This window comes from Amblyomma americanum, chromosome 1 (assembly GCF_052857255.1).
Source record: "Amblyomma americanum isolate KBUSLIRL-KWMA chromosome 1, ASM5285725v1, whole genome shotgun sequence".
Taxonomy (NCBI): domain Eukaryota; kingdom Metazoa; phylum Arthropoda; class Arachnida; order Ixodida; family Ixodidae; genus Amblyomma; species Amblyomma americanum.
Window position 1 is genome coordinate 353,822,563 of NC_135497.1, and position 144,179 is coordinate 353,966,741.

At 48.0% G+C, this 144,179-nt stretch overlaps 1 protein-coding gene across 1 annotated transcript; it reads right to left on the reverse strand.

Moving 5' to 3' along the window:
* Positions 1–8,895: 8,895 nt before the first annotated feature.
* On the reverse strand, positions 8,896–56,593 carry LOC144115583 (uncharacterized). The gene is made up of 7 exons (XM_077650006.1): positions 56,110–56,593; positions 55,467–55,585; positions 54,576–54,833; positions 37,368–37,611; positions 33,830–34,065; positions 32,183–32,409; positions 8,896–9,258 (listed from the first exon to the last, which is right to left on the reverse strand). The coding sequence occupies exons 4-7, from the start codon at positions 37,583–37,585 to the stop codon at positions 9,151–9,153; spliced, it is 789 nt and encodes a 262-aa protein (XP_077506132.1). The 5' UTR covers positions 37,586–37,611; positions 54,576–54,833; positions 55,467–55,585; positions 56,110–56,593; the 3' UTR covers positions 8,896–9,150.
* Positions 56,594–144,179: the final 87,586 nt, after the last annotated feature.

Here is a 144,179-nt window from a genome sequence, read left to right on the forward strand (position 1 = left end):
AACAAGGCTGGAAGCTGGCGGAGGAGCTTGGGCCGCGGCCTGGAGTCCTGGCAGTCCGCGTCAACACTCGGCGCGGTGTTGTGGCTGTTGACGTGGAGACTGCAGCCACCAAGCACGAGTTGCTCGCCACCGCGGTGATCCGCGGGATGGCTGTGAGCGCCAAGGAGCCTGCCCCAAGGAACCACTGCGCTGGCCTGGTGCTCGGGGTGGACGGGCGCCGGACGGTTGCTGAGCTGCTCGCCGCCACGGAATCAGCCGTGCCTATAGTGTCGGCGTCGCTCTCTGACAGCACGCTGACTGTCAGATTTGCGGCGCCTGTGCCCCCGGCGCATATTCCCAATTGCAGACGGCGGCTCGCTGTACGGGCCTGCAGACCCCGTCCACTGCAGTGCGGAAGGTGCAGCGGACTGGGCCACACCATCGAAGGCTGCCGGGCTCCACATCGCTGTAACCGCTGCTGGGGCCCCTACGAGCAGGGCGCCTGTCCGCGCCGCAAGCCGCGCTGCATTAACTGTGGCGGGCAACATGCGGCTACGGACCCCGCGTGCCTTACTGGCAGCACGAGCGACATGTGGCTACCGTGCTCGCCACGTAGCAGGTGCCTCTGTCTCGGGCCTCGGGCCATGGTCACCGCGGAAACGGCTCCCAAGGCCTCCCTGCAGCGTCGCACTACACCGCCTGGCGCTCTTTCGTACGCAGGTGGTGACCGGCGGACGGAGTCAGCGTAGCCAGCAGCTTCCACAGCGGGACCGGCAGAGACCGTGCCCGCGTACGTCCCGCCAGGCACCACCCGCACCTGCTGCCAAATTCCCAGGCCAGCCTACGGATGCACGGCACCGGGAGATTGAGATGCTGAAGCTCGCCCTGCGGGCGCTTAGCTCCCTGCTTCCGGAGGGCTGAGAAGGACGCCGGGCCTGCTTAGAAGTTGCAGACTCTCCTCGACTGGATGCCACCCAACATGGCTAGTCGCCGGGCTCCACCACGGATCCCCACAATCCTGCAGTGGAACGTGCGATCTCTTGCAGCGCGGTACTCCGAGCTTTGCGTGCGCATCAACGAAAGCACGCCGGAGGTTATCGCGCCGCAGGAAACATATGTGCGGGTCCACGATGGGGAGCCGCAACGGCGGCTACCCGGCTACGTTGGTAATCATTCGGCAACTACATGTGAGGAGAAGTCCTGTGCTGCAGTGCCCTCTGTGGACCACTCCCATCGGCCTGGGAAATCGCGATGTGCAGTGTATGTGCGGCGGGATGTACAACATACTCTCGTTGGCTCGGCGGCGGCGACGACCGATGCCCAGGAGTGTGTGGTGGTGACAGTGCGCGTCGGTGGTGTTGACACGTCGGTGGCCTGTGTTTACGTGCGCCCAGCTGTCGCGTGGAACGCGCTGTGTTTTCGTGCAGTGAGTTCGTGTTGTGGCCACGCCGAATCATCTGTGGGGACTTAACGCTCACCACAGTGCGTGGGGCAGTGCGCACCACTCCGCGCGAGGAGACGACCTGCACGACACAACAATGCAGCTGGGACTCACACCAATGAACACCGGCGAGCCCACCTTCCGACGACGCGGAACACCCGACACCTGCATCGACGTTGCCTTCGCATCCAGAGGCATCGATTCGATATGGCACCGATCACCATCTCTCTGGGGCTCGGACCACTACTCCATCCTGATTGAACCCAATGCGACAGAGGCGCGCGCCACACGCACATATTCCATTGTCAACTGGAGTGCGTTCAGGCAGGCTGTAGACGAGGCGGCCGCCTCAGGCGCCCCATTTTTCACCAGTCTGGTACGGAGCGCCTTCGCATCCATCCGAAGAGCAGAGGTGAGGGCGGGCCAGCCCACACCTGACAACAAACTGCTCGAGCTGCGCGAAAAAAGAGACCACGCAGAGCGAAGGGCGTGACAGACAGACAGGGGCGCCGACTGGATGGTCTACAACCGCCTGGACGCGGCAGCGCGCCGCCACGCGAACAAACTGTACCGCCGGCAGTGGGCTTCGTTATGCCAAAGGTTGGAGGAAGACGCCAGCTCGCGGAGTCTGTTCGACACCTAGCGGCGCATCACGGAACCACAGGCAAACCCGCAGCCGCTTGCCGCCCTAGCGATATCCAGCGGGCTCAGCGACGAAGAGCTCGCTGAGCGGTTTGCCGACCGGTTCGTGCCGCTAAGCCCCGCAGGTGCAGCTAGCATGGCTGCACTCGAGAGCCCCAGAAGCGGTGCCACTCCCTCTCTCGTCACCTCGGAAGGTCCCTGCGACGCGACTTTCACCGCGGCGGAACTGAACAACGCGCTGCAGCGCTGCCGCCGCCGATCGGCGCCCGGACCGGACGGGGTGACCTACCAGATGCTGCGAAACCTGGATGAGGAGCAACGACAGATCCTCCTGCAGCAGATCAACCTGGTGTGGGAGCACGGGGAGCTACAGGAGGACTGGCGCACCGCGGTCGTCTGTCCTGTCCAAAATCCAGGGCGCCCACCTACGGAGCTGAGCGGATACTTACCAGTGGAACTAACATCGGGGGCGGGTAAGCTCATGGAGCATATGGCGTTGCAGCCTTTGAACGAGCGAGCCGCGGATGCTGATTTGTTTGACGAGCGGCAGATTCGATTTCGGACGTTGTCACGGCGCTGGAACACGCCAGGGCGGCAAGACAGGTTGCGCTGCAGCTGCTGTTGGACTTCTCGAGCGCTTTTGACAACGTCCATCGCGCACCAATTCTCGCGGTGCTCGAGGGAGCAGGTGTGAGCGGGTGCCTGTTGCAATATGTTCGCGGCTTCCTGAGCGGGCGCACCATGCGCGTACGACAACCGTTTGTCGTGTTCCTTCTGAGTAGGGCCAAAGATTACCATTTGAAAATTTGTGTATGGGAACCGACTGGTTTGTACTGGTTCTGCTGGAACCAGCAGGAAACCTCCTGGTTTCCTGCTTGTACCGGTTTCAGCCCGGTGCTTATACTGGTTTTCTGCTGGTCGCTCTGATTCCAGCATAAGGATTTTTTGTTGTTCTGTTTGGGGGTTTTTTTTTTAATAATATATCCTTCAGCTAACAGAACTTTGCAGCTATAGTAGAATACAACTTAAAAAACAGCAGTTGCGAACACTGGGACATGATCCGCGGCGTACTGTATTACTCCGCTGGCCCATCGCTATAGTAAACGAAATAAATATTTTAATGTTTGACTGTAATAAACAAGCAATGCATTAAAATTGTAGCTCCAATAATTTTTTCTTGCAATTAGTTTGTTGCTTAGGGAACAAGAAAAGTTTTAACAACGGTCTACTTTTTTGTCGTGGAGGAAATATGTGCGGCGGTCGTGAATTTGGGCGGTACTTCACTGCAGACTTAAGTAGTATCAGACTATAAACCTATCCGACTAGGAGCACAAGAAATGAAATAAAAGGTCAGAAATTTAATGAGATAACTTTGCTTATTAACTATTCACCACTAACACTTGTGGGACACCCATCTTGGGGGTATATATAAGCAAGAACCCATGTGGTATTAGAATGTGAGCACAAGTCACACATGGAAGTTGTATGTATATTTTAGGGCTTTACTGTTGCTAGTTGCTTCTTTTCAAGACGGGGTTTGAAGCTGTACTTGAGTTTCTACTACGGGCAGGTTTGCATGGTCCTGCAGGATGAGTTTACCAATTTACCGCAGGTTTCAAGTGTTTTTTTGCGTGCTTAATGTTTAGGAAGTTAAAATTTGTTTTTAATGCTTCAGAAATTTTCAAAAATTAAAGAATATATCATAGGAATGATTTATCTAAGCTGATTTAAATGTAATGTTTCGATGCTATATGGACGCTAATGTCTCCAACACCTACTGGTTTCATCAGCTGCTTGTTCTAGTATCTGCTGGGAATGTGCTAATAAACCAGTGCTACTGGAACCAGTAGTATTCCAGCGGCAAACCAGCAGCAAATTTTCACATGGGTAAGGACATCGTTTGTTAAAGGGAAGATAAAATGGTTTTCTGAGAATTGGCGGGTATTCAAGAGTTCGAATTATGAAGCTTCTAGGTAAAGCATACGAAGTAGTTTTGCGCTAGCATTTAAAATTGTGACGTACTGATAAATTAAAGCCTCAACTACGGTGAACTATCATTTAGTTACTATCATTTAGTTCATTCTAACCTCGACGGTGCTCAGGTTTCTCCTTTGTGCAATGAAGGTGCGCGGGGAAACTCTTGGTGACGTCATTGCTGAAGAGACTTCAGATGTGCGCTGCATTTGACTGCATGATGCCCTTCGTCTTCCTATGCACATTGCTTCGCGAGCTTCACCTTCGCCGGCATTCGTTTTGTTCCTTGAAACAACCGTTTCTTCGTGGGGAACATATTCCCGCTATACGTTACGTGACCACTGATGTCTCTGCCTGTCGCTGTGCACGGCTGAGAAGTCTGAACACTGACGCCACTTTAGTCGGCGGTTACACTTCGTTTCAAATGCTGGCGGAAAAAGATTTCGCATGCTTTACCTACAAGTTCAAAACATTCGCTGGTTAAAACTCATCGAATTCTTAAACCTCTTCACTTGCCCTTTAAGTTCATGACCCCCGGAATTCCATCAAGAATATCACACATTTGTCTTTGAAAATACTCCGGAGCCAAAGTTACGCCAAATGGCAGCCGCTCACAGCAATAACGGCCAAAAAGAGTATTGAATGTTGTGAGCAGTTCACAGTTCCTTGCTAACCTCACTTGGTTGAAACCAGAGTTCGCGTCGAGTTCGGAAAAATTAACTGACTGCACCAGTGAGCAACCAGCCTGTCCCAGCGTCGCATCCATTCGATAAGCTTCGGAAAACGTTGCGTCTCGTAATGCAACTACAAAACGGTCAAGAATCATCCGCTTTTTTATCTCCCCATAGCCACATCTATCGGCCAGCGTATGTAACAACATGATCGCCTGGTTCTTGGTGGCGGCGATGGAAGCACCCGCTTTCGTAGGCCAAGTTTCGTGTGGCAACCAAATCGGTATCGAACTGCTTCTTCACAACATTGTATTTCTTCGAGTCTTCCTCGCACAAGATGAAAGTCTTGAAAATGCTGCGTGCCTGTCGTCCCATCGTGTACAGCAACGTACGCACCTGAGCCTCTTGAGGTCGCTCATAAAGTCCTGAGGCGAATCGGTAGTAATCGAATTCTTGTATCCACGCCGGCCATTCGGACGTCTTGTCAAAGATGAAGCTCGCTGGTGGCTGCACTAAAAAAGGCTGGGAAGAAACATTCGTTTCTTGTGATATTTTCCATTGCGGCTATCCGGCTGGTATGCAATGATGCTGGCGGCCGGCAACAGGCAGCGATATCTGGAGTGGGTACACTATATTTTGGACAGCGACTTCCGACAAAATGTGGTTTCTTGCTGGACGACACCCCGATAATGACTCCTGCGTCCCCCCCTCACCCCTGGCGAACGCCAAAGAATAATGGACCCCGGTTTATTTCCACATGACAAATATATATGCAGACACTGAGTACGTCACGATTTTGTAGCTGCTCGTTAGTCTAGCTATGCCTGTTTTAGAATTTCGAAAAACGCGATTATTCTCTGCGCTGTGGCTCAACAAAACTTGGCTACATCTCTCCAAAATACATGCGCTTTCGGAAAGCATGCAGGCAAACTCACCTTTCCATTACACGTAATAGGTTAAAAAAGCCAAATTTTTTCCGGCAACATCTAGCGCCAAGGATAATTGCGTTTTCGAAATTCTAAAAACCGGCATGGCTATACTAAGGAACAGCTACAAATCTCTAATCGAAACTAGGCGCGTAACTCTATAACTTAAAAAGATAATTATTAAAAATAATTTAAACACCTTACCACTTAAGATGATTTACCGGTTTTCTGATATCCTCCAACATTGGGAATAGTACGCCGGAAAACCCAATTTTTACTCCAAAATGCCTATTTTTGAAACTTTTTCCTGGTAGAAGTCTAAAGTTTGGGAGGATTGAGGACGCAAAGCCATTCCTCTTTAGAGAGGTTATGGTCGCTGAGGATGCATAACGAAGCATAATGTAGGCCTCAAAAGCAAACCCCTTGCGAGTGTAGCTCAAAGCGCGATTGAGTGTTCACTAACCCAAGAACCGAGTGCGGATTTAGAGGGAAAATAGCAGTTATTTAGAGTTATCTCACCAAATGCGAACAGCATGTTGTAATGAATAACTTGATCTCTAAACCGCAGGCCGTGCTGACTTGGGTGCCACAGGGCTCAGTACTGGTACCGAACTTTTTTCGCTTTACGTAAATGACTTTCTGTCAACCTTAAAATATTTGCAATCATTAATGTACGCTGATGACACAGTGTTAGTATTTATAGAAGACCAAATAGGAAAACTAAACAGCAAAGTAAACGAAGAAGTAGTTTGGGTCTTAAAGTGGTTTACTACCAACCAGCTAACTGTTAATACCCAGAAAACAAAATAAACTGTGCTCAGCTCAAGGGGAAAAAAATTTAAACTACAACGAAATCCGCTTGCATGTAAACAATGAGCCGATACAAAATGTAACAAGCTTTAAATACCTAGGTGTGCATTTCGATTCTGACATGCACTGGAGAAATCACATAAAACAAGTTTGTTGAAAACTTGCATATGGATGTCACATTCTCTTGAAAGCACGAGGATGTTTTGATTACTCGATTCTATGCATACTATAATTTGCTTTTATACATAGTCAGTTAAGTTACTGCAGAGAATCTTGGAGCAACACATACCCCACATATCTTGAACGCATAGTCCGACTACAAAAGAGATCCCTAAGAATCATCACATATTCCAAACACAGTTGCCCTAGCAAGCCACTTTTTCAGACAGCCCATATATTACCTTTACAATAAATTTATACGTTAAAAACTTCCCAGACAATACATAAAAAACTGGAATCCAATAAGCCGTTTCACCAAAGTATTTTTATAACTACTAAAAAGGACACGAGCTGCAAGTTCAAATCATTTAAACTTATGCCGCAATACATACGGGAAGAGGATGACTGAGTACAACGGTGCACTAATACAGAATGGCTTTTCTAATAATGTTAAAATTAAAAGTAATTTTTCACAATCCCTCAAAATGTTCTTGCCGAGTCTAATTTTCAGGATGGTTGGAAAGGTGAATTTTGGACGGAATAATTTTGTTAAGGTTATGTGCAAAGAAAGTCCGCATGAACAGCAATTGTATATACTGACATTTTTTAATAAAATTGATGCGCAAAGTTTGTGTTGGGATTTTATTATTTTGAACTTATTTACGTGAGTATTCTCTCCACTTGCTGTATTTGCAAGGTATCTTTGTGATGGACCAGACACTAGCCTTGGCTATGGGTTCAGTACCATTGTACATAGTTTTCTTGTACTTATTTCAGTTTTGAAAAAGAAAGAAAACAATTTATGCGCCTTTCATTTTCTCAAAATAAAGTCTAAACCTTCCGCTGGTATTCCGAAAATGGAAGGTGCAAAATTTCTCCACTTTGTACGTGCACGCCACTGCCTATTAACAGCGCGACTGATGTCTTCAGTGACGCAGTGAGCCAGTTACACTTTCTCTGGCATTTACACATGATAAACGCATAGGTGCCCCTATTAATTTCCACATCGCTACGTAGCTGCCGAGGACTACACAGGAAGACGACTTATGTGTCCAGTGCTTGCCTCTGAACGGTGAACAGATACTCGCCTAAGTTAAAATGTTACTCAGTTCCATTGCGAGGAATGCCAATATTACTGTTATCCGTGCATTCCGAAAAGGCGATTACCTTCGGCGAGAGATGATCGAGCAGGGTATTTAAAATCAAGCTTATGAACAGTTACGTTTCAGCACCTCTTTGTAACTTGAGGTTCGCAAATGGACGGCAGTAATACCACGTTTCGTTTTTGGAATAATGTAAATTTTAATTCTCATCAGCGGTCAATGTGGGTTGAACAACAAACCACACCGCCAGAAAACGCACGCAACCACACCGAAGAGCACGCGTCACTGGCCGGCGAACTTGTCACTCTGTGATTTACTTTACACCTGAGCAGAAACGGAGAGCTGCTCAGCTATTACGACGCAGCCTATTTCCAGTGCCAATTTCCAAGCAGCCAACAAGATGATAAACATTGTGTCGCAGGGGAATCCTTGTGTCACAGGGAATGCGCGTGAAGGGTATATGTACGCATAGTGCACATCGCCCAGTGGCCTGTCCAATGGGGTGCGGCTGCTTGCGCTCCGCGGTGATAAAGTTTCGGATTAGCCGCCATACTTTATCAGTACTCTCACCTGAAAGCGGGGCTTCAGGAAAGCCACATCTTACCGTTTCAAGTGGTGGGCATGTGTTGTTCGACACATCAGTTGATTTCATACTCTTCCATTGTAGAGCCAGTCTTTTTTTCTCTGCTGACAAAATTTCATGCTTCGCCTGGTTTTATTGACATGGCCGTGTTCTTTTCGAAAATTCCGTGGATGTGGGATCAATTTATTGATTTGTACAAGCTTAAAGCACGTCGCAAAAAAGAAAACACACAGAGAATAGAGTTTCTTATAACACCTGTTTTGAGTTAGTGATAACACCTTAAACATCACACATGTACGAATAAGACGCAGCCATGAACTTTTCATTGCCAGGGCAGCATGCGAGATGCAAAAATGCAAAACTGTTTATGCAATGTAGTTTATAGCTTCCGACTTGATGTTCGGTGAAGTTTGACGAAAGTAAGGGACTGCAGATATCGGTAGTTTTCATTTCGAAGTGAGGCTACAGATGACGGAAAGAATGGAATTAACTGGAGCGACAGGTCAACAATACAAAGATCCAATTGAGACTACGGTATTATATGAAGTGCGATAGCGGGACCACGACAACTTCGCCTGGTCATAAAAAATTTCATGACGACAGGAGTGACGAATCAAATCTTTGTTATTTTATTCCTTGGATTCCTAAGGCGAATCCACACCCTACACCAATCATACATCGAATTATACGTGTTTTTTCAAGAAACACCTAAAACAATTAATCTACGTTAAATTTAAACACAGCTGTGCTGGCCATGCACACCAGCATGGCGCAGCTCATCGATGAACAGAGCGGAGTGGTCCTGCACCTTACAGCACCATGCAACACCAGAAGAGCTACGCTCCGACTGCTGCCTGGCACGTCATGAAGAGCCGAAAGACTGCAGCTGGAAGTTCAGGTGTAGCTCGGGAGGTGCTTTTGCGGATCCCAGCGTCGGCGTCGCAGGTCCGGATGACGAGGGCACGACGAGCTGCGCAAACGAAGAGAGCTCTTGAGCATCAGCTGGCTAACGCGGACTAAACGACGCGTTAGACAGGGGTCTCTTCATTTTGCGTATACGACAGTATATATGCGTCAACATGCCATCTTGGAGCTGAAATACTCGGCGACTTGGTGACTGCTGATAGTGGTTTTATTCGTTCCCTCTGTTGTTTATGCTGAGGTAATATGTATGGCATTCCTGCAATCAATCCAGGGCATGTTTTAGAGAAATTACAAGGGAACGCGGTTTACGCAAATAGTACTTTCAAAATCTAATCGAATATGGATCATGTACATAATAAACAAATAGAATACGAATGAAATATTTCACGAAAATCAGGTACTAGCATGAAAACTCGCGCGAAACCAATTATCGTGTGTCACAGCGAAGCGCTAGCGGTGGCGCTGCCGTACCGCGCCATAACTTAAGAGCTTTATAACTATACCTTTCAAAGTACGCAACACTCATCTCTACAAAGGAGTACGTGTCATGAAGGCAGAGTAATAGATATGTGACCATCACCGTCCTGTGTATGAAAAAAATTCAATTTGCTACTGTTTACGACAGGGAATAAACTAATGCCACATCTGACTGCATGAGAATGGCGAGAACTATGTGTTAGTCATGGATTCCCAAACCTAAGGCAGGGCTTACAAACTCTGCCCGTGTCATGCCATATCGCCCAAATTTCAAGGCCACGTATGAATTGTAACGAACGAAGGCCACCTGAAGAGACCGCCTCGTCCCGCCGAAACTTCCCATCCCGAGCATATCGACTGCGGCAGCATGATGTGCAGCACCGGAGTGCACCCTGCTGTGGAAACAATCCACGTCCAGCCTTCATCAAAGTTAGCCCCAATTATTCGACAAGTATTCAAAAACTTGAAAACATACTTGATTAATTTCGAATATTTTTCTGAATCCACTATTTGATTCCTTCAGCGGATCGAGCAGGAACATGTGCAAACGGCGGATTCAAACATTCTACCAGATGCTTACTTCTTTTTCTTTTGAGTGTAGCAGAAATTACAGCCCAATCCAAACCCGAAACGAAACCACGACAGTCAGACGAGACCTAATGTCAAGAAGTATCGCATCACCATGTGGCGGTACACTCGCCAGCCTCGCGATGCCTTTATATACCTCTCCTTCTTTCCTAGAATAGTGATGCAGGAATCCCACTCCTCACATCGATACATCACACATACTCACGCATCAAACTGTTCAAGTACAATAAAGCATCTCAAAAATCAAATTAATGTGGTTGAATTACCTAATAGATAATTAGCCTACTCATAATTACCTATACATACATGAGCACTTGTCCTTAGGAACCACATCAAGTCAAAGACCACAACGCATTCATCAGGTCCACCTCTATCCCGCTTAAACCCTCGAGCGTTTGCGGCCTGGTAGGAGTAGCCTGCTCGTCTCGCATTCCAAGCTAGGTCGTGGTTTGAATCCCACCCTATTCATACCGATTCATTTTTCCCCGAAGTTACTTTACTTTAACAGTACCTCTTGCTGGGCTAGTTGGTGTAACATTGTGTAACAAAAGATAAAAAACAGCGCTAATTTTGACACAAACCACACAGAAAGACCAGACAGGACGGGCGGTTGCATACATAAACGTGCTTCAGACGTTTGCGACCAATAAGATCACGCTAGCAACAATTGAACTCCTTCACAGCCTGCAGGTTCCGCGCGTAGACGGAGCAGCGTATATTTTATATGGGAAGAAAGAGTGTGATTGCACTGCCGTGTTTGAATTACCCACGGGAGGAAATATTGCTGCAACGTCACAACTCCATCCATTAGGAATTGCTCGAGGACGGCAACGACGGCACCGCTTCTTGTGTGACATGGGACCTTCAATGCTGGCGCATTAATAAAGAGGCCCCAGCCAACCCGTGCCGATGCATTCCAAAATGAATGCTAGCGCAGCCTAATGAAGCAATCCTGGTGTCGAGGATGGTGCACCGGCTGGCGACGATCACGAGCACAGAGATGCAACGAGCGGGCTGCGTGGGTCTCGACAACAGGAGTGCTTCGTCAGGTCACGCCCGCATGCAGTTTGGCGTCGATTGGCACACGTTGGACAGGGGTCTCTTCATTTTGCGTATACGACAATATATGCGTAAACATGCCATCTTGCGAGCTGAAATACTCGGCGACTTGGTGACTGCTGATAGTGGTTTAATTCGTTCCCTCTGTTGTTTATGTTGAGGCATATGTATGGTATTCCTGCAATCAATCCAGGTGTTGATAGTCAGTACCCGTGTCATGCCCCTTCTCTCCTTCATCGTATTTCTGCGCTGCTTCTTCTTTATGCATCAGAATCAACTCGACCAGCTGAACAATCTGGTGTAATTAATTCTTTGTGTTTTATTTCTGGAGCTTTAAACATTTTAAATGGTTGGGTTGAGAAGTGCTCATTCAATACACCTGTCGTTCATGTGCTGGGCCTTGTTTTGGGACACTATGAAGTTTTTTTACACCATTGGATCCCCCCTCATTTTACGAAGTACATCATTTTTCAAACCGCACGTATTGCTTCTGCCAAAACGTACAGGGTTTATTTTTGTCTAAATATCTGGTTATAAAGCAGTGTTAGGTGACTTTTCTTGCAAACGACGCCGTTATTTCTGGTCCCTCACCTTTTGTATGTGTAACCTTTCTGTGAGTTTTTTTTGGAAGCTAGAGCTAAAGCTTCGAGAAACACCGGCGAGATGAAACGCAGCAGCTGTTGGCAGTTCTCGTTTGCTGTGTGGAGATCTGCCCTGCAGTCCCCTGTGTAGACTTTCCGGCGATGCACCGTGAAGCAGCAGCCTCGCCTCGAGTAGGAGACACTCCCTTGTTAGTTACCTTAACTAACGAGAGACTGCGCCAGCGTCGCAGCGCGAGAGCCTGCATGCACGCGGGAGAGGGCAGAAGGCGGTTCGGCTAAGATCGTCGGCGCGAGCGGACGTGTCGCTCGCGGCTCCGCTCTTCGCCAGCGGGGCGAGGAAGCGGCGGGAAGACTGGTTCCCGTATCTCGTCCCGTCCGGCCTCGGAGAATATCCCTTGCCCTAGCGCGGGCGAACATTCGCTCGGAACCTTGCTGGTGAGTCGGACGAGCTCGATTCGTTATCGTATCTTGTTGCTAGCTGGCGTTATTGTTGCTGTAGCAATAAATGCCTCTTTTTGTCATCCGCAGTGTGGTTTCTTTGTTCCCTCGGAGCAAGGTCCGCCGTGGTCGGCGTGCGTTCGGTACCGTACGCGACCACCGCGTGGGGTCCGGGCGGCTTTGAACTGTGTACGCCACGATTAAGTGCGAAGAACGTATTTATCTCTCCCCTATCAACCCCACATCTGGCGCCCAATGTGGGACCTGCTCTTTGAACTTTGCACGACTGTCGGTTCGATTCGATGAACGCTCTTTGTCCCGACTTGACAACTGCTAAACCTAGAGTGAATTTAGAGCGCTACGCCCTGCGGCATGCTTTCTTGAGAGCGAGGTGTATTGCGCTGCAGTATGTTTGAAGTTTTCGACATGCTCAGCGCGTTTGTCATCAAGCTTCCCTGGAGTTTCTTCGGGAGAATCACTTGGTCCGCATCGAGGGAGCGCGAGGGCTAGTGCCCGCGGAGTGGCCGAGCCCGAAGCGAGTGAGTATGGAAGCCGCGCGGGTGGTCCGAGTTTCTGTATATATTTTCTCTAGTCTCTTTTTTCGACTCTGGGAGTAGCGGCTCTGGGAACCGGGTGGCCTGGGTCCGCGGGCGCCGCTACGAGTTCGTTGGTATTAAAGCTCGGCACCGAGCGCCCCGACACCGTCTGATAGGGTGGGCGCCGACCCCTCATAAGCTGCTTTGTGCAGTGAGCCGGGTAGGACCACCCCACAAGCTGATGTCTCCTCGCGGCTGCGCGCTCGTAATCCGTTTCGGGTCTTTGTTGTGGTCACGGTCGTTGTCAGTGGTAGTCACGCCTATTGCTTTTCGGAGCTGCTTGCACCACGTCAGAAGAGGCACGACCACCAGACCGTGGTGTTGAGAGGGTGCGCACTTTCCTGCCCGCCCATTTTTTTTTGTAACCTTGCACGAACTGAGCAGTGTCGTTCAACTCAAGAAAGGGCTTATTGAACTCGAACTTTGCGTTTGCACAGCCGCCCGACACGTTTTGCTAGCGAGTTAGGCATTGTGCCACGAGGCCCTTGCGGATATCGTTTCCCCTCCCGTGACCTATGTTAAAGGCATGCTGAGAGCGTTTCAGTAATTTTGCAGACCCGGTGGAGCAACCCAGGCATGCTGTCCGGTGCACGTCGTCTCGTTGCGACATACTGCGACGGAGCGGCCTGTATCCTGTTCGCCGCATCCATCCGGGACAGCTGTGGCAAGACCAGTCAGCAGTAACCTCCGGCTTCTGCTGCCCTGGCGACTGCTGCAGAATCCTGGCCTGCAGTTTTCCCACCGGCATTCTATTTGCGGGCCTGCGGACACGGTAGTCCGCGGGCCATACCACTCGTCCCAGCGGAGACCTTCACGCCGCCTTCGGAACACCGCGGAAGTCTGCGTGGACGCTGACAGCGTGACCTCCGCTGCAAGACCTGCCTCAACTGCATGAAGACCAGGAGACTCCTCCATATCATATCTTTTCAGGCGCGTGGGTCTGTTTTAGGTTGGGGGGATGTGGGGATCTGCCCTGCAGTCCCCTGTGTAGACTTTCCCGCGATGCAGCAGCAGCCTCGCCTCGAGGAGGAGCACATTCTCTTGTTACCATAATTAACGAGAGAGGCCGCCTGCGTCGCAGCGCGAGAGCTTGCTCGCACGCGGGAGAGGGCAGAAGACGGTTCGGCTGGGATCGTTGGCGTTCGGTAGCGTACGCGACCACCGCGTGGGGTCCGGTCGGCTTTGAACTGTGTACGCCACGATGAAGTGCGAAGAACGTATTTATCTCTCCCCTATCAACCCCACATCTGGAGCCCAACGTGGGACGTGCTCATTGAACTTTGCACGACTGTCGGTTCGATTCGATGAACGATCTTTGTCCCGACTTGACAACTGCTAAACCTAGAGTGAATTTTGAGCGCTACGCCCTGCGGCATGCTTTCTTTAGAGCGAGGTGTGTTGCGCTGCAGTATGTTTGAAGTTTTCGACATGCTCAGCACGTTTTTCATCAAGTTTCCCTGGAGTTTCTTCGGGAGAATCACTTGGTCCGCATCGAGGGAGCGCGAGGGCTAGTGCCCGCGGAGTTGCCGAGCCCGAAGCGAGTGAGTATGGAAGCCGTGCGGGTGGTCCGAGTTTCTGTATATATTTTCTCTGCTGTCTCTTTTTTCGACTCTGGGAGTAGCGGCTCTGGGAACCGGGTGGCCTGGGTCCGCGGGTTCCGCTACGAGTTCGTTGGAATTCAAGTTCGGCACCGGGCGCCCCGACACCGTCTGATGGGGTGGGCGCCGACCCCTCATAAGCTGCTTTGTGCAGTGAGCCGGGTAGGACCACCCCACAAGCTGTCTCTTCACGGCTGCGCGCTCGTAATCCATTTCGGGTCTTTGTTGTGGTCACGGTCGTTGTAGTGGTAGTCACGCCTATTGCTTTTCGGAGCTGCTTGCACCACGTCAAGAGGCACGACCACAAGACCGTGGTGTTGAGATGGTGCGCACATTCCTGCCCGCCCTTTTTTTTTGTAACCTTGCACGAACTGAGCAGTCTCCTTAAACTCAAGAAAGGGCTTATTTCACTCAAACTTTGCGTTTGCATAGCCGCCCGACACGTTTTGCTAGCGATTTAGGCATTGTGCCACGAGGCCCTTGCGGATATCGTTTCCCCTCCCGTGACCTATGTTAAAGGCACGCTGAGAGCGTTTCGGTAATTTTGCAGACCCGGTGGAGCAACCCAGGCATGCTGTCCGGTGCACGTCGTCTCGTTGCGACATACTGCGACGGAGCGGCCTGTATCCTGTTCGCCGCATCCATCCGGGACAGCTGTGGCGAGACCAGTCAGCAGTAACCTCCGGCTACTGCTGCCCTGGCGACTGCTGCAGAATCCTGGCCTGCAGTTTTCCCACCGGCATTCTATTCGCGGGCCTGCGGACACGGTAGTCCGCGGGCCATACCACTCGTCCCAGCGGAGACCTTCACGCCGCCTTCGGAACACCGCGGAAGTCTGCGTGGACGCTGACAGCGTGACCTCCGCTGCAAGACCTGCCTCAACTGCATGAAGACCAGGAGACTCCTCCATATCATATCTTTTCAGGCGCGTGGGTCTGTTTTAGGTTGGGGGGATGTGGGGATCTGCCCTGCAGTCCCCTGTGTAGACTTTCCCGCACTCTAAGAAAAAAGGGTGTGAGAAGGGGGTAAAAAAGACTTTTACACCCTTTAGAGGACCCTAGGAGTAACTTTGCACCCGTCAATAGCATGCTCCTGATCACTTACCCCCTTTTAGAAAACTTACTCTCTACTTACCCTCCCTACCAGTGTTGATAACTGCGCGTCCGTTCCCACCCCTAAAACAGCGGGAAGATTAGTTTGCTCGTATGTCACGACGGGGCGCTCGTAGAGCATTTTGTGTAGGGTGCCTGGACGCCCGCTCACCCTCCGCTTTCAGGGTGAGGACGCGCTTTGTACCACCCCGCGCCGCCGTTCCCCCCTCGCCGCGGCATGTTTCCCACTCGCAGGTCGCGTACTGCGCGCTATGCGTATGGCGACTTCAATAATGCGACTTAACTGGAAATAGCACACAATTGTTTCACTAGTGGTAGTAGCGTTTTAGCACTTTTGAGTGTATTTTATGCATGTTGCACTCGCTCCGACTACATGACAATCGACAAGATATGACGGATTGCTGTTTCTTTAATGGCTGCATTGAAAATCGACGGCAGTTATTTGTTCTTCATTGATAGTGATAAAATAGACTATATTAGGGTCACCAAATTCCATTAAATTATGCGGCTTTTTGTTGTTTTGAACGTACGGACTTTTCGCAAAGCCCCGAGTTTCTCGTTTATACAAGCAACGCGGAGGATGACCTGCCAAATGTAATACTTTTGCGTAGTTAACACACACTTTTCCAGATTTATCTGAAGTGCATTTGTCTTATTACTGCACTGTATGTGAAAAGTATTCCACGTAACAATGTCAAGTTTCTCTTCCAAGTGGTCCGTCGTGGCACTGCTCTGGAGTGAATTCAAACTGAGGACGCGTCTCAAACCAAATGACCATATCTTCTTAACTGCTTCTCTTAGCGGCTTGTACCGCAACAAAATAATTCAGATGGTTGCGTTTCCCTTTGGATGGTGTTGACTACAAGTAGACTCATGATGCGATGCGACGACGTCTTCGTAATTCGAAGCGACTAAGTCGCTTTATTCGAGGAAAATTTAACTAAACAATTTTTTTTTCATTCCAAAACACGAAGAAAAATCATTCAAATCGACTGATTCACAAAGACACTTCCCAAATCAGCTTCTGATAACTACTTATTTTGAATACCGTTGTCCCCGCCAGGCTACACTAACAAAGAGAAGCCGACGCAACACAGGCCGCCTTACTCGCTTCCGCGGAGCCGTCTGCTCCAGTTGCTAAAAGACGCTGGCTTACTGCCGAACTCGATTAGTCGTCGGGCAGGGCTGTAGATGGGTCTGGGCTAGTAGGAAAACCACGTTTGAGGTAAAGCGCGCAGGAAGACGCTGGCTAGTGAACATGACTGACAAGCTCTCATCCCCACTGCATCGAAAGCTGAGGGGAAAAAAAGAGTAATCTATACGACGTTGTGTCCCAGAAACAAGTGTGACGAATTTTGCTGATGTGGCTGCATGGCGGAAATGAAAAGAGCCTTTTTCTCCAGTTGTAGATTCTTTTTAAGCGATACGAAAATAAACGCAAATAAACCATTACTGGAGAAAAATCCGCCTTTTGTTGGCGTCACGCAGCCACGACTTCTTTGCTTACTGACGCACAGAAGATATGTTTGGCGCCAGGATATTCGCAGTGAGCTGATGCAAAGAAGTAGAGAGAGGGGAGGGTTAATATGCCTTCGTGACATTAAGATAAGACATGATAGACTGAACAAAACGCTGCGACGAGAATATGCGGAAAATATTTGCTTGCTAACAAAACGTCTGGAAAAAAACCGTGTAGTGTATATAAATAGTATTTAGAATTTCATTGTTTAACGAACGTATTTGCTCTTCAAAACTTATGCTGCCACCTATGGCACGAAGACGCTGCGGTGGAGAGTAGTCGCGCTTGCGCCTCGAAGGCATTCCAAAATTTCGAATGTCTCCGCGGAGCTCCGTCGACTCGAATTTCATGTGAACCGAATGCCGTTAAAAGACGTCGTGTAGCAGCGCAGCTATGGCAGTCGAGTCGAATGACATTCGTTTGGAAGGCATTCGAAACGCCCGTGTAGCACAGGTATAACCCGCGCAGAAGGCTTCTACTCGAGGCGTGGCACATTCAATAGACACGAAAGAATGTTAATCGCTCCCTGGGGACACGCACCGCCAGCGCGACTGAAGCGGGGTCCTGTTTACAGCAATGGAAGGATCGCGAGGCTCTCGATGACTCTTTTCGTCACAGTTTGAAGCTCTTTCAGGTTCCACGAACTTCGTGGTTTAAGTTGTCCTTTCAAAGCCCCCAAACCCTTCTCTCCCCGGCTTGAAATCCTCTCCGTCTGCTCGAGAGCCGAAGCAAGCCAGCACCAAGAACATGGAGATGCATACCCCTTTTCGACGCCTGTTCTGGCGTATGCCTTTACACTCTATTTCCAAATCTGGCGGCGAGCGTCGTGCTTCAGATTCTCTCCTCCGTTTCTCCCCTCACGTGTTGGACGAAGAATACAGTGGAGGGCGACTGGGTGACTCATCTGCCCTCGCGCTAACTCTTTCAGTCAGCAGAGCAGGAAGTGAAAACGCGGTAATTGAACAATGGTTTTTGGCTGGAAAATATCTTCCTGTAAGTCAGCATTCCTGCAGTTTTGCGAGTTGTCCATTGTACTCCTGGACAGCTTTTTGTGGCTCTGCAGCCAAGGCTAGGCAGGAAAAAGAACAAAACGGGCCAAATTTCTGTTCCCAGAACTGGTCGCAATGTTCATTGGCGCCCTCACCCCTATCTCTTTCCTACTATCCCCTCACCTCTTTCGTTTCACTTCTTCAAACTACCTGCTATCCTTTATTTCCGCTACCCCAGCTCAGGTGCCACCGATTAGTGATGGCAGATGCCGGGGTGAGCAAACATCTTTTACCTTCCTTTTGTTATTTTAAATAAATAATCACTTACATACAACTGGTCGCCACGATGAAGGACTTCTCACAATCTTTACACATTTTCCAGAGAAAACACATTTGGAACAGCAGTTTTCAGTGACACCGAAAATCTCCCAGAAAAGACGAGCGATAAAGATGGGGCGAATAAAGAACGAACGAATATTCAAAGCACTCTATCGCTAAAGAATAGCACAGGAGGGAAAGAGACGCGGACGCGCAGCTCGGGAGCCATGCTAACCCCTCTTGTTCATCAGAGCCTTTTAGTTTCACCCCCCATACCCGCTACGTGCTCTCCACTCTCCGTGCGATTACCTTGCTGTCCGTGCACTGCGCTGACTCCCTGCTCATGAGAACGTATTTCTCCTTCGCTGAGACGATCATTTTGGTCAATACAGGCATGTACAAGTCGAGCACTGTGGAATGCTAAAGTAGTCATGGTTTTCAGCTGTGAGAGATGTCCCTACTATGTGTCAAGCTACGCGAGCGTAGTGAACCACATAGGGAAGGTTCACTCTCAAGAGCCGAACTTTAAAGTAGTGTGCGGGATAGAAGGCTGTCCTAATGTCTACGGCTCCTACAAGTCATACCGCCAGCACCTCAACAGAAAGCACTCTGAATTTATCAAGACCGCAGAAGTTTACAAGCCATGCAGCGGCAGTGACAACGTAGCATCGGATACCGGCGTGGATGAAGGCCCATCACCTCACTCCATCGAGACCACGTCCGACGAGACTCGGCGAGCAAATGGAAATCCACCTACTGACGACAGCCCTGAATATGAGCTCGACGAAGTTAAGCGCCATTTGATGCTCTTTTTTTTTAAGACGACAGAGACGCGCTGTTTGCCACGGAGTGTTGCGCATGACATATTTGATGATATTAAGGTGTTTGTGCAACTTCTGTTATCTGCAGTTCTGCGGCGCACTTTGAAGGCCGGGCAGAACGGCCGCACTAGTCTGTGTGATGAAGTGGAAACTTTGGGAGTTGACATTGTCGATTTTCTGTGGGCTGACCTTCAAAGTGATCATGCCGTTCTGGCATACGTGCAGAAAAGGCTTCATTATGTTCAGCTAGAGGAAGTTAAACTTTCAGGAGAAACTGACCCGAGAGTCTGTGGTGTGTGCTTTTATGTACCCTTGGAACGTTCTCTTAAAGCTCTGCTGACGTCTCATGAAGTAGTTGAAGCAGTTTTGCATCAGGCAAGAATTGATTCCAGCCAAAAGCTTCGGGATTTTTCTGACGGCGCTTTTGTTAAAGAGCACGCTTTACTCATAGAAGGCTCAGCGAAATCAGTACTTCTGTTATTGTATACTGACGAATTCGAAATCTGCAATCCTCTCGGCTCGGCTGCCGGATCGCACAAAATATTGGCAGTGTATTTTTCGATCCTGAATCTCCACCCAAAATACAGGAGCAAATTGAGCTCTATTCACCTGCTGCTCCTTGCCAAATACACCGATGTGCGAAGATTTGGCATATGTCAAGTAATCGCTCCGCTAGTGAATGACATAAAGCGTCTTTACGAGGAGGGCTTAACATTTCTTTTCAACAGTTCCGAGATTGCACTCCGTGTTTTTGTAGTTGGTTTTACCGGACACAACCTGTCACTGCATAAGATAGGGGGGTTCCGCGCATCTTTTGCAAACGGCAGGGTCTGCCGATTTTGCCTTGCTCACAAAAAGAAGTTGAACACACTACTGTCGGAAGCAGATGTAACTGTGCGAACAGCAGCAGCACACAGCAGCCACCTCACGGCTGTAACGCTTGACAGAGACAATGCGCAACTGTATGGCGTTAATGAGGAGTCTTCCCTCCTGAAAATCCCTGACTTCGACGTCACACAACAGTTGCTTCCCGACTGTACGCACGATATGCTGGAGGGAGGAATAGGATTCGTGGTTAAACATGTGCTCCAGGGCTTATTGTCTTCTGGTGTGCTAAAGACCGAGCAGTTGAAGAACATTTGTAACTATAGTTTCCAACAAAATGATAAGAGAAATCGCCCAGTAGCAATCAGCATTTCTCGGAAGGGCATCGTGCTCAAAGGCACAGCAAGCCAGAAGCAGTGCTTATTCCGTTTACTGCCGCAGTTTTTCGCCGACATAGTGCCAGAAGGTGACCCTGACTGGGAGATATATCTTCAGTTCCGGGAGATAGTTAATATAGTCTTAGCAGAAGAAATTCCTGAAGATTGCTGCAGTTATTTGGAGGTCCAAATTTCTTATTTTTTAAAGAATTTTGGAACCAGATATCCAAATGTGCATATCATTCCCAAGATTCACTACTTAATCCATTACCCAAGATTCATTTCATTGTTCGGTCCTCCAGGCCGGTACTGGAGCATGCGGTTTGAAGCAAAGCATGCTTCCTTGAAGACTATCGGCACGCGCAGCAGGAACTTCAGGAACATCTGTCGTACTTTGTGCGAAAGGCATCAGCTGCGAGCATGCTACGAACAGTCAGCTATGGTCGTCAGTGACAGTTTGAGCACTTCTCATGCGTCCTTGGTCAAGCCAGCAGATGTACCAGAGTTCGTGCGCATTGAACTTGGCATCACAGATCAGGAAGTGAAAATGTTCTCTGTGGCAAATGCCAGCGTCGACGCTTGCTCGTACAGGTGTTCAGATGTTCTACACATAGGCTGGGAAAATGAAGCTCCTGTCTTTGCTGAAGTGAAAAAGTTGCTGATTTTTCGAAATTGCCTTTTTCTTTGCTTGGAGAAATTTCATACAAAAGGATTTTTACGTCATCGTCAAAGCTATGGTGTGTCGCCGTCTGGAACAGACTTGCTTTTGCGTCCAGGACAAGAACTAGACAATCATGCGTTGGACATGTACGAGTACAGTCAGGGGTTTGAAGTTATCCCGCATTACGAACTTTTTGACTGATGTGGTAATGCTAGCGCAAGTCAGTGTGGATACTAGATCATGTGCAAACAATGCATGAAATAGACGTGAAACTGTTTTATGTTTTATATCTATGTTCTTGCTAATTACATGTTGCTCCGCGAGGATGACGTCAAATGCAGTTGCCGCTAGGATGTATTGACATAAATGTATATATGATTTGATTGAGCAAATTTCAATGCGTCCATATAAGCGCACATATCTCTGTGTGTCTCACATCCTGTGGTCCATTAGACCATCTCTTCATGCATCTTTTTTCGAATATATGTATGCGTGCTTAAGTCTTCGTGTCTGAGAGCAAACAAGTACCTGCATTTTTAATACATTTGGCTTGATTCGCTGTCCTGAGATTTGCTTTCTTTTGATATCTGTCACATTCTCTTGGACGTTAATTAATCGCGCTTAGAAGACTACGTAAAGTATGGAAGAACTGATGATACGTACCAAAGTTGTACGTAACGCGTTACATGTAATTGATTACTTGTAAGCAGTTGCATTTTCGTGTTACTTTGGAATGTGCTTTCTTCGTACCGAAGCGGTGTCCTTGTGGTAGAGCATCAGCCTAACATTCGGGGGGGTACTGGGTTCGATCCGCAGTGCCACCGGGTACCCGCCTGTTTTTTGATGGCTACAAGATTTTCCCCGGCCTTGTGCTCGGCTCTTATAGGGTGAGATGCTTGGGAAAAGGGTCTTGGGCCAAACCGCTGTCTTGACGGATCAGAGATAAGGCGGATCAGAGCTAAGTTCCGCCGTCCAGCAACCCTAAATCCGGCTCGTGCGGTAGAAGCCCAACTTGTGCGCATCGATTGCTTTTTTCAAACGATGTTTCAGGTAATTCAGTCACTTTTTCTGCAGTTCATCACACGTAATCAGCTATTTTTTTTTCAAAAATTAGTTGTAACCAACGGTGCAGCTTTCCTGACGGCACTGGTGCTAGGGGACGTGGTTTCTTTGTGATCGAGTGACAACGAACCGGCTGCAGAGAAGCATTGCGCACGATCATGTCCGGACCACATCCGGGTTACCACCGCCGTCTACGGGAGTTCTCCACCCGAGAATATCATGTGACCGCCCTGTACCCCCCCCCCCCTTACACCCAACACCGGCGCAAGGTGTTCATATGTTAACTTATAGTACGGCTTTTCCGTGTAGCGCATGAATTGAGGGCGTGTTCAGTGCAGCAGCTGACCGCTTCACAAGGAAACATCGGAAGGTTATCGACCGCAGCTTCGACAGACAACTCCTCTCGGAAATTAACAGCGTAGGACAAATTATCAAGCAGGCCGCTGTAGTTCACTCCAGTCTCAGTAAATTTGTGTTAAGTGCAAACTACAAGGGCCCTTCCTGGAAGAACGCGCCCAGCGTCGGCGCTCTTGGGGTACGCCGAACGGGCGTCGAAAAGAGGCATGCATCTCCATTTTCGTGGCGCAGGCTCTCTTCCCCTCTCGAGCCGACGGAGAAAATTTCAAGCCGTGAAGAGAAGGGGTTGGGGGGCGATGAAAGGACAGCTTAAACCGCGAAGAAAAGTGTGTGTGTGTGTGTGTGTAGGGGGGGGGGGGGGGGCTGGGCCTGAAAAGCTTAAAGCCATGAAGAAAAGAGCCACCGAGAGCCCCGCGACTCTCCTATTGTTGTAAACCAGACCCCGCTTTCGACGCGTACGCGAGTGCCCGTGCGCTGGCGCCGATATCTAGCATGGTCAGATGAGGTTTGCTGGCGTCTCCTGCAGTGTGCATGTGCAGACCGATTCTAGCGTACGCCAAGAGCGCCAATGCTGAGCGCGTACGCCCAGGAAGGGCCCTTTGAGTTGGCCCTTTATGGTAATATAAATGTCGGGAAGAAAGTGACGCAACAGTAGTCGATTACCTTTCTGTAATTGCCAAGTTACTTTCCTGGGACTGTACTTCACCACGATAATCAGTTTCATTTCAGATGGAGTCATTTTAAATGTAATCGGTTGCTTATTTTCTATAACGTGTGCAAATCTAATATTTATTGGAGCTATGTCACCTTTTAGTTTTCTTTCTAGCAGTAGTAAAAGCAATTGAGGTACACGTAAGAAGCGGCAGAAACACAATCCGAGAACAGGCCTTGTCCCTACAGGTGCGTGACTAGCTCATTTTCTAATTTATGTGCAATATCCCCGAAAACTTATGTTAAAGCACTCTTGAACCACCTTCATGGTGGTGCAAGCGTGCAAGGTGGTGCCATGTTAGGGACGACAAGTGCAGAGCATGTGTACATTTCTAATATTGCCTACTTCTCACTATTTTTAGCACTCAGCAAGTAAAGAAAACAGGCGATTTTTAATGCCGATAGTTAACCACGCAATGCGGTTTGTACCTATGCTCATTACGAAAAAGGTGGGGAAAAAAGGGAAAGATATTTTTACAAATTCATCTGCCTTTCCTCATTTTGTCTGTTTTAAGGGTACGTAAAACGTTAGAGGTGAGTAAATACCAAGAAAGCATACACGGGCAATGTTACTAGAACCAGCAACATCGGTTCGGAGAAGGAAACGGAGAGAATAAAGAATCGGCTTGCACAAGGTCCGAATGGTGAGAGGTGGTGAAGAGAGGGTGCAGGGGACACGTGGGTTCGCTCATTCGTCCTTCCGCCAGACAACCGCGTCGTCCGCTAGCGCGACCGCCATTTTCTTGCATACGCTGGTCGCAAGGTGCGCGTTTGCTGCGTGACGCGCCTGGAATGAGGTGCCCCCCCCCTGCAGTGAAAGCTTGAATTGGACTTTACCGTTGATAATCATTCCTTTTCTAGTTTAGATGAAAAGTAAGAGTAAAGAGTCGGTGATGCAGTAGATATTTCGAGACGATTAGCGAGAGTATAGCGGATATCTTTCTTTGTTTTGCAAAAGGCCATCACGGCGGGCAACTGCTCGCCGTCGTTGTCATGCCGGCGCCATGAACTTGCTATCATTGCGCTTACGTGTGATATAGCGGAAAGAAAGTGAAGTACGCCAAATGAACAGCTGCATATTCAAGTTCGGACGCATGGCATGCTTACGTCCACTTACACTATTATGCAATGGCGGAAAACTGTGTCATGCATACACTATGTGATCAAAACACAGACTTAGGCGCAAGCAAGAACAATGATTTAATACCCTAATGCACAAATACAATATCTTCAAAACGATTACGAACGACGATTCACTGCAAGCATAATGCAGCTTATGATTCTGACACTTAAATTTGTCTCATGCTTTTGTGCATGTAGACGAAAAGTTCGCACTGATTACAGCGTCTGATTACACAGATTACAGGAGACTAACACCTGCACAAGTTTTGCTTCCATGACCACCAGCACGTGTGGCTGGGGACTGACGCAGATGGATGCGCAGCCGCAGTTTTGTGTAGGTGGCTATCAGCATTTTGCCTATTGCTTCCTTGTGATCTGCGCATGGCCGGTCTACCTTAGAAAAGTATTCTGTAAGCAATTTCATCGGGGACTTCATCGTGTGTATATTGATTGTACACCACGCGGCAGCGCCTGTAAAGTACTCCTCCTAGTTCTTGAGAGTGCGGATCGCTTCACTGCTCGGATAAATCAAGTTCCGTCCATCACTCACACACTCCTTGAGAATTGTCAATAGAGGCATATTCATTGCTTGCTGTTCCCATGAGAGCATCCTTGAAGAATGCCGCCTTCCGTGTCTAGCGTGGGAGTCGGCGGGACGGCGGGAGCGGAATGCAAGAAAATGGCGGCGGCACCTCCCGAGAACCGGTTTTGGCATCTACGACCCCTTCCAAGAGTGGCACCACCCTCAGTGGGGAGAGGGCGCGCATCGAGGCACCTGGCAGAAGCCAAGCACATTCCCCCCATGTAGCCACAAGAGAGCACTGACTGGTACTGGCAGCTATGCTTTGCACTTCGCGTCTCTGGACGATGCGTCATACTATCTGCTGTCAGATTCTGTATCTGTGGTGCGCAGTCGCCGAGCGAATAACGCGTTTTGATAGCCTGCCACAGGCTAACATAGGTCGCAATGACGCCATCAATCTTGGTAAGTACTTTCAAACGTTTATCTGCTCGTATTTGGTAGTAGGACGGGGGTGAAAAATTACTTATGCTCACGTACACCCGTCGTCAAACTTTTATAGCACTTTTAGTAAAATGATTCAATTTTGTCATCGTCTTCCCATGCATTAGAATAGATCATCATCATCATCAGCCTGACTACGTCCACTGCAGGGCAAAGGCATCTCCCCTGTCTCTCCAATTAACCCTTTCCTTTGCCAGCTGTGCCCACCGTACGCAGACTAATTTTCACGGTGAAAATTGCGCAGTGCACCCTTATATCTCCAGCAGTAAGTTTTGAACGAAAAACGATTAGATGCTTAATCGCCTTTCATAAACTCTTTACGGCGGGTGTACGTTGCAAAATGCATGCAACCTCCAGCATGAGCGCAGCTAATATTGACTGTGCTTCAAATGGTGAGTCCTACTTTCTTTTCGGAACCCTGATGATTGTTCGGAATAGTTTAAATGTAAATTAATTGAACTGTAGTGCAGGCCTCTTTTTGTGAAGCCTAAATCCATTTGGTGCCTTTGTTCCAGATGAAGCTGAGATACGCGCGCAGGATTATTTTCACTTTTAATGCAAAAATACGGCGTATTTTTCCCCCCGTACTCTAGCATTCCCTCCAAGCCCTAAGGGCTTGCTTCAGCTTCACCCGCAAACAATTTTCTATCGCCGTTTCACGTCACTAAGTCCTCATGACAGTTGGCAACTTGCAAAATTTGCCCCTGGCTTAGAAGATATTTTCCAACAAAGAAGACATTTTTCACAGTCTGCGTTTTCACTTACTTCCCCCTGCCCACAAAATGCAAAATGCGTCAGTCGGTCACCAGATGCAATAAGGGACTTCTCCCACCTTCATTTTCTAAAAAGAATGCGGGACTGCTGTCTGTATACGAGAGCTTTCAGTCGGAAAATATCCTGCTGCAGAAGCTAACATATACTTTTGCAAGTTGTTGCAGAAAGAAACTCACGAATCAGTGCGCATGCGATTTTGTTGCACGCAGGCGGTGAGATGTGGAGTTGAACCTTTTATATGGACAACTTGCAAAATTGCAAGAAAGCTGACTTACGGGAAGTTGTTTTTTAACCAAAAACCCTTGTTCACAGACCACGTTTTCAAAGTTGAGAGAAAACTGACGCCAACCAATATTTTTATTTTTGCCCAACGTTTCTGGACCTACTCGGTTCCTTCTTCAGGGGTGACTATATAAAAAAAACTCTGTGCCAGCCGCAGCAGCGGTTTGCTGCCTTCGCTCTCCCTTTGTTAGCACGTGGCGCAGTCCAATAACGTACGCGGAGGGGAGCGTTCCTGGAGTCATATTCATCGCCGCCTTTGTTAGCCGGATGTGCCAGGACTCAACATGTCGCATCTTGAACAGCTTTGGTTCCATGGTGCAAGACGCTCACCTTCTCGAAGGCTATCCGGTGGTCGGCGCGCTCGGAGTGGTCGGCGAGGGAGTTGGATTCTGAATTCATTAGTCGGATGGTTGGCGTCAGTTTTCTCTTAACTATCTCAAGAACACGACCAGGCGGACCATAGATGTTTTAGTTCAAACCGCGTTTTCACTTCCTGCTCTGCTGAATGAAAGAGTTAGCGCGAGGGGAGATGAGTCAGTCGCCCTCCATTGTATTCTTTTTCCAAAATGTGAGGGGGACTGCCCCCTAGTGTGGGAGAACCTGAAGTCGATGCTCGTCACCATCTTTGTAGATATAAACGGAAGTCGTCGAAAGGTTATAGACATTTTTAGCATAATTGAGACGTATACCGGTTTACCCGACCCCTCCTACGCACGCGCAGTGGCATTGTTGGAATTAGGGGGAACCACTGCGCGTGCGCAGGAGGGGTCGGGTAAACCGGTGTGTTCCCGGTATGCTAAAGGCGTCTAATAATACATTCCTTGACGAGTACCTGTCTAGCCCGCTCCTCAAGTTCGCAGCCCTGCTCTATTGTGTCCTTCCAACAACTTCCCTCTCAAACAGATAAAGGGACATCTCCCCTCCCTATTCGAAGAAGAATGTCAGATTTCCGTCTGTGATTGAGGGTTTTCGGTTGGAAAATTGTAAAGGGTGCTTGATATTACGCAAGTTGTATTTTGCTTGTGCCAAAAGCATTACTGCTCATCAGCTGAACAATGTTTATTTCAGCTTGTTTTTGTTAGTAAAAATGTTCCAGGGTCATAGTATGCCCTTTTGAATCAAAGCCAGAAAAACACTGTAGATAAAGAACTAGGCCATTTCGAAGTGGGAGCTGCGCCCAACTTCCACTGCATTTCAGATATGTTTGGTTCTATGGAAGTTTGCCATCCCAAAGCGACTCAGGCTATGACGGATGCCGTAGTGAAGAGCTCCGGATAATTTCGACCACCTGCGGGTCTTCCACGTGCACCGACATCGCACAGTACATGGGTCTCTAGCATTTCACCTCCATGGAAAATTCGGCCGCCGCGGCCGGGATAAAACCCGCGTTTTTCGGGTCAGCAGCCGAGCACCATAACCACTGAGCCACTGCGATGATTTGGTGTCCAAAGGGGGTTTATTTTTTTTGTTTATTACGCCTTACAGTATGCTCGATTCGAAAACGCCACACATACACCTTCACGCTTTTGGCCAAAACTGCCGAAGCTTAAATTTTGATTTCATAAATGAAACAGATCATTTGCAGAAATCTGTAAATCAGCTTCTCCGCAAGGCTTGTTTTCCAACCAAACGGTCTCGTTTCCAGACGACGCTCTCGCATTGTTTGAGGAAAAGAAAATAGTCAAGTTCCCCCTTCTGAGTAAACTCAGGAATGCCTCCAGTTTACTTCAAGGTCAACCTTCTGTAGCACTGCAGTAGAGGCTAGGCAGGAACTAGAAGAAAATGGGCCTTTGTTCCTGTGCCAGCAGTATTGAGCTACCTCATACTACACTTTCTTAAAACTTCCTGCTGAACAACACCCTCGCGCTAACTTCCCTTTACCCCACTACACCCGTGGCCAGAACAAGGAACAACCTACTCCCCACAGCGCTATGACAAAATACGGTCTCCCTCCTTTTCCTTCCTAGACTGCTGCAGGCAGATTGCGACCATCCGCAGTTTTCATTCGCTCGAAGAATGAGAGTGTGTCGTTTGGGCTGGAGATCTTTTGGTTGGAAAACAAGCCTTACAGAGAGGATGACTGACAGGTTTCCGCTAATGGTGAATTCATGCGTTAAATGTGTGCACTGTCCGTCATGTTTCAACGATCTTTTTTTTTTCACACAGGTTCACTTGGAGCATGGATGCCATCATGGCGTTGGCAGAAGACTGCTGTGTTATGTTGCAATTTTAAATTCATTAAAAAAATAAACTCTGTCGTGCGCACGGATGTTCTATCACTGGCGTGCAGAAGTGCACACTGAAGTGCTGCGCGGCACGCCACAGATTATCGCACTAACACTAACATAACCAGGAATGTGGGAGAGAAAAACATCTCTGAACTGCCGGCCATCGAGGTGGTTATCATGCCTTTTCGGCAAGCAGCTTCGTTCTACAGGTGTATGATAATGCTGAGTTTAGTTGCAATGTGAGTTATACATTGCAGTAGATGCACGATTAGCGCACACCTACAAAGTGAAGTGGTTTCCTTAACAGGCCCAGAAACGACCTTGCTTTTAACAACAATGGGTGCCTCGCATCACAGCGAACGTGCCTGTGCGTCTCTTTCGAGAATATGTAACAATACACTAATAAGGGTTTAGTACATTCCTCTGGACGGTAACGTTACCCTTCTGCAAGAGTCGTAAAGATACATATAAAAGAGCAAAATATACACGCTTGGGGAGCAGTGTTATGCCCTCTCATGCGGTGCAAATTTGCACCTTACAAGTGTTGTAATAAGCTCGTTAGATAAATTTAACTACAGTCCTTGGAAGGGTAAGTTTACGCTTAAGGTTACCCTTCCAAAAGAGACGTAAGGATGCACCTAAAAGAGCAGAACATGCACACTTGCAGAGCAATGTTATGCCCATTGACACGGTGCAAAGTTGTACCTTAGAAGCGTTGTAATAAACTCATTAGGTAGGTTTTGACGATAGCCCTTGCGAGGGTAAGTTTACGCTTAAGGTTACCCTTCCTAACACGGCGTAAAGGTGCACCTAAAAGAGCAAAACCATATGCTTTCGCGGAGCAATGTTACACCCATTGATAAGGTGCAAAGTTGTACTCTAGCAGCGTTGTAGTAAGCTCATTAGATAGGCTTAACCGTAACCCTTGCAAGGATAAGTTTACGCTCCGAGATTGAGCATAAGCTTATTCCGAGTGGGTGCAAATATGCACCAGAAAATAAAACGTATGTTTGCACCTTCATGGCCTAAGCGTTACTCTTTCTGAGGAAGGGTAACGTTAGTCATCAAAGGCTTATACTTACACTTGACCAAACAGAGTAACATTACCCCGATAACAGCCTAAACATTACTCCGTACGCACTTAGTCCCCCGACGAAGGAGTAACTTTGCACCCAAAGGGGGTCGCCACAGCGTCAGTGGATTTACCCCCTTAAAGGAGTAAGACCACTCCTTTTTTTCTTAGAGTGCGCGATGCAGCAGCAGCCTCGCCTCGAGGAGGAGCACATTCTCTTGTTACCATAATTTTAACGAGAGAGGCCGCCTGCGTCGCAGCGCGAGAGCTTGCTCGCACGCGGGAGAGGGCAGAAGACGGTTCGGCTGGGATCGTTGGCGTTCGGTAGCGTACGCGACCACCGCGTGGGGTCCGGGCGGCTTTGAACTGTGTACGCCACGATGAAGTGCGAAGAACGTATTTATCTCTCCCCTATCAACCCCACATCTGGCGCCCAACGTGGGACGTGCTCATTGAACTTTGCACGACTGTCGGTTCGATTCGATGAACGATCTTTGTCCCGACTTGACAACTGCTAAACCTAGAGCGAATTTTGAGCGCTACGCCCTGCGGCATGCTTTCTTTAGAGCGAGGTGTGTTGCGCTGCAGTATGTTTGAAGTTTTCGACATGCTCAGCACGTTTTTCATCAAGTTTCCCTGGAGTTTCTTCGGGAGAATCACTTGGTCCGCATCGAGGGAGCGCGAGGGCTAGTGCCCGCGGAGTTGCCGAGCCCGAAGCGAGTGAGTATGGAAGCCGTGCGGGTGGTCCGAGTTTCTGTATATATTTTCTCTGCTGTCTCTTTTTTCGACTCTGGGAGTAGCGGCTCTGGGAACCGGGTGGCCTGGGTCCGCGGGTTCCGCTACGAGTTCGTTGGAATTCAAGTTCGGCACCGGGCGCCCCGACACCGTCTGATGGGGTGGGCGCCGACCCCTCATAAGCTGCTTTGTGCAGTGAGCCGGGTAGGACCACCCCACAAGCTGTCTCCTCACGGCTGCGCGCTCGTAATCCGTTTCGGGTCTTTGTTGTGGTCACGGTCGTTGTAGTGGTAGTCACGCCTATTGCTTTTCGGAGTTGCTTGCACCACGTCAAGAGGCACGACCACAAGACCGTGGTGTTGAGATGGTGCGCACATTCCTGCCCGCCCTTTTTTTTTGTAACCTTGCACGAACTGAGCAGTCTCCTTAAACTCAAGAAAGGGCTTATTTCACTCAAACTTTGTGTTTGCATAGCCGCCCGACACGTTTTGCTAGCGATTTAGGCATTGTGCCACGAGGCCCTTGCGGATATCGTTTCCCCTCCCGTGACCTATGTTAAAGGCACGCTGAGAGCGTTTCGGTAATTTTGCAGACCCGGTGGAGCAACCCAGGCATGCTGTCCGGTGCACATCGTCTCGTTGCGACATACTGCGACGGAGCGGCCTGTATCCTGTTCGCCGCATCCATCCGGGACAGCTGTGGCGAGACCAGTCAGCAGTAACCTCCGGCTGCTGCTGCCCTGGCGACTGCTGCAGAATCCTGGCCTGCAGTTTTCCTACCGGCCTTCTATTCGCGGGCCTGCGGACACGGTAGTCCGCGGGCCATACCACTCGTCCCAGCGGAAACCTTCACGCCGCCTTCGGAACACCGCTGAAGTCTGCGTGGACGCTGACAGCGTGACCTCCACTGCAAGACCTGCCTCAACTGCATGAAGACCAGGAGACTCCTCCATATCATGTCTTTTCAGGCGCGTGGGTCTGTTTTAGGTTGGGGGGGGATGTGGGGATCTGCCCGGCAGTCCCCTGTGTAGACTTTCCCGCGATGCAGCAGCAGCCTCGCCTCGAGGAGGAGCACATTCTCTTGTTACCATAATTAACGAGAGAGTGCGCCTGCGTCGCAGCGCGAGAGCCTGCTCGCACGCGGGAGAGGGCAGAAGACGGATCGGCAGGGATCGTTGGCGCGAGCGCACGTGTCGCTCGCGGCTCCGCTCTTCGCACAGGGGCGAGGAAGCGGTGGGAACACTGGCTGCCGTATCTCGTCCCGTCCGGCCGCGGAGCATATCCCTTGCCCTAGCGCGGGCGAACATTCGCTCGGAACCTTGCTGGTGAGTCGGACGAGCTCGATTCGTTATCGTATTTTGTTGCTAGCTGGCGTTATTGTTGCTGTAGCAATAAATACCTGTTTGTGTCAGGCAGAGTGTCGTTCCTTTGTTCCCTCAGAACAAGACTCGCCGTGGTCGGCGTGCTTTCGGTTGCGTACGCGACCACCGGGTGGGGTCCAGGCGGCTTTGAACTAGGTCAGTCGCGATTAAGTGCGAAGAACGTATTTATCTCTCCCCAATCAACCCCACAGCTGTCACAATTAATACGAGGGAAGATCCCACAGAATGCCCAGAGCACTAACCAAGTCTCGGACAGTGGCCGGTGTCGGGAGTCGGATTGCACGCACGCGGGCACTTTGGCCCACTCCCGAGCTTGTTCCCGGTCCCGTTGCGACGCCAATGCCAGGTCGCGAGTGCGGCTGCGTGCCAGCGCCACGAGTGGCCGAGCCCGCGCTGTAGCTCTCCTCTGCCGAAGCACAGCTCGGAGTTCGGCCGACCGGTCTACGACGGCTTGCTCCGAGGACGCGCCCTATAAAGTAGGTTGGAATGTTGAAGGTGAAAGTTTAGTGAAAAATTAAGAACAATTAAGTTACACAGGAAATACATTTCAAAAAGGCCCCATGGTGCAAGACCGCAGGTGGGACCTCGCATTCTGTTATATGCCCCCTTGCCCCTCACGTTGATCAGACCCTACACACCACTCTCCAGTTGCCTGCACGAAGCGCCGTCAACAACGACCAGTCCTAAAATTAAATAAATAAAAAATAACCCAATACATAAGCGTTGTCTGTTTCATTACCTCCAGTTTGTTAAATTGATTTCATTTTTGTAACCACTCCCCTCTGTAATGCCGTAGTGGCCCTGAGGGTATAATAAATTTTCTTTATTTCGGCAAAACTAAATACAACGTTTTGTATTGGACCCCAGTGGCTGTGCCCAAGGTGTTTTGCTAACTTAATGAAACCTTGCTAACTTAATGAAACTAAAATAAAAACAGCATCAAGAAACTCAAAAGTAATTTATGTAGCCGTCGAAGGAGAATACCCCATAAATCCAATGAACAGAAGCGTGGCCTTTTGGTTGGGTATCCGCGTCGAGTTCGGGAGGTGCTGGGTTCGATACCTTGTGCTGCCGGATAGCCACCGGTTTTCTAATGGGTATAAGATTTCCCCCATCTTGGTGCTTGGCTCTCCTGGGGTGAGATGCTTGGGAAAAGGGCCTCTTCGACCAAACCGTTGAGTTGACGGGCCAGTGGTTCGGTCCGCCGTCAAGTAACCCTACATACGCCTCGTGCCGAAAAAATTCGTCTGTGGCCCCTAATGTAAGTTATTATAAGGGTATTAATGTACATTACATTAATGTACGTTACATAACTATGTACATTAATGTCTCAACAATCACTTCACAGAATAAAACACGCAAGCAGAAATACTCCTTTAATTAAGCGTACAATGCGGGTACAAAAAGCTGTTGTAGCTGTCAACGCAAACCCACTGATGCACCCAAAGACGATTCCCAATGAGCCAACAAAACAGTGAATGATAACCTACAATAGAAGACAGACAGCAGATCCTCAATAATTCTGATGAATAATAATGTTACAGTCCAGCCTACTGATCAACATTGTTACCATCTTATGGTGAATTTGTCTTCATTAAACAGTATATATCCAACATTCCGCGTTTCATTGGGTTCAGTTTCCTAGTGCACACAGAAAAAAGCGTAACAACGCAGAATAACAATCATCACAAAGTGCTGGCATAGTGTATAAGAAAAAAACATCGTCTTTTGTGTGAAGCCTCATTGTAACGCTCAGCAGTCGCGTTTAAATATGCTATGAACCAGCCATAAAAGTTACGGTAAATATAAATTGTCCATGTATGATCCATTTAGAGAATCGAAAGCAAGCAGCCTGAGGTGTGCAACCCATTTCGAGAATGTCCACTTACCGGGAGAAGGAGCGCAGGAACGTCTACGCAAATCAGCGGCCCTAGACGCGACCCAGTTGGAGCCAGGTGCCGCCACGTCACGTCCGTCCGTTGTACCCACTGGAGCCGCAGCCGCAGAGCAGGGTGTCGTGTGTCGCGCTAGCAGCGGCAATGCACGGTTCAGCTTCCTTGTCGAACGGGTGTACCAGAAGCAAGCAGTGTGTGTTGCTGCAGACGCCGCAGCCCTTTGGCCCCGTCTGTAAGGTGCCAGAAAGCGTTCTTCTTTCGCCACGGACGATGCTTTGCTCCTTAATTATATCTGGCTGAAAAAGGGCCTGCAAGCCGTGAGTCTCGAACCTTTCAGCAGCTGCCAGATGTTGGGGCTCTTCCGATTGCCCGAAGTCGGCAGCGCGTGTACTGTACGTCCTCACTTGAGATCCATTAAGAAACTCAATGTGAATGAGCGGCCAAAAATGCCTGTTCAAGATGCACCGTAGAATATATTCAATGCGATCCTGAGGATTCTGCTCCCTCTGGAAAAATGTTGGGGGGGGGGGGGGGGGGGCAGAGGGCCTTGATCCGGGGTTCCTGAACACACCTTAAAGAGTGCGTTAGCCGCGCTCCAATGGAGAACTACAGACTGAACAAGAGCTATTCGTTGCTGCGCCGTTATGTGTGTTTGCAATAATGGGCACTTTGAACAGGTTCAGGACTTCTTCCTTGCCTATAGATCACTCTGCAAACTTTTTGTGCATATTTGGTTCTTTTATTACTGGTTTCCAAGGACGAAAATTCACACTTGCTATGCAATCTGGCAGTGATTGGCAGCTACCTATTTTGCGTAACTAGACCTTATGTATGGACAGCATTTTTCTTTGTGGAAAATTTTTGAAATAAGTTGTGAGAAGCCACCCATTATTTACGAATTGCAAGCAGCCTGGATACCTTGGTGAACGGACTCTAAGCCAGTTGAAATCCAGTTCTAACGCGATCAATTCATGTACAATGCTCCCAGAACAACGCGAAGTAAAAGGGGCACGCGAACCCCGGTATATATATCCAGTGTTGTAGACGTTACCGAAAAAAAGTAACTAAATACGTTACTCGCTACTCTAAAATAAAAGGAACGCGCTACCGTTACCGAAAAAAGTACCGCACGTTACTCTGCCGTTACTTCATGGCCACTAACTTTAATTAGTCTTCGTCTTATGAACCGATAACAATTTTATAAAGCTCACATTTCATATAAAGCGTCTAGCTCAAACAACGATTTCACGCGAAGTCCTGATTTAACGATTATTTTGCACAAATCTGCAGGAGCTTAGCAATGTTATAGTGGCACATGGTGAAACCATTTTCTGCATGTGACATTAAGCACAAAATGACACATCGATATTTCTAGCTTAACAAAGAAAACCTCGCTGCACTATCTTCCAATTTAAGGTAATTCTGAAAAAAAAATGTGATATTCCAAAATGCTCCGCATGCTTCCACTCTTTAGAGAGTTTTGTGTGTGAGTGGTTTGGGAAGCGGAGGCTGTTGAAGGCAACTGTGTGAATGAGTGTTCATGCACGTGTTTCGTGCTTGATGCATATTCTGTCCTTTTAAAGCGAAAGCTTTACTGGCCGCGAAATTGCGATTTCGCCGTGGCGGTGCTCCCAGGAAGCAACTGACGTCACAACGCGCGCCTCGCCGCGGAGTAGAACCGGGCTGGCGGCGGTTGGCGCACTCGCCGCGAAATAGAGACGGTCCAAGTCTCCGCCAGTGCGGTCAAAATGCGCCAAACCCGCCGAACGTGTCGGCAGTCAAGCGCAGTTGGATATAGAGGGTTTTGTTTTCGCCGACGTGACGTCGCCGTGCAGCGTGCGTGCGCGCGTTACGCCAGAGTATAAACGTAACAGAGCCTGCGCTTAACCGCTAATCAACGTATCCAGGTAGCGGGATCTATGGGAGCCATTGAAAACCCCGCTCACTCACTGAATAAAAAAAATCGAACCTGTGCCGAGGCTCCGAATCGAACCAGGGCATTTGGCGTTTGACACGGAGGCGCCCTTTTTTTTAGTTGCTGCATCGTCAAGGGCAGGTGTTTTCTGGCATGCATTCGAGCCGCAACAAGGGTCATCGAGAGCACCTATACGTGTTGTTTATTTACAACATTACTTTTCGTGCTCTGCGCTTTTTTTAAAGAAAGGGAGGGTGGAGTGGGTGACAATTGGAACAAACAGTAACTGGTAACGTGACACCTCACGTTACTGAAAAATGTTAACGGAAGGACGTTACCCGTTACAGTTACGAAATGGTAACGAGTACGTTACTATGTTACCGGAAAAAGTAACACGTTACCAGTAACGCCGTTACTTTTAACACGTTACCGGCGGCACTGTATATAGCCAGCACTGCACAGAGATGCTTTGTACGACTGTGCAAATGCCGAAATCACAGTGGCGCACTTTTCAAGTGAAACCTGCGCTAAGCTAAATAGTCAACAGCACGCCATCCCAAAGCATCAAATTCGCAAATACCCGCTCACTCCTAGACCTGCGTTTCTTCAGCTGTCAACAGGACAGAACCATGGCTGGCTGTACTGCGTCATTTACGGGATGCGACATAATCCGCGAGTTGGGTTCCACAGCACGCTCTCGTCGAGAATGTCAAGACGCATATATTCCGCCTGCATTTAAAAGATCTATAGGCAATACCTGATTCGTCGCCGTTTTTGCGTCTGATCTTCCTGGCAAGTAGCTAAGAAATGCAGTGCACGCTGGGCACCCCGAGCCATGTCGCCACTGCCGACTCACAACGGGTACAACCTATGAGCTGGAGGCGACCATGCACCTCCAGACTATGTACACTGTGGTTGGCTCATGAGCACGTGAGAATAGCTCACTTGTGGTAGCCGTCGCGTGCGCTGGCTACTGCAGGAAATAGTCAGATGAAGTGTGGATTCCAGTAAGCTATTCTTACTGTGCGCTGTGCTCTGGCCGCCGACGTGTCTCAAATCAAAGAAGCCCACGTTGTCCTTACGTTATCAAAATAGCTCGGCGGTTGGACCCTGCAGGCACACCGAGCTTAAAGGGGTGCAGAAAGGGGTACAGAGTTGCGGGGGCATCCGCATTTTCCCTTTGAAAAAGGTCTTTGGGCCCAGTTATCATGATAATTAGCTCAAAACATAAGCGCGCAGCATTAATAATTACGAACGATCTTGCTCCGGCAGTTTCGGACTTGGTCGGCGCCAGCGCTGAAATGTACATTGACGTGACGGTCGACCGGCCAACACCGTCGACGGCAAGCGCTGCTCATTCCAGCGAACAACCACTGGGTTTGGTTACCTCAAAATATTTGGGGGCAAGTGAACCATGTCTTCACTTCATTCAGGTCCATATGCCGAGCGGCTCCTCAGACAACGTTTAATATCGTAATAAATTATGTTCGACTCAATGCCTTCGACAGGAACTTGTAAGAAGGAATTCGCCATGAAACAAAAAATATCGTTTGTGTGAGTTCTAAATTTTGTGTCTGTACCCCTTAAAGCTTCCCAAGAGTAGACCGAGATTCTTGCCTCTGAACGGATCCCGAAGGCAGCTTCCTGCCTGGTCTGCTTCCATTCGCCAAGGACACCGTGGCTGGTGCTTGGGACAAAAGGGTCTGTGCCGGATGACTACTCTGCATCTTGCGGGTGATGACGACTCGATGACTGGTGATAGAGCGGGTGGTTCCACGTGTGGCTTCTTTCTTGGGAATGTCTCGCTGGAGGTGACGGCGGCTCAAGCGCACCATGCCTTCCGGAAACGATCAAAAACGACCTGGAAATTTGAAGAAGCCGACATGGGTGCACTGTAACAATTGGGCTGATCTGCTGGCAGATATAAGTAGCTTTCTTTAATTTAAAGGACAGTTGCAGGCAAACATGAGTTACAGGTAGACTAGGGGAATAGCATTACAAATTTTATGAGTATATCACAACAAAAAACAAGGCTTTGGTAAGCTAGGAGTGACGTCTAAGTCAAGAAAACAGTGACATACATGCTTATGTTGCACATGTACGTGTGAGCGCTGTGCCGAGTACAAAAACAAAGAATGAGGTGCACTCTGTGGTGCGGTGCAAGGCACGTATAGAATGCTATGCTATATCAGTATGAATGTGTATTGTACGGTGTGAATGGAGCCAAAAACGGACACGAGCGGATTGAGGCACAGTGCCTGCGCGGCGGGCTGCATGCACATGAGTGCGAGGTCGAGGGATTTGCTTGGTGCTTCGAGTGGTCAGAACGGAAAGAACGCAAGGATGACGGAGCAAAAAAACCGTCTCCGGCTCATTGCCAGAACTGCAGAGCGCATTGCCAAATGTGAAAGGTGCAGTGCGCGACGGGCAATGCGGTCAGAACAGCGGCAGGTGAACTGAGCGAGTATAATGGCACGTGTGGCAAACGCCAATGTTGCAAGGACTGCAACAGCGAGCAGGCGACATGTACAACGCCTGACAAAGGTCTACCGGCTACAGTGTTTGCTTCCAGCCATTTAGTGGAGAAGTTTAGGCACCCGTTGAACTTCAACATTCGGTTAGGCGAGAAGAGCTTTTTAATCCAGCACATATTTTTATTTTTCATTGTATAAGCCACAGACCTGAACATGAGGCACGTGAGTTCACGCCGCGGCTGCCTAGGTATGACGCGTGGAGGGCTGCCGCGCGTCCGATACGGGCGGCCATGTATCGCGCTCTGCCCAAGGCACACTGAGCCTACACGTCAGTGTGTCCAGATCAAGTCGAGCGCACGCAGGTTGGTTAGGCAAAACCTTTTAAGGCGCAGCAGAACAAGAAAGTCAATCAGACAAGCGGGAGTATATTGTCTCGCTTTTGTCATGTCAGAAATAGTTTTGGCGATATATTTTCGGTTTCATTCAGCCGTGGAACAACCGCAGCACCACCCAGATAGGGCAGGTGTTTTAGCACAGAGTTTCAGCGTAGCGCTATTTAGTTGAGCAAAGGAAACCGTCAAGAAAACTAACGTTGTTGAAAATTTTACCAAGCGCCATCGCCTCCCATGTCGCATTGCATGCCTAGCGGTTTCTGCCCACCAACGCATCTCAGAAGCCATGCGTGCAATCTGACCGCACTCTCCTCATCCTCTACCCCTTTTACTTTATTGCGGTAGCAGTAACGTAAGTTTGGGAAACTTCTGGCGTCTGTATGAAGCCTCCACGCTCCAGAAACAAACTACCAGCAACCTCCCCGCCACACCACTCCACACTCATGAGCAACTTCCTGTGCCTATGCAATGTAGGAGGAGGAAAGAACATTTATTGAGCTCTCAAATTCGTTTTTGATGGCTTCAGATGGTGTCTTCCTTCTTCGGTTGACACTCCATTTTTTTACAGGGTTGGAGCCCTAGTCTAAGGCTCCACTGAGTATGGCTGCGCCTCGCACTCTGTTTATCAGACCCTTTTGAGTCTCCAGGTGTGTGCTGGTCAGCATACCCTCCCACTGTTCCATATTCGGGTTAGGGGCTCTATCTTTTGACAGGCCCATGACGTATGACAGTGTTGTTTTGTCACCCCACCATGGGCATCTTGCCTCGTACTGTGTAGGAAACATTTTGCTTAAGATATTTATGCTGGGGAAGTTGTCTGTTCGAATTATTCTCCATCTAGCTGCCTCTTCAGTGCTTAGTCTGGCGTTGGGTGGTGGATATCTTCTTACAGCTTTGTAGTATTTCAGTATGTCTGAATATTTAGGGTTACAGGTTCGGGTTCCTCGTGCCTCTATGCATAGGGTGCTCGGCTTGTATGCCCTCGAGCCACTCTATCAGCCACTTGGTTTCCCTTTACCGCTGTATGCCCTGGTATCCAGACAATCGTGTGTTTAATGTTTTTTTTGTCGGCTGGGTGGGTGTCTATAATGCGTAGCGCTCTGCTCCCTATTCTGCCATTCATGTAATTTCGACTTGCCGCTTGCGAGTCTGTTACGACTGTCAGGGATCTGCCGGTAAAGTTGCCTTCCGAGATTGCTAGAGCTATCGCCGTCTCTTCCGCCTCCACAACCGTGCAGTCCTTTAGTGCCACGCTTGTAACTTCTTGTAGGTTTTCGTTTACAACTGTGGCCAGTGCACCGTTGTGGTGGTCGTATCTGGCAGCATCGGTGTATCCAACGTTGCTTTTCTAATCTAACCTTTTTTGCATGTGTTCGGCCCCAGCCTCTCTTCTTGCCTTATGTAGATTTTGATCCATATTTTTTGTATGGGCGCAACATGTATTGTGCTCCGATACTTTTCAGGTATCTCTTTTGTGGCCTCGAGTTAATTTACTAATCCTTCACTGCAGTATCTCCTTAAGAGTGCCCTTCCTGCTTTGGTTTTTTTAGTCATTCGATTTGGTTGCTCATTATTGCCTCCTTTAGCTCGGCAAATGTATTATGTATCCCTAGAGCTAATAGTTTTTCGGTTGATGTGCGTTGTGGCAGGTGTAATGCTGTTTTGTATGCCCGCCTTATTATAGCGTCAATTCTTTGCTCTTCATGCTTGGTGTAGTCTGTATATTACTCTGCTGATTACGAGGCTTGTGACCAGCTGGAGCGTGTCTTCCTCTCTCATCCCGTCTTGTGTTTATCACGCGTGCTACTTACACCGTGGTGTTCTTGAGTAGTGCCAGAGTGTGGTTGCATCTTTGATTGGACTGGAGCCACATTCCTAGTATTTTTACGGTTGTCTTCTCTGGTATCGGCTGCCCTTCCAGATAAACCCTTAGCTTATACGCTTCTTCTTGCGGCACCGTCTGGTTCATCTTGCCTCTCCAGACTCTTAGCAATTCTAATTTCTCTGCAGAGCAAGCGAGGCCTCTTGCTTTTACGTATTCCTCTATGCAAGTGGCCGCTTCTTGTAGCTTCTCTTCTTTTTCTCCGAGCGCGCCACGGTTTATCCAGACCGTTATGTCGTAGGCGTACATCGCGTGTCTGATTCTTTCTATCTTTTCTAGTTGCTTGGCCAGCCCGATCATTGCTATATTGAAAAGTAGGGGTGAAATTACTGATTCGCAGTTTGCAATAAAAACTACGAGCACGAGGCGCAAGGCTTGCACAAGGGCGCTCTTCGCGCACGCTCAGGAGCGAAAGACATTCCACACACGTGCAAGCTGCCGTCGGGCGCACGTAGCTTCCAATGCATAGCCACAGAAAGCTTACCCGTAGTACTGATACAGGGCTGCCCATGCGCCCACCGCCTCTTTCGATCCGCCTGTCCATCCCAACACCGCCCACCTTTAGCTTCCAGAAGCGCGATCCACCACACAGAAGAAGCACATGCATCAGAGGAGCAAAAAAAACAGAAAAACGTGAGAGCCTTCTTAACCACGGCCTTAAACATGAAAACTCGGTAGCGTTTCAGAAAGCCTGCTATGGTGTCTACAATGAGTGTCTAATGTTGTTCTTTATACACACAAAGTGAACAATGGTAGATAGAGGTTGGTCAGAGGGTTCTTGATAATTACTTAGTGAACAAACGAGGGGAAAGGCCTGTCTTCGTTTTGTGTTGATGCAATTTTCCCCCACCGGTTGCATTGCCCTTGCATGGTATGCATGAGTCATCACCTTCTAAAATTTGGAGTAACTTCCGTTGTATTATCATACAAGATCATACTAATCTGACCCACCAATCCACCCTAATCCATATTTTGGGCTAGGCGAACTTCCAAATTTTGGAGGTCCTCAGGTTTCAATACTTGGCGGTGTCTTAGGTTCATCGGAGGTCATGTGTTGTTGATGACGTCACGACCATATGAAACGCATTCATGGATCACGGGGAGTCATACCACTAATGGTGAAGTGGTGCAGCGGTTAACCGATGCGCCCCTGCCCCGGCAGGTGGCTGCTTAAAACAAAGCCACCTGTGGGGCTTTTGAGACCCAAGTTGCTCTTCCCGAGCTCCGGTAAGGCTCATGCGCAGCGCCATGGAGAGCATGTTGTAAATGTATTGGTTTTGGTAGCGGTGGGCAGTCAACTGCTCAAAATCAGGTGGGCAAGTTGCCACCTGCCACGGTGGGCAAGTTGTGATGACGGCACAAGGTTACGTGACCAGAATTTACCAATTAAAAAATTTCGTTACGGGGAAACCGGAAGCTGCAAGCACTGTAAACATGAATACGGCTATATCTGAGTAAAAACGGAGTACGCTTCCCCTAGCGTACTTACTTGTTTAAAAGGGGCTGCGCCAGAGGAAAGCTTACTAATTTTCTTCCCCTTTATGTTTAGAGTGCGACGACAGCCGAAATGATACTGTATTAAAAGAGACAACGAGACTAAATTAAGGACGCAATGGGAAAGCCCGCTATCTTCCAGAAGCACCACCCACCAGCCACTCTCGACCGATCTCCACCCACCTTCATCGTCCAGAAAAAATTCTGTCGCGTGTGTGAAGCCTCAGCTTAGAGCAAAAATATTCATTAGACCAAAAGCATCAAATCAATCGCCAAAGTTAAATGCAACTGCTATCACAGCTTTCTCATGCCAGGTGTCACGATCGTCTTGCCAATTTTTTTCATCCCCTTCACTCCTTCCCTAATGGCGTGGTTGAACCGTTCACCCAGACAAACATTTATTGCGCCTCACTTTTAATAATCTATCTAAACCTATAACTGGGCGAACATGACATTCTCATGGCTCTGGTCGTATACTTTGGTACTATTCGTAGGTCCAGTGGCTCTATGTAAGTTAGTAAAGTTTCTTTTAACCGATCTTTAAGCAAGTCATATACACAACCGTTTGTAAGGCATTCATTGTAGATACAGCAACGGCCTGCATTGCGCAGTTTGCATTGCAGTCGTTCCATTGTTCCCCTAAAGGTGTCACCAGAGCAGCTTGTGGGGAAACCAAGACTAGACAGCATGGTACACGTTACGACAAAAACCAGTACGCCACGTAAGGCCTGGCCAGAGCACGGATGCCCGAGCCTCGAGCTATGCGACAACAATTGGTATCGAGAAACTGCTACGCATTCCCCTCGACGCTGCATCTTCGCCTCGCTAGGAAAAGCTTCACGGCGCTGTTACCCAAAGAAGCAGAAATTTCAATCATGCCTTACACATCATGAAGGGCATTCACCAGGGTTAACGGTGAAAAACTGAAGTTCAAATTTTTAAAATTTTCTTCGACTGATCGCTTTGATCGTCTGAACCAGAGCACACAGATCGTGTAGGAAACCAATTCAGACCTGCTTGCGAGGGCTAAATGTTGTGCCACCGTTCGGGTAGAAAAGTCACAGCTGCAAAGTGTACACCCACAGATCGTGTACGAACTCTGAATCTCTGTCGGAACATGCGCCGCCAGACCGAATATGTCAGGCGCTTGCAGAGCGGTAGCGTGACGGAAACAGAACCTGAAAGCCTTGTGGCTACCACCGACCATTTCCAATGATCGGTGTGTTTTATTTATTCCACATCATAAATTTACGCAAAAGTACATGCACATTACATCATCAGGCTATTCGCGAGACAACAGCTGCTTGATCGGCACCGAAACATGCCTTTAGAGCTTGACCAGTGTAGTTCCCAGCCAGTAAGTCTCCAGCTGACACTGACACTATGATCCACGAAAACATTGCACTATCGCCGTGCACACACACTTTTTCTTTTCCATTGTTTCCACTGATTAACACCAGCGCTGCATTTGCAGAGCACAAAACCAGACCACCGCGGCAATGATCAATCGTCAAAAATTTGCAAATGCAAGTGCAATCACCGCCGCGAACATATCAATGTTCAGTGCTGCTTACGCATCAGTGCTGCTTACGTACCGCGAAGGAAAGGTCCGAGACTCCTGCTCATACTCCTTAACTTCGTCAGCTTGAACCTTTTGGAGAACTCGTGCGCAAGAACATCATAGCACTGCCACTTTGCTGCTTCATCGCCCGGAATCAGGTGACTGCGACCAGCGGCGCAGCGCTGAGATGGGTAAGGTTTGGCGACGTGCTTCTAGCGGCAGCAAAACGGATGATGTAAAAAATTATCTGCTAGCTACTGCTTGCCTGTCCAGTGCGCCCTATGGCCTGTTTCATCGCAGTCACCGTGCAAAATGGCTTTGTCTATTCATTATATTTTTTTTTCGTGCGGCATCGTCGATGCTTGTATACTGTCTCATCGCAGGACCAGAGCATGCGGCGTATGTGCATGACTTGAGCGCTAACATTGATAGCCGCCAAAGGTTAGCCTGTGCTGGCATGGTTAACACGGCGCCGTAGTCTGGCTACTGCGCGTAATAGCTGCAGCTACTTTGACGTGCGTTTGAACGATTTTAACGGACCATTGTTTTTTTTTTTTGCCGTAGTGACCGTGAAGCGCTGAAACCTGTCACTTGAGTAGACGATGTATGCACTTTTCCTCACAGCGTGCAGATGCTGTCAGTGGGCTAGCACTCGACCGTTATGTGCCACTGCGTGCAATGCGCGTCTCGATACATCGCATATGTCGTGCTCATAGAAAGCCTTGTACTAACTTTATTATTTTGGTTGCGCTGCAGCTGACATTTGGTGTGAGAACACATCACGAAGCAAAGTCGAATCGAGGTCGTGTCGGTTTGTCTATGATGCATGCATAATCAGCGATATTTCTAAAAAAATAATTAGTATAGAGAACGATATCGACATAGCGACTGCAATGATACAGGCGAGCAAGGTAGAAAGTAGTAACCGCAAGTAGCGACAGCAGACAGTTTTTTCATCAATATTTGGTTCAACATTGGAAACGCACCTCTTCCATTGGTGGGACGTACCCCACGTGATCAGGAGCACCCGCACAAGAGCTCGTCTTGACGCGACCACTCTGACTTACTTTAAGCATGAAATTTTTTTAGCTCTAATCTCGGCAAACTCCGGCGAACATCGTCAAAACCTGAAGAACACGAAGCCGAACCCGAACGTTAGCCCAGACCTGAAGAGCATGAACTCGAACGTATACGAAACACGTATCTTGTCTGTGCGAATGGGTGGGGGCAGAGAAAAAATTTTCAGGGTTTGAACTTGTTAAACCTATTATATTGCTCAAGCATTCTCAAATCACCAAGGAGTTGCCGCGGTGGCTCAGTGGTTATGGCGCTCGGCTGCTGACCCGAAAGACGCGGTTTCGATCCCGGCCGCGGCACTTGAATTCCGATGAAGGCGAAATTCTAGAGGCCCGTGTACTGTGCGATGTCAGTGCACGTTAATGAACCCCAGGTAGAAATTTCCGGAGCTCTTCACTACGGCGTCCCTCATAGCCTGAGTCGCTTTGGGACGTTAAAACCCCATAAACCAAAAAAAAATCACCAAGGTCAAATTTTGGCAATTGTCCGGGACTAGTTCGGGGGTTGCCAAATCTGCCAAGGTCAAAACTCGAAGGTGGGTGGACCAAATTTCGGGACTAGCCCGGGCCAAATTTCTAAAGTGATCACCATCGTGTTGGGCGTGGTCAATTATGGCTAGACATTGATTTTGGCCCAAATCTGCCAAGGTCAAATTTTTGGTCGTGGGTGGGTCATGCTTTGGGGCTGGCTCAGGGTGGTCAAGGTGCACAATGTCCAGCGGCCCGATTCTCAATATTCGCCGATCCTCCCCAGAGCGGGGCGTACCCCTGACTTGTACATCGTTGCGGCGCCAGACTAAATTGCAAAATAAAGAAGTATGAAATAATAAATACTGTCGTCTGCTACCTGGTGCCAAGTACAAAACACACCGATGCTCTAAAGTCATGCCTGAAGCCGAGCAGCTGCGGCGCGTACGTACATGCGTACGCGTCGCTCAGTATTGCCGAAGAGAGGGAAGTGAAACGCGTTGCGGCGGCGGTCCTCGCGTAACAGCCACACACTTTCGCTGGGTGATGGTGTTGAACGCGACGTGCTGATGGTGATGGGTGATGGGGCTGAACGCATGCGAAGACCTTACAAGCCGGTCGTCACGGAAAAAAAATGAGCTGCGGTTCAACTACTGCTAAACCTGGTTAGAGAGCGAAAGCTGAGGTGTATGCGGCAACTAGACTCGGCTTGGCGTCTGTAACGTTGTGTTCCGCACACTGGATAGCGAGTGCGCCCACCCTGCCACCCTGGCAGGTGGCAGTTAAATTAATCGCTGATCGCGAGAGGTTGGTCACCCAATGAACGCTGCGGCCTATTGCTGCAGTGCCGCGTGTCTGCCGAAAAAGTTGCCCGCCCACATCTCCCTCTCTCTCTCACCACCGCCACGTACCTCAAAGCGATTGAGGCGTCCGTACAATGACAGAGAGCCAGCCACGCGCCCTCCTTTCCTAAATATCATCGGAGTCTAGAACGTTGTCAACGCTAACGGTAATGAACACAATGAACACAATGATAGGGCCATTTCACTCTATAAGCGTTCGTTTCGGTCCCAAAGAAGGATGCGTTCGTTTCACATTTAGCAGGCAGTGGGCATCGTCAGCTTGTAAAGGATCACAGGGCGGCGGCGCCAGATGGCGCCACTTTCCCGTCAACAGCGCGCGCTCCTTGTTCGCCGTGACCAATCAGCGCGCTAGGAGGACGGGCGATGGTAGGCGGTAAGCAGTAGCGGCACGCACTATGCTGAATGTGTCTTATATCCTGCGCAGGCGGTCACACCGTCGCAGTATCTCGCGCTCGAGTTCGGATCCGTAAGTAAGGGAACGTCATAGATCAGTGTCCCCATCTGCGCCTTTGACGTGACGACGCATCGCTGGGTCAGCTGGGCGTTCACATGGTTGTTGTAACCATGCAAACGGCGCTGCCAGCCTTAGCATGAAAGAGTTACAGAGAACAGGCAACCATGGAGGGCGAACTTCCGCCACGCGCTCAGATAGGCTGTTTTTATTGGTGGCACTAAGTGTCGTCATTGGGAGAATGAAATGGGAATGGGAAGCTGCGCAAAAATCGAGTTGAGGGCAGCATTTTGTTCACTTATATTTTAAAATTTCTAAAATGAATAACTCCCGTTCATATGCATCGATTCTCGTAATTCTTTTTGAGTCAGTATCTGTGTGACATAAAGAATCCAGCTGATGTGTAACCGGCATTCGTTCAAGCAATGTTTTGCAAACGCTTTAATGATACCCGGGGAAATAATATTTTTGATCTTCTATTCCTGAGCGAAGTATTTTATGGCCGAACGACAATAGCCGATTGTGGTATATCGGACCACAAACTTATATCATTTTCCGGGAATGTCACTGCGGAGAACTACCAAAATCGTAGAGCCGAAAAAAAATTAGATTTCACTAAGGTAGATGATGTTGCTATCACAGATTATTTAGATACACACCTTCAAATGATTCAAAATAATGTTGAACTTCCATGGCAACGTTTTCAGGGGACTGTAAGGTATCGTACAGAGCACTCTGTCCCTTTAAAAGCAGTTCGAAAACAACACCTGAGTCCTTAGATAAATTGATATTATTTAGGCCCAGCGCAAAATAAAGACTGAGAAAGACGGACAAGACGACGAACCCACAAATTGCGGAGCTGAAGCAAGAATTACTGACAAAGGTAAATTCGGCCAGGGATAAGTTCTATAGTTCGAACCTTTAAGAATTTGTTTCTAGCGATCCTAAAAAGTTTTCACTACAGCTATACATCCAAGAAACCAAAAGATATAAAGCATTAAAATTAATGGAAATTGAAAGAGAGGATGCGCACAGCATTGCAGACTACTTCAATGTTTATTTTCGAAGTGTGTTTGCACAGCTTGATCAGACTGAACATTCCAGTACAAGTAGCCCATCGGTAGATCCTATTTTAATTTCTGGCGGAGGTGTTCTGGCATTGCTTCTAAATATAAATATTAAAAACCCTGCTGGGCCAGATAACAGTCCCAATGCTTTCTTGAGGCGACATTCTGAACAATATCTGAATTCACTTCTATTTTTTTTATTTATCTTTAAAATTAGGAGTAATACCATCACACTGGCGAAAAGCGCCTGTTGTGCCGGTACACAAGAAAGGAGATCGCCAAACTGTTTCAAATTGCCATACTGTATCTATTACTAGCACTTGTTGCAAGCTATTGCAACACATTGTCGCTAGTTCCATACAAGAGCTCTTGAAAGGTGACAGGATATTGCCACCTTTTCAGCACGGTTTCAGGAAAGAACTCTTCACTGTGAATCAACTCTTAACAATCATACATGAGCTATTCCAGATACTTGATTTATCTAGACAAATGTGCTTTTTCTGGACATTAGCAACGCTTTTGATTAGGTTCCCCATGTAAAGCAACTATATAAATTAGAAATAATTGGACCACTTTTTCGTATCATACAGTGGATACCAGCTTCTCAAAAACACAGGACAGTTTGTTGAAGTTCGAAACTGTACTTCCAGTACTCATCACGTCACCTCAGGAGTCCCTCAAAGCAGTGTGCTAGAGCTATTGTTACTTTTAATTTATGTTATTGGCTTGATCTTATTCCTGGTAAAGAGCCCATTTGGTCAAATGCAGATGATTGTCTCATCTACAAGGAAATTGTGTCCTTTGATTATCACAATGTGTTGCAGAGATACCTTGCAGAAATTACTGACTGGTGTTCCAAATGGAAAATGGAGCTCAATGCAGAAAAACTTTTTTTACACGCAACAAAAAAAATCTCCTAGATTTTCATGCCAGCTTGGAAACAGAATTGCCCTCAAGTCGAAAATATAACTGCCTTGGTGTTACTCTTAACAATAAGCTTACATGGCCAACACATATCTAAGTAGTTTGCACAGCTGCGCTAATAAATTGTGGTTCATAAAGAGGAAGCTTAGACACGCACCTCTAAGAGCCTAAATGTTAGCCCACAATGCAATGGTGCTATCTAAGTTAGAATATGCTTGTGAACACTAAGACCCACATACATTTTTAAAAAGGACACTATGAAGCTCGAGCGAGTCCAGAGAAAAGCTGCAAGATTTATATATAGAAAATATTTCACGAAAGAGAAGCCATTGCCATAAATGTTATAAAACAGAATATAGACACTAGAAACACAGAAAAATTATTTGTGCTGTACTACTACACAATACTCTTTTTTAGAGAAAGTATCAGGCTAACAGCTTCCGTATGTCGGCCTAATACCAGGAGAACATGACACAGTCATGAGAATTTGTTTGTGTCAATTTTCGTGAAAACGAACACCCACAAGTACAGTTTACTCCCTCATATGTTGAACGAGTGGAATTCAGTTCCCAGTGGTGTATTTCAGTCGAACGATTTCATGGCTACATTGCAAAATCATCCTTGTGAAATTTAGCGATGTTGACGCAAGATTCGTGCTTCTTTTTGTGCATTATGTTCATTTCATGTCACAGGATATACGCTTGTCCGTGCTTTCTTGTTTGTGAAATGCCTCCTGATTAGGCCAACATATTGGCCTGCAGTATCACTAAATATAAAAAATCTACAGCAGCGCCAGGCAACTTTCTTCAATGAAGCATGACTCCTCGTAAAAGGGAAAGGTTCAATGTCTGGAAGGGTGAAGTCGGCTAGAAAAAATGTATTCACATAAGCAACTCAACATTGCGGAAGGGAAGGAACGTAGAGGCAGAGAGTGAAGATGGAAGGTGAAGACATATTTTAATGGCTTTAACTTTTTCCTGCTCCAAGAAACTTTTCATGTCTGCCAGAAGCGTTCAAGAAGAGTTGTGTTTTCGTGACCATGGCTTTGGTGAGCAAAATAAAAAACAGTCCAGGAATGAACAACACGAAATAAAGTGCTAAGGGCATCTGTGAATCGCCAGAAAGCAGTGTCCACCAGATCTTCTAAAAGACAGGCGAGACAAAATGCAGTTGGGAACAATAAGTGTAGTGCATACAAAAGATTACAATGTATAAAATATGTCCAGCTGCATTTCAGATGAAAACAAGTATTTATAAAATACAGCCGGGCTCATATGTACAGTCAAGCTAGAATGAAATATGAACTGCGCCTATGAACAAAAATATTTTATCTGCATGCTTTCACCTCTAGTATGCAACAAGCCTGACTCATGTTTCCGAGTAAAGGATCAACCGAAGTACACATTTATAAACTCCTTCTTAATGGATAGCTCATTGCAAAGTAGAAAAGTACGCAATATGCATGTTCTCGAGTCATTCCGCCCAGACTATACACAGCTGCATGACTAAATGCGCAGCATGCGGCCCTTCAAATCACATAGACATCTGCAGCCACAGAACACATCAAACAGATCGACAATACATATCATGAATGCTTGGTAACCTCTTCAGAGAAAATTATCAAGGAACAAATTGAAGCTGTTCTTCAAAAGCCAAATAATTTACAATGTCAGCAGGGTGCATGAGACAAGAACCCATCACAACTTTGTATTAGAGCCCTCAAATAACACTAAGCATTGGAGTGTGAAAAGCATAAAAATCTTAAAAATTGTTTCCTTGTGTAGTCTTCATTTGTCGCTTTTAAAGAGCGGCAGCTTCGGGCATGTGGTGTCACTCCGATCGGTGTGCGCATGGTTGTGTGCAACCATGATAAAACGGCACATGTACATACCTTATCACCGCACACCAGTATATAAGGCAGGCAGAAATGAACAAAAGGAATTTTTGCCTCTTGGCTGTTAGCCAACATGTCCAAGTGCTCCCTTTGAGGCATACCATGCCCTAGACATCACAGTGCATTGCATGTTTATCTTTGCTTTTGTTTCTAGCAGGTAAAAATATTACTGTGTCTACTGAGGTACTGATGATGGCATAAAGCACTTACTGCTAATTACTCAAGCTTACATGCATCCACAATGCTTTCCTTGATTCCAAAGCCCAACCAACAAAAAGGAATCTCTCCATGTTAATAATTGCAGTCACTCAGCCCATTTCAAGTCATTTATTTGATTTGTTTAATGATGCCTCAAATCGTCCTTGCTGGGGTACTTAAGTACTGGAAACTGGACAAGTAGGAGCAAAATAACATCAACAGAATGCAAAAAGCACAGACAGCAGACAGAGAATTTTAGACAACATAAGCACAGCAGTATTACGGAAAGGGTGGGTATTTGTGCTACGCGGCATCTTGGCCGTGGCTACGGTAGCTGGTAGATGTCCAATGAATTTAACCAATAGCCATCTCTCAACCTATATACGCAGGTGCAAGCGACACAGGAGGGTGCGAGCACGAATACTGCACCATAGATTTTTTCAGTCAATGTTTTAAGTGCACATGATTATAAAGGTTGAACTGCATCGGCACAAAGGCAAGTGCAGTCCCTTGCTGTAGGAACAAAAAAAAATTAAGATGCATAGTGATGTGTGCACATGGAAGGTAAAGTGCCTTTGCAGCATCATTCAGGCAGTTCGAAACACAGGGTCCAGGTATGACGCTGAATTTCCAAGTGTTAAAGTTTATAAATAACACAAACAATTAATATCTAATATAATGGTAGAAAAGGTTGCAAAATATATGAATTAAAGGCTCTTTGAAAAATTAGCTTTATCTACTCCTGTGTTGGCAATTTCATTTTTGACCTAGACCCGAGAACCAAAGCAAAGCAAGTCAGGGTTCTTTCCTTGTACTGTCAGAATAAAAGTTTTTTTTTGTCATACTAACAGATAATATCAGCAGTGCTGTATGGCTGGTGGCATTGGCAACACCTTAAAGGGGCTTTGAAAGCGGCTATAATAACGTTGCCTGGGATGTTAAAGCACGCCGCTTTGCAAGTAGTGTCCAAGAAAAAGTTTTTTAGTGTGCTTTGTAGAAGCTGAGCGATCACTAGTCAAAATTTGAATTTCCGCATCTGCGCGCGTTTCCCTCTCCTCTAGTCACTTTCTGCACGATGGAAGCCTGGTGCTCCTCTGCCGGCCACACCTTCAAGGGCAGAGCTTCCTGACCAGCCGGAGCTACACGGCTTATTGGCCGTGGCTATTGTAGCTGGTAGATGTCCAAAAAATTTAACCAATAGCCATCTCTCAACTTATATACGCAGGTGCAAGCGACGGAGGCGGCTGCGAGCACCCAATGCAGTGATGCATTTCAGAGCCCCTTTAAGAATCAAAATGGCCAGATGTGCAACTGTAGAAAAACGGTATGGAAAGCCTGCGCACATCACAGTAACGGAAAGTTTTTTGGGGGGATGAAGACAAGTTGCTATGCCTGACAGGAGTGAGGTGTGTTTTTCGCCCACAGTCTACACTTTGTGGAGTGTAATATTTTTGTAATGATTTAATTTCACTACTGTCCTCTGTGCATGCTGGAATACATTATGCAGCCACACTGCAGTTCATTACCTACTGGAACATCAAATGTTCACCAGTATGGCTCACACACAAGGACAAATTTTTTCAAGAGAGCTGCCTTCCATCAATGTCAAAGATGAGAAACCAACTGTCACCTTTGTTAAACTGGAAAATGGCAACATGTTCATCATTGTAGGCACAGTCACATTAAGAGTGCACAGGGTAAGCAGGTTGTCTGCAATTTTCCTTATAATCACCGAACAGCGTCACCAACCTCCACGGAGCAAATTCTAAATGCTGACTCAGTGAAAATGGGATCACACACAGTGCCACTAAGCACATAGGCGGGCAGTGATCTTGTGTTGCATGCGTACAAGGTTGACAGCCCAGACTAAAAAAAATATCTCATTTCTAGGGATTGCTGAAGTGGAAATATCCTTCCAGCTAGAAACCGTTCATTTCCAACTGCAAAATATCTATTGCTGCTTAATTATTGACACAGAAATTAGATCTAGCCAGATAATTTATACTTCCAGTTAGCTCCAGCTGAATTAATGCAGAACTTTTAGGTTTTTTGACAGGCTTATCCACTTCGACTAGGAAAGCTGGAATGGGTAGCCTGTCAAAACTGTGCCCAAGCCTTGCATTTTTATCTGGAAATTATTAACCATGAAACAACTGTTTGGCTTTTCCCACAAGAAAATATTTCTTTAGAGTAATAGTTCTTAAATAAAACAGTCCTTTGGTGTAGTACATGTAGTGTAACTACATGCAGCATGTGAAAGAATCAGCCGAAAGCAAGCACAGAGGCAACCAAAGGCCATGAGGCAAAGAACAATGAGATTTTATCACACAAACAGTGCCACACACGGTGTGTTCCACCCTCAAGAAGAGATGTTGTACATGACTACAGGCATAGCGACCATGCCGTACGTTGAGCGTATTGTAGGCTGCTGGCTCTGCACAAGCACTGGTGAAAGATGTCCTAGTCAACACTCTGGTGCCAGAAAGAAAACATTTTGGTACCTTCCTCTCTTTCACTGAACTTGAACACCAAATAAAATATTCGTTGTGTACATTCGCGAGTAAAAAAGATTAGCACACGTGACGGAACACCGGAGCGCCGGAATGACAACGCGTGGCGCTGCGGGTGACGAAGGGGCTGATAACTAGAGTGCTGGGACGTCCCCATTCTACAGCATTAGGGGGGTTCAGAGGACTGTCACGGCCAAGCAAAATTTATTTTTTCTGTCTCGCCCTCTCTCTTTCTTTAACGCAGCCTTGCTCCCGCAGGCAACTGATGAAGAATAGGATAGGTGTTTTTTTTTGCTTGTTTGGCAGTTATTTTTGTGAGCAGCTTCAGCCGCGCTGCACTTGGCAACTGCTTGAACAGCTCTGCATCCAGGAGCTGCCATGGCCTCCCAAGGGAGCACATTTTAATATAATTGAAAATATACGGGGGTTAATGAAATACTAGCTAAAAGGCAGCTGCTCGAGTCATCGCCAGATATCTTTTGGGCGGCAGTTCAAGAGGAATCGAGCAGGCTCCAGGCTCTTCCTGAACTTGCAAGCAGCCTGACTCCTTCCCTGAGCGCCTTCAAAGCATTGTGAGGGTCAATGGGGCATATGCACACCATTAGTGCAATGACGTGTTTGCTCTCGCATCACGACAGCGAGCTGGCTATCCTCCTTACTTCTTTTCCTGAATTGAGGGTATAGTGCTCCTGTTAATATTGTTACTACACTTTCCCAATAAAGTGATTTGTGCGAATTAGTTGCATCAGAAAAATAAACTATCGGTTTTTCGAGCTTGTAGAATACTGGCTAAAAGCAGTGGCATCATCTATTGTTCCCGCAAGTTCCTTTTGATAAACCATCACGGACATAAAAAACAGTAATAAAAAAGAAGCCATCTTTGCTCATGATAACCGATCCAAAATAAATGCCACACATACTGCCACATAGGGTCGGCACTTCGACGCTCGGACGATGGCACACTTGACAAAGCTTACTTCCTGCCGTCTCCCCTATGCTGCAAAAATGGAAACTGCCCGATAGGCAGGTCTGCAAACCTCAGAACCGCGTGGTGAGATATAAAAACTCTGATCGCCAGTGATTTCTGATAATATTTTTTACTCGCGACTATACAAGCAGAACGCATAAGGAGGCACTACACCAAGGAACGGCATTTCTTCACAATCAGCAAAGCCTGTGATGAAGCATACACTCAGAAAGTTGGTGCACAGTAGGCAGAAAGTACTTGGGACACTTCCTGACTCACGAAAAATTCCAACACCAGAGAAAGCTAATCTCTATTGTGATGCATACCACCAATAAATTGAAAGCCAAAAATATGGTCCTGTTTAAAGAAGAGCACCAAAATGATGAAGACTTCACCAGCTTCCTAGCAGTATGCTATCAAACTTGAAGCAGAGAAAATGTACACTGACTGCTTCGGGCATAGCTACACATGAAAACCACGGCAGTGAGTGTAATTCCCATAAGCAGCTGACCATATACTTCTGGTATGTTAGGTAGAATCCAAACGGTGCTGTGCCCTCCTCCATGTTGTACATGCTGGTGCAACTGCTATTATCACCACTCGCCTGTGATGTCATGGTCCTGCAGCTGAGCGTGGATGAATACTTTGTGTTGCACAATCCAAGGTCTGCTGCTCTTCGAAGAAAGCTCTTGACCAAGTAGTACAGCACTCGACACCTTTGCAGGCACCTCATGTAATCGTTCAGGAGCCTGGCATGACCATCCACCTAGGTAACCAGTCCAGCGAAGAGGTGAGCGAAGATGAATCTAGCATCATGGCTCCCGAGCACATGAAACCCAATGGTGAGAGTGGTCCGAGACGTCTGCACAAGATGCACGCCATCACCTGCATGTTAATCCTGTCCACTGAATCCTTCGAACAAGCTAGACATTGGGTTTCCACATATGTGAGATTGTTGAAGCTGCAAGTTACACTACAGTCCAGTTTTACATACGAATGTAGAATATGCTCACTGCAAAACCAATCATTAGTAAAAAACCCAGCTGTTTCATAATACCTACACGTACTAGAAGGTAGATTTCCCTAACTAATGGGCACAAATAATTATTCTTATACTCAAGTAAAGGAAACCACTACAAAAAACATTGCAGGGAAGGGCACAAGTTTCATTATTTACGACTACCTTGAGTTTATTAGTATATGCATGCTTCTGCATTTTGCAGCAATAAAAATGAGGCCGCCATGACATTGTGGTCAGTAAGAAAAATGCAAAGCCACAGAACATCACTGTGTCACCCACACCTATCTCTGCGGTTATCTGAAAACTATAGAGCTGATTAATTTACACTATTTTCATATGCAGGTTCTATTTACGCTGTCCTTCCTGCCTCATTAAACTATATATAAATGCAATATCACTAACCGTATGCCATCTTCCTCCAGGTAAACACGTTATCCCTTCATGCCTGCTACAACACCCTAAGCACGTGCTCACCAGGTTGACGATTTCCATGCGGGCAGTACTGGAGAATGGACATATTCCTTGCAAACTGGTCATGGATCGATCGTACACAGACTTATGTGCTGGAACCTTCGCCGGCAGGAACAGCACACCTGTAGAAAGAAATGTACAAGACTCATATCTTTGTTTTCCGCGTGCCCTTACAGAAATTTTTCTCTCCATCCTGCAGTCATTTCCACGTCACCGCTGTGTAACTGATGCTGCAACACTGCTATGAAAATTTCAGCTTGAGTAGCGAAATCACCTTAATGTGCTTCATTAATAATGCCTAAGATCGGCTAAAGTATTCTTTTAAGCTTTCAGGCAATTTTTTTTCTCCACACTTAAGGAAATCACTCCTCCCAGCAGATTTCAAACCTATGCTTCCTTTCACGTTCATCGACCTCAAAAACCAAGATATTGACGAACGTACTGGCTTGCTAGGCTTTAGTTTTCTCAACTTGGCGCTGTGTGCATAAACTGAAACAGGGTATGGTGCACAGAGCAGATCGAAATCCGAAAAGAAATTTTGTATTTGCAGCATGCGCCCTGCAGATATTCATTTGCTTGCTTTAAAGTCATTTTCAGCCTGCAAGCAAAAGGAACGAGGATGACGCTATACAAACTGTTTCCTTACCTGAATGATGCTGGAGGCGTTGTCTCGTTGCACCTTTCCCGGCAGACGTTTACGCTGTTTTGCTGACAACGCTGTCATCAGATAGTGCGCGAATGCACACGGATGTCTCGTCGAGAAGAACGACACATTCCTTGAGTTTGTTGGTCGGCCGCGCGAACACCTATCGTGTCATCCACTGGTCAAGCACGCAAAGCCACCATCCGAGCAGCGACGTTCACTGCTGGCGATCGCACCTCACAGTTCGACAGTTCGCTACTGCCTTTTACGGCAATGCATCCTTGCATAGGTTCCATACCATACGCCTCGTCAGGTCACAGACGAGCTGTCTAGTCAGAGAACACGAAAGCATCGGGGTGCCCTCGAAAGTCGCTCACCTCTCGCAGTTCTACGGTTTGACAGACGACGAATAAATCTTACGAGCAGCAAAACTGACAAAACGCACCACCAGCGCAGCCATTGCCACGCTACATTAACCGCACGGACTGATGATATCTCACAGCGAGCGAAGGGTTTGAACGGGAGAGCAGTTAGCGCCCCTATGCGGAAGCACATTTAAGCTCTCCCTAAACCCTATTAACGCTCTCAAGCGTTGCTTAGTTCACATGTGCCCTTATGACGGCGTTTCAATGCATTGTGCAAACAAAAGAAGACTTTTACAAGCCTAGTTTTGGTTTCAAATAAATGCCTTTTAATCTGCCGCGACCTAACGACGTATAAATCAGCGTTTCATTCACATATTTGCATGATACGGTTACCTTGCGACCCGGGAAGCTATTTTTGGGAATGGCGGCACATTGTATACATGGTGAAAAGCCAATTTGGCATCACTCCATAATTCATGTGTATCACTTGTTTCACGTGACATTGCTCTAGCCCATCAGATTTCAGGAATTGCCCATTCCATGTATGTAGCTATTTTCTCTAAATTGGCAAGTCGTGCGCATGTGTAATTATACGTAATACCTGTAGCTTCTTTTGCCCTTCACAAGCGTATATACTTACCAGAAGGGCACCATGAATAACACTTCTAAAAAGCAATTTTCGACGCCACGTCAACTTGACGTCAACGCGAAATGTGCGCCTGTATCTGACGGTGATTGGCACTTCTCAGAGTCAATCAGGGAGGCAGCATGTCGCCGACAGGCGAATAATAATAATAATTATTATTATTAGTTTTTGGTGAAAGGAAATGGCGCAGTATCTGTCTCAGATCGTTGGCCCCCTGAACCGCGCCGTGAGGGCAGGGATAATGGAGGGAGTGAAAGAAGAAAGGAAGAAAGGGATGCCGTAATGGAGGGCTCCGGAATAATTTCGACCACCTGGGGATCTTTAACGTGTACTGACATCGCACAGCACACGGGCGCCTTGGCGACAGGCGAATGTGAATATCGAGAATCTGGCCCCAGGGTGGTCATGGTGAACCTTGTGCACATGGCATGGCGTTTATAGCCTGTAATAACACTGTTGCTATGTCAGGCATCACAAGGTTATTTAAAGGCCATCCGGGGACACGTAATCAGAAATCGTTTTGCGTCGAATAGAGCTATTGCTCTAAAAACCTGCCATTCTAACCGCCCGCTTCGGGAATAGAGCAGCAACTCCGTTTCCCGCTGCATTACATCACACTGCCATGACTGCAGCCTTTCAACGCGGTTCATTGCATATCGCCGTCTTCATCCTGAAGCGACGTACGGTCAGTGAGAGACGCCGTATAGTGGAGGTGTCTGGAATCTACCTGAGGTTCATTAACAAGCGCTGACATTGCGCAGCACACAGGCGCCCTTCGCGCTTCGCCTCCCTCGAAACGTTTACCACCACCACCTCCATTGAAACGCTGCTACGTCGGCCGAAAATATGACCCGCCGTGGTGGCTCAGTGGTTAGGGCGCTCGGCTACTGATCCAGAGTTCCCGGGTTCGAACCCGACCGCGTCGGCAGCGTTTCGATTGAGGCGGAACGCCAAGGCGCCCGTGTGCTGTGCGATGTCGGTGAACGTTAAAGATCCCCACGTGGTCTAAATTATTCCGAAGCCCTCCACTCCGGCATCTCTTTCTTCATCTCTTATTTCAGACCCTCATTTATCCCTTCCCTTACGGCGCTGTTCAGATGTCAGCCGATATGTGAGGCAGATACTGCGCCATTTCCTTTCCCCCCAAACCAATTTTCATTTTCATTTCATTCTGCGCCCAGAATTTTTTCGAAGACAGCTGAGCGAAGCCGTGGTTTTGAGGAAAGGAAAGGAAAGACGCGGCATCTGTCTCACTGCTCAGTGTACGCCTCAATCGCGGCGTGGGGAATGGATCAAGAAAGGAGTGAAAGAAGAAAAAGATGAGAAATTAAGTGCCGTAATGCCGGATTCATGTTTAATTTGAATTAGTTTGAGGTTTACTGCATAACCGCGACCACTGTTCCGTTCACGGGTTCATCGACGAAGCGACGGCGGCGTCCAACCGAGGCGAACGTCCCGGCGTTCTGCGTAGCACGTGCTGGCGCCACCGCCACTTCTTCGGCCCGTGGCGAGCGCTGGTCACGCGCGTCGCCATACACAAAAAGTGGAGGAGGAAGGCGGCGAGCACGCTTGGGCTCGCAAAAGTAGTGCTAGGAATACAAAGGTTGTTAATGACAGAAGCTCTTCAAGAACTCCGTTTCTGCTACCACCGTCTATGAGCAGTTTTACCAAGTGATATGTCTTTACTCCAGGCATTTCGTGCTTACATCTATTCTAGGCGACGAGATAGACTAGATTTCTTTCAGTGAATCTCGCTGCATGCTAGAGGGCGACGCTGCATGCGAACGTATCAGACGCATGTAAAAAGAGCGCCCGGTATCGACCAGCGGAAACCGAGGTCCCTTTTCAAAGCGCTCTGTAGTGCTCGGAGTTCTTTTCCTTCGCGCTTCTGAAAAAAACTTTCAGCTTTTGACAAGTGAGGCACAACGCGCTCAATGCTAAAGGCTCAAGCAGACTTTCATGCGTAGTGAAACGTGGCACTACGTCACAATGAGATGGTGAGGGTTGTGATCGAAGTCACTGTGCGAGAAAGCAAAGACGGTACTAAACTATGCCTACGGGGAATTGTGCTAACCCGCCCCGGTGGCTCAGTAGTTAGCGCGTTCGACTACTAATCCGGAGTACCCGGGTACGAACCCGACCGCGACGGCAGCGTTTCGATGGAGGCGAAACGCGAAGGTGCCCGTGTGCTGTGCCACGTCAGTGCACGTTAAAGATCTCCCAGGTGGTCGAAATGATTCCGGAGACCGCCACTACATCTCTTCATCTCTTATTTCAGTCTCTCCTTTATCCCTTCCCTTACGGCGCGGTTCAGGTGTTCGCCGAGATGTGAGACAGATACTGCGCCACTTCCTTTCCCCAATAACTAATTTTCAATTTTCATTGTGCTATGTTGGCACGAACGCTGAGGACAGCGGAGAATCGAGAAACGGTGCTCACCTTTTACAGCTGTCTCGTCGCACTCACTGGAGAGTCTTTTCTCAGTCAATGTTGTTTCCAGAATGAAGGCCTCAGCGCTCGAGTCGCAAGGAACATGCACCGACACACAGTCAGGTCAGGGAGAGCACGCGCTGCGTGACCTCGCGCCACTCTGCTCGTGCAACTCTGCGCTCGACTGGGGCTCCCTCTATCTATTCCGATCCTACTCTCCATAGAGGCAAGCGCCAAGGGATATGCCTTGCAACCTGTGTGCGATTTTATTCACGGGTATATAAATGCATCAGGTCGATTCTTATGCTAAAATTTGAATTCAGGGCTTTTTCATTTCCTTCTTTTTCACCTTTTTTCTCCACATTTGCATCTTCTTCACAAAATTATTTAATTACTCCACTCCTTACACATGTGTGCTTTTGTATCAACAATGTACCCCGGCCAATCCCCCATCGTGGGTACGTGCCATTCATCCAGAGGCCATCATCATCATAAACTCTGTTTCTTATCATCGTTCATTAGATTTCCGAGCTGTGAATGCGTGCAAGCACGTTTTTTTTATTACCTTCATTCTCCGTGCAAAATAATTTTATTTTACGCGTTTTTTTATTTTAAATTTTTTTTTACTGTACCAAGACTTCCAGAATGTTAGTGTGGTATAACCTGCATTATCTTTGATTTGGTACAAAATAAAAGTGAGAGAAAGAGAAATAAACAAAAACGTTTCTTATGATTTATGATATGCACCAGACTACTACTTTTCTTGTAGAGCTGGCGAAAAAAAAACGAATTCTTTCGTGCTTAGCCCCGCCGCGGTGGCTCAGTGGTTAGGGCGCTCGACTACTGATCCGGAGTTCCCGGGTTCGAACCCGACCACGGCGGCTGCGTTTTTATGGAGGAAAAACGCTAAGGCGCCCGTGTGCTGTGCGATGTCAGTGCACGTTAAAGATCCCCAGGTGGTCGAAATTATTCCGGAGCCCTCCACTACGGCACCTCTTCCTTCCTTTCTTTCACTCCCTCCTTTATCCCTTCCCTTACGGCGCGGTTCAGGTGTCCAACGATATATGAGACAGATACTGCGCCATTTCCTTTCCCCAAAAACCAATTATTATTATTATTCGTGCTTAGCGTGAATGTATATCCTGTCTAGCAACGACACCCATAGTGGCTCCATCTTTTGAAGGTATTTTGAACCCCATGTACGTTCGACAACACCAGGAGCACTGTACCAGGAGTTAGCGTCGTGCGTTCCATGCAGAAATTCGGTAAGTAAATGCTGTATTGCCTTTTAAAAAATGACTAGCGTATAGATTAGCTCGTTATATTCCTCTTGAGGGATTTTGAGGATGCAGAATCTTTGCAATGCGCCGTTAGGACCACTTTTACACCATGCAGTTATGGACAAGTTTTGTGGTTCGGAAACGCGTCGGCGCCTTCGTGACAGAAACAAGAATGCGTTGTGGCGCAATAATTCTGATTGCTTTGTCAGTGCTGAAACATGAAGTATCCTTTTTTTTTCAGGCTGTCGGCACGTTCTGTGGAATCCGGCCAATTCCAGGTGATGGTGACCGAAGCAGCGACAGGGAGCTGTCAGACGATGAGAAAGACAAAACCACACGAGAGGAAGCGCGCAGGGCGCCAAGTTCTGAAATACAGTCACTCAACCAAGCAGAGAAGGCACCGCTTTCGCCGCTGCCAACTACTCATGTTCGCCTGGACAAAATGAACCACTTGCCTTATTGGCTTGACAAGCGTGGGCACTGGAGACAGCGCTCTTGCAGCCGCCTCTGAAAGCTATCTTGAGAAAAGTACACTGCTGCCTGCTACGAGCATGTTCAGGCTTTGCTGAGAGCGAACCGGCTAGGAGGTCGCCGTCGACGGCTATACTCTGAAGAAGATAGAGGCAGGTAGTATACCGCGTTCCACTTAGCAAAAGAACACATGCATTGCTCGCGCCGTGATTTTTATTCACATAAGATATGTGGCACTGCCTCTGGGTGGCGCCACGTGAAACGGCCGAGTGAAAACGAGACTGTGACACTGCCCTTTGTTTCAACAGAGACCGAAACTTCTTTGGATTGTTTCACTAGGAGGGCTACAAGTCCTTGTCACGCTAATGAGAGACGTCATCACACTACAAGAGCCCCAGGGATCGATTTCTGGAAGCTACCTCATATTTGTGCATTAAATTGTGTTATCGCAGTTCCTTCCTGTTCATTTTTCTAGCCTGCGTCTTGTTTATCTCCATATCCTATGTTTTTCTTCTTGTCAACAAAAATGGACTAGCTGTAACTGCATTGTGTACCATATATGACAAGCGAAGAAAATGCTGTCGCAAGTCGAAACCGCGTGGTTTCACTGAAAACTAAATTTGTTTTGGCTGTTTCTGTTACATCACTAGGCCACTGAAATTTTTGCGCGCGAAAATAAATATTGATGCATGCAATAAGGGGTAAATGCATATAATAGTTGGGTGGGCCCTCATTCCTGGAGCCTATAATAGGATTTTGCCACCGCTCTTGCCCGGTTGTCCAGCAAAATCTGGTTCCGAATGTGAGCTGGACAGGGTCGCCCTCCCCCCAGTCCTGAGTTATTTGGTTATTGATTCTCGTATAGGTGGGTTTTTCTGGCATGGCTATACCTTATGGCATAAGTTAGCCGCTTCGGCGCGGAAGGCGCAATACGGATCGTATTAGTTTAGAATCATATCGCTGTGTTTGACGAGCTTTATTTGAGTGTTCGACTTCAATTTTTTTAGAATGGCCCCTTGCTTCCTGTTTACATTTCTGTGCTGTTCGGCGTACACTTTCCTCGTTAAACTTAAATGTTGGAGTAAAACACTATAGCTTAATAGCGGTTCTGAATATTTATGTCCCTGCGAATTTTGGGGGACCCGGAGTAACAGCGCGTGGTCAGTGGCGTGAGCACCCTCGTTTCCAACATCTGCAGTGTACTGGAGTCCAAATGACTATGGGTTTAAAGTCTGTTTTCTTTAGTTCTGAGTATTCTATATGCGTATTTACCAATCCTTCCTCTGGTATAGTTACGACATGCAATCTAGGAGTCCGCAATTACACACGACACCTTCCGGGAAACCATCGCCAAAGCAATTGCCGCCGCTGCCACCTGGGCGATTCCCTGGCACCGAATTGATGCCCCATTAACTAATTCCCGTGGCGCGCCCATGGATGCTGTGGTTGACATCCTGTTTGCCGGTACTTTTAAATCCATGTAAATTGTCTCTTCCATCCCGGCTCATGTTCTCCTGTGGGCGTTCACGCTAACATTTCTTCTTATGAATTTCGGGGTGCATATTCCTCGGAATGGGCTGCACATCCATCTTGCTTCTAAGCTGGTCTTCCAACAGACGGCAGGAAAAATAGGGACGGAAGTACCTGATGAATGTGGCGATATAGGCATGCTCTCGAAAGCAGCATCTTTCATTTTATTTAAAGTGCCGCGGGACTGCGGCTAAGAACCAGTCGGTAGCTGCCTCAGTGTTTTCGTTTTAGAGCGTGACTGAAATAGGCAACCCTGGCTGATGTGCGAAGACGACTGTAAGTTGGCACTGGCCGGTCGTGCCGAAGGCGGTGGGGGGTTGGCAATATTGTTTTTATTTCTTCTTATTTGCGGGCATTGCTTTGTGTTCCTTTATGTCTACTTTATGTAAGCTGGCACTTGTGGCGCCTTTGGGGCGGTGACGTAAAGGTACTCGTATCAGACCCTGTTCAACGTGTTGCTGCTGCATCCACCCCGTTTGGAAGCAGCTACAAAAGGGGAAGGCGGACCGACTGAGCAAAATATTTAAATAGGCACATATAGTTTCCTACTGAAATCTGCTTTAATTAAGCACAACCTTTCGGGTCCATGCCAGCTATTTCCACAGTGCGTCTGACAGTGGACAGAAGGGTTTGAAGATTAGATCGGTGTGGTAGATAGGAAATGGGGTGGCGGAAGGAATTTTCCTGAACGCCCTATCTCCATCTGGTTTTCAGCCTTTTTGCTTCCCGGTAATCCTAATTTCTATGTTTACAAGAAATGACATCACACCCTCGACTCTGCGTCACACCCCAGCAACGAAGAGGGGTGGCCGCAGTGAGGCGTTGCTGGAAGGGCGGATCTTTGGGGGCGTTGCTAAGTGCGCTTATCGCTCGTTACGGTTTCTCTCTTAAGCAGATGGGGAGTTAGAATTACTAGCACTGCAGCCCCGATGAGAATCGCGTTAGTGAATATTTAAAGCTGATTGCAGATATTTATTGCTCCCGCAGCGTCAAATCATAAACTAAAACGAGAACTGTGATATTAAGCTGTCAAATATTTTAATTTGACAACAGAATCCAGTTGCGGTTCTCAGTCAGTGCAAGTTGAAATATATATGGCTCTTTGTGGCTGTGTTGACGCTTGTCCGTCAGCAAAATGCGCGCGTAAGGCGAAAAAATTGCATTTAAAAATCCTCGCGTCAATCGATTAAATATTGTGACGAACTTACTGAAAAGGTCGGGAGGCCTCCTTTTTGAAGTGAACTATAGTGTAGCGTAGCCCCTGAGATCGGCGCGAGGTTCTGAGGAACGCATTTCATTTGCGGAATCGTCCGGTGGTGGCGACAGCTGTATTTCCTTCCTTGGTTGTTCGTAGCTTGAAAAAGCTGCGTTTTCGGTGAGATTGGTCTATTTATGATTAGAACGTCGTACCCAGTCGATACAAGCCACAGGCCAACTACATCCGCTACTGCTGGCACACTATCTCGAAGAGACCGTTTTTTTACTCTCAAAAATATCTTTAGCATTACTAAAGATCTTTACTGTATGTTTTTTTTCACCGTGTTATTGTGTTACCGTGCTGTTTTGTCAACACGCTGGTCTTTTCAACGTACTGTTGTGGCGGGCGTTTGATGCAGTGTTTGCTCAACGTGCAGTTTCCCCCTCGTCGTGTGGAGCCGAACTTCGCTGCGCAGTTAGCCTCCATGCTATTTGGACCCATGTCGCGTCCATTTGGACGCGTGCTTTCACCTCAGATGCTAGAAATTTCGAGCGAGCTTTCGAGGCAGTTAGTGCGGCAAGCCGAAAAAATTAAGGCCTCCTTTGTACGTCAGTTCTATGCGGCTGCATTTCATGAGGTATATAAATATTACGAGTTGTTGCCCTCCGCCATTCGCATCACAGGTACAGCGTCTGCCTCTTTGCCGCAAGTATCCAAAGCCAGGTGGTACACGGCGCACCGAATCGTCCCGAATTGAGCTTCTGCTGCGGTCATGCAGTGAATGCGATCGCAGCGCTACCTTCCCGTGAAATACCTGGCGCCTGGCGCACGCGTGTGTAGCTCGCATCCACGCATGCACTTTGCTGTGGTACCGAACCAAAGCGAGCGCTTTGATTGACCGTTCGGCAGACTTTATGTTTGGCCCATCGCAACAGCGAGACGCGAAGGTAGCTTCCCTATTCGCTATTGAAGCACGAATCAGCCACTGCAATTCCTTGTTCTCGTGGCATACCTTGCGGTCGCATTTTTAGGAACAATGCGAAGATGCGACGAGCACTTGCGTGCACGCATGCGTGCGTTGTGAAACGCACACGTACGTTGGTCATGAAGCCATCATTTTTTCTGCTTCGCATCTAATTTTAAATCAGCATGTAGGCAAATCTCTGCTTCTATCTAACATCGCTACCCTACTGTGGCCAAGTGTTGCTCGAACGCCGACCAACACAGTCCCGCGATTCCAGAGTTGCACTGCTCGCTCTCCACATGGCACAGCCCCCATGTTCATTTTGGTACGACCGTTCAACGGATGTTTTTAGTCTCCTGGAAATCGCCGCAGACGCGTCATCGCCAATCTATGGCACCCGAGCATGCATTTAAGCACCGCGGGATGCGCCCTTCTGAGCTTTAGTTTCGGCGATGTCGGCGTCAACCGGCCTGCGCGTGTTACGGCTGCCTGGTCGGCTCCCTCTGTCAGACCAGCTCCATTCTGTCGCTCTTCTTCAAGTATCCATTCTCAGTGACACTGGTCGAAGACGTCCGCAAGAGCCTACTCTTCCCGGCTGCTTCTGTGTGTCTGCATCGATGGTCTGTGCAGTGCATTGCCTGAGCTTATCTAGGAAATAAATTGCTCACAGTGCTCAAATTATAGCGCCAAAAGGTGAGTGTACTTGCGAGCGGGACCTTTACCGCAGGAACGAGAGCGCCCTCGCCTTTCGAAATCGTGTGCAAAACAAAATGCAGCGCTTGCATTTCTCCTAAGCCGGGTAATCACTGGCGGCATCGATAAAAAACGCGTGCGGTTTTTAGCATTTGTAAACTTCATGATGTGACTTGGTAACTGCATACTCATTTGCAGGATCGACATTTCCTAGCTATGTCGCCATTACGTCCGTTCGTGTGCTGGCGAAAAAGAGGCGAGCGCGACGCAAGTCATGCGCAATTCACTTCACGCGAGGGCTAACGCAGTTTCTCCCTCGGTGAATACGGGTTTGCGATGTCAAGTGAACCATAATTTCGCCATGCACGTGCGTCAATTTGTAAGCCGCTAATGCGACTTTTTACCTAGTGCAAGTCGCATATCCTGCTATAAATGTGGCACTCCACAGGGAGTATTGTCTTCACGGTGCTGCCGCTGTTGCCAGTGTCAACTTTCCGATAATAGCGCTGGGCGTACGAAGGGTTTTGGAAGGAAAGCTGTGAAATGAAACTACTTATACAGAGATAGGTTTCGGGAAGGAAAAGAGGCGAAATCTTTGTTTGTTTATGGGGGTTTAACACCACAAAGCGACACAGGGTATGAGGGACGCCGTAGCGAATCGCCTAAGGAAATTTCGACCACCTGCGGTTCTTTCGACGCGCACGGACATCGCACAGTATACGCGCCTCTAGCATTTCACCTCCATCCAAAATGCGACCACTGGGGCCAGGATCTAGCACGCGTCTTTCGGGTCAGCAGTCGAGCGCCATCAGCACCGAGCCACCACGAAGGTTGCCAGGCGAAGTCTTGAATACATGCCTGAAAAAACGCCGAGGCTCACTATATACCCTCTAAATTATACGGATGCTGCATGGTGGTACCTGGCGTGCAGCCTCTCTCACGTGTCCCTTGTTTTCAGGCACACGTCGAAAGACCGTCCTTTGGCTTCTGGCAGCAGGTCTCGGAAAGCTATACCTGGCTTCAACATCTGTTGGCCGAAAACCATACATTAAATACGAAATTCTCAAAGCTGTTGACTCGTTGTAATGGCAGTTTAGTTGGCTTTGCTCACGCTCTGTTATCACGATGATAACGCGGGTTATCTATCTTCGGATTTTGATTTGATGTGTTTTGAACATTCGGCCCCTGATTTGCTGGCGCGCCAGCTTCAGCTTCCGTTCCTGTACTAGTGCTGCGGGCACGCTGCGCATGCGTCCTCACTGCCCGCCGCCGTCTGTGTACGCGGTCCTAACCCGCCACCTGTCGCGCCTCCTGTCTTGCGGCGATTTTTTTTGCGGGCTGGGAAACATTATTTTTCTTTCTTTTTCTCTGCCCACACTAATATATGTCTTGCGGCGACGTTGCCGGTAACCTCGCCGCAATCGCGCACTTTTTCAGTAACTGAATTCACCTACAACAGGTAATCGCCTGCAAAGCAACTAGGCAAACCTAAATACGAAGCTTATAGTTAAGCCTCCAATGCGCGCCATCGCGTGAATGGCAGCGGATACATGCACAACAGAAGTCAGCACGATTATCCGTCTGCATAAACCCATTTCGGAGAAGATAACCGCTGCAGTTCAAATTTCAGCTAATATAGCAGTAAAATAACTACTCCGAGAGATCTTGCTTCGGCCTGCACCGAACGCTGCTCAACGGCCTGCGCTCTGGGTATGGACCATTTTCAACGGAGGTGAGCGACAACAAGAACAAAGTTCACCTGTGAAAGTCTGCAGTCACGTAAACGAACAACATGCGCGCACAGCAGTGTGTTGGGCACGCCTGAGCAGGTGAACTACAGCAATCACGTATTGATAACCACTGCGGCTGCGCCATATTGAGCTAATGCCAGCAGCCAGTATGACAGAGGTTCATGATCAAAATACGCACTACTGTGGTAAAAATTTCAGACCGGTGCGCTTTATTTCAAGCACGAAACGCACTGCGTCAAGTACCGCTCAGGTTCTTCCTCATTCAGCGGTTTTTTTATACGCTAACTTTGTAATTGAAACTTGTCTCGTATCTCCAATTTTTACAGCGCTGTGTACTTTGCTTGACCTATGCAACGAGATTCATGAGCCTTTGCCTAATCAGGCAGCAGCAGGAAAAAGACCACTTAGCCTTGTTTTGCGCTTGCAACCACCACCGTATTCCAGCCAAGACATAACCTTAACACCGTCCTTGATATCTCAGTACTCATCTGCACTCTTAGTGGTTATCTATTCTATTCACTGCATTTCCACTATCAGACACATGAAGACCTATGTCCCTTGTCACCGGGGAGTGGTGTAGAATATTCCACTGTCATGCGGAAAGTTCTACATTGGGCAAACGGGCAGGTGTATAAATGTACGCCTAAAAGAGCACAAGAACAAGGTCCGCGTTGGCTGTGACGGGCATTTGGCTATGCATTGCAAAATGTGTGACTATAGCCCACCTTGCCGACCACATTTTTCACTGCACAGTTATTCTGTATGATCACAACGACCAACTAACAAGTGAGATTGTATATGCCTCCGAGATGGTGCGAACTGGAACCAAGTGTGTCATCAGGAAGTCGCTAAATTCATCAAAAATAGTAAATTGAATATATGGCGCGAACAGCTGGTGCAGGCGTGCGTTTTCACTCTGATGACGTTGTCTTCGTTTTAGTGGTTTTCGGTTCTACGCACATTTCCTGCCCAAACCGTTTGTGCTTACTTTATAAACCTCTTGTTAGCCTCATTAAGCATATTAGGTCTATATTTTCTCAAAACTAAATAATAGTGCACAAAAACGACAAGACAAACAAGAAGACAAGGACAAGGGTCAAATTTCAACTGAGGATTAGGCCAATCGCATGATCAGGAACATAAATATACAGGTGTTGAAAAAATGCAAAAAGAAAGGGAACGAACACAACGTCATCAGGCGCACAATTATATACCTGCCCGTTTGGCCGATGTAGAACTTTCCGCATGACAGTAGAATCTTGCACACCACTGCCCACCGAGAAGAGATATAGGTCTTCCTGTATCTAATACATCAGCCGGGCTTTCGCCTCTTACCGGGCAACGCATCCTGCACAAGCTCAGCAATCTTTCAGGTGCCGTGAATGCTACTTTGATTTCGGTTTGAAGTTCGAAGGGAGCATACGTGTTTTCTCAGGGCACTCTCTTAGCAGCGCCGAAGCCTTCCTCGCGTCGACGGGCTCCACCATGCCCCGGACACGTTCGCCGCGAGCCGAGTGCGTTGAGGCCGCTGCCGAGGTCGATCAGCCTTAACGCTCGCCCATGTGATGCTGCCACCCTGACCAGGCTGCTGGTGGCACTGGAGCGTGCCACTCAGGAGGTGCAGCTTGCCAGCCTATCCCCGGCCGAGGCGGTTGCGTCAGTTCAAGCCCTGCAACTCCCTAGACCGAGCCGGGAGCAACCACGTGGGTCGGCTGCTGCACCACCACCAGCGGCCTTGGCAACGATGGCGGGCCTCCCCATTACCATCCAGGTGGCCCCGGAGAGTGACTCAAAACGTGCGGCCGTGGTCTCGGACTTGGGATACGAGGCCATGGACGAGTCCACTCACCGGAAGCGCCGTCGCTCGCCTTCCCCATCCGGAACACCGATGGCCGCGGAAAGCAACCACGTGGCGCAACAAGAAGTGCAGCAGGCAGCCTCGCCTCGTCGCCCGGCCGGACCGCATTCCAGGGGGACCCGAGCAGCACAATGGCGGGCATTCCGGCTTCGCCCAGACCAGGCCGCCATTGCGAAGAGCCCTCCCCCTCTCCGCTCAGCCTCGCCCCACCCGGCGCGGGGGGGAGGGGCCCACCGAGGAGAAAAGCACCCCCTCTCCCACGCAGGCTGCCGGGAGGCGAGATACGATGGAGTCGGCGCCGCAGGGCCGCCTGGAGGAAACAGCCGAGGCGGCCGAGCTGGCGGCGGGCGGTACATTGTCGTCCACGCAGCAGCAAGCCGCGCACAGCTCCAGCCGAATGGAACCGAACTGCGGCCTGGTGCCGTGGAGGCAGCCAACGTCGCGGGCCCAGCGGCGACGCCAGGCTGCCCTGGTCAGGGCTGCCACCGCGGTGCAGGTCCCGGACAACGTCCACGGGACAGTGGACATGCGGCCACGGACCCCGCGTGCCCTCACTGGCAGCGAGAGCGAAATGTGGCTACCGTGCTCCCCACGTCGCAGGTGCCTCTGTCTCGGCGCGCGGTCCGGGCCATGGTCACCGCGGAAACGGCGCCCCAGGCCTCCCTGCAGCGCTGCACTACACCGCCTGGCGCTCTTTCGTACGCGCAGGTGGTGACCGGCAGACGGAGTCAGCGTAGCCAGCAGCTTCCACAGCGTGACCGACGGAGACCGGGCCCGCGTACTTCTCCCCAGGCACCTTCCGCACCTGTTGGCAAATTCCCAGGCCAGCCTACGGATGGACGGGACCGGGAGGTTGAGATGCTCAAGCTTGCCCTGCGGGCGCTTAGCTCCCTGCTTCCGGAGGTCTCAGAAGGACGCCGGGCATGCTTAGAAGTTGCAGGCTCTCCTCGACTGGATGCCACCCAACATGGCTAGTCGCCGGGCTCCACCATGGATCCCCACAATCCTGAAGTGGAACGTGCCATCTCTTGCAGCGCGGTACTCCGAGCTTTGCGTGCGCATCAACGAAAGCACGCCGGAGGTTATCGCGCTGCAGGAAACATATGTGCGGGTCCACGATGGGGAGCCGCAACGGCGGCTACCAGGTTATGTTGGTTATCATCCGGCAACTACATGTGAGGAGAAGTCCTGTGCTGCAGTGCCCTGTGTGGACCGCTCCCATCGGCCTGGGAAATTGCGATGTGCAGTGTATGTGCGGCGGGATGTACAACATACTCTTGTTGGCTCGGCGGCGGCGACAACCGATGCCCAGGATTGTGTGGTGGTGACAATGCGCGTTGGTGCTGTTGACACGTCGGTGGCCTGTGTTTACGTGCGCTCAGCTGTCGCGTGGAACGCGATGTATTTTCGTGCAGTGAGTTCGTGTTGTGCCCCACGCCGAATCATCGGTGGGGACTTCTACGCTCGCCACAGTGCGTGGGGCAGTGCGCACCACTCCGCGCGAGGAGACGACCTGCACGACACAGCAATGCAGCTGGGAATCACACCAATGAACACCGGCGAGCCCAGCTTACGACGACGCGGAACACCCGGCTCCTGCATCGACGTTGCCTTCGCATCCAGAGCCATCGAGGCGATATGGCACCGATCACCATCTCTCTCGGGCTCGGAACACTACTCCATCCTGATTGAACCCACTGCGACGGAGGCGCGCGCCACACGCATATTCCATTGTCAACTGGCGTGCGTTCAGGCAGGCTGTAGACGAGGCGGCCGCCTCAGGCGCCCCATTTTTCACCAGACTGGTACGGAGCGCCCTCGCATACACCCGAAGAGCAGAGGTGAGGGTGGGGCAGCCCACACCTGGCAACAAACTGCTCGAGCTGCGCGAAAAAAGGGACTACGCAGAGCGAAGGGCGTGACGGACAGACAGGGGCGCCAACTGGACGGTCTAAAACCGTCTGGACGCGGCAGCGCGCCGCCACGTCCACAAACTGTACCGCCGGCAGTGGGCTTCGTTATGCCATAGGATGGAGGAAGACGCCAGCTCGCGGAGGCTGTTCGACACCTTGCGGCGCATCACGGAACCACAGACAAACCCGCAGCCGCTTTCCGCCCTGGCGATATCCAGCGGGCTCAGGGACGAAGAGCTCGATGAGCGGTTTGCCGACCAGTTCGTGCCGCTAAGCCCCGCAGGTGCAGCTAGCATAGCTGCACTCTAGAGCCCCAGAAGCGGCGCCACTCCCTCTCTCGTCACCTCGGAAGGTCCCTGCGACGCGCCTTTCACCGCGGCGGAACTGAACAACGCGCTGCAGCGCTGCCGCCGCCGATCGGCGCCAGGACCGGACGGGTTGACCTACCAGATGCTGGGAAACCTGGATGCGGAGCAACGACAGATCCTCCTGCAGCAGATCAACCTTGTTTGGGAACACGGGGAGCTACCGGAGGACTGGCGCACCGCGGTCGTCTGTCCTGTCCGAAAGCCAGGGCGCCCACCTACGGAGCTAAGCGGATACCGACCAGTGGAACTAACATCGGCGGCGGGTAAGCTCATGGAGCATATGGCGTTGCAGCGTTTGAACGAGCGAGCAGCGGATGCTGATTTGTTTCCGTGGGATGCGGTGCACGGTAAATTCAATTTCGGACGTTGTCACGGCTCTGGAACGCGCCAGGGCGGCAAGACAGGTTGCGCTGCTGCTGCTGGACGTCTCGAGCGCTTTTGACAACGTCCATCGCGCACCAATTCTCGCGGTGCTCGAGGGAGCCGGTGTGAGCGGGCGCCTGTTGCATATGTTCGCGGCTTCCTGAACGGGCGCACCATGCGCGTACGAGTAGGGGGCAATTTCTCCGAGCCTCGCCCGGTGGAAATGGGCGTGCCGCAGGGCTCTGTCATATCCCCGTTTTTGTTTAACGTGGCCATGTCGGTGGTGCCGGCCTGCCTCCCTAAGAGCGGCCGACACCATGTGTACATGTCCATATATGCGGACGACATTGCTCTGTGGTGCCGGGGGCCACCGGGCGAGGCGCTACGCGTGCGGCAGTGCCTTCAGGAAGCGCTGACAGCAATTGACGCCTGCGTGCGCGGCCTAGGTCTGTCGCTGAGCGCGGACAAATCGGTAGCCATGGCTTGCGTTTCCCTCTCGCGCGCGCGCCTTGCGCCACTGTTACTGGACGAGAGTCCGATTGTTTGGCGTAAATCACTGCGGTACCTTGGCCTGGACATTGACTGGCGCCTTTCCTTCCGCCCCGCGGCGACCAAGGCCTGTTTGCAGATGAGGAGGATCACCGCCGCCGTTCACAAGCTCACCGTTCGAGGCCAGGGCATCTCACAGCAAGCCGCGCTGCGACTGTACAACGCCGCAGCATTGGGGGCGGCACACTACGCGTTGCCGCTCGTCTCGGTGCGCAAGCCGTGCTGGAGGAAACTGGAGCTCCAGCACCGCAAGTCCCTGCGCGTATGCCTCGGCCTGCCTAAGAACTCCCAGTGCGCAGCAACACTGGCCGAGGCAGGAGCGTGGCCTCTCCAGCTACAAACTGCGCGCAGGGCATTGCATCATATCGACCGTCTCCATCGCGCACCGGACGGCGGCTCGCTTCTGCAACGAATACGCACGCACCCACGCTCACGAATGGGTGCGGCGCTACAGGAATATGAGCGCCTCACAGAAGCCGCCCCCCCCCCCCCCCCCTACGGCCACTGCCCGCCCTGGCCTGCTGCCTCCGAGATACAGCGAGAAATCGTCGGCATCGCGGGAAAGCGGAGCACCCCCTGTGCGCTGTGCAGCTGCTGACCATAGCCGTCCTACACGAGGAGCTTCAGGACCATCTCGTGTACGCCGACGGCTCAGTTGTCCGCGAAAGCCACTCCCTCGCAGCGGCGGCTACTATACCCGCCCTGCAGCTGCATAGCCAGACACACACCACCTTCCTGGGATCCTCCACCACGGCGGAGCTGATGGGGATCCAGCTGGGATTGGACCTGCTGCTCTCCATCGTCCCTTCGCCACCCAGAACTGCTCTGCTGTGCGACAGTAGTGCAACGGCCGTGGTACTCCATTAGTGCGGCGCGACATCCTCGCAAGCGTCTCGTGCTTAGCGCAGCAAGGATGCGTCGTGCGCTTACAGTGGGTGCTCGGCCACTGCGGCATCACCAGCAAAGAGGAGGCCGCCGAACTCACGACCGCCGCACACCAGCTACCGCCACGAGATCTCCCCCTTGCGCTGGAGGACGTGCGAGCGGTCATTCACGAACATCTCCGACGGCAGCACCCCGACCCACGCATCGCCGGAGGTGAGCGCATTGCCAGCATCAACGGCTGCCGCGCTCTATCGCGGTCGCAACGCGCAATGATCCTCCGTGCGCGCATCGGCTGCGTGTGGCCCGGGGACCGACGGATGCGTCACGGAATCGCGACGAGTGAAGTGTGTGATTTATGCGGTGCAGTGGAGACACTGGAGCACCAGCTCCTTCGCTGTACCGCGTTCGCTGATGCTCGTCGCAATATGCTCGCGGCCTACAGAGAGCTGGGCCTGCTCCCGGACTCGCTCAAGACACTACTGTGGCCGCAGGGCAGTGCGCGCACCCGTGAGCGAACAATGTGCGCGTGTTTTTTATTTTCCTTCTCTGACTGTACGCGCGCACGACCTGGACAACTTTATTTGGACTCTGTAAATAGTGTAAATATGACTACTCCCTATGTCCTTTCTTGCTATCCCCTCACCTCTTTCGTTTCTCTTCTTCATACTGCCTTCTAACCTTAATTTCCGCTGCCCCAGCTCAGGTGCCGCCGATACAGTGATGGCAGATGCCGGGGTGAGCAAAAATCTTTTAACTTCCTTTTTTATTATATTTTTTTTATTAAACACTTATACTACTACTACTACTATGCAACTTTCACGTGTGACTGCTGGCCGACGTTCTATTTACAGCATCTCACATGCACGTTCTTATACTTCTTTCAGGGACCTGTCAAACAATTCATTCAAATTCGCCGCTTGGTTATAGTCAAATTTAAATCAGGCCGTTGCAGAGGCTTGCGCCTCTACTATTTCTATCTCACCTTCCTGCAGTTATGTGATACAGATAATGTATCGGACGCACGCGCTAATGGAAGATCCCCCCCGGTACAGCCCCCGTCAAAAATAAACAGTCCAAGGAGTACGCTTCAAAGCTGTTTAGCGGGACTCCCTCCTCATACACGAAATATTTCAGGGAGGCTTTCAAAAATTTTCAAAAAAAGGCTTTTTGGTTGGTAAAGACATGGCTTCTGCGGCCTAGTATTGTGGTGCTGCGCAGGACGACATCTCGATGAAGACTCGTGCCTCGCCTCCCCCCCCCCCCAGGCGAACTCCAAAAAGTATATATATATATATATATATATATATATATATATATATATATATATATATATATATATATATATATATATATATATATATATATATCCAGACACTGTGTACGTCACACGCACGCGACGAGTATCACAAGAGTACAGTACTCCAAAACCATTATAAACAATCGTGGCCGCTTTGCACTGTGAAGAACCACGCCTTTTCGCCTGCAGTCCTCGACCCGAACAGAATCACCTGGCACAAAAAGGTGACGGATAGCATGCTTGCAATCATAATTTTGCCGCTGATTCTCCCTGAAAGCTGCGTCTATGTCCCGCGCTTCTTTCAGATTGGGCGTCTTAGCTGGCTACTCCTTTGGTTGGAGAGGCAAGGTAGTGCGGAGCCGCCGCCTCTTGAGTAGCTCTGCTGTCGTTTTGTGTAGGGGTCCCGGCGTATCCCTGTACTCTAAGAAAGCCAGATTTAGTTCACCAGAATTTAGAAACTGTTCTTTCACGGTTTTAACCATTCTTTGTACCTCCCCGTTTGCCTCCTGTACCTAGGGCCACACGTCACACTTTTGAATCCATCAACATGAGCGAACTGTTTGAACTCTTGGCCGACAAATAGACCACCGTTATCTGATACCAGCGTTTCCGGTATGCCGTGCGTAGAAAGCACTATTTTTATATGATAAATACCTTCAGTGCTGCTAAGAGAGGTCAGCGGACACAATACCGGAAATCAAGAAAAGTAATCCACCATGAGCAAGTAGTCACAGCATTTCACGTGGCAGATATCCGCCGCAACCCTTTGGCATTGCCGAAAAGCCGTCTCGGTCGGAATCATCGGCTCGCACGGTTGGAGGCGAAATTGGGAACACGCGCGGCAGACGGCATTGAATACCGCAAGATGAGAGCTTAAGTCTGGCCACCACACGGACTCCCATCCCCCTGTTCTACATCTCACAACACCCTGGTGGCCATCATTAACCAGCTTTAACATACTGCTCCTAAAGCTGTGTGGCATAACAAGGCGACAGCCGTGCATGAAGACACCTTTACATACGCTCAAAACGGCACGATCCTTCCTACAGGGCCTTCAAACGGCCGATAACGAAGGTAGACTAGGCCAGCCCTCACGGACATAGCGACGCAATTAACGTACGACAAGTCTAGTCCGTTTGTTCTTCGGCTAGTAGCCTGAAGTGCTCCGACTCGATTAACTCCAATACGGCAATGTTACAGTTGACTTCATCGACCGAAAGGAAGTTCGTCTTTTGGCCTCGCATTGGTGCTCTGGAGAGTGCATCAGCTATTTACAGAATTTTGCCCGGGACATATTGCACCTCGAAACTAAACTCCATTAGCCGCATTCTGAACCTTTGAATGAGAGGCGGATCCAGATAAAGTGGAGTCTTTCCTAGCAAAGAAACCAACGGTTTGTGATCCGCTTCAAGAATAATGTGCAGTCCACGCCCATAGCTTTCGAGACGTTTTGCGGATCATGTTATAGCTAACGTCTCCTTTTCAGTTCGCGCATAGCGCATCTCAGTTACTCTCATTGACCTTGAGACAAAAACATCCGACCGATTTTTTATATTCGGCTGAAGCGCAGCGCAGACCCACTCAGTGTCCTCTTGCTGCAGTTGACCCAAAGGTGTCGTTTGTTCAGCCAACTCTGAAACCCTGATATGAATAGTGAGTAATGGTTAGCAAGATCTAAAATATGCGCATTTTTGCCACGTTCGATGGCGACTTTAAATTTTTAGTTGCGCAGAAACTTCGTTGTATCCGGGCGTATGCAATATTGGCTCACGCGGCACACCAGAAGACAAAGCTCCTTTACACTAAACTTTCTATTTTTTTCGTTTAGGGTCATGCCGCTTAAGGCCAAGCGTTCCAAGGCGCGAAACAACCGTTCGTCGTGTTCCTTCTGAGTAGGGCCAAAGATTCCCATTTGAAAATTTGTGTATGGGAACCGACTAGTTTGTACTGGTTCTGCTGGAACCAGCAGGAAACCTCCTGGTTTCCTGCTTGTTGTACCGGTTTCAGCCCGGTGCTTATTCTAGTTTTCTGCTAGTCGTTCTGGTTCCAGCATAAGGATTTTTTGTTGTTCTGTTCGGAGAGCTTTTTTGTGAATAATATATCCTTCAGCTAACAGAAATTTGCAGCTATAGCAGAATACAACTTAAAAAAAAACAGCAGTTGCGAACACTCGTCCATGATCCGCGGCGTACTGTATTACTCCGCTGGCCCATCGCTATAGTAAACGAAATAAACATTTTAATGTTTGATTACATTAAACAAGCAGGGCATTAAAATTGTAGATCCAATATTTTTTCTTGCAATTAGTTTGTTGCTTAGGGAACAAGAAAAGTTTTAACAACGGTCTACTTTTTTGTCGTGGAGGAAATCTGTGCGGCGGTCGTGAATTTGCGCGGTGCTTCACTGCAGACTCAAGTAGTATCAGGCTATTAACCTATCCGACTAGGAGCGCAAGATTTGAATAAAAAGTCAGAAATTTAATGAGATAACTTTTCTTATTAAATATTCACCACTAACACCAGTGGGACACCCATCTAGGGGGTATATATCAGCAAGAACCCATGTGGTATTAGAATGTGAGCACAAGTCACACATGGAAGTTGTATTATATTTTAGGGCTTTACTGTTGCTAGTTGCTGCTTTTCAAGACAAGGTTTGAAGCTGTACTTGAGTTTCTACTAGGGGCAGGTTTGCATGGTCCTGCAGGATGAGTTTACCAATTTACCGCAGGTTTCAAGTGTTTTTTTGCATGCTTAATGTTTAGGAAGTTTAAATTTGTTTTTATGCTTCAGAAATGTTCAAAAATTAAAGGATATATCCTACGAATCATTTATCTAAACTGAATTAAATGTAATGTTTCGATGCTATATGAACGCTAATGTCTCCAACACCTACTGATTCCATAGGCTACTGGTTCCATCAGCTGCTTGCTCCAGTAGCTGCTGGGAATGTGCTAATAAACCAGTACTACTGGAACCAGTAGGATTCCAGCAGCAAACCAGCAGCAAATTTTCACCTGGGTAAGGACATCGTTTGTTAAAGGGAAGATAAAATGGTTTTCTGTGAATTGGCGGCTATTGAAGAATTCGAATTAGGAAGCTTCTAGGTAAAGCATACGAAGTAGTTTTGCGCTAGCATTTAAAATTGTGACGTACTGACCAATTAAAGCCTCAACTACGGTGAACTATTATTTAGTTCATTCTAACCTCGACGGTGCTCAGGTTTCTCCTTTGTGCGATGAAGGTGCGCGGGGAAACTCATGGTGACGTCATTGCTGGAGAAACTTCATATGTGCGCTGCATTTGTCTGCATGATGCCCTTCGTCTTCCTATGCACAATGCTTCGTGAGCTTCACCTTCGCCGGCATTCGTTTTCTTCCTTGAAACAACCGTTTCGTCGTGGGGAACATATTGCCGCTATGCGTTACGTGACCACTGCGGCCTCTGCCTGTCGCTGGGCACGGCAGAGAAGTCTGAACACTGACGCCACTTTAGTCGGCGGTTACGTCACCGTTTCAAATGCTGGCGGAAAAAGATTTCGCATGCTTTACCTACAAGTTCCAAACATTCGGCTGGTTAAAACTCATCGAATTCTTAAACCTGTTCACTTGCCCTTTAAGTTCATGACCCCCGGAATTCCATCAAGAATATCCCACATTTGTCTTTGAAAATACTCCGGAGCCGAAGTTACGTCAAATGGTGGCCGCTCACAGCAATAACGGCCAAACAGAGTATTGAATGTTGTGAGCAGTTCAGCGTTCCTTGCTAACCTCACTTGTTTGAAACCAGAGTTCGCGTCGAGTTCGTAAAAATTAACTGACTGCACCAGTGAGCAACCAGCCTGTCCCAGCGTCGCATCCATTCGATAAGCTTCGGAACCTTTGCGTCTTGTAGTCCAAATACAAAGCGGTCGAAAAAGAATCACTCGCTTTTTTATCTCCCGTAGTCACATCTATCGGCCAGCGTATGCAACAACATGCTCGACTGGTTCTTGGTGGCGGCGATGGAAGCACCCGATTTCGTAGGCCAAGTTTCGTGTGGCGACAAAATCGGTATCGAACTGTTTCTTCGCAACGTCGTATTTCTTCGAGTCTTCCTTGCACAAGATGAAAGTCTTGAAAATGCTGCGTGCCTGTCGTCCCATCGTGTACAGCAACGTACGCACCTGAGCCTCTTGAGGTCGCTCATAAAGTCCTGAGGCGAATCGGTAGTAATCGAATTCTTGTATCCACGCCGGCCATTCGGACGTCTTGTCAAAGATGAAGCTCGCTGGTGGCTGCACTAAAAAAGGCTGGGAAGAAACATTCGTTTCTTGTGATATTTTCCATTGCGGCTATCCGGCTGGTATGCAATGATGCTGGCGGCCGGCAACAGGCAGCGATATCTGGAGTGGGTACACTATATTTTGGACAGCGACTTCCGACAAAATGTGGTTTCTTGCTGGACGACACCCCGATAATGACTCCTGCGTCCCCCCTCCCCCCTGGCGAACGCCAAAGAATAAAGGACCCCGGTTTATTTCCACATGACAAATATATATGCAGACACTGAGTACGTCACGATTTTGTAGCTGCTCGTTAGTCTAGCCATGCCTGTTTTAGAATTTCGAAAAACGCGATTATTCTCTGCGCTGTGGCTCAACAAAACTTGGCTACATCTTGCCAAAATACATGCGCTTTCGGAAAGCATGCAGGAAAACCCACCTTTCCATTCCACGTAATAGGTTAAAAAAGCCAAATTTTTTCCTGCAACATCTAGCGCCAAGGATAATTGCGTTTTCGAAATTCTAAAAGCCGGCATGGCTATACTAAGGAACAGCTACAAATCTCTAATCGAAACTAGGCGCGTAACTCTATAACTTAAAAAGATAATTATTAAAAATTATTTAGACACCTTACCACTTAAGATGATTTACCCGTTTTCTGATATCCTCCAACATTGGGAATAGTACGCCGGGAAACCCAATTTTTACTCCAAAATGCCTATTTTTGAAACTTTTTCCTGGTAGAAGTCTAAAGTTTGGGAGGATTGAGGACGCAAAGCCATTCCTCTTTAGAGAGGTTATGGTCGCTGAGGATGCATAACGAAGCATAATGTAGGCCTCAAAAGCAAACCCCTTGCGAGTGTAGCTCAAAGCGCGATTGAGTGTTCACTAACCCAAGAACCGAGTGCGGTTTTAGAGGGAAAATAGCATAGTTATTTAAGAGTTATCTCACCAAATGCGAACAGCATGTTGTAATGAATAACTTGATCTCTAAACCACAGGCCGTGCTGACTTGGGTGCCACAGGGCTCAGTACTGGTACCGAACTTTTTTCGCTTTACGTAAATGACTTTCCGTCAACCTTAAAATATTCCCAATCATTAATGTACGCTGATGACACAGTGTTAGTATTTATAGGAGACCCAATAGGAGAACTAAACAGCAAAGTAAACGAAGAAGTAGTTACGGTCTTAAAGTGGTTTACTACCAACCAGCTAACTGTTAATACCCAGAAAACAAAATAAACTGTGCTCAGCTCAAGGGGAAAAAAATTTAAACTACAACGAAATCCGCTTGCATGTAAACAATGAGCCGATACAAAATGTAACAAGCTTTAAATACATAGGTGTGCATTTCGATTCTGACATGCACTAGAGAAATCACATAAAACAACTTTGTTGAAAACTTGCATATGGATGTCACATTCTCTTGAAAGCGCGAGGATGTTTTGATTACTCGATTCTATGCATACTATAATTTGCTTTTATACATAGTCAGTTAAGTTACTGCAGAGAATCTTGGAGCAACACATACCCCACATATCTCGAACGCATAGTCCGACTACAAAAGAGAGCCCTAAGAATCATCACATATTCCAAACACAGTTGCCCTAGCAAGCCACTTCTTCAGACAGCCCATATATTACCTTTACATTAAATTTATACGTTAAAAACTGCCCAGACAATACATAAAATACTGGAATCCAATAAGCCGTTTCACCAAAGTATTTTTATAACCACTAAAAAGGACACGAGCTGCAAGTTCAAATCATTTAAACTTATGCCGCAATACATACGGGAAAAGGATGACTGAGTACAACGGTGCACTAATACAGAATGGCTTTCCTAATGATGTTAAAATTAAAAGTAATTTTTCACAATCCCTCAAAATGTTCTTGCTGAGTCTAATTTTCAGGATGGTTGGAAGGGTGAATTTTGGACGGAATAATTTTGTTAAGGTTATGTGCAAAGAAAGTCCGCATGAACAGCAATTGTATATACTGACATTTTTTAATAAAATTGATGCGCAAAGTGTGTGTTGGGATTTTATTATTTTGAATTTATTTACTTGAGTATTCTCTCCACTTGCTGTATTTGCAAGGTATCTTTGTGATGGACCAGACACTAGCCTTGGCTATGGGTTCAGTACCATTGTACATAGTTTTCTTGAACTTATTTCAGTTTTGAAATAGAAAGAAAACAATTTATGCGCCTTTCATTTTCTCAAAATAAAGTCTAAACCTTCCGCTGGTATTCCGAAAAAGGCGCAAAATTTCTCCACTTTGTACGTGCACGCCACTGCCTATTAACAGCGCGACTGATGTCTTCAGTGACGCAGTGAGTCAGTTACACTTTCTCTGGCATTTACACATGATAAATGCATAGGTGCCCCTATTAATTTCCACATCGCTACGTAACTGCTGAGGACTACACAGGAAGACGACTTATGTGTCCAGTGCTTGCCTCTGAACGGTGAACAGATACTCGCCTAAATTTAAATGTTACTCAGTTCCATTGCGAGGAATGCCAATATTACTGTTATCCGTGCATTCCGAAAAGGCGATTACCTTCGGCGAGAGATGATCGAGCAGGGTATTTAAAATCAAGCTTATAAACAGTTACGTTTCAGCACCTCTTTGTAACTTGAGGTTCGCAAATGAACGGCAGTAATACCACGTTTCGTTTTTGAAATAATGTAAATTTTAATTCTCATCAGCGGTCAAGGTGGGTTGAACAAAAACCACACCGCCAAAAAACGCACGCAACCACACCGAAGAGCACGCGTCACTGGCCGGCGAACTTGTCACTCCGTGATTTACTGTACACCTGAGCAGAAACGGAGAGCTGCTCAGCTATTACGACGCAGCCTATATCCAGTGCCAATTTCCAAGCAGCCAACAACATGATAAACATTGTGTCGCAGGGGAATCCTTGTGTCACAGGGAATGCGCGTGAAGGGTATATGTACACATAGTGCACATCGCCCAGTGGCCTGTCCAATGGGGTGCGGCTGCTTGCGCTCCGCGGTGATAAAGTTTCGGATTAGCCGCCATACTTTATCAGTACTCTCACCTGAAAGCGGGGCTTCAGGAAAGCCACATCTTACCGTTTCAAGTGGTGGGCATGTGTTGTTCGACACATCAGTTGATTTCATACTCTTCCATTGTAGAGCCAGTCTTTTTTTCTCTGCTGACAAAATTTCATGCTCCGCCTGGTTTTATTGACATGGCCGTGTTCTTTTCGAAAATTCCGTGGATGTGGGATCAATTTATTGATTTGTACAAGCTTAAAGCACGTCGCAAAAAAGAAAACACACAGAGAATAGAGTTTCTTATAACACCTGTTTTGAGTTAGTGATAACACCTTAAACATCACACATGTACGTATATGACACAGCCATGAACTTTTCATTGCCAGGGCAGCATGCGAGATGCAAAAATGCAAAACTGTTTATGCAATGTAGTTTATAGCTTCCGACTTGATGTTCGGTGAAGTTTGACGAAAGTAAGGGACTGCAGATATCGGTAGTTTTCATTTCGAAGTGAGGCTACAGATGACGGAAAGAATGGAATTAACTGGAGCGACAGGTCAACAATACAAAGATCCAATTGAGACTACGGTATTAAATGAAGTGCGATAGCGGGACCACGACAACTTCGCCTGGTCATAAAAAATTTCATGACGACAGGAGTGACGAATCAAATCTTTGTTATTTTATTCCTTGGATTCCTAAGGCGAATCCACACCCTACACCAATCATACATCGAATTATACGTGTTTTTTCAAGAAACACCTAAAACAATTAATCTACGTTAAATTTAAACACAGCTGTGCTGGCCATGCACACCAGCATGGCGCTGAATGGTCCTGCACCTTTACAGCACCATGCAACACCAGAAGAGCTACGCTCCGACTGCTGCCTGGCACGTCATGAAGAGCCGAAAGACTGCGGCTGGAAGTTCAGGTGTAGCTCGGGAGGTGCTTTTGCGGATCCCAGCGTCGGCGTCGCTGGTCCGGATGACGAGGGCACGACGAGCTGCGCAAACGAAGAGAGCTCTTGAACATCGGCTGGCTAACGCGGACTAAACGACGCGTTAGACAGGGGTCTCTTCATTTTGCGTATACGACAGTATATATGCGTCAACATGCCATATTGGAGCTGAAATACTCGGCGACTTGGTGACTGCTGATAGTGGTTTTATTCGTTCCCTCTGTTGTTTATGCTGAGGTTATATGTATCGCATTCCTGCAATCAATCCAGGGCATGTTTTAGAGAAATTACAAGTGAACGCGGTGTATGCGAATAGTACTTTCAAAATCTAATCGAATATGGATCATGTATGTAATAATCACATAGAATACGAATGATATCTTTCACAAAAATCAGGTACTAGCATGAAAACTCGCGCGAAACCAATTATCGTGTGTCACAGCGAAGCGCTAGCGGTGGCGCTGCCGTACCGCGCCATAACTTAAGAGCTTTATAACTATACCTTTCAAAGTACGCAACACTCATCTCTACAAAGGAGTACGTGTCATGAAGGCAGCGTAATAGATATGTGACACTCACCGTCCTGTGTATGCAAAAAATTCAATTTGCTACTGTTTACGACAGGGAATAAACTAATGCCACATCTCACTGCATGAGAATGGCGAGAACTACGTGTTAGTCATGGATTCCCAAACCTAAGGCAGGGCTTACAAACTCTGCCCGTGTCATGCCATATCGCCCAACTTTCAAGGCCACGTATGAATTGTAACGAGCGAAGGCCACCTGAAGAGACCGCCTGGTCCCGCCGAAACTTCCCATCCCGAGCATATCGACTGCGGCAGCATGCTGTGCAGCACCGGAGTGCACCCTGTTGTGGAAACAATCCACGTCCAGCCTTCATCAAAGTTAGCGCCAGTTATTCGACAAGTATTCAAAAACTTGAAAACATACTTGATTCATTTCGAATATTTTTCTGAATGCACTATTTGATTCGTTCAGCGGATCGAGCAGGAACATGTGCAAACGGCGGATTCAAACATTCTACCAGATGCTTACTTCTTTTTCTTTTGAGTGTAGCAGAAATTACAGACCAATCCAAACCCGAAACCAAGCCACGACAGTCAGACGAGACCTAATGTCAAGAAGTATCGCATCACCATGTGGCAGCACACTCTCCAGCCTCGCGATGCCTTTATATACCTCTCTTTCTTTCCTAGATTAGTGATGCAGGAATCCCACTGCTCACATCGATACATCACGCATACTCACGCATCAAACTGTTCAAGTACAATAAAGCATCTCAAAAATCGAATTAATGTGGTTGAATTATTTAATAGATAATTAGCCTACTCATAATTACCTATACATACATGAGCACTTGTCCTTAGGAACCACATCAAGTCAAAGACCACAACGCATTCATCAGGTCCACCTCTATCCCGCTTAAACCCTCGAGCGTTTGCGGCCTGGTAGGAGTAGCCTGCTCGTCTCGCATTCCAAGCTAGGTCGTGGCTTGAATCCCACCCTATTCATACCGATTCATTTTTCCCCGAAGTTACTTTACTTTAACAGTACCTCTTGCTGGGCTAGTTGGTGTAACATTGTGTAACAAAAGATAAAAAACAGCGCTAATTTTGACACAAACCACACAGAAAGACCAGACAGGACGGGCGGTTGCATACATAAACGTGCTTCAGACGTTTGCGACCAATAAGATCACGCTAGCAACAATTGAACTCCTTCACAGCCTGCAGGTTCCGCGCGTAGACGGAGCAGCGTATATTTTATATGGGAAGAAAGAGTGTGATTGCACTGCCGTGTTTGAATTACCCACAGGAGGAAATATTGCTGCAACGTCACAACTCCATCCATTAGGAATTGCTCGAGGACGGCAACGACGGCACCGCTTCTTGTGTGACATGGGACCTTCAATGCTGGCGCATTAATAAAGAGGCCCCAGCCAACCCGTGCCGATGCATTCCAAAATGAATGCTAGCGCAGCCTAATGAAGCAATCCTGGTGTCGAGGATGGTGCACCAGCTGGCGACGATCACGAGCACAGAGATGCAGCGAGCGGGCTGCGTGAGTCTCGACAACAGGAGTGCTTCGTCAGGTCACGCCCGCATGCAGTTTGGCGTCGATTGGCACACGTTGGACAGGGGTCTCTTCATTTTGCGTATACGACAATAATATATGCGTAAACATGCCATCTTGCGAGATGAAACACTCGGCGACTTGGTGACTGCTGATAGTGGTTTAATTCGTTCCCTCTGTTGTTTATGTTGAGGCATATGTATGGTATTCCTGCAATCAATCCAGGTGTTGATAGTCAGTACCCGTGTCATGCCCCTTCTCTCCTTCATCGTATTTCTGCGCTGCTTCTTCATTATGCATCAGAATCCACTCGACCAGCTGAACAATCTGGTGTATTTAATTCTTTGTGTTTTATTTCTGGAGCTTTAAACATTGTAAATGGTTAGGTTGAGAAGTGCTCATTCAATACACCTGTCGTTCATGTGCCGGGCCTTTTTTGGGACACTATGAAGTTTTTTTACACCATTGGATCCCCCCTCATTTTACGAAGTACATCATCATTTTTCAAACCGCAGGTATTGCTTCTGCCAAAACGTACAGGGCTTATTTTTGTCTACATATCTGGTTATAAAGCAGTGTTAGGTGACTTTTCTTGCAAACGATGCCGTTATTTCTGGTCCCTCACCTTTTGTATGTGTAACCTTTCTGTGAGTGTTTTTTTTTGGAAGCTAGAGCTAAAGCTTCGAGAAAGACACCGGCGAGATGCAACGCAGCAGCTGTTGGCAGTTCTCGTTTGCTGTGTGGGGATCTGCCCTGCAGTCCCCTGTGTAGACTTTCCGGCGATGCACCGTGAAGCAGCAGCCTCGCCTCGAGTAGGAGCACACTCCCTTGTTAGTTACCTTAACTAACGAGTGACTGCGCCAGCGCCTGCATGCACGCGGGAGAGGGCAGAAGGCGGTTCGGCTAGGATCGTCGGCGCGAGCGGACGTGTCGTTCGCGGCTCCGCTCTTCGCCAGCGGGGCGAGGAAGCGGGGGAAGACTGGCTCCCGTATCTCGTCCCGTCCGGCCTCGGAGAATATCCCTTGCCCTAGCGCTGGGCGAACATTCGCTCGGAACCTTGCTGGTGAGTCGGACGAGCTCGATTTGTTATCGTATCTTGTTGCTAGCTGGCGTTATTGTTGCTGTAGCAATAAATGCCTCTTTTTGTCATCCGCAGTGTGGTTTCTTTGTTCCCTCGGAGCAAGGTCCGCCGTGGTCGGCGTGCGTTCGGTAGCGTACGCGACCACCACGTGGGGTCCGGGCGGCTTTGAACTGTGTACGCCACGATTAAGTGCGAAGAACGTATTTATCTCTCCCCTATCAACCCCACATCTGGCGCCCAACGTGGGACCTGCTCTTTGAACTTTGCACGACTGTCGGTTCGATTCGATGAACGCTCTTTGTCCCGACTTGACAACTGCTAAACCTAGAGTGAATTTTGAGCGCTACGCCCTGCGGCATGCTTTCTTGAGAGCGAGGTGTATTGCGCTGCAGTATGTTTGAAGTTTTCGACATGCTCAGCACGTTTTTCATCAAGTTTCCCTGGAGTTTCTTCGGGAGAACCACTTGGTCCGCATCGAGGGAGCGCGAGGGCTAGTGCCCGCGGAGTTGCCGAGTCCGAAGCGAGTGAGTGTGGAAGCCGCGCGGGTGGTCCGAGTTTCTGTATATATTTTCTCTGCTGTTTCTTTTTTCGACTCTGGGAGTAGCGGCTCTGGGAACCGGGTGGCCTGGGTCCGCGGGTGCCGGTACGAGTTCGTTGGTATTAAAGCTCGGCACCGGGCGCCCCGACACCGTCTGATAGGGTGGGTGCCGACCCCTCATAAGCTGCTTTGTGCAGTGAGCCGGGTAGGACCACCACACAAGCTGATGTCTCCTCGCGGCTGCGCGCTCGTAATCCGTTTCGGGTCTTTGTTGTGGTCACGGTCGTTGTCAGTGGTAGTCACGCCTATTGCTTTTCGGAGCTGCTTGCACCACGTCAGAAGGGGCACGACCACCAGACCGTAGTGTTGAGAGGGTGCGCACTTTCCTGCCCGCCCATTTTTTTTGTAACCTTGCACGAACTGAGCAGTCTCGTTCAACTCAAGAAAGGGCTTATTTCACTCGAACTTTGCGTTAGCACAGCCGCCCGACACGTTTTGCTAGCGAGTTAGGCATTGTGCCACGAGGCCCTTGCGGATATCGTTTCCCCTCCCGTGACCTATGTTAAAGGCACGCTGAGAGCGTTTCGGTAATTTTGCAGACCCGGTGGAGCAACCCAGGCATGCTGTCCGGAGCACATCGTCTCGTTGCGACATACTGCGACGGAGTGGCCTGTATCCTGTTCGCCGCATCCACCCGGGACAGCTGCGGCGAGACCAGTCAGCAGTAACCTCCGGCTGCTGCTGCCCTGGCGACTGCTGCAGAATCCTGGCCTGCAGTTTTCCCACCGGCCTTCTATTCGCGGGCCTGCGGACACGGTAATCCGCGGGCCATACCACTCGTCCCAGCGGAGACCTTCACGCCGCCTTCGGAACACCGCGGAAATCTGCGTGGACGCTGACAGCGTGACCTCCGCAGCAAGACCTGCCTCAAATGCATGAAAACCAGGAGACTCCTCCATATCATGTACTTTCAGGCGCGTGGGTGTTTTAGGTTGGGGGGGATGTGGGGATCTGCCCGGCAGTCCCCTGTGTAGACTTTCCCGCGATGCAGCAGCAGCCTCGCCTCGAGGAGGAGCACATTCTCTTGTTACCATAATTAACGAGAGAGGGCGCCTGCGTCGCAGCGCGAGAGCCTGCTCGCACGCGGGAGAGGGCAGATGACGGTTCGGCAGGGTTCGTTGGCGCGAGCGGACGTGTCGCCCGCGGCTCCGCTCTTCGCCAACGGGGCGAGGAAGCGGTGGGAACACTGGCTCCCGTATCTCGTCCCGTCCGGCCGTGGAGCATATCCCTTGCCCTAGCGCGGGAGAACATTCGCTCGGAACCTTGCTGGTGAGTCGGACGAGCTCGATTCGTTATCGTATCTTGTTGATAGCTGGCGTTATTGTTGCTGTAGCAATAAATACCTGTTTGTGTCAGGCAGAGTGTCGTTCCTTTGTTCCCTCAGAGCAAGACTCGCCGTGGTCGGCGTGCTTTCGGTTGCGTACGCGACCACCGGGTGGGGTCCAGGCGGCTTTGAACTAGGTCAGTCGCGATTAAGTGCGAAGAACGTATTTATCTCTCCCCAATCAACCCCACAGCTGTCACAATTAATACGAGGGAAGATCCCACAGAATGCCCAGAGCACTAACCAAGTCTCGGACAGTGGCCGGTGTCGGGAGTCGGATTGCACGCACGCGGGCACTTTGGCCCACGCCCGAGCTTGTTCCCGGTCCCGTTGCGACGCCAATGACAGGTCGCGAGTGCGGCTGCGTGCCAGCGCCACGAGTGGCCGAGCCCGCGCTGTAGCTCTCCTCTGCCGAAGCACAGCTCGGAGTTCGGCCGACCGGTCTACGACGGCTTGCTCCGAGGACACGCCCTATAAAGTGGGTTGGAATGTTGAAGGTGAAATTTTAGTGAAAAATTAAGAACAATTAAGTTACACAAGAAATACATTTCAAAAAGGCCCCATGGTGCAAGACCGCAGGTGGGACCTCGCATTCTGTTATATGCCCCCTTGCCCCTCACGTTGATCAGACCCTACACACCACTCTCCAGTTGCCTGCACGAAGCGCCGTCAACAGCGACCAGTCCTAAAATTAAATAAATAAAAAATAACCCAATACATAAGCGTTGTCTGTTTCATTACCTCCAGTTTGTTAAATTGATTTCATTTTTGTAACCACTCCCCTCTGTAATGCCGTAGTGGCCCTGAGGGTATAATAAATTTTCTTTATTTCGGCAAAACTAAATACAACGTTTTGTATTGGACCCCAGTGGCTGTGCCCAAGGTGTTTTGCTAACTTAATGAAACCTTGCTAACTTAATGAAACTAAAATAAAAACAGCATCAAGAAACTCAAAAGTAATTTATGTAGCCGTCGAAGGAGAATACCCCATAAATCCAATGAACAGAAGCGTGGCCTTTTGGTTGGGTATCCGCGTCGAGTTCGGGAGGTGCTGGGTTCGATACCTTGTGCTGCCGGATAGCCACCGGTTTTCTAATGGGTATAAGATTTCCCCCATATTGGTGCTTGGCTCTCCTGGGGTGAGATGCTTGGGAAAAGGGCCTCTTCGACCAAACCGTTGAGTTGACGGGCCAGTGGTTCGGTCCGCCGTCAAGTAACCCTACATACGCCTCGTGCCGAAAAAATTCGTCCGTGGCCCCTAATGTAAGTTATTATAAGGGTATTAATGTACATTACATTAATGTACGTTACACAACTATGTACATTAATGTCTCAACAATGACTTCACAGAAGAAAACACGCAAGCAGAAATACTCCTTTAATTAAGCGTACAATGCGGGTACAAAAAGCGGTTGTAGCTGTCAACGCAAACCCACTGATGCACCCAAAGACGATTCCCAATGAGCCAACAAAACAGTGAATGATAACCTACAATAGAAGACAGACAGCAGATCCTCAATAATTCTGATGAATAATAATGTTACAGTCCAGCCTACTGATCAACACTGTTACCATCTTATGGTGAATTTGTCTTCATTAAACAGTATATATCCAACATTCCGCGTTTCATTGGGTTCAGTTTCCTAGGGCACACAGAAAAAAGCGTAACAACGCAGAATAACAATCATCACAAAGTGCTGGCATAGTGTATAAGAAAAAAACATCGTCTTTTGTGTGAAGCCTCATTGTAACGCTCAGCAGTCGCGTTTAAATATGCTATGAACCAGCCATAAAAGTTACGGTAAATATAAATTGTCCATGTATGATCCATTTAGAGAATCGAAAGCAAGCAGCCTGAGGTGTGCAACTCATTTCGAGAATGTCCACTTACCGGGAGAAGGAGCGCAGGAACGTCTACGCAAATCAGCGGCCCTAGACGCGATCCAGTTGGAGCCAGGTGCCGCCACGTCACGTCCGTCCGTTGTACCCACTGGAGCCGCAGCCGCAGAGCAGGGTGTCGTGTGCCGCGCTAGCAGCGGCAATGCACGGTTCAGCTTCCTTGTCGAACGGGCGTACCAGCAGCAAGCAGTGTGTGTTGCTGCAGACGCCGCAGCCCTTTGGCCCCGTCTGTAAGGTGCCAGAAAGCGTTCTGCTTTCGAAACGGACGATGCTTTGCTCCTTAATTATATCTGGCTGAAAAAGGGCCTGCAAGCCGTTAGTCTAGAACCTTTCAGCAGCTGCCAGATGTTGGGGCTCTGCCGATTGCCCGACGTCGGCAGCGCGTTTACTGTACGTCCTCACTTGAGATCCATTAAGAAACTCAATGTGAATGAGCGGCCAAAAATGCCTGTTCAAGGTGCACCGTAGAATATATTCAATGCGATCCTGAGGATTCTGCTCCCTCTGGAAAAATGTTGGGGGGGGGGGGCAGAGGGCTGCCCCCCCTGATCCGGGGTCCCTGAACACACCTTAAAGTGCGTTAGCCGCGCTCCAAGGGAGAACTACAGACTGAACAAGAGCTATTCGTTGCTGCGCCGTTATGTGTGTTTGCAATAATGGGCACTTTGAACAGGTTCAGGACTTCTTCCTTGCCTATAGTTCACTCTGCAAACTTTTTGTGCATATTTGGTTCTTTTATTACTGGTTTCCAAGGACGAGAATTCACACTTACTATGCAATCTGGCAGTGATTGGCAGCTACCTATTTTGCGTAACTAGACCTTATGTATGGACAGCATTTTTCTTTGTGGAAAATTTTTGAAATAAGTTGTGAGAAGCCACCCATTATTTACGAATTGCAAGCAGCCTGGATACCTTGGTGAACGGGCTCTAAGTCAGTTGAAATCGAGTTCTAACGCGATCAATTCATGTACAATGCTCCCAGAACAACGCGAAGTAAAAGGGGCACGCGAACCCCGGTATATATATCCAGTGTTGTAGGCATTACCGAAAAAAAAAGTAACTAAATACGTTACTCGCTACTCTAAAATAAAAGGAACGCGCTACCGTTACCGAAAAAAAGTACCGCACGTTACTCTGCCGTTACTTCATGGCCACTAACTTTAATTAGCCTTCGTCTTATGAACCGATAACAATTTTATAAACCTCACATTTCACATAAAGCGTCTAGCTCAAACAACGATTTCACGCGAAGTCCTGATTTAACGATTATTTTGCACAAATCTGCAGGAGCTTAGCAATGTTATAGTGGCACATGGTGAAACCATTTTCTGCATGTGACATTAAGCACAAAATGACACATCAATATTTCTAGCTTCACAAAGAAAACCTCGCCGCACTATCAACCAATTTAAGGTAATTCTGAAAAATGTTATATTCCAAATGCTCCGCATGCTTCCACTCTTTAGAGAGTTGTGTGTGTGTGAGTGGTTTGGTAAGCGGAGGCTGTTGAAGGCAATTGTGTGAATGAGTGTTCATGCACATGTTTCGTGCTTGGTGCGTATTCTGTCCTTTTAAAGCGAAAACTTTACTGGTGGCGAAGTTGCGATTTCGCCGTGGCGGTGCTCCCAGGAAGCACATGACATCACAACGCGCGCCTCGCCGCGGAGCCGAACCGGGGTTGCGGCGGCTGGCGCACTCGGCGCGAAATAGAGACGCTCCAAGTCTCCGCCATTGCGGTCAAAATGCGCCAAAGCCGCCGAACGCGTCGGCAGTCAAGCGCAGTTGGATATAGAGGGTTTCGCTTTTGCCCACGTGACGTCGCCGTGCAGCGTGCGCGCGCGTTACGCCGGAGTATAAACGCAACAGAGCCTGCGCTTAACCGCTAACCAACGTATCCAGGTGGCGGGATCTATGGGTGCCACGGAAAACCCCGCACACTCACTGATTAAAAAAAATCAAACCTGTGCCGAGGCTCCGACTCGAACCAGGGCATTTGGCGTTTGAGAGGGAGACGCTCTTTTTTTTAGATGCTGCGTCGTCAACGGCAGGTGTTTTCTGGCATGCATTCGAGCCGCAACAAGGGTCGTCGAGAGCACCTATACGTGTTGTTTATTTACAACATTACTTTTCGTGCTCTGCGCTTTTTGAGAAAAAGAAGGAGGGGGGGGTGGAGTGGATGATAATTGGAACAAACAGTAACTGGTAACGTGACTCCTCCCGTTACCAAAAATGTTAACGGAGGGACATTACCCGTTACAGTTACGAAGTGGTAACGAGTACGTTACTAAGTTCCCGAAAAAGGAACACGTTACCGGTAACGCCGTTACTTGTAACGCGTTACCGGCAACACTGTATATATCCAGCACCGCATAGAGATGCTTTGCACTATAGCAAATGCCGAAATCACAGTGACGCACTTTCCAAGTGAAACCAGCGCTAAGCTAAATAGTTAACAGCACGCCATCCCAAAGCATCAAATTCGCAAATAGCCGCTCACTCTTAGACCGGCGTTTGTTCAGCTGTCAACAGGAGAGAACCATGGCTGGCTATACTGCGTTATTTACGAGATGGGACAAAATCCGGCAGTCGGGTTCCACAGCGCGCTCTCGTCGAGAATGTCAAGGCGCTTAAATTCAGCCTGCATTTAAAAGATCGATAGGCAATACCTGATTCGTCAACGTTTTTGCGTCTGAACTTCCTGGCAAGTCGTTAAGAAATGCAGTGCACGCTGGGCTCCCCGAGCCATGTCGCCACTGCCGACTCACAACGGGTAGAACCTATGAGCTGGAGGCGACCATGCACATCCAGACTATGTGCACTGTGGTTGGCTCATGAGCGCGTGAGAATAGCTCACTTGTGGTAGCCGTCGCGTGCGCTGGCTACTGCAGGAAATAGTCAGATGAAGTGTGGATTCCAGTAAGCTATTCTTCCTGTGCGCTGTGCTCTGGCCGCCGACGTGTCTCAAATCAAGGAAGCCCACGTTGTCCTTACGTTATCAAAATAGCTTGGCGGTTGGACCCTGCAGGCACACCGAGCTTAAAGGGGTGCAAAAAGGGGTACAGAGTTGCGGAGGCATCCGCATTTTCCCTTTGAAAAAAGTCTTTGGGCCCAGTTATCATGAAATTTAGCTCAAAACATAAGCGCGCAGCATTAATAATTATGAACGATTTTGCTCCGGCAGTTTCGGACTTGGTCGGCGCCAGCGCTGAAATGAACATTGACGTGACGGTCGACCGGCCAACACCGTCGACGGCAAGCGCTGCTCATTCCAGCGAACAACCACTGGGTTCGGTTACGTCACAATAATTGGGGGCAAGTGAACCATGACTTCACTTCATTCAGGTCCATATGCCGAGCGGCTCCTCAGACAACATTTAATATCGTAATTATGTTCGACTCAATGCTTTCGACAGGAACTTGTTAGAAGGTATCGCCCATGAAACAAAAATATCGTTTGTGTGCGTTCTAAATTTTGTGTCTGTACCCCTTAAAGCGTCTCAAGAGTAGACAGAGATTCTTGCCTCTGAATGGATCCCGAGGACAGCTTCCTGCCTGGTCTGCTGGCATTCGCCAAGGACACCGTGGCTGCCGCGTGGGACAAAAGTGGCTGTGCCAGCTGACTACTCTGCATCTTGCTGGTGATGACTCGATGACTGGTGATAGAGCGGGTGGTCCCGCGTGTGGCTTCTTTCTTCGGAATGTCTCGCCGGAGGTGACGGCGGCTCATGAGCACCAAGCCTTCCGGAAACGAACAAAAACGACCTGGAAATTTGATGAAGCCGACATGAGTGCACTGTAACAATTGGGCTGATCTGCTGGCAGATATAAGTATATCTTTCTTTAATTTAAAGGACAGTTGCAGGCAAACATGAGTTACAGGTAGACTGGGGGAATAGCGTTGCAAAATTTACGAGTATATCACAACAAAAAACAAGGATTTGGTAAGCTAGGAGTGACGTCGAAGTCAAGAGTGAACAGTGACATACATGTTTATGTTGCACATGTTCGTGTGAGCGCTGTTCCGAGTACAGAAACAAAGAATGAAGTGCGCTCTGTGGTGCGGTGGAAGACACGTAAAGAATGCTATGCTATATCAGTATGAATGTGTATTGTACGATGTAAATGGAGCAAAAACGGACACGAGCGGATTGAGGCACACTGCGTGCGCGGCGGGCTGCATGCACATGAGTGCGAGGTCGAGGGATTTGCTTGGTGCTTCGAGTGGTCAGAACGGAAAGAACGCAAGGATGACGGAGCAAAGAAAAACGTCTCCGGCTCACTGCCAGAACTGCAGAGCGCATTGCCAAATGTGAAACGTGCAGTGTGCGACGGGCCGTGCGGTGAGAACAGCGACAGGTAGACTTAGCGAGTATAATGGCACGTGTGGCAAACGCCAAAGGCGCAAGGACTGCAGCAGCGAGGAGGCGACATGTACAACGCCTGACAAAAGTCTATCGGCTACAGTGTTTGCTTCCAACCATTTAGTGGAGGAGTTTAGGCACTCGTAGAGCTTTAACATTCATTTAGGCGAGAAGATCTTTTTAATCCAGCACATATTTTTATTTTTCATTGTATAAGCCACGAATCACACCACCAGACAGACCTGGACACGAGGCACGTGAGTTCACGCCGCGGCCGCCTAGGTGTGACGCGTGGAGGGCTGCCACGCGTGCGATACGGGCGGCCATGTATCGCGCTCTGCCCAAGGCACACTGAGCCTAAACGCCAGCGTGACCAGATCAAGTCGAGCGCACGCAGGTTGGTTAGGAAAAACCTTTTCAGGCGCACCAGAACGAGACAGTCAATCAGGCTAGCGGGTGTATATTGTCTCGCTTTTGACACGTCAGAAATGGTTTTGACGATATATTTTCGGTTTCATTCTGCCGTGGAATAACCACAGCACCACCCAGACAGGGCAGGCGTTTTAGCATAGAGTTTCAGCGTAGTGCTATTTAGTTGAGCAAAGGAAACCGTCAAGAAAACCAAAGTTGTTGAAAATTTTACCAAGCGCCATCGCCTCCAATGTCGCATTGCATGCCTAGCGGCTTCTGCACACCAACGCATGTCAGAAGCCATGCGTGCAATCTGCCCGCACTCTCCTCATCGCTTCCCCCTTTTTCTTTACTGCGGAAGCAGTAACGTAACTGGGAAAATTACGGCGTCTGTATGAAGCCTCCATGCTCCAGAAGCACAACCTACCAGCAACCTCCCCGCCACACCACTCCACACTCGTAAACAACTTCGTGTGCCTATGCAATGGAGAAGGAGGAAAGAACATTTATTGAGCTCTCAAATTTGTTTTTGAAGGCTTCAGACGGTGTCTTCCTTCTTCGGTTGACATTCCATCTTGTTACAGGATTGGGGCCCTAGTCTAAGGCTCCACTGAGTATGGCTGCGCCTCGCACTCTGTTTATCCGACCCTTTTGAGTCTCCAGGTGTGTGCTGGTCAGCATACCCTCCCACTGTTCCATATTCGGGTTATTGACTATCGTAATGATCGGGGGCTCTTTCTTTTACAGGCCCATGACGTATGATAGAGTGTTGGTTTATCACCTCACCATGGGCATCTTGCCTCGTATTGTGTAGGAAACATTTTCCTTAAGATATTTAGGTTGGGGAAGGTGTCTGGATTATTCTCCATCCAGCTGCATCTTCAGTGCTTAGTCTTGCGTTGGGTGGTGGATATCTTCTTACACCTTTGTAGTAATTCAGTATATATATCTCTGAATATTTTAGAGTTACTGGTTCGGGTTCCTCGTAGCTCTATGCATACGGTGCTCGGCTTGTAGGCCCTCGAGCCACTCTATCAGCCACTTGGTTTCCCTTTACCGCTGTATGCCCTGGTATCCAGACAATCGTGTGTTTAATGTTTTTTTTGTCGGCTGGGTGGGTGTCTATAATGCGTGGCGCTCTGCTCCCTATTCTGCCATTCATGTAATTTCGACTTGCCGTTTGCGAGTCTGTTACGATTGTCAGGGATCTGAACGGTACGGTTGCCTTCCGAGATTGCTAGAGCTATCGCCGCCTCTTCCGCCTCCACAACCGTGCAGTCGTTTAGTGACGCGCTTGTAACTTCTTGTAGGTTTTCGTTTACAGCTGTGGCCAGTGCGCCGTTGTGGTGGTCGTATCTCGCAGCGTCAGTGTATGCAACGTTGCTTTTCTAATCTAACCTTTTTTTGCATGTGTTCGGCCCTAGCTTCTCTTCTTGCCTTATGTAGATTTGTATCCACATTTTTTGTATGGGCGCGACATGTATTGTGCTCCAATAATTTTCAGGTATCTCTTTTGTGGCCTCGAGTTCCTTTACTAATCCTTCGCTGCAGTATCTTCTTAAGAGTACCTTTCCTGCTTTGGTTTGGTTTAAGCTTCGGATTTGGTTGCTCATTGTTGCCTCCTTTAGCTCGGGAAAGGTATTATGTATCCCTAGCGCTAATAGTTTTTCGGTTGATGTGCGTTGCGGCAGGTGTAATGCTCTTTTGTATGCCTGCCTTATTATAGCGTCAATTCTTTTCTCTTCCTGCTTGGTGTAGTTATGGTAGGGGAGGCTGTATGTTACTCTGCTGATAACGAGGCTTGTGACCAGCTGGAGCGTGTCTTCCTCCCTCATCCCGTCTTCTGTTTATCATGCATGCTACTTGCGCCGTGGTGTTCTTGAGTAGCGCCAGAGTGTGGTTGCATCTTTGATTGGACTGGAGCCACATTCCTAGTATTTTTACGGTTGTCTTCTCTGGTATCGGCTGCCCTTCCAGATAAACCCTTAGCTTATACGCTTCTTCTTGCGGCACCGTCTGGTTCATCTAGCCTCTCCAGACTCTTAGCAGTTCTAATTTCTCTGTAGAGCAAGTTAGGCCTCTTGCTTTTACGTATTCCTCTATGCATGTGGCCGCTTCTTGCAGCTTCTCTTTTTCTCCGAGCGCGCCTCGGTTTATCCAGACCGTGATGTCGTCGGCGTACATCGCGTGTCTGATTCCTTCTATCTTTTCTAGTTGCTTGGCCAGTCCGATCATTGCTATATTGAAGAGTAGTGGTGAAATTACTGATCCGCAGTTTGCAATGGCAACTACGAGCACGAGGCGCAAGGCTTGCACAAGGGCGCTCTTCGCACGCGCTCAGGAGCGAAAGGGTTGGCAACCTGGGGCCGAGGAGCGCGGATATGATTCACGTCGGCTCCGGAAATTCTGTCTCGTTGTACCAGAAACGTTTATCGGATGTTGGATTCAATGATACCTTGTGCGTGGGAACACGTCAGGACCACGTGGATACCAAATTTGTGACTGTGAGTGCAACCGTTTGTCTGTTGCTATTGATTTTGTGCGAAATGCAGCGATGGCGTAGAGGTAAAACATCCGCCTCGCGTGCAAGAGGACCGGGGTTCAAATCCTGGTGCCGCGCAATTCTCCACCGGGTTTAAAAAAAATCCGCGTGTCGATGGAATTGCATAACCAGGCCTGGAGTGCGGCCTGATCTCGGTGACCAGAACCGACAACGCACTTTCTCACCAGAGCAGGATTTGGCCACCCTGATGTAGTACTTGGCCACAACCTTCTATGATCAAACCAATTAACCCTCGGCCCTCAGTCCCCAGCGGCTGCAGAGCAACTGACCACGGCGGCGGTCAGACCTGTGACGCAGCGGAGGGTGCTAAGAATCTCTGGCTCCGGACAGGCCGCCATTGGAATCTGAACCTGGCAACGTTTAACGCTAGAACTTTAGCTAGTGAGGCTAGCCTAGCAGTGCTGTTTGAGGAACTAGCGGGAATTAAATGGGATGTGATAGGGCTTAGCGAAGTTAGGAGGACAGGTGAGGCGTATACAGTACTAAAGGACGGACACGTACTGTGCTATCGCGGGTTAGAGGATAGACGAGAACTAGGTGTGGGATTCCTCATTAATAAGGATATAGCTGGAAACGTAGAGGAGTTCTACACTATTACCGAGAGGGTAGCAGCTATAGTAATTAGGCTGAATAGGAGGTACAAGCTGAAAGTGGCGGAGGCCTACGCACCCACATCCAGCCAAGATGACCAGACCGTTGAAAGTTTCTATGAGGACGTAGAATCGGCAATGAATAAAGTAAAATCGCAGTACACTGTACTGATGGGCGACTTCAATGCGAAGGTGGGCAAGAAGCAGGCTGACGACCACGCGGTAGGTGACTATGGGATAGGCTCTAGAAATAGCAGGGGAGAGTTATTAGTCGAATTCGCGGACAGAAATAATTTACGGATCATGAATACCTTCTTCGGTAAACGAGAAAACAGGAAGTGGACCTGGAAGAGCCCCAATGGTGAGATTAAAAATGAAATCGACTTCATACTATGCGCTAAACCTGGCATCATTCAGGATGTGGCCGTCCTCGGAAAGATGCGTTGTAGCGACCACAGAATGGTAAGGTCTAGAATTAGCTTAGACCTGAAGAGGGAACGGAAGAAGCTAGTGAAGAAGAAGACCATTAACGAGTTAGCCGTAAGAGGGAAAGCACAGGAGTTTAGGATAGCGCTGCAAAACAGATATTCGGCTTTAACTGAGGAAGATGATCTTGATGTTCATTCAATGCACGATAATCTGACATCAATAATTACAGAGTGCGCAGAAGAAGTAGGCGGTAGGACAGTTCGAAAAGATACCGGGAAGCTATCTCAGGTGACGAAAGATCTAATTAAGAAGCGCCAAAACATGCGGGCATGTAACCCTACAGATAGAATAGAACTAACGGAGCTATCAAAGTTAATAAATAAGCGCAAGGTAGCCGACATAAGGATGTTTAATATGGAGAAAATCGAGCATGCTATAAAGAACGGAGGTAGGCTAACAACAGTGAAGAGGAAACTAGGCATAGGTAAAAACCAGATGTATGCATTAAGAGACAAGCAGGGCAATGTCATTAGCAATATGGATAAGATAGTTAACGTAGCCGAAGAGTTCTATACAGACCTGTACAGTAGCCAATGTAATCAGAGCGTTAATGAGACAGACAGCAGTGCACAGCAATGCGTCATCCCGCCAGTAACGAAAGATGAACTAAAGAAAGCCTTAGAAGCAATGAAAAGGGGAAAAGCAGCTGGGGAGGATCAGGTAACAGCAGATCTGTTGAAGGATGGAGGGGACATCGTGCTAGAAAAACTAGCCACCCTGTATACGCAATGCCTTATGACCTCGACTGTACCAGAAGCTTGGAAGAATGCAAACATTATCTTAATTCATAAGAAGGGAGACGCCAAGGACTTGAAAAATTACAGGCCGATCAGCTTACTATCCGTTGCCTACAAAGTATTTACTAAGGTAATCGCTAATACAGTGAGAGCAACGTTAGACTTTAATCAACCAAATGATCAGGCAGGCTTTCGTAAAGGATATTCCACAATAGATCATATTCACACTATCAATCAGGTGATAGAGAAATGCGCAGAATATAACCAACCTCTATATATAGCTTTCATTGATTACGAGAAAGCATTCGACTCAGTGGAAACCTCAGCAGTCATACAGGCATTGCGTATTCAGGGGGTAGAAGAGCCTTATGTCAAAATACTGGATGATATATATAGCAACTGCACACCTACTATAGTCCTCCATAAAGTTAGCAATAAAATTCCAATAAGGAAGGGCGTCAGGCAAGGAGACACGATCTCGCCAATGCTGTTCACCGCATGTTTACAGGAGGTATTTCGAGGCCTGAATTGGGAACAGTTGGGAATAAGAATAAATGGAGAATACCTAAATAATCTGCGATTTGCTGATGACATTGCCTTGCTGAGTCACTCAGAAGGTGAACTGCAAATCATGATCAATCAGTTAGACAGGCAGAGCAGATCGATGGGTCTAAAAATTAACATGCAGAAAACCAATGTAATGGTTTGGTTTGGTTTATGGGAATTTAATGTCCCAAAGCAACTCAGGCTGTGAGAGACGCCGTAGTGAAGGGCTCCAGGAATTTCGACCACCTGGGGTTCTTTAACGTGCACTGACATCGCACAGTACACGGGCCCTCTAGAATTTCGCCTCCATCGAAATTCGACCGCCGCGGCCGGGATCGAACCCACGACTTTCGGGCCAGCAGCCGAGTGCCATAACCACTCAGCCACCGCGGCGGCTAAAACCAAGGTAATGTTCAACAGCCTAGCAAGGGAACAACAGTTCACAATCGGCAGCGAGAGCCTAGAAATTGTGACGGAATACGTCTACTTAGGGCAGGTAGTGACAGCTGATCCGGATCATGAGAGGGAGATAACTAGAAGGATAAGAATGGGGTGGAGCGCATATGGCAAATTCTCGCAGATCATGAGTGGCAGTTTACCAATTTCCCTCAAGAGGAAAGTGTACAACAGCATAATCTTACCGGTACCCACCTACGGGGCAGAAACGTGGAGGCTAACGAAAAGAGTTCAGCTTAAGTTAAGGACAACGCAGCGAGCCATGGAAAGAAAAATGATAGGTGTAACGTTAAGAGATCGGAAGCGGGCAAGTGGGTGAGGGAACAAACACGGGTTAATGACATCCTAGTCGAAATCAAGAGAAAGAAATGGGCTTGGGCAGGGCATGTAATGCGAAGGCAAGATAACCGCTGGTCCTTAAGGGTAACGGAGTGGATTCCAAGAGAAAGTAAGCGGAGCAGGGGGCGGCAGAAGGTTAGGTGGGCGGATGAGATTAAGAAGTTTGCAGGCAAAGGGTGGATGCAGCTGGCAAAGGATAGGGATAATTGGAGAGACATGGGAGAGGCCTTTGCCCTGCAGTGGGTGTAGTAAGGCTGAAGATGATGATGATGATGATGATGATGATCGATTTTGTGCGGGCCGCTTGGGACGCGCTAGGCGTCCGTTAGGCCTAGCCCATCTTCGGCCGGAGACGCCGGCCGGGAGGCCCCTACGCCGCCGGTCAACCGCCGATTATGTGGACCCACCATGTCGATGGAGGTGACCGTCGAAGGTACGGACCTGGATCCGGAACATTATGACAGTAGCTGGGTCAAAGTGCTCCAACGAAAGGTTGAAGCGAAACACGAACGGAAGCTTCTCGAAGGTTCCATGGAGAACACCAAGATGGAGACGCACCGTGTCAGACGCGGGGAAGCCGGAGACAAATTTGCAGGTGGGGCCGTTTTAGGTCCTACCAAAGCGGTCCGGAGGAAAGCGGCTGAACGATCGATCGCTATGAATCTTCCGAGATTCCCGGATGAAGGCATCAAGGTGATTATTAGACCTCGTGAAGGTCTGGGCGTGATTAAACGCACGTCGGGCCCGCTGATCAGTCAGGCCCTCGCCAAGGCTGTCGGACTCGGCTGGTCGGAGCAGGTTCGATGCAGCTTCGATGCAGCTGCAGCTTCGATGCAGCTTCGATGAGCTCTTCCCGAAAGCGCGCGTGATCTCGAAGGGAGGGCCCCTTTTGATAGTCGGGGACTTTAACGCGCATCACCCGGCATGGGGGTATAAGTACACGCAAGTAAAAGGACGCGAACTATGGACTAGTATTCAGCAGAATGGCCTAGTGCTTCTGACGGATCCCCTAAGACCTACCAGGCAGGGCAACAGTGTTTCGACAGACACGTCCCTGGACTTAACTGTAACCGGAGGCCGCATCTCTGCCACCTGGTGCAACACGGACGAAAACTTGGGTAGCGATCATAAAATTATCGAAATTGCAGTCGACAACGGACCACCGGTTTCCCGCACCAAGAAGGTGGCTTCGGTGAACTGGGAAGGTTTCCGAAATGGCCGCACGGGTCAGGAGGAAGGCGTAAGCAACATTGATGAGTGGAGTAAAAATGTCCTTCAGTCGGTCCGCGAGGCAACAGAGGAGGTAGAGGTTGACGAAGAAGTCGAGGGAGTAGATCGTCACATGGTCCGTCTCTGGCGCAAGAAGAAAGATCTTGAAACGCGAATCGCGCACAAGAGGGGGAACAGGAACTTGCGAAGACAATTGGCCGTGCTTAACAAGGAAATCGAAGAGTACGCGCTCGTTTTAACAAGGCAAAACTGGAACAACATTTGCGACAAACTGGACCGGAACATCGGGAAAGCAGGCACGTGGCACTTGCTTCGGCATCTTCTAGATCCGGACAAATCCATACTGGAGGCCAGGCAACAACTTCACCGGCTAGTACATACACTTGACGGGACCACGGATACGCTCATATCCCAAGTCCGGGACCAGTACTTGAGCTGCGCGACGGGTACAGCTGAACCATTACCAGATTACGGGGGGCAGGAACACCCGGACTTCGATAAACCGATAACGGTTGCCGAAGTCCGGGCAGAAATAAACAGATTGAGAACCAGGACTGCCGCGGGTCCGGACAAGGTCAGCAACCGAATTCTAAGAAATTTGGAGGACACGTCGATCCGACATCTCGCTACCTTTATGCAGGAGTGTTGGGAAGCCGATCGACTACCGACAGCATGGAAGGACGCGAACCTTGTGTTCCTCCCGAAGCCGGGAAAACAGCCGGGTTTCGAGCACCTGCGTCCCATTTCGCTCACGGCCTGCGTGGGCAAACTGATGGAACATGCGACTCAGACCTGGCTGAAACGATTTTTTGAGGACAAGTGTTTATATACAAATACCATGACTGGATTTAGACCGCATTTGTCGGCATGTGATGTCATGCTGCAGCTAAAAGAACAGATAATAGAAAAGTCAACGCTAGACACCAGGGTGATCGTTGGTCTAGACGTGTCGAAAGCTTTCGACAACGTAAAGCACTCGGCCATTCTGGAGGGTATGGCTGCGTTAGACGTGGGTGTTCGTACCTACAACCACATACGCGATTTCCTTACAAACAGAACGGCATCTATAAGCATGAGGGGTAACACACTGACGGGTATTCGACTGGGCAAGAAGGGCACACCGCAGGGATCGGTGTTGTCCCCGACCCTCTTTAATATCGCAATGCTTGGCCTCCCCGCACAACTGGACAAAATTCCGGTGCTGAACCATACGTTGAACGCAGATGACCTGACTCTCTGGATGTGCAGGGGCAGTGATAGCCAAATTGAACTGACGCTTCAAAGAGCTATAGATGTAACAGAAAAATACTTAGAACCAATCGGTCTCAGCTGCTCGGCCAAGAAATCGGAAGCGCTATTTCTCGCGCCCATGCGGTCGCCACAGCGTCGGCGCATAGAGCAGGACGGACCGTATAACGCGGGAATCACACTCAGGGTCAACGGTAACGTAATACCAGCGGTGGAAAGCTTTAGGGTTCTAGGATTACGAATTCAGGCGAACGGCAGGAACTCGGAAACGATTCAGAGACTAGAGACTAGCACCAAACTTGCCGACTCCTAAAACGAATCGCTAACAAACATGCGGGTATGAAAGAAGCTAACCTCCTTAGGCTAGTGCAATCTTTTATAATCAGCAGGATAGTCTACGTGGCACCTTATTTGCGGCTTTATCAGGCGGAAAAGAACAAGCTGGATGTTTTAATCCGTAAAGGGATAAAAACAGCACTAGGTTTACCACCCTGTGCGCCAACAAACAAGATTTTGAGTCTAGGGGTTTCGAATACCCTCGAAGAGCTCATTGAGGCTGCAAGGACCTCGCAGTATCAGAGACATTTACGCAGTCGTACTGGTCGCAGCATTCTGCAGAAGCTGGGGCACGAGCCTCGAGCGTGCTCGAGAAATACGGACCCGGTTCCTAGACAGGTTAGGGACAAATTAAAGATACCCCCACTCAACAAAAACATGCATCCCATCTACCATGAGACCCCGCTTTCAGGGCCGGCAGGATGTCTTGTATACGGATGCCGCAGAATGCACAAACAGTTCAGGGCACATTTCGGTAGCCACTAGGGAAAACGGAGGCCCGGTAGCGTGCTGCAGCACCAGACACTCGACAGTAATGGAGGCGGAAGAGTTGGCCATTGCGCTGGCTCTAACTCAACAACAGGTTAAAATTATCGTGAGTGACTCAAAATCAGCGATTAGAAACTTTGACAAGGGCTGCATTTCAGCTACAGCAGCACGAGTGTTGGCCGGCAGTCCACCACCGGCAGAACTGGTAGCGCTCATTTGGACACCCGCGCACCAAGGGTTGAGGGGAAACGAGAAAGAGCACGCACTGGCCCGAGGATTAGCTACTTTCCGGGATCCCAGTGGCGTCTTGTGCACAACCCCGTCCCCCTCGCGCGATGAGCTCCTACAGTTCGATGACGACCTTAACACGTATCAGGAAATCCTAAACCATTAAAATTAGGCCGAGCGGTACTTCCAAAAGCAAGTAAGCAGCTAAACAAAAACGAAGAGGTTGTATGGCGCAAGCTCCAAACCGGAGTATTCCCTAACACTCAGCTTTATAGCAAGTGGCACCCTGAGATTTTCAGCCCCGGGTGCAAACGTTGCGACGGCATAGCGGACATGATCCATATGGCATGGACATGTACGAGCTTTGGACAACTTGACCTGAACCAGAGCGCACAGATCGTGTAGGAAACCAATTCAGACTTGCTTGCGAGTGCCACATGCTGTGCCACCGTTCTGGTAGAAAAGTCACAGTCGCAAAGCGTACACGCACAGATCGTGTACGAACTCTGAATCTCTGTCGGAGCATGCGCCGCCAGGCCGAATATTCTAGGCGCTTGCAGAGCGGTTACGTGAAGGAAACGGAACCTGAAAGCCTTCTGGCTTCCATCGACCGTTGCAAATGGTAATTGTATTTTATTTATTTCACATCATACATACGCAAAAGTACATGCACATTACAACCTCAGGCCATTCGCGAGATAACAGCTGCTTGATCGGCACCGAAACACGCCTTTAAAGCTTGACCAGTGTAGTTCCCAGCCAGTAAGTCTCCAGCTGACACTGTCAATACGATCCACGAAAACATTTCACTATCGCCGTGCACACCCAGTTTTTCTTTCATTGTTTCCACTGATTAACACCAACGCTGCATTTGCAGAGCACAAAACCAGACCACCGCGGCAATGATCAATCGTCAAAAATTTGCAAATGCTAGTGCAGTCACCGCCGCGAACATAGTGCTCAGTGCTTCTTACGCATCAGTGCTACGTGGTCAGCGCTGCTTACGTACCGCGAAGGAAAGGTCCGAAACTCCTATTCATACTCCTTAACTTCGTCGGCTTGAACCTTTTGCAGAACTCGTGCGCACGGAGCTCATAGCACTGCCACTTCGCTACTTCATCGTCGGGAATCGGGCGACTGCGACCGGCGGCGCAGCGCTGAGATGGGTAAGCTTTTGGCGACGTGCTTCTAACGGCAGCAAAAGGGATCATGTAAAAAATTATCTGCTAGCTACTGCTTGCCTGTCCAATGCGCCCTACGGCCTGTTTCATCGCAGTCGCCGTGCATAATGGCTTTGTCTATTCAATATTTTTTTTTTCGTGCGTCGTCGTCGATGCTTGTATACTGCCCCATCGCAGGACCAGAGCATGCTGCGTATGTGCATGACTTGAGCGCAAACAGTGATAGTCGCCAAAGGTTAGCCTGTGCTGGTATGGTTAATACGTCGCCGTAGTCTGGCTACTGCGCGTAATCGCTGCAGCTACTTTCACGTGCGTTTGAACGATTTTAACGGACCATGGTTTCTTTTGCCGCAGCGACCGTGAAGCGCTGAAACCTGTCACTTGAGTAGACGGTGTGTGCACTTTTCCTCACACCGTGCAGATGCTGTCAGTGGGCTAGCACACGACCGTTATGTGCCACTGCGCGCCTCAATACATCGCATATGTCGTGCTCATAGAAAGCCTTGTCCTAATTTTATTATTTTGGTTGCACTGCAGCTGACATTTGGTGCGAGAACACACCACGAAGCAAAGTCGAATCGAGGTTCTGTCGGTTTTGGTATGGTGCATGCATAATCAGCGATATTTCTAAAAAATAATTAGTACAGAGAACGATATCGACATAGCGACTGCAATGATACAGGCGAGCAGGGGGAGAAAGTAGTAACCGCAAATAGCGACAGCAGACAATTTTCTCAGGAATATTTGCTTCAACATTGGTAACGCACTTCTCCCATTGGTGGCATGTACCCCATGTGATCCGGAGAACCCGAACAAGAGCTCTTCTTGGCCCGACCACTCTGACTTACTTTAGGCATTAAATTCTTTTAGCTCTAATCTCGGCAAACTCCGGCGAACATCGTAAAAAGCTGAAGAACACGAAGCCGAACCAGAAGAATGTTAGCCCAGACCAGAAGAGCATGAACTCGAACGTATCCGAAACACGTATCTTGTCTGTCCGAATGGGATTGGGCAGAAAAATAATTATTAGGGTTTGAACTAGGTTAAACCTATTATATTGCGAAAGCATTCCCAAATCACCAAGGAGCCGCCGCGGTGGCTCCGTGGTTATGGCGCTCGGCTGCTGACCCGAAAGACGAGGGTTCGATCCCCCCGGCCGCGGCAGTTGAATTTCGATGAAGGCGAAATTCTAGAGGCCCGTGCACTGTGCGATCTCAGTGCACGTTAAAGAACCCCAGGCCGAAATTTCCGGAGCCCTTCACTACGGCGTCTCTCATAGCCTGAGTCGCTTTGGGACGTTAAAACCCCATAAACCAAAAAAAAAATCACCAAGGTCCAATTTTGGCAATTGTTCGGGACTATTTCGGGGACTGCCAAATCTGCCAAGGTCAAAACTCGAAGGTGGGTGGACCAAATTTCGGGACTAGCCCGGGCCAAATTTCTATGTGATCACCTTCGTGTTGGGCGTGGTCAATTATGGCTAGACATTTATTTTGGCCCAAATCTGCCAAGATGAAATTTTTGGGCGTGGGTGGGCCATGCTTTGGGGCTGGCCCGGGGTGGTCAAGGTTCACCATGTCCAGCGGACCGATTCTCGATATTCGCCGATCCCCCCAGAGCGGGGCGTACCCGCGACTTATACATCGGGGCGGCGCCAGACGAAATTGCAAAATAAAGAAGTATGAAATAATAAATACTGTCGTCTGCTGCCTGGTGCCAAGTACAAAAAACACCGATGCTCTAAAGTCATGCCTGAAGCCGAGCAGCTGCGGCGCGTACGTACATGCGTACGCGTCGCTCAGTATTGCCGAAGAGAGGGAAGTGAAACGCGTTGCGGCGGCGGTCCTCGCGTAACCGCCACACACTTTCGCTGGGTGATGGTGCTGAACGCGACGTGCTGATGGTGATGGGTGATGGTGCTGAACGCATGCGAAGACCTTACAAGCCGGTCGTCACGGAAAAAAGAAATGAGCTTCGGTTCAACTACTGCTAAACCTGGTTAGAGAGCGAAAGCTGAGGTGTATCGGGATACTATAGACGCGGCTTGGCGTCTGCAACGTTGTGTTCCGCACACTGGATAGGGAGTGCGTCCACCCTGCTACCCTAACAGGTGGCAGTTAAATTAATCGCTGATCGCGAGAGGTTGCTCACCCAATGAACGCTGCGGCCTATTGCTGCAGTGCCGCGTGTCTGCCGAAAAAGTTGCCTGCCCACATCTCTCTCTCTCTCTCACCACCGCCACGTACCTCAAAGCGCGATTGAGGCGTCCGTACTGTCCCAGAGAGCCAGTCACGCGCCTTCCTTTCCTAAAAAATCATCGGAGTCTAGAACGATGTCAATGCTAACGGTAATGAACACAATGAACGGCGACGGTCTGTAGCTTCAGTGCCGCGCTTCTGCTACAACGTTGTGAATGCCAACGCATGCAGCGCACATCTGTCGCTACCGCCATGTAGGTTAAAACGGCCGTGAGGTCACTCCATTCCCCGTTTATCGCTCTCCCAGTCAGTCCGTGGTGTGTTGGTGTTGTTATGTTTTATGTTTTTGGAAGAGAACAGACTTTCTTCTTTTTAATGCCTTTACTTTTTATGACTAGGCTTCAAGGCTATCGCCGGACACTCCGTATTCAGTTTTTTTTTTTCCCTCCATGACCGAAAGGGAAAGCCGGAGCCACCGTATAAGCGTTTCTGAAAGAGCAATGAAAAAGCACTTCATCTACGATGAGAATGCCGGCAAGACAGCGAGGCGCAATTGGCTTGGCCCTAAAACGTAACTACGACTCAAAAATACAATTTTTGGAAAATTATACGTTGCAAGGAAGTGTTGTTTTGCAATGAGTATGCCCTGTAAAAAAATATGGTAACTGCACATCGCAGTAAACTAGCAGAAAAGAAGACAAAAAATGAATTTGCCCATAGCGAGAGAGGTCCAGCTTTCTCTTCATTCCGCGAAACGTAGCGAACCGTGGAAAATAATTGTTTTTTTTTGCGTTTAACAGCCATGCTTATTAGCCAATATTCCTACAAAAAAAACTTTAATTCTAAAAATACTACACTTTAGAAGTCTTTTTCTCTTTTATGAAAAATATAAACGTTTCATTAGTGTAGTCTGATATTACAGGACGCGCCCTATGTCCGTGCACAGGATATGTTCGTGCCGCGAGAAACTTACCCTATCCCCGCACTAAGAGCCAGCTCTTCGCATGGCCTGGCGCTGCGTTTACAAATTTTGCCAAGAAAAACAGGAATTAGGAAGCGCAACTTCTATTACCACATCTCCATGCTGACAAGTGCAACACCTGGGTATTTGTATGAATTAATTCATGAAGTGTAAGTCGTTCCTGCACGCAATGCACAGTCACCGTCAGTCTTCGAAATGAATCTAACATAAGTTAAGCATGTAGAAGTACTTTGCGCTTTTAAAGTGTCTCTGAGACTCCTACAAGAAACGTGCAGAGTGGTCACTGCAGCGGACTGTTGCGTTCTTAGTTCACAAAAAGAAACTTGTTCCCTTCTTTCACATTTAAATGCACAGGTACCACAGGTCCCCGCTGAGCAAAACCCTGCTTGCTGCGTAAATGGCTCCCAGTTAGGGGCAAGCGAAATTTATGCCTAGCAGGCACCAGACACTGTGCACAGCGGTGCACAGCTCACTTCGAGTCAAGCGCCTTTAGATGCTTCGGATCTAAAATGAACTGCGTGCGTAGCTGCACTAGACAAGCACAAAGTGCGCAAAATATCACCAAACCTACTGCAATGAAAACGAAACTCAAACAAAAAAAATCCAGTCCGTAGCACAGTCAACGAGCCACTAGATGTTTATCCGGTTTCGACGTCATCCCAGCATGCTTCGGGCGTCCATGGTGAATGTAGTGAAAAGCAAGACCTACTGAACTAGAGACCTGAACATTTGGTGGGGTCCTATAGGACTGCTTGCGCCAACTTTCGTTAACTTTTTGGCCGTTGAGGGCGCTCGGTTGACCTGTTCGTTAAGTATCTCAATGATGATATAAAGCAGTTTGGAGAAGGCGCCGATATTATTCTGCTGGGGGGCATGAATAACCACATCGAGGATCTGGATGGATATGCAGATTGGAACGGGAAGTTGATGCTAGACTTCTGTGAGCGACACAACCTAGTTATTGTAAACAGAGAAACTAAGTGTGAGGGACAAATCACTTGCGAATCCCGTAACAGGCACGCGACCATTGACTACTGCTTAATGTCGCAGGGGATGTATAGCAAGCTCGCAATAATGGAAATAGACGAAGAGGGGAAGTACAGCTTCGGACGTGATCATAAGCGTATTAGTCTACAGTTGGGAGCCTTGCTCAAAAGAGAAATGAAGGGCAGTCAAAAAGAGTACGAAAAATTAAACGACGAAAAAATGGCGCAAACAGCGGCCGGCATAGAGGAAGCAATAGAGACACATCCCATGGAAAAGTGGGATTATAATGAGTCAGAACTACTCATTAGTACAAAAATTAAAGAGGTAAAAGGAGTAAACCGCTGAAGAGAAAAGGGGAAGCCACGAAGTTGGTGGAATAAGTAAATTAGGGAGGCCATCGAAAAACGACGGTTGGCATCACGGGAACACAGATAAGCAAAGAGGGTGCAGTTATCTGAAGAGGAAATAGGCCGAAAATGGGTATCTTATCGACAAATGAAACAGCAAGTGCAGGTCCTCGTCCAGGCTGAAATAAAGCAGTCCTCTGATCGCTGGCTGGCTGAAGTTCGCAATGAATTTAAAGGGGGGCCAAGAAAATTCTGGGACCATATAAGCTGGCTGGGCAAAGCGAATCACAGAAAGCAGAAACAGATTCATCATGCCGAGGGAAAATGTTTAGAGGGAGATGACTACATCTGTTATAGCTGAGTCATTTAAGAAAGACGATAGGATAATCACCCCAAATGAGGGAGCAACACATGATAGCACAATAGAAAACAGCGTAGAACTGACCAATCTTAACTGGAAAAAGGCGGAAGCAAACATTCCAAGATGTACGTCCGCAGGGATAGACGAAATTCCAATCCAGCTAATTAATGAACTTGGACCAACAAGCAAGGAAACTCTGATAAAAGCATTGGAGGCCGTTATAACAAATAAGCAAAATCCGCACAGCTGGAAACAGTAAAATGAATTTGATTTATACAGGAAAAGGCGATAAGACGAACATTAAATCCTTCCGACCGATTACGATAACATCATTTATATACAGGCTGGCGATGCAGGCGGTGAAAATAAAAATGCAGTCATGGCTAGAAAGTAATAGAATACTCGGAGAACTCCAGAACGGGTTCAGAACTGGTAGGCGCTTAGATGATAGCCTGTTTGTGCTTATCCAGTGCATAGAAATAGCTAAGGCGGAAAACAGACCTCTGTATTTAGCCTTCCTGGACATAAGCGGTGCATACGACAACGTGAACAGGGAACTTCTGTGGAGCATATTAAAAGATGAAGGTGTCGGTCATGAGATAATTGATTTTATACAGGAAATATATCGAGAAAATGAAGCAGAAATAACAGGGAAGGAATTAGGAGTACGACAACTGTCGAGGTACACAAAGGATTAAGGCAAGATTGTCCTCTATCACCACTGCTGTTCATGCTTTATATGATAAGTATGGAAAGAAGGCTACAAGGAAGTATCTAGATTATGATCTGTCGTACAGGTTAGACAGAAAGGTTGTGGAGCAACGACTACCGGGTTTAAAGTATGCGGACGATATTGAACTGTTAGCAGATAGCCAGGAAAATTTGATAACTTTGTTTAATTGCTGTGGAGACGAAGGAGACAGTCTAGGTTTCAGTTTTAGCGCGACTAAGTCAGGTGTGATGGTTTTCAACGGTGCAACTGATTAGGAGCTTACAATACAAGGCCATGAAATACTCTGAGTGGCCGAATACAAGTATCTCGGGGTATGGGTAAACGAAGGGCATATGTCCACGGAAAATCACGAATAGTCTCTCATAGCAAAAGGGCGAAGAGATTCCGGAATAATGAAACATAGGGCATTGCGGCGGTACAACAGGTATGAAGTACTGAGAGGTATTTGAATAATGGTGCCGGGGCTTACTTTCGGGAATGCGGGTCTATGCTTAAAGGCTGAAGTACAGTCGCGATTAGAAGTAAATCAGAGAGCCGTTGGAAGATTATCACGAAGTGGCCACGGGAAAACAACAAACGAGGCAACAGGGGGATATGGGCTGGGCAACGTTCGAAGCAGGGGAAGCTCAGAGTAAAATAGTATACGAAGAACGCCTGAGGAAATTGGACGATAACAGGTGGACAGCTAAGGTATTTAAATACCTATACAGAAAGAGCGTTAACTCACAGTGGCGGAAAAGAACTACAGATCTGCCCAGTAAGTTTGCCAGACACGAGGAAGGAGAAAGAGCATTAAACGACAGGTTAGAAACGTCGAAGGTAAAAATTGGATATATTCAATAGAAAAGAAGCATAGTGAAGAAGTATATCGATACTGGAAAAGGCAGATCAGGAAGGAAACGCTTTATGATAATTCAAGAGGGAGTGCCCTCCTCTTTGAAGCTAGGTCAGGGTGTCTTAGAACGCGCAGCTACAAAAAGAAATTTAACGAAGGAGATAGCACATTTGCTGTGTGTGGTAAATCTGTAGAAACAATAGAACACCTCATTCTAAAATGTGATGGTATCCATCCCAAAGTCGATGCAGGCACAGTAACTCTCCCTGAGGCCCTAGGGTTTAGAGATAACAACAGTCATGTAAATAAATCTGCGGTGGAATTTAGCAATAAGCGATTGGAGGATTGGTGGCTCAAAAGCAGAGAGGTGACATAAGTATAAAAGTGTAGGAAGACGTATTTTAAAGAAAAAGGCGAATTTTATTGACAACTTGCTGCAGTGTTAAACAAAAAAAGAAAAAAACTGAGCATGGTGGCAACTACCACCACCCCGTTTCAAAAGGGACGACCCGTCCGTCCGTCCGTCCGTCCGTCCGTCCGTCCGTCCGTCCGTCCGTCCGTCCGTCCGTCCGTCCGTCCGTCCGTCCATCCATCCATCCATCCATCCATCCATCCATCCATCCATCCATCCATCCATCCATCCATCCATCCATCCATCCATCCATCCATCCATCCATCCATCCATCCATCCATCCATCCATCCATCCATCCATCCATCCATCCATCCATCCATCCATCCATCCATCCATCCATCCATCCATCCATCCATCCATCCATCCATCCATCCATCCATCCATCCATCCATCCATCCATCCATCCATCCATCCATCCATCCATCCATCCATCCATCCATCCATCCATCCATCCATCCATCCATCCATCCATCCATCCATCCATCCATCCATCCATCCATCCATCCATCCATCCATCCATCCATCCATCCATCCATCCATCCATCCATCCATCCATCCATCCATCCATCCATCCATCCATCCATCCATCCATCCATCCATCCATCCATCCATCCATCCATCCATCCATCCATCCATCCATCCATCCATCCATCCATCCATCCATCCATCCATCCATCCATCCATCCATCCATCCATCCATCCATCCATCCATCCATCCATCCATCCATCCATCCATCCATCCATCCATCCATCCATCCATCCATCCATCCATCCATCCATCCATCCATCCATCCATCCATCCATCCATCCATCCATCCATCCATCCATCCATCCATCCATCCATCCATCCATCCATCCATCCATCCATCCATCCATCCATCCATCCATCCATCCATCCATCCATCCATCCATCCATCCATCCATCCATCCATCCATCCATCCATCCATCCATCCATCCATCCATCCATCCATCCATCCATCCATCCATCCATCCATCCATCCATCCATCCATCCATCCATCCATCCATCCATCCATCCATCCATCCATCCATCCATCCATCCATCCATCCATCCATCCATCCATCCATCCATCCATCCATCCATCCATCCATCCATCCATCCATCCATCCATCCATCCATCCATCCATCCATCCATCCATCCATCCATCCATCCATCCATCCATCCATCCATCCATCCATCCATCCATCCATCCATCCATCCATCCATCCATCCATCCATCTGCCATGATCATCATCATCGACTGCTTTCGACAAATAATTTCTCTTCTCACTGCCTCCCTGTGCATTTGTACTGTATTATTATTTTGAAACGTATTAATGAACAATGCAAATATGACATTTCTCAAAATCCTAGCGGTGAATATTGTTTTCGCGCATGCATGCGTGAGACTTTTCGGCATCCATGCTAGGCAATGGATGAATGACGAATACTCAAAACGTAGGCAAGTGACAAAACTATCACATCCTTGAAGTAAAATAACCGACGCCATCTTGCTCAACAGGTTAATTGTAGCGCCACGCCGCCCGTAGCTGCCCTTCCCTAGCGGCAAAAGGCATGAACTAGAACATGCGCGCTGGAGCAGTGCCAAATGTGCAGGCCTCTAGTTCAAAAGGTCGTGATGAAAACCCGCCAGCTTTCCCTCTAGTGTACACTAAGACACTATGGTCAAAAGCATCAAATCCGAAAGCGATATAGGGAATATTCACTATATGAAGACATAGCCTCATTAGCATGCTGTTACGTACTCATGCTTTGCTTTGTGATCATTAAATATGAAGTGTGCCTGCATGCAGACTTCACAAAAACTTTACATTAAAGGAAGTCACATATAACTGTGTAGAGTGGCAGGTACATTACATAATTTTAAAAAAAGGCTCTCAGTAGTGCTACTTGCTTTTTAATGTTTGGAAAAGCCCACAATCTCGTTTTGACTGAAATGAGCACATAGCACTTACCAAAAGCATATAGGAAGCTACACCGCTCGTGTAATGCCAGTACACAGCAAAATGTGAGAGGTGAAACAAAATTTGTCATGCACAGCTCTAAAATTCCTTTGCTGTAAGACAACACTATGCATAAGCCGATTATCGTGTATTTTCAGGACTACAAGGAAAAACCTCAGTCCTGCAGAGCGCCCACGAGCAAAAAGGAAGAGATTTTTCACTCCAGAATGATTAATGCGCAGAAACGCGGCACAAACACAAACTGCTTTGGACTAGTGCGAAGGCAGAAATAGATAACGTACAGAAGGTCCAGCTGATACACGACAGGCTGCGAATTTATGACTAGTATTTTTCTTCGGACTGTGTCTCGAATTGGCGCAAACAGATTTCCGAAACTGATAGCTCGCCGAGCCGCAAACAAAATTTTAGAACGAACAGCTTTGCGGCCGATAGCTAGCTCTTACAGTCGCATCAGCTCCGGCTTCTTTTCACGCAATGCCAGAAGTATAGTTCCACCGAACTATCATCTGTGCAGAAAATATATGGGTTTTCGCGTCGGCGGTATTGCAGTCATAACAAAATCCGGTGTTCGTGTAACAATTGCAGATCGAAAAATGAAACACGAAAATCTGTTCTTGAAGGGTATCTATCTGGGGAATGTGTTTTTGTGCTCTGCCAAGGAATCGTTTAAATTATGGTTTGTCGGTTTCTATGCTGACTTGGCGGTAGATATAATGTTCACTCTTGGCCTCCAGCAGGTTGTTAAAGGGTCGCCGAAACACATTTTCAGTGCATTCCTTTGCATGTTTCTTGCATAGAATGAGGTAAAATGATGCTATTAGCATCGTTCGTACGGCGTATACTGCGGTTTTTAATATTTTAATTAGCTCGCAAAAACAAATTCGTGGCGTTGACGGTGTCACCATACAGTGGCGGTTTTTAGCAGCGGATATGACATCACTTAGTGGGAGCTCGATGATTGGACAAGGAGTAAATATACTGCAAATTGTGTTAATAACTAGGGATACGTTTTGTAAATTTTTTGCTTTATATTACATTAACTAAACCAACTTGTTTGCCATAGATAAAAGCACTGTAGAGCAAGTAAAACAAAAATACACCCACGAGAGGCTCTGAGTACTTTTTAATCGAAGGAATTTGCGCACTACGACCTAGCACTCAACACTTATGGCTACTCTCTACTTATCTGAGAGCGGCTTTGCGGATCAGCAGCGCTCGGCTGCTAACCCGAAAGACGCGGTTTCGTTGAATTTCGATGAAGGCGAAATTCTAGAGGCCCGTGTACTGTGCGATGTTAGTGCACGTTAAAGAACCCCAGGCCGAAATTTTCGGAGCCCTTCACTACGGCGTCCCTCATAGCCTGAGTCTCTTTGGGACGTTAAAACCCCATAAACCAAACCAAAACACCAAGGATGAAATTTTGGCTATTGTCCGGGACCTGTTCGGGGGTTTCCAATTCTGCCAAGGTCAAAACTCGAAGTGGGTGGACAAAATTTCGGGACTAGCCCGGACCGAATTTCTAAGTGATCACCATCGTGTTGAGCGTGGTCAATTATGGCTAGACATTGATTTTGGCCCAAATCTGCCAAGGTGAAATTTTTGGACGTGGGTGGGCCATGCTTTGGGGCTGGATCAGGGTGGTCAAGGTTCACCATGTCCAGCGGCCCGTTTCTCGATATTCGCCGATCCCCCCAGAGCGGGCGTACCCGTGACTTGTACATCGAGGCGGTGCCAGACGAAATTGCAAAATAAAGAAGTATGAAATAATAAATACTGTCGTCTGCTACCTGGTGCCAAGTACAAAACACACCGATGCTCTAAAGTCATGCCTGAAGCCGAGCAGCTGCGGCGTGTACGTACATGCGTACGCGTCGCGCAGTATTGCCGAAGAGAGGGAAGTGAAACGCGTCGCGGCGGCGGTCCTCGCGTAACCGCCCCGCACTTTCGCCGGGTGATGGTGCTGAACGCGACGTGCTAATGGTGATCGGTGATGGTGCTGAACGCATGCGAAGACATTACAAGCCGGTCGTCACGGAAAAAAATGAGCTGCGGTTCAACTACTGCTAAACCTGGTTAGAGAGCGAAAGCTGAGGTGGATCGGGCAACTAGACGCGGCTTGGCGTCTGTAACGTTGTGTTCCGCACACTGGATAGGGAGTGCGCCCACCCTGCCACCCTGGCAGGTGGCAGTTAAATTAATCGCTGATCGCGAGAGGTTGCTCACCCAATGAACGCTGCGGCCTATTGCTGCAGTGCCGCGTGTCTGCCGCAAAAGTTGTCCGCCCACACCTCTCTCTCTCACCACCATCACCTACCTCAAAGCGCGATTGAGGCGTCCGTACTGTCCCAGAGAGCCAGTCACGCGCCTTCCTTTCCTAAAAAATCATCGGAGTCTAGAACGTCAACGCTAACGGTAATGAACACAATGATAGGGCCATTGCACTCTATAAGCGTTCGTTTCGGCCCCAAAAGATGCGTTCATTTCACATTTAGCAGGCAGTGCGCATCGTCAGCATGTGGAGGATAACCGGGCGGCGGCGCCAGATGGCGCCACGTTCCCGTCGCGACCAACCAGCGCGCTAGGAGCGACGGGCGATGGTAGGCGGTAAGCAGTAGCGGCACGTGCTATGCTGAATGTGTCTGATATATTGCGCAGGCGGTCACATCGTCGCAGTATCTCGCGCTCGAGTTCGGATCCATAAGTAAGGGAACGTCACTGATCAGTGTTCCCATATGCGCCGTCGACGTGACGATGACGCATCGCTGGGTCAGCTGGGTGTTCACATGTTGTAACCATGCAAACGGCGCTGCCAGCCTTGGCATGAACGAGTTACAGAGAACAGGCAACCATGGAGTGCAAACTTCCGCCACCTGCTCAGATAGGCTGTTTTTATTGGTCGCACTAAGTGTCGTCATTCGGAGAGTGAAATGGGAATGGGAAGCTGCGCGAAAATCGAGTTGAGGGCAGCATTTTGTGCGCTTCTATTTTAAAATTTCTTCAATGAATAACTCCTGTTCCTATGCATCGATTCTCGTAATTCTTTTTGAGTCAGCATCTATGTGACAAAGAATCCAGCTGAAGTGTAACCGGCATCCGTTCAAGCAGTGTTTTGCAGCCCCTTTAATGACACCCGGGGAAATATTTTTCATCTATTCCTGAGCGAAGTATTTTATGGCCGAACGACAATGGTCGATGGTGGTATATCAGACCACAAGCTTATACCTTTTCCGGGAAAGTGCCTGCGGAGAACCAGCAAAATCGTAGAGCCAAAAAAAAATTACAGATTTCACTAAGGTAGATGATGTTGCGATCACAGATTATTTAAATACACACCTTCAAATAATTCAAAATAATGTTGTACTTTCATGGCAACGTTTTCAGGAGACTGTAAGGTACGGCACAGAGCACTCTGTCCCTATAAAAGCAGTTCGAAAACAAGACTTGAGTCCTTGCATAAATCAAGATATTATTTAGGCCCAGCGCAAAATAAAAACTGAGGAAGACGGACAAGACGACGAACCCACAAATTGCGGAGCTGAAGCAAGTATTACTGACAAAAGGTAAATTTGGCCAGAGATAAGTTCTATAGTTCGAATCTTAAAAATTTATTTCTAGCGATCCTAAAAAGTTTTCGCTACACCTATACGCCCAAGAAACCAACAGATAGAAAGCATTAAAATCAATGGAAATTGAAACACAGGATGCACACAACATTGCAGACTACTTCAATGTTTATTTTCGAAGTGTGTTTGCAGAGCTTGATCAGACTGAACTTCCCAGTACAAGTAGCCCGTCGGTAGATTGTATTTTAATTGCTCGCGAAGGTGTTCTGGAATTGCTTCGAAATATAAATATTAAAAAGCCTGCTGGGCCACATAACAGTCCCAATGCTTTCTTGCGGCGATATTCTGAACAAATATCTCAATTCATTTCTATTTGTTTTAGTTATGTTTAAAGTTAAGAGCAATACCATCGCACTGGCGAAAAGCGCGTGCTGTGCCGGTACACAAGAAAGGAGACCGCCAAACTGTTTCAAATTGCCATACAGTATATATTACTAGCACTTGTTGCAAGCTATTGCAACACATTGTCACTGGTTTCAAACAAGAGTTCATGAAAGGTCATAGCATACTGTCACCTTTTCAGCACAGTTTCAGGAAAGAACTCTCCACTGTGAATCAACTCGTAACAATCATACAAGAGCTATTCCAGATACTTTATTTATCTGGACAAATAGATGTGCTTTTTCTGGACATTAGCAAAGCTTTTGATTAGGTTCCCCATGTAAAGCAACTATATAAATTAGAAAGAATTGAACCTCCTTTTCGTAGCATACAGTGGATACCAGCTTCTCAAAAACACAGGACAGTTTGTTGAAGTTTGATATTGTACTTCCAGTACTCATCAGGTCACCTCAGGAGTCCCTCAAGGCAGTGTGCTAGAGCTATTGTTACTTTTAATTTATGTTAATGACTTGATTGATCTTATTCCTGGTAAAGTGCCCATTTGGTCATATGCTGATGATTTTGTCATCTTAAGGAAATTGTGTCCTTTGATGATCACAATGTGTTGCAGAGATACCTTGCAGAAATTACTGACTGGTGTTCCAAATGGAGAATGGAGCTCAATGCGGAAAAACGTTTTTTACACAAAACAAGAAAAATCTCCTAGATTTTCATATCAGCTTGGAAACAGAGCTGCCCTCAAGTCGAAAATATAACTACCTTGGTGTTACTCTTAACAATAAGCTTACATGGCCAACACATATATAAGTAGTTTGCTCAGCTGCGCTAAAGAAATTGTGGTTCATAAAGAGGAAGCTTAAGCACGAACCTGTAAGAACCTAAATGTTAGCCCAGAATGCAATGGTGCTATCAAAGTTAAAATATGATAGTGAACTCTAAGACCCACATACTTTTTTTAAAAAGGACCCCATGAAACTCGAGCGAGTCCAGAGAAAAACCGCGATATTCATATACGGAAAATATTCCACGAAGGATGAGCCGTTCCCATTAATGTTACAAAATAGAATATAGACACTAGAAACACAGAAAAATTAATAGTGCTGTACTACTACACAATACTCTTTTTGGAGAAAGTATCAGGCTAACAGCTTCCGTATGTTGGCCTACTACCAGGAGAACATGACACAGTCATGAGAATTTGCTTGTGCCAATATTCGCAAAAACGAACACCCACAAGTACAGTTTACTCCCTCATATGTTAAACGAGTGGAATTCAGTTCCCAGTGGTGTATTTCAGTCGAACGATTTCATGGCTACATTGAAAAATCATCCTTATGAAATTTAGCGATGTTGACGCAAGATTCGTGCTCCTTTTTGTGCATTATGTTCATTTCATGTCACAGGATATATGCTTGTCCATGCTTTCTTCTTGTTTGTGAAATGCCTCCTGATTGGGCCAACGTATTGGCCTGCCTGCAGTATTACTAAATAAATAAAATCTACAGCAGCGCCAGGCAGCTTTTTCCAATGAAGCAAGAATCCTCGTAAAATAGAAAGGTTCAATGTCCGGAAGGGTGAAGTCGGCTAGAAAAAATGTATTCACATTAGCTACTCAACATTGCGGAAGGGAAGGAACGTAGAGGCAGAGAGTGAAGATGGAAGGTGAAGACATATTATAATGGCTTTAACTTTTTCCTGCTCAAAGAAACTTTTCATGTCTGCCAGAAGCGTTCAAGAAGAGTTGTGTTTTTGTGACCATGGTTTTGGTGAGCAAAATAAAAACAGTCCAGGAATTAACAATACAAAATAAAGTGCTAAGGGCATCTGTGAAAGGCCAGAAAGAAGTGTCCACCAGATCATCTAAATGACAAGCGAGACAAAATGCAGTTGCGAACAATAAGTGTAGTGCATACAAAAGATTACAATGTATAAAATATGTCCAGCTGCATTTCAGATGAAAACAAATATTTATAAAATACAGCAGGGCTCATATGTACAGTCAAGCTAGAATGAAATACGAACCGCACCTACGAACAAAAATATTTTATCTGCATGCTTTCACCTGTAGTATTAAACAAGCCTGACTCATGTTTCCGAGTAAAGGATCAACCGAAGTACACATTTATAAACTTCTTCTTAATGGATAGCTCATTGCAAAGTAGAAAAGTACGCCATATGCATGTTCCTGAGTCATTCCGCCCAGACTATACACAGCTGTATGACAAAATGCACAGCATGCGGCCCTTCATAAATAACATAGACACCTGCAACCACAGAACACTTCAAGCAGATCGACAATACATATCATGAATGCTTGGTAACCTCTTCAGAGAAATTTATCAAGAAACAAATTGAAGGCGTTCTTCAAAAGCCAAATAATTTACAATGTCAGCAGAGTGCATGAGACAAGAACCCATCACAACTTTGTATTAGAGCCCTCAAATAACACTGAGCATCGGAGCGTGAAAAGCATAAAAATCGTAAAAATTGTTTCCTTGTGTAGTCTTCACCTGTCGCTTTTAAAGAGCGGCAGCTTTGGGCATGTGGTGTCCCTCCGATCTGTGTGCGCATGGTTGTGTGCAACCATGGTAATGCGGCACATGTATATACATTATCACCGTACACCAGTATATAAGTAAGGCAGAAATGAACACATGGAATTTTTGCCTCTTGGCGGTTAGCCAACATGTCCAAGTGCTCCCTTTGAGACATACCACGCCCTAGACATGACAGTGTATTGCATGTTTATCTTTTCCTTTGTTTCCAGCAGGTAAAAGATATTACTGTGTCTACTGAGGTACCGATGATGGCATAAAGCCCTTACTACCAATTACTCAAGCTTACATGCATCCATAATGCTTTCCTTGATTCCAAAGCCCAACCAACAAAAAGGAATCTCTCCATGTTCATCCATAATTGCAGTCACTCAGGCCATTTCAATTCATTTATTTATTGATTCGTTTAATGATGCCTCAAATTGTCCTTGCTGGGGTACTTAAGTACTGGAAACTGGACAAGAGGAAAATAACATCAACAGAATGCAAAAAGCACAGACAGCAGACAGAGAATTTTAGACAACATAAGCATAGCAGTATTACGGAAAGGGTGGGTATTTGTGCTATGCGGCTTATTGGCCGTGGCTACGGTAGCTGGTAGACGTCCAATGAATTTAACCAATAGCCATCTCTCAACTTATATACGCAGGTGCAAGCGACACAGGAGGGTGCAAGCACGAATACTGCGCCATAGATTTTTTCAGTCAATGTTTTAAGTGCACATGATTATAAAGGTTGAACTGCATCGGCAAAAAGGCAATTGCAGTCCCTGGCTGTAGGAACAAAAAAAAATAAGATGCATAGTGGTGTGTGCACATGAAAGGTTAAGTGCCTTTAAAGCATCATTCAGGCAGTGCGAAACACAGGAACCAAGTATGACGCTGAATTTCCAAGTGTTAAAGTTTATAAATCAAACAAACAATTAATCTCTAATATAATGGTAGAAAAGGTTGCAAAATATATAAATTTAAGGCCCTTTGAAAAATTAGCTTTTTCTACTCCTGTGTTGGCAATTTTATTTTTGGCCTAAACCCAAGCATCAAAGCAAAGCAGGACAGGGTTCTTTCGTTGTACTGTCGGAATAAATTTTTATTGTCATACTACCAGATAATATCAGCAGCGCTGTATGGCATGTGGCATCGGCAATACCTTAAAGGGGCTTTGAAAGCGGCTATAATAACCTTACCTGGGATGTTAAAGCACGCCGCTTTGCGAATATTGTCCAAGAAAATTTTTTTTAGTGCGCTTTGTAGATGCTGAACGATCTGCAGTCAAAATTTCAATTTCCGCATCTACGCGTTTCCCTCTCCTCTAGTCACTTTCTGCACGCTGGAAGCCTGGTGCTCCTCTGCCGGCCCCACCTCCAAGGGCAGAGCTTCCTGACCCGCCGGATCTACACGGCTTATTGGTCGTGGCTATTGTAGCTGGTAGATGTCCAAAAAATTTAACCAATAGCCATCTCTCAACTTATATACCCAGGTGCAAGCGACGGAGGCGGGTGCAAGCACCCAATGCAGTGATGTATTTCAGAGCACCTTCTAAGAATCAACTTGGCCAGATGTGCAACTGTAGAAAAACGGTATAGAAAGCCTGCGCACATCACAGTAACGGAAAGTTTTTTGGGGGGGAGCAAGACAAGTTGCTATGCCTGAGATTAGTGAGATGTGCTTTTCGCCCACAGTCTACACTTTGTGGAGTGAAATATTATTGTAATGATTTAATTTCACCACTGTCCTTCATGCATGCTGGAATACATTATGCAGCCACACTGCAGTTCATTACCTACTGGAACATCAAATATTTACCAGTATGGCTCACACACAAGGACAAATTTTTTCAAGAGAGCTGCCTCCAATCAATGTCAAAGTTGAGAAGCCAACAGTCACATTTGTTAAACTGGAAAATGGCAACATGTTCATCATTGTTGGCGCAGTCACATTAAGAGTGCACAGGGTAAGCAGGTTGTCCGCAATTCTCCTTAAAATCACCGAACAGCATTGCCAACTTCCACGGAGCAAATTTCAAATGCTGACTCAGTGAAACTGGGATCAAACACAGTGCCAATAAGCACATAGGCGGGCAGTGATCTTGTGTTGCATGCGTACAAGGTTGACAGCCCAGATGAAAAAAAAAATATCCCATTTCAAGGGATTGCTGAGGTGGGAATCATACCCTTCCAGCTAGAAACCACACATTTCCAACTGCAAAATATCTATTGCTTCTTAATTATTGACACAGGAAATATATCTAGCCCGATAATTTATACTCCCAGTTAGCTCCAGCTGAATTAATGCAGAACTTGTCGGTTTTTTGACAGGCTTATCCACTTCAACTAGAAAAGCTGGAATGGGTAGCCTGTCAAAACTGTGCCCAAGCCTTGCACTTTTATCTGGAAATTATTAACCATGAAACAACTGTTTGGCTTTTCCCACAAGAAAATATTTCTTTAGAGTAATAGTTCTTAAATAAAACAGTCCTTTGGTGTAGTACATGTGGTGTAACTACATGCAGCATGTGAAAGAATCAGCCGAAAGCAAGCACAGAGGCAACCAAAGGCCATGAGGCAAAGAACAATGAGATTTTATCACACAAACAGTGCCACACACGGTGTGTTCCACCCTCAAGAAGAGATGTTGTACATGACTATAGGCATAGCGACCATGCCGTACGTTGAGCGTATTGTAGGCTGCTGGCTCTGCACAAGCACTGGTGAAAGATGTCCTAGTCAACACTCTGGTGCCAGAAAGAAAACATTTTGGTACCTTCCTCTCTTTCACTGAACTTGAACACCAAATAAAATATTCGTTGCGTACATTCACGAGTAAAAAAGATTAGCACACGTGACGGAACACCGGAGCGCCGGAATGACAACGCGTGGCGCTGCGGGTGACGAAGGGGCTGATAACTAGAGTGCTGGGACGTCCCCATTCTACAGCATTAGGGGGGTTCAGAGGACTGTCACGGCCAAGCAAAATTTATTTTTTCTGTCTCGCCCTCTCTCTTTCTTTAACGCAGCCTTGCTCCCGCAGGCAACTGATGAAGAATAGGATAGGTGTTTTTTTTTGCTTGTTTGGCAGTTATTTTTGTGAGCAGCTTCAGCCGCGCTGCACTTGGCAACTGCTTGAACAGCTCTGCATCCAGGAGCTGCCATGGCCTCCCAAGGGAGCACATTTTAATATAATTGAAAATATACGGGGGTTAATGAAATACTAGCTAAAAGGCAGCTGCTCGAGTCATCGCCAGATATCTTTTGGGCGGCAGTTCAAGAGGAATCGAGCAGGCTCCAGGCTCTTCCTGACCTTGCAAGCAGCCTGACTCCTTCCCTGAGCGCCTTCAAAGCATTGTGAGGGTCAATGGGGCATATGCACACCATTAGTGCAATGACGTGTTTGCTCTCGCATCACGACAGCGAGCTGGCTATCCTCCTTACTTCTTTTCCTGAATTGAGGGTATAGTGCTCCTGTTAATATTGTTACTACACTTTCCCAATAAAGTGATTTGTGCGAATTAGTTGCATCAGAAAAATAAACTATCGGTTTTTCGAGCTTGTAGAATAGTGGCTAAAAGCAGTGGCATCATCTATTGTTCCCGCAAGTTCCTTTTGATAAACCATCACGGACATAAAAAACAGTAATAAAAAAGAAGCCATCTTTGCTCATGATAACCGATCCAAAATAAATGTCGCACATACTGCCACATAGGGTCGGCACTTCGACGCTCGGACGATGGCACACTTGACAAAGCTTACTTCCTGCCGTCTCCCCTATGCTGCAAAAATGGAAACTGCCCGATAGGCAGGCCTGCAAACCTCAGAACCGCGTGGTGAGATATAAAAACTCTGATCGCCAGTGATTTCTGATAATATTTTTTACTCGCGACTATACAAGCAGAACGCATAAGGAGGCACGACACCAAGGAACGGCATTTCTTCACAATCAGCAAAGCCTGTGATGAAGCATACACTCAGAAAGTTGGTGCACAGTAGGCAGAAAGTACTTGGGACACTTCCTGACTCACGAAAAATTCCAACACCAGAGAAAGCTAATCTCTATTGTCATGCATACCACCAATAAATTGAAAGCCAAAAATATGGTCCTGTTTAAAGAAGAGCACCAAAATGATGAAGACTTCACCAGCTTCCTAGCAGTATGCTATCAAACTTGAAGCAGAGAAAATGTACACTGACTGCTTCGGGCATAGCTACACATGAAAACCACGGCAGTGAGTGTAATTCCCATAAGCAGCTGACCATATACTTCTGGTATGTTAGGTAGAATCCAAACGGTGCTGTGCCCTCCTCCATGTTGTACATGCTGGTGCAACTGCTATTATCACCACTCGCCTGTGATGTCATGGTCCTGCAGCTGAGCGTGGATGAATACTTTGTGTTGCACAATCCAAGGTCTGCTGCTCTTCGAAGAAAGCTCTTGACCAAGTAGTACAGCACTCGACACCTTTGCAGGCACCTCATGTAATCGTTCAGGAGCCTGGCATGACCATCCACCTAGGTAACCAGTCCAGCCAAGAGGTGAGCGAAGATGAATCTAGCATCATGGCTCCCGAGCACATGAAACCCAATGATGAGAGTGGTCCGAGACGTCTGCACAAGATGCACGCCATCACCTGCATGTTAATCCTGTCCACTGAATCCTTCGAACAAGCTAGACATTGGGTTTCCACATATGTGAGATTGTTGAAGCTGCAAGTTACACTACAGTCCAGTTTTACATACGAATGTAGAATATGCTCACTGCAAAACCAATCATTAGTAAAAAACCCAGCTGTTTCATAATACCTACACGTACTAGAAGGTAGATTTCCCTAACTAATGGGCACAAATAATTATTCTTATACTCAAGTAAAGGAAACCACTACAAAAAACATTGCAGGGAAGGGCACAAGTTTCATTATTTACGACTACCTTGAGTTTATTAGTATATGCATGCTTCTGCATTTTGCAGCAATAAAAATGAGGCCGCCATGACATTGTGGTCAGTAAGAAAAATGCAAAGCCACAGAACATCACTGTGTCACCCACACCTATCTCTGCGGTTATCTGAAAACTATAGAGCTGATTAATTTACACTATTTTCATATGCAGGTTCTATTTACGCTGTCCTTCCTGCCTCATTAAACTATATATAAATGCAATATCACTAACCGTATGCCATCTTCCTCCAGGTAAACACGTTATCCCTTCATGCCTGCTACAACACCCTAAGCACGTGCTCACCAGGTTGACGATTTCCATGCGGGCAGTACTGGAGAATGGACATATTCCTTGCAAACTGGTCATGGATCGATCGTACACAGACTTATGTGCTGGAACCTTCGCCGGCAGGAACAGCACACCTGTAGAAAGAAATGTACAAGACTCATATCTTTGTTTTCCGCGTGCCCTTACAGAAATTTTTCTCTCCATCCTGCAGTCATTTCCACGTCACCGCTGTGTAACTGATGCTGCAACACTGCTATGAAAATTTCAGCTTGAGTAGCGAAATCACCTTAATGTGCTTCATTAATAATGCCTAAGATCGGCTAAAGTATTCTTTTAAGCTTTCAGGCAATTTTTTTTCTCCACACTTAAGGAAATCACTCCTCCCAGCTGATTTCAAACCTATGCTTCCTTTCACGTTCATCGACCTCAAAAACCAAAATATTGACGAACGTACTGGCTTGCTAGGCTTTAGTTTTCTCAACTTGGCGCTGTGTGCATAAACTGAAACAGGGTATGGTGCACAGAGCAGATCGAAATCCGAAAAGAAATTTTGTATTTGCAGCATGCGCCCTGCAGATATTCATTTGCTTGCTTTAAAGTCATTTTCAGCCTGCAAGCAAAAGGAACGAGGATGACGCTATACAAACTGTTTCCTTACCTGAATGATGCTGGAGGCGTTGTCTCGTTGCACCTTTCCCGGCAGACGTTTACGCTGTTTTGCTGACAACGCTGTCATCAGATAGTGCGCGAATGCACACGGATGTCTCGTCGAGAAGAACGACACATTCCTTGAGTTTGTTGGTCGGCCGCGCGAACACCTATCGTGTCATCCACTGGTCAAGCACGCAAAGCCACCATCCGAGCAGCGACGTTCACTGCTGGCGATCGCACCTCACAGTTCGACAGTTCGCTACTGCCTTTTACGGCAATGCATCCTTGCATAGGTTCCATACCATACGCCTCGTCAGGTCACAGACGAGCTGTCTAGTCAGAGAACACGAAAGCATCGGGGTGCCCTCGAAAGTCGCTCACCTCTCGCAGTTCTACGGTTTGACAGACGACGAATAAATCTTACGAGCAGCAAAACTGACAAAACGCACCACCAGCGCAGCCATTGCCACGCTACATTAACCGCACGGACTGATGATATCTCACAGCGAGCGAAGGGTTTGAACGGGAGAGCAGTTAGCGCCCCTATGCGGAAGCACATTTAAGCTCTCCCTAAACCCTATTAACGCTCTCAAGCGTTGCTTAGTTCACATGTGCCCTTATGACGGCGTTTCAATGCATTGTGCAAACAAAAGAAGACTTTTACAAGCCTAGTTTTGGTTTCAAATAAATGCCTTTTAATCTGCCGCGACCTAACGACGTATAAATCAGCGTTTCATTCACATATTTGCATGATACGGTTACCTTGCTACCCGGGAAGCTATTTTTGGGAATGGCGGCACATTGTATACATGGTGAAAAGCCAATTTGGCATCACTCCATAATTCATGTGTATCGCTTGTTTCACGTGACATTGCTCTAGCCCATCAGATTTCAGGAATTGCCCATTCCATGTATGTAGCTATTTTCTCTAAATTGGCAAGTCGTGCGCATGTGTAATTATACGTACTACCTGTAGCTTCTTTTGCCCTTCACAAGCGTATATACTTACCAGAAGGGCACCATGAATAACACTTCTAAAAAGCAATTTTCGACGCCACGTCAACTTGACGTCAACGCGAAATGTGCGCCTGTATCTGACGGTGATTGGCACTTCTCAGAGTCAATCAGGGAGGCAGCATGTCGCCGACAGGCGAATAATAATAATAATTATTATTATTAGTTTTTGGTGAAAGGAAATGGCGCAGTATCTGTCTCAGATCGTTGGCCCCCTGAACCGCGCCGTGAGGGCAGGGATAATGGAGGGAGTGAAAGAAGAAAGGAAGAAAGGGATGCCGTAATGGAGGGCTCCGGAATAATTTCGACCACCTGGGGATCTTTAACGTGTACTGACATCGCACAGCACACGGGCGCCTTGGCGACAGGCGAATGTGAATATCGAGAATCTGGCCCCAGGGTGGTCATGGTGAACCTTGTGCACATGGCATGGCGTTTATAGCCTGTAATAACACTGTTGCTATGTCAGGCATCACAAGGTTATTTAAAGGCCATCCGGGGACACGTAATCAGAAATTGTTTTGCGTCGAATAGAGCTATTGCTCTAAAAACCTGCCATTCTAACCGCCCGCTTCGGGAATAGAGCAGCAACTCCGTTTCCCGCTGCATTACATCACACTGCCATGACTGCAGCCTTTCAACGCGGTTCATTGCATATCGCCGTCTTCATCCTGAAGCGACGTACGGTCAGTGAGAGACGCCGTATAGTGGAGGTGTCTGGAATCTACCTGAGGTTCATTAACAAGCGCTGACATTGCGCAGCACACAGGCGCCCTTCGCGCTTCGCCTCCCTCGAAACGTTTACCACCACCACCTCCATTGAAACGCTGCTACGTCGGCCGAAAATATGACCCGCCGTGGTGGCTCAGTGGTTAGGGCGCTCGGCTACTGATCCAGAGCTCCCGGGTTCGAACCCGACCGCGTCGGCAGCGTTTCGATTGAGGCGGAACGCCAAGGCGCCCGTGTGCTGTGCGATGTCGGTGAACGTTAAAGATCCCCACGTGGTCTAAATTATTCCGAAGCCCTCCACTCCGGCATCTCTTTCTTCATCTCTTATTTCAGACCCTCATTTATCCCTTCCCTTACGGCGCTGTTCAGATGTCAGCCGATATGTGAGGCAGATACTGCGCCATTTCCTTTCCCCCCAAACCAATTTTCATTTTCATTTCATTCTGCGCCCAGAATTTTTTCGAAGACAGCTGAGCGAAGCCGTGGTTTTGAGGAAAGGAAAGGAAAGACGCGGCATCTGTCTCACTGCTCAGTGTACGCCTCAATCGCGGCGTGGGGAATGGATCAAGAAAGGAGTGAAAGAAGAAAAAGATGAGAAATTAAGTGCCGTAATGCCGGATTCATGTTTAATTTGAATTAGTTTGAGGTTTACTGCATAACCGCGACCACTGTTCCGTTCACGGGTTCATCGACGAAGCGACGGCGGCGTCCAACCGAGGCGAACGTCCCGGCGTTCTGCGTAGCACGTGCTGGCGCCACCGCCACTTCTTCGGCCCGTGGCGAGCGCTGGTCACGCGCGTCGCCATACACAAAAAGTGGAGGAGGAAGGCGGCGAGCACGCTTGGGCTCGCAAAAGTAGTGCTAGGAATACAAAGGTTGTTAATGACAGAAGCTCTTCAAGAACTCCGTTTCTGCTACCACCGTCTATGAGCAGTTTTACCAAGTGATATGTCTTTACTCCAGCGCATTTCGTGCTTACATCTATTCTAGGCGACGAGATAGACTAGATTTCTTTCAGTGAATCTCGCTGCATGCTAGAGGGCGACGCTGCATGCGAACGTATCAGACGCATGTAAAAAGAGCGCCCGGTATCGACCAGCGGAAACCGAGGTCCCTTTTCAAAGCGCTCTGTAGTGCTCGGAGTTCTTTTCCTTCGCGCTTCTGAAAAAAACTTTCAGCTTTTGACAACTGAGGCACAACGCGCTCAATGCTAAAGGCTCAAGCAGACTTTCATGCGTAGTGAAACGTGGCACTACGTCACAATGAGATGGTGAGGGTTGTGATCGAACTCAATGTGCGAGAAAGCAAAGACGGTACTAAACTATGCCTACGGGGAATTGTGCTAACCCGCCCCGGTGGCTCAGTAGTTAGCGCGTTCGACTACTAATCCGGAGTACCCGGGTACGAACCCGACCGCGACGGCAGCGTTTCGATGGAGGCGAAACGCGAAGGTGCCCGTGTGCTGTGCCACGTCAGTGCACGTTAAAGATCTCCCAGGTGGTCGAAATGATTCCGGAGACCGCCACTACATCTCTTCATCTCTTATTTCAGTCTCTCCTTTATCCCTTCCCTTACGGCGCGGTTCAGGTGTTCGCCGAGATGTGAGACAGATACTGCGCCACTTCCTTTCCCCAATAACTAATTTTCAATTTTCATTGTGCTATGTTGGCACGAACGCTGAGGACAGCGGAGAATCGAGAAACGGTGCTCACCTTTTACAGCTGTCTCGTCGCACTCACTGGAGAGTCTTTTCTCAGTCAATGTTGTTTCCAGAATGAAGGCCTCAGCGCTCGAGTCGCAAGGAACATGCACCGACACACAGTCAGGTCAGGGAGAGCACGCGCTGCGTGACCTCGCGCCACTCTGCTCGTGCAACTCTGCGCTCGACTGGGGCTCCCTCTATCTATTCCGATCCTACTCTCCATAGAGGCAAGCGCCAAGGGATATGCCTTGCAACCTGTGTGCGATTTTATTCACGGGTATATAAATGCATCAGGTCGATTCTTATGCTAAAATTTGAATTCACGGCTTTTTCCATTTCCTTCTTTTTCACCTTTTTTCTCCACATTTGCATCTTCTTCACAAAATTATTTAATTACTCCACTCCTTACACATGTGTGCTTTTGTATCAACAATGTACCCCGGCCATTCCCCCATCGTGGGTACGTGCCATTCATCCAGAGGCCATCATCATCATAAACTCTGTTTCTTATCATCGTTCATTAGATTTCCGAGCTGTGAATGCGTGCAAGCACGTTTTTTTATTACCTTCATTCTCCGTGCAAAATAATTTTATTTTACGCGTTTTTTTATTTTAAATTTTTTTTTACTTGACCAAGACTTCCAGAATGTTAGTGTGGTATAACCTGCATTATCTTTGATTTGGTACAAAATAAAAGTGAGAGAAAGAGAAATAAACAAAAACGTTTCTTATGATTTATGATATGCACCAGACTACTACTTTTCTTGTAGAGCTGGCGAAAAAAAAACGAATTCTTTCGTGCTTAGCCCCGCCGCGGTGGCTCAGTGGTTAGGGCGCTCGACTACTGATCCGGAGTTCCCGGGTTCGAACCCGACCACGGCGGCTGCGTTTTTATGGAGGAAAAACGCTAAGGCGCCCGTGTGCTGTGCGATGTCAGTGCACGTTAAAGATCCCCAGGTGGTCGAAATTATTCCGGAGCCCTCCACTACGGCACCTCTTCCTTCCTTTCTTTCACTCCCTCCTTTATCCCTTCCCTTACGGCGCGGTTCAGGTGTCCAACGATATATGAGACAGATACTGCGCCATTTCCTTTCCCCAAAAACCAATTATTATTATTATTCGTGCTTAGCGTGAATGTATATCCTGTCTAGCAACGACACCCATAGTGGCTCCATCTTTTGAAGGTATTTTGAACCCCATGTACGTTCGACAACACCAGGAGCACTGTACCAGGAGTAAGCGTCGTGCGTTCCATGCAGAAATTCGGTAAGTAAATGCTGTATTGCCTTTTAAAAAATGACTAGCGTATAGATTAGCTCGTTATATTCCTCTTGAGGGATTTTGAGGATGCAGAATCTTTGCAATGCGCCGTTAGGACCACTTTTACACCATGCAGTTATGGACAAGTTTTGTGGTTCGGAAACGCGTCGGCGCCTTCGTGACAGAAACAAGAATGCGTTGTGGCGCAATAATTCTGATTGCTTTGTCAGTGCTGAAACATGAAGTATCCTTTTTTTTTCAGGCTGTCGGCACGTTCTGTGGAATCCGGCCAATTCCAGGTGATGGTGACCGAAGCAGCGACAGGGAGCTGTCAGACGATGAGAAAGACAAAACCACACGAGAGGAAGCGCGCAGGGCGCCAAGTTCTGAAATACAGTCACTCAACCAAGCAGAGAAGGCACCGCTTTCGCCGCTGCCAACTACTCATGTTCGCCTGGACAAAATGAACCACTTGCCTTATTGGCTTGACAAGCGTGGGCACTGGAGACAGCGCTCTTGCAGCCGCCTCTGAAAGCTATCTTGAGAAAAGTACACTGCTGCCTGCTACGAGCATGTTCAGGCTTTGCTGAGAGCGAACCGGCTAGGAGGTCGCCGTCGACGGCTATACTCTGAAGAAGATAGAGGCAGGTAGTATACCGCGTTCCACTTAGCAAAAGAACACATGCATTGCTCGCGCCGTGATTTTTATTCACATAAGATATGTGGCACTGCCTCTGGGTGGCGCCACGTGAAACGGCCGAGTGAAAACGAGACTGTGACACTGCCCTTTGTTTCAACAGAGACCGAAACTTCTTTGGATTGTTTCACTAGGAGGGCTACAAGTCCTTGTCACGCTAATGAGAGACGTCATCACACTACAAGAGCCCCAGGGATCGATTTCTGGAAGCTACCTCATATTTGTGCATTAAATTGTGTTATCGCAGTTCCTTCCTGTTCATTTTTCTAGCCTGCGTCTTGTTTATCTCCATATCCTATGTTTTTCTTCTTGTCAACAAAAATGGACTAGCTGTAACTGCATTGTGTACCATATATGACAAGCGAAGAAAATGCTGTCGCAAGTCGAAACCGCGTGGTTTCACTGAAAACTAAATTTGTTTTGGCTGTTTCTGTTACATCACTAGGCCACTGAAATTTTTGCGCGCGAAAATAAGTATTGATGCATGCAATAAGGGGTAAATGCATATAATAGTTGGGTGGGCCCTCATTCCTGGAGCCTATAATAGGATTTTGCCACCGCTCTTGCCCGGTTGTCCAGCAAAATCTGGTTCCGAATGTGAGCTGGACAGGGTCGCCCTCCCCCCAGTCCTGAGTTATTTGGTTATTGATTCTCGTATAGGTGGGTTTTTCTGGCATGGCTATACCTTATGGCATAAGTTAGCCGCTTCGGCGCGGAAGGCGCAATACGGATCGTATTAGTTTAGAATCATATCGCTGTGTTTGACAAGCTTTATTTGAGTGTTCGACTTCAATTTCGTTAGAATGGCCCCTTGCTTCCTGTTTACATTTCTGTGCGGTTCGGCGTATACTTTCCTCGTTAATCTTAAATGTTGGATTAAAACACTATAGCTTAATAGCGGTTATGAATAGTTATGTTCCTGCGAATTTTGGGGGACCCGGAGTAATAGCGCGTGGTCAGTGGGGTGAGCACCCTCGTTTCCAACATCCGCAGTGTACTGGAGTCCAAATGACTATGGTTTTAAAGTTTGTGTCTTCTTTAGTTCTGAGTATTCTACTTGCGTATTTACCAATCCTTCCTCTGGTATAGTTGCGACATGTAATCTAGGAGTCCGCAACTACACACGACACCTCCCGGGAAACCATCGCCAAAGCAGTTGCCGCCGCTGCCACCTGGGCGATTCCCTGGCACCGAATTGATGCCCCATTAACTAATTTCCGTTACCCGCCTGTGCATGCTGTGGTTGATATCCTGTTGGCCGGTACTTTTACATCCATTTAAATTGTCTCTTCCATCCCCCCTCATGTTCTCCTGGGGGCGTTCACACTAACGTTTCTTCTTATGAATTTCGGAGTGCATATTTCTCAGAATGGGCTGCACATCCATCTTGCTTCTAAGCTGGTCTTCCAACAGACGGCAGGAAAAATAGGGGCGGAAGTACCTGATGAATGTGGCGATATAGGCATGCTCTCGAAAGCAGCATCTTTCATTTTATTTAAAGTGCCGCGGGACTGCGGCTCAGAACCAGTCGGTAGCTGCCTGAGTGTGTTCGTTTTAGAGGGTGACCGAAATAGGCAACCCTGGCTCATGTGCGAAGACTACACTGTAAGTTGTCACTGGCCGGTCGTGCCGAAGGCGGTGCGGGCCTGGCAATATTGTTTTTATTTCTTCTTATTTGCGGGCATTGTTTCTGTCCCTATATGTCTACTTTATGTAAGCTGGCACTTGTGGCGCCTTTGGGGCGGTGACGTAATGTTACTCGTATCAGACCATGCTTAACGTGTTGCTGCTGCATCCAACCCGTTTGGAAGCAGCTGTAAAAGGGGAAGGCGGACCGACTGAGCAAAATAATTAAATAGGCATATATAGTTTCCTACTGAAATCCGCTTTAATTAAGCAGAACCTTTCGGATCCATACCAGCTATTTCCACAGTGCGTCTGACAATGGGCAGAAGGGTTTGAAGATAAGATCGGTGTGGCAGATAGGAAATGGGAATGGGGTGGCAGAAGGAATTTTCTTGAACGCCCAATCTCCACTGGTTTTCAGCCTTTTTGCTCTCCGGTAATTCTAATTTTTATGCTTACAAAGAATGACATTACGCCCTCGACTCTGCGTCACACCCCAGCTACGAAGATGGTGGCCGCAGTGAGGCGTTGGTGTAACGGCGGTTCTTTGGGGGCGTTGCTGAGTGCGCTTATCGCTCGTTGCGGTTTCTCTCTTCAGCAGATGGGGAGTTAGAATTACTAGCACTGCAGCCCCAACGAGAATCACGTTAGTGAAAATTTAAAGCTGAATGCAGATATTTATTGCTCCTGCAGCGTCAATTCAAAAACTAGAACAAGAACTGTGATATTAAACTGTCTAATATTTTAATCTGACAACTGAATCCAGTTGTGGTTCTCAGTCAGTGGAAGTTGAAATATATATGGCTCTTTGTGGCTGCGTTGACGCTTGTCCGTCAGCAAAATGCGCGCGTAAGGCGGAAAAATTGCATTTAAAAATTCTCGCGTCAATCGATTAAAAATCGTGACGAACTTACCGAAAAGGTCGGGAGGCCACCGTTTTGAAGTGAACGGCAGTGTAGCGTAGCCTCTGAGATCAGCTAGAGGTTCTGAGGAACGCATTACATTTGCGGAATCGTCCGGTGGTGGCGACACCTGTATATCCTTCCTTGGTCGTTCGTAGCTTGAAAAAGCTGCGTTTTCGGTGACATTGGTCTATTTATGATTAGAACGTCGTACCCAGTCAATACAGTTCACAGGCCAACTACATCCGCTACTGCTGCACTCTATCTTAAAGAGACCGTATTTTTTACTCGCAAAAATAACTTTAAGCATTACTAAAGATCTTTACTGTATGGTTTTTTTTTCACCGTGTTATTGTGTTACCGCGCTGTTTTTTCAACGCACAGGTCTTTTCAACGTATTGTTGTGGCGGGCGTTTCATGCAGTGTTTTCTCGGCGTGCAATTTCCCCCTCGTCGTGTGGAGCCGAACGTCGCTGCGCAGTTAGCCTCCATGCTATTTGGACGCATGTTCTTTATTTGCGTGCTGTCACCTCAGATGCTAGAAAATTTCGAGCGAGCTTTCGAGGGAGTTAGTGTGGCAAGCCGGAAAAATTAAGGCCTCCATTGTACGTCAGTTCTATTGATTGATTGATTGATTGATTGATTGATTGATTCAATTTTATTTCTCAACATTCATACAAGGCATGCTTGTATGAATGTTGTATATACCTGCATTTCATGAGGTATATAAATATTACGAGTTGTTGACCTCCGCCAATCGCCATCACAGGTACAGCGTCTGCCCCTTCGCCGGAAGTATCCAATGCCAGGTGGTACACACCGCACCGAATCGTCCCGAAGTGAGCTTCTGCTGCGGTCGTGCAGTGAATGCGATCGCAGCGCTACCTTAACGTGAAATACCTGGCGCCTGGCGCACGCGTGTGTAGCTCGCATCCACGCATGCACTCTGCAGGGGTATCGAACCGAAGCGAGCGCTTTGATTGACCGCTCGGCAGACATTTATGTTTGGCCAATTGCAACAGCGAACCTCTAAGGTAGCTTCCCTGTTCGTTATTTTAGCACGAATCACCCACTGCAAGTGCTTGTTCTGGTGGGCATACATTGCGGTCGCATTTTTAGGAACAATGCGGAGATGCGAGGAGCGCTTGCGTGCACGCACGTGTGCCGGTTAAACGCCACACGTTGGTCATGAAGCCATCATAATTTCTCATTTGCATCTAATTTCGAATCAGCATGTCGGCGGAGGCCCGACGAAATTTCACGTTCGGGGCAATTGACAAATCTCTGTTTCTGTCGAACATTGCTACGCTATCGTGGCCAAGTGTTGCTCGAACGCCAGTATCGACCAACACAGTCCCGCGATTCGAGAGTGGCACTGCTCGCTCTCCACATGGCTGAGGCGCTATGCTAACGAGATCTCGTCCTTGGACAGCACAGACCCCATGTTCATTTTGGGAGGACCGTTCAATGGATGTTTTCGTCTCCTGGAAATCGGCGCAGAAGCGTCGCCAATCAATAGCTCCCGAGCATGCATATAAGCGGCGCGGAATGCGCCCTTCCTAGCTTTAGTTTCGATGCGATGATGTCGGCGTCCATCTGCCTGCGCGTGTTCATATGGACCGGCTGCCTGGTCGGCTTCCTCTATCAGACCAGCTCCATGCTGTCTCTCTTCTTCGAGTATCCATTCTCAGTGACACTGGTCGAAGACGTCCGCAAGAATCTACTCTTCCCGGCTGCCACTGTGTGTCTGCATCGATGGTCTGTGCGTACGATGTACCCGGCTTGGCAACTTCCCCAAAGGGACACTATAACGTCATTAGGATGTTTTTGCGTAGCTTTCCTAGCCGGTTCTAGATGTGCACGTACTATCGGAGACAAAAGTCTCCAATTCGCGCTAGAGGCAACCAGTTAGTATAAACTTTGTTATTGGCAGGTGTGCTTGGAAACTGTGCTTGAGGAGGCGAACGCTGGACTTGGCTTCTTTTACTTGCACTGGAGTAAACCCAGGCGATCGTTCGCACGCATCGCTGCAGCATTCCCAGATTGCTATTCGATCGCCCAGGATACTTTTCTTCCCGATGGTACACATGTGGAAAGCTCCAGACACGGGCGGTAACAGAGTGCTAAAACATTCTGCTTTTCTCTATCCTTCTGGAGGCTTCCCCAGGAGGACACCCATGCGCGCCAAGGTGCGCATGCGTGCCTGACCCCACGGAGCTGTCCTTTGCGAAAAGATGCGCTCAGGGTTGGATGGATACATTTGAGCCGCGATTTAGAATGCGCGATAGTGAATGGCCCTAGGGCGGAATGTTCGGAGTACCATTGCCGTGATTCTTGGGATCTCTGCAGATCCATTGAGCGGTCGTGCGTTCAATTGGCCTTTCCCTAGGAACTTCCATTTTTGTTGTTCTTGGCATGTCTAATCCGCAAGCAAGTGCGTCACAAAAAGGCACTGTGAGCATAAGCGGACGGAGGCTTTACATTTTTCGGTAGACAAGAATGGAGTCGGAGGGATAGAAGTGTGTTAGCAGCCTTACACTGCATTACACGACTTTCTCTGTGCAACGCATTGTCTGAGCTTGGCAAGGAAATAAATGGCGCATTCTGTTCCAGTTATAGCGCGAAAAGGTTACTAGACTTTCGAGTCGGATCTTTATCCTTGGAACGAGAGCGCCCTGACCTTTTGTAATCGAGCGTAAATGAAAACACACAACAGCTGTTGCATTTCTGCTAAGTCGGGTGACAACTGACGCCACAGATAAAAAGAGCGTGAGGTTTTTTAGCATGCGAAATTTTCATGATGCGACTGAGTAACTGTATACTTATTTGCAGGATCGACATTTCCAAGCTCTGTCGCCATTACGTCAGTCAGTGTGCTGGCGAAGAAGAGGTGAGTGTGACTGAAGTCATGCGCATTACTACACGCGAGCGCTAGCACAGCTAACCGAATTTTCGCCATGTACATGCGTCAAAGTGTTAGCTGAAAATGAAACTTCTCACCTGGTAAAGGTAGCATATCCTAATATCAATGTAGCATTCCACAGGGATTAGTGTCGTCACGGCGCTGCCGCTGTTGTCGGAGGCAATTTTTGTAGATTAACGCGGACTGTACGCAGGGTTTTGGAAGGAAGGGCTGTGAAATGAAAATACTTGCTATAAAGAGATAGGTGTCGAGGAAGAAACGGTGCGCAGTCTTGAACACATGACTGAGAAAATTCCGAGACTCACTATATATACCACCTAAATAGTGTGGATGCTGCATTGTGGAGCCTTGCATATATATCGCCCTCTCATATATGTGCATTGTTTCTGGCCACAAGTCAACGGAGCGGTAAAATAGTGTTGAACTGAGGTAGTTAATTCATACATCATGGTAGTTGCAGCAGAAAGGTTAAGAAGAGAACACAGAAAGGAGCAAGCAAACCGACGTGGACGAAGCTGTGAATGAAGGAGCGTGATTGGGCTTGTGGCCCGCAGGCCTGGGAAAGCTATACCCGGCTTCATCATTTGTTGGTACACAACTGAATACTGAAAGCTGTTGGCGCGTTGCAACGCTGTGTAATTGGCTTAGCTTACGCTATGTTATACCACGATGATAACGCGAGATATCTCACGCTTAATTATGATTTGAGGTGGTTTTACATTTGGCCCCTGATTTGCTGGCGCACCAGCAAATTAGGCGATGACGTGACCGGTATACTCGCCGCGATCGCACACTTTTCCAGTAACTGAATTCACCTATACCAGGTAGTCCCCTGCAAAGCAACTCGGCAAATCTAAATACGAAGCTTATAGTTGAGCGTCCAATGCGCGCTCTCCAATCGCGTGTATGCTGACGGATACATGCGCAACACAAGTCCGCACGATTTTCCCCCTGCATAAATGAACTTCGAAGCAGATAGTAGCTGCAGGTAGAACGTCATCTAATCTGACAGTAAAATAACGCCTCTGTTGTAAATGATGTTGTGCGATGGCGGCACCGTCGGCAGTAATGGCTCAAACCCACAACAAAGCAAGACCTTGCTCCGTGTTTACCCATCGGAACAGTGCTTTCGCACCGATATGAATGCCGCAGACGCTGCTGGATCCCGAGCGGTGGCACTTCCTGCGAAAGGAGGTGGAGGCTCGACTGAAGGTGGCCCACCTGCCGGATGAGCTGTTCCTGTGCCACATGCGGTCAAAGGTCACCGAATGCGCTTCTTTCGCGTGCAACGCCGCGTGAGTATACGCTCCTCCGAGTGACACCGTTGGGAAACGCTGCGATGCACCAACTTGCCCAACTGTCGATTCTTATGAACTGGAATGCGAACAGAAGAGTACGTCTATCTTTGCACACGCGCTGCGCAACCCGCGGGCGACAATTACACACAGGGCGACAGTCAAAACTAGATCAATTCATAGAACAGGGATCCTCGTTTTGGGCCTGGCTTTTTACCGGGTCACGCAGAATGTCTGTGCGCTCATTGTTCGCATTTCAGCATGCCATGAACACATGATATGCACTGGTAAGCCTGTCATTACCTCCCCTATTTTCTGTGCCTCCCTCCTGGAGTGCTTCGGTCTCGGCAGGTCAGCAACGAGCCGTAGCGAAGGAAGCACTTTTTTTTCACGGGACTCTTGTACTCTTTCCTCCCCTCCTCCTCCTCCTGATCCCACACCTGCCCAGGGACTCTACTTGAACATACAAGGTATGCACCTATAGTAGCCTGGTAGACAATTGACAAAGGCGATAGGAGGCAAATAGGAGTTTCATTTCTCCGCTTTTCTCGCTTTTCCCACTCACAGCGCTTCGCTCCGCCCTCCACCCACACAACCCTGGACGGATTTTTAGTGAACGAGAACCATACATGTTAACGCAGTAAAATGCGTGCCAAGAACAGGGAGCGCGAGTTGTACAGCATACTTTGTGGAAAATTAAGTGAGAGCGAGGGCTTCTTTTCTTGCTTGTTAACGCACCATCAGCGCGCTATCCCGTATCTTAGCGTCACCGGTTCACTGAAACTTGAGATCCGTCTAGAGTTCTCGTTAAGTGAGTGTTAAGAGCGTGTGATTGATGGTGCATGAGCTAAAGAGCTGTGCATTCACGTTCCAAGGTGTCTCCTTTCTTCTTGGAACAGCGCACGGCCACATAGTTCGCTCGAGCTAAAGGGAAATGTCAGCCTCTGCTCTCGCGAAGCAGCTCCGGGCGGGAACGAATGAAAGATCTGGACCATATTTAATTTTTTTTTCTCTCTCCCTTCAAACCTCCGGGGCCGCCAGCATTCGGCTGACTTACTACAGGCACCCGAATGAAATGTGCTACACCATCGACGCCTACCAGTGGACCAACTCTCAGCACCCGGTGCAGCGGTGTGAATCTCCATGGAACTACGGTCAGCACCTTGCTTTACGCCTTTCGAAGCGTCTGCATGCCTGCTCGCAGGAAAGCACCGTTTTGTGTGGCACAGTCGGGTAACGACTTTTCTTACTATCTCGTTTCTACCATCTATGTTGCTCTAGTGTCTAAACTACTCCTCACCCCTTCGCTACGCTGCAGTATCCATGCCTACTTCGGAAGCCTCATTAAGAGCTAGGGCAGGAAGGCTGTATAAAGCGGGCAAGCACTGCTTGTCGAATGCCGCATGATCCGACGGTCGTTCCGCTGTGCGCCTTGACGTCGCAGAGCTGGTGCTGCGCGCCTTCTGGGAGCGCAACGCGACGGTGGCGCTGCACGAGCCCGACGCGCTGCCGCTGGTGGTGCACAGCCCGTACTCGTGCCCGCCCGACAAGCTCTCCTCGGTCATGATACAGCCGGGCATGACGTACACCATAGCCGTCTCGCAGGTACAGTACTGAATGAGGCATGGGAGGACAACGCCATCTCCCTCTGCGATGTTTTAACGGCAGCAAAAGACGCGTCTGTTGCTGAGAAAACTGCATATGAAAATTTGCCCGCCACTCAATTCAAACTCATCACGTGTACACCGGAAATGACTCCGTTTTGAAAAGAATGACGGTGTTAGAGGCGTGGTCTAGTCTCTTGGATCCACGCCCCCCCCCCCCCCCTCAAAAAAAAAAAACTGCGTCGACGCATCGCAGTTAACTTGCGAAATCGGCCGATTATGGCGACACCTGAATTTAGTTTATTGGTCTATTCTGGCTTACAAAAGCTCCGTTTTCTGTGAACAGGTCCTCGTTTCTCATTAGGATGCGGTAATTCATTGTTTCAGGCCACCTTCAGTTTCTCCACAGAGTTTCATTTAAGTTGTTTCGTCACAGATTAGTTTAAAAGTACCAACGCGAAAGGCCGTGTTGTTGGTCGCAAATTTCCACCCCGATAGCTGTCGACCTAAACGAGATGCAGCGATGCGGGAACGCTATTTCAGGCCGTTGTGGTGTTGGTGAGCTTTCATGAAACAGTTGCAGGTATAGCTAGCTCTTTATAGTCCCTTCAGCTGAGCGGCCTTCGAGCGTGGCATGAGAGACAACTTTCTTCACCATCCGAACAGAAGCCGAACGAACTTTTGCAACTTGTGCGTGCGCGCATGCTGCTGTTTTATTACACACGCCGGTCCAGACAAGCTGTACGCGTGAGGTGCCTTTTGTCATTTCGCGTAAGACTTACAATGGACGAAAAGCGGGCAACTCAAGCTAATCAGGGTTCAAATGTGTTTGCCCTCAGCACGAATGGAGCGGTTTCGGCGCTTCTGACTGTCGTGCGTTGCGAGAGGCGCCAAGCGTACGTGCTCATTTTTCATTCATCTCACCGTTTTTATTCGTCAATTTCTGCTTCGGAAGACGTAGATGTTTTCGCCCATCAGTATACGTGTTGCATAGCTGTTTTGTAAAATAGCGTTGACCCCCCCCCCCCCCCCCTTTTTTTGTCACCCCTTGCCGGTCTGCGCTCTGGCGTTTAGGGTCCCGCGTCTAAAATTTCTTGTTAATATTGCTGGCGTCCTGTGCTGTGCATCAAATTGTATTGCATTGCGTCATGTGGTATTTAACTGTGCGTCTTCCGTATGTTTACTGCGCCAGTCTTCCAGCGATTTTATTGTTTTCTCTGGAAAGCAGAAGCCAGCGCCACTTTCGAGCACCAACCTCTTCCTCATATGTTCATGTCATTAAAACATTGGGAGCTTTATGAAATCAACATTTCTAACGCAGATCATTAAACTGAACTTAATTTCAGCGCAGGCCGCCACATATACCTTCGTGGCAGCCTCGGTTTCTACACTGAGCGGCGTGTGGTTCGGCAGTGATATGTGCATGAGGCGAAGGACGGTTCACTCAGTCATCCGTTGCCGCTCTCTGCATTTTGCCACACACAGGAAAAAGTGGAGCGTTTGCCGGCCCCTTACAAGTCGAACTGCATAGACTACATCTCCAGAGGAAATCAGAAGAAATATTTCGGATACTACACTCAGGACGTAAGACCACTCGTGTAGTTTCCTTTTTTTTTCTTAAGGGGGGTGAGGTGAGCAGCCGTGTTCAACACACATGTTGAATACCACTGCTTACGTTGGCCACAAAAATTCTGACTTCTCGCCGGCGAACTGGTATTCTGCAAGTCGCTCAGTTTGACAGACTGTCCCCGAGTACTATTCGAAACGCTGTAAAATGGTTAGATACTCTCTTGGCATTCTCATGTACAAACTTGTCAACAATATAATTTCTCTTCCTCTCATACCACAGTGTTAACTTGTAAACGACAACATAACCCGGTTTGCACTCAATAACAAGATTGTCCTGCCTAAAGTGCGCACTAATTACAAGAAACAGGCAATTAATTTCTCGTCAGTTGCTGTCTGGAACACTATACCATTAGAACTAAAGAATGCACATTCAATCTTCAGCTTTAAAGCCCACTTTAAACGAGCAGTTCTTGGCTAAGAGCCCTCATTGCGATGAATTCGATTCCTTTTCTTCTTACATGTATTTTGCACTGCCTCCTAACCCTCGTTATAATTCAGTATGATATATAATTCAGTATGTTTCGCTGGTTTTATTTAATAGCTTTTTAATAGTGTTTATTTATCTCCTATGTATCTCCTTTATGCTGTACCCCATATGTATATATTAAATTTCTCATATTCGTCTGATCTGTCGCAGCAGTTAAATGTTTTACACGGTGTATTTGATTAGGAGGTCCCATTACAGTCTTTGACTTCGGGACCTCCTTCTGTATGATATACTGTACGTATGTAAAATATTATCAAAGACTGATTCTGATTATTACTATCTTCTGAGTGTCTTACGTTGGTGCAGCAGTTACCGTCGCATTATGTTCTTGCTCAAAAAAAATGTGTAAAAGGGAACAATCAAAGATGCATATCGAAGTTTTCCTTATTGTGCAATTGGGGGTCTCTGTTGTACATGAGCACGCAAATGTGTTCGTATACCCATGTGGCAGCATTGCAGCACAAGCAAGTGCTGCAATTATGCCATATCTGAGCGGCAGTAGCGAGAGCTGTGACCAACAGAGCGCATTTAGCTCTCTGACGACACTATATATTCTGTCTTACGTAAATTGTGCAGCGCTTTTAGCTGTATGCAGCACTGCAGGATAAAAGCGCTTGCTTTAGCTTTCACCACGCTACACGTTCGTAGTTCCACAGCAAAGGGGTCGCTTCGAAGACATTCAGTTGAGTGTCCCTGCTTATTCTCCCGCAGGGAGATGAGTTGTGCGACTGTTTTCCCCGATACTCTCGTAACGTTATTCACCGAGCGGCTATCACATGATCCCGATGGCGTGAGATATTGCACTGCGTTGCGGCGCAGCTGACATCACCGGTGCAGAGCTGATTCTTCGCTAGCTCCAGCGTCATACCGGCTATAAAAAAACCTTTAGTATAGCAACCCTTACCGTTAACAGAAAACCGAGGCCACAACTGCGCGTTTTCGATATTCACCAGAGGCGACGACGGTGTACCGAGGCGCACTTTTTACCATGATACCGTAACAACGGACGCCTTACGCATTTGACCGAGTAGACATTCGCAGTTACTGCCCGATCATGAACTTGACCAGCCATGAAACTTAGCGGTTGCAGTAAAGTGACCAAATGCGGGCCGAAACTGCTACACGTCTGTATAGGGTTGTGCAGTGCTGAACAAGTAAGCTATCGGTGTTTCATTAGACATGAGAAAGGCCATGAGACAAGCCACGCTTATGAGTTCGTTTTGGCCGGTGTCTGACCCGCATTCGTTTCCCGGCGTGCATATTTCGGACAGCCCGATTGCGCATCTCATCATGCATGTCGCATGCGCGCGCTGCTTCTGAATTTTTATGCATTCTTCACATCGTCTCAGTGGTTGTGACCTTTATCAATGTTTTATGCATTTTTCCGTCCAGATATGTGTCCAAAACTGCGAGATGTCGCTGGAGATGAAGCACTGTCAGTGCGTTCGCACGCACCACGAGTTTGCTGCAACATTTGGAGGCCAGGTCTGCGACATCATCAGGGACGGTATGGAGTGCTCTACATTTCGGCCGGATTTGCATGTTGAGCCAAAATAACATATGAGGATTGCATTCGATGTATTTGCATTCCTTTCGCTAATCGTCATTGGCTGCAAGGAACACCTCCCTCTTATGGTTGGTTGATATCGTCCACCGAAGCCGTCAGCTCATTGGGTAATAAAAATGTATTAATTTGGGCTGAACAAAGAGAGTCGCCGTATTATAAGGGCCATTGTGATTCACATTTTTTGGGGGCGATCCCAGGGTGCGAATCCACTTGACGGGGCGTCGTTACCAGAATCGCAGAGCGGTGTCGCCCGTCTTTCGGTTTTATGTAGTTTTTTGGCTTATGCAAGCGCTGCTCGCGATAAAAATGACATACTTGGAATCTAGTGACCCTAATTGCTCAATTTAGCTTGACTTCTGGTGTACGTTTAAAGGGATAGAGGCACCAACATTT

Coding starts and splice junctions, on each gene's coding strand:
- LOC144115583 (XM_077650006.1), bottom strand. CDS start 37,585: ATGGTGCGCTTGAGCCGCCGTCACCTCCAGCGAGACATTCCCAAGAAA. Junction 32,410..33,829: donor TTCCTGCGCTCCTTCTCCCG/GTAAGTGGACAT, acceptor CCTACTTTATAG/GGCGCGTCCTCGGAGCAAGC. Junction 9,259..32,182: donor CGGCCACTGTCCGAGACTTG/GTTAGTGCTCTG, acceptor TCGTTTGCGCAG/CTCGTCGTGCCCTCGTCATC.